The sequence below is a fragment of the Buteo buteo genome, chromosome 16 (genome assembly GCF_964188355.1).
Source record: "Buteo buteo chromosome 16, bButBut1.hap1.1, whole genome shotgun sequence".
Lineage (NCBI taxonomy): Eukaryota > Metazoa > Chordata > Aves > Accipitriformes > Accipitridae > Buteo > Buteo buteo.
The window spans coordinates 20740775-20884953 of NC_134186.1; the positions used below are offsets into that span (position 1 = coordinate 20740775).

Genomic DNA, 144179 nt, shown 5'->3' on the forward strand with positions numbered 1-144179 from the left:
AAGTAAATAATCCCACAGTACAAGAAAGGGAACAATGAAACATCAAAATAACAAGAAGAAAAATATTTTAAAAGATACACATGTTGCAAGCCAGTATTTGTTAAGACTAGAATGAAGATGACTGGAGTTGTCAAGACATGAAATGATAAGGGCCTGAGTGAGAGTTCTGGTCATGTGAATGGAGAACAAAGGCTGAATCAGACTGAGATTGAGTAGGAAGAAGTAAATCTACCATGCTAGCAATAGGAAAAAAAAAAAGTAAAAGGCAATGAAGTGAAGTCTAGCATGGAATAACGTGTATGATGTGTACATACTGCCCTGACAGCATGGCATTTAAGGTAACAACATTTTAGACTGGGTTCTCATTTTGCTGGTACTTTCAGCTTCCTAACTAGATACCTTTGGCAAAGCCAAGCTGAGAATACAAATGACGTGCTGGAAGGAGGCTATGCAGCTGGTGGTGCAGACACAAGACATGCATCCTCAGGTGCTTCCTAAGAAAGTACTTTGATGTCGCAGTCCTGGTAGAAATATAGTCTTCATATTTTCCTTTTCTTTCTTGAAGTCCTTCTTGTGTTGCTGACAAAAATACATTCAAAAATGCTAGCACACGAGATTCCTGCCATGATATGCATGAAATCTTTTCAATCAATTTTAAGAAAAAAAAAAAGGTCAGGTTTTTTCCTTCAGCAAGTAGAGTTTCATATTCTATGCAACTAAAAAAAGCTTAATCTTTTATTTAAAAACAATTAAAACATTAGTAGGAAACAATTAACCTGCATTTAATTTTCAAGTCTATTCTATATTGTCGCGGTAGAGACGGACACGACAAGTAATAGATCATGCAAAATGGCTACTTTATTGTTCTAATACACCTTTTTATACCCTTCTTTTGAGTATGTGTTAGTATATGATTGGTTTGGTTAGTAACTAACAATTCATGATTGGTGAGTTCATTAGGATGGTTCTTCTTATCACTATCTTGTTTTTGTACTGGTCTTCTCGGATCTTTCCAGACTCTCAAGGATACACTACAAGCTGCTCAAGGTCACGCTGTTCTCGAACTGTCAGGAATTCCGTAGGCTCGTTGCATCCCCCGACACTATATCCTTTTCTGACCAGAAAGCAGCGTGCAATTCAAAAAAAGTACCTTAATTCTTGACCTAGTCTTAAAATGACTCAGCGTTGTCCCATCGATTAACTGTTTCAAAAGAACATGTTAAAACTGGGAGGAATTAAAATATGAATGTTAAAAAAAAAAGTCACTCCAAAGACTACACTATTCTTCCGAAAGCAGTGATCTTTGACATTTTTCATAAATAAAAACCATCACAGTTCAGGGGCATTTGTAAAATCTGAGTGAGGCTGAATGAATTAGAGTCAACTTTTCACCAGACTCCCCAGCATTAGGAAATGTGAAGGTAAATCCATATTCTTTTTGCATCTTTACCGAGCACGGCCCCAAACTCAAGTTTTGGGATGACTTTCCTATATAACATTGTTACAGAAACTATCCAAAGATTATATTGAGTAATGTGATAATGTGCTGGTCTTTGAAAGATTGGTGGGATAAGTTTGGCAACCATGAAGCATAATGTTAATGAGAAATTAGAGGTTGTGAAATTTTAGAAAAGGTGATGAGCCCCAAAATCTTATTCATCAGCTACACCAGCTGGACAGTCAGCAGTGAGATAAATTTTTTAAGTAAAAAGGCTGCAGCACATTCTGAGTCAAGAATTTCTGGAACAGTTGCACAATTCAGTTATGCAGTAAACAATCATGAGAAAACACACGCATAAATCCACTTCAGCAGAAACCAACTAGCTCTTTAATTTTGTTATGTTGAAACATTTTCTTCCTGAAATTAAAGCTCCACATATGAAAATATAATGCACAAAAGTGAAAGGAAAAAGGCACAACTTAATTGAACTAGTCAAGATTATTTTACACCAATTTATCTAATTTAAAAAAAAATCTAGACTGTACCCATTCCTCAAAATTTTGAACGAAAATAACACCAAAATTTCAAACTGCCAAACACCGTGACAGTGGGAATTTAGAAGTCGCAGCATGAAACAGAGCTGCCAGCAGTAGCTACCATCGATAACATACATTGGTGTTACACTAGCGGACTAAGCTATTTTTTTCATGATGGAACACAATAGAATTAACATCATGTTGAACACGCAAAATCCCCAGTACGTTCATGGCATCGCTGGGAGACGGGCTCCCAAGGACCGCAGCGGTTTTCAGTAGCTGCCTCTCCCTGACAGGAACAAGGGTGTAAATTGAGAAGTGGGTCTGATACAATTCAGATACTCTGTATGAGAACAGGCATTTACTTTAATCTGCAGACAATCACTGGTAAAGCTGCTTTGTATGCTGGGTTTAATTCCTGGGCTGTGAAGTCATGAAATGGTGCTCAGCAGAGCAGAAAGGTGAACGGCGTCCCGTTAAGTGAAAGCAAAGAGGCCATTTTATGTATGGCTCCATAAGCTGGCTAAAGCGGGGCTGTGTCTCGGACAAAGAACACTGCTTCACAGCCACATTCCCACCCAACTGACCGAAATCACAAGCTGTAAAGTAACTTGACACGAACAATGGTTAAGCCTCTGACTTGTGGCTTGAAGCAAATTTTTTGTCAGACTCTATCTGCGGACATAATTAGTTGTTTGCCAGAGAATTGCTCGGCACAGCTGATAGCCTAACGTTTTTAAAAGCAGCGTGTATTTCTACCCATTGGGAAAGGGGTTCCAAAAGAGTTTATTGGCAGAAGCCATTAAATTCAGGATATGAGCAATTGAAGAGAAGGCGTTGCTTGAAGGCATCAGGAACCCACTGGATACCTGCCGTTTCTGGGATGCTCACAAGGGAGTTACTTCTGAAAAAAAGAAAAAAAAAAAAAAGAGGAAAGAGAACTGTTAACTATTTACACGTACATAACATACCATTTATCAAGATTGCTCTAAGCCCTAAATTTGCATAATGATGTGGTGGCACCGAGCCATGCCTGGTGCCTGGAAAGCCCTGGTGACATTTCTTACCTTCCAGAAACAGGAAAAGGAAAAAGGGCCCCTCGGTTGCAACAAATACCTTTGGGAGGGAAGCACGAGTCAAGCAGTGCTTTTTAATTTCAGGCTTGTGTGCACATATAACCCAAGAATGTGGCAACACGCACTGCAACCATTGCGAGGACATCAGCGATCGAAGCTCTGGCAGCAGCCGGGCCGGGCAGAGGGGAGTTTTGCCACGGCGGACGCCGCGGTGGGTCCACGCCGTTCACCAGGGCAGGACGGCACGTCTGGGCGGCTCTCGTTTCTGTGACTGTCAGCCGGCTGAGACAAACTTCCCATGGGAGTCACCTAAAAATCTACCAGTTCTTCTGAAGTAAGACCACACCAGAAACTCTGGACCAGCAGCAGAGCCTGCATTTGTCTTTGGAATCGTGTACTTAATAATCACAGGTGTAAACTACTATAAAACTGGTGATATTGCACAGGTGTTCTGCTTGCTAGATAGGACATCTCATTGTGATGCCAGCTATACCCGTGTGATACAGTAAAATTCAGTAACTGTATTAGTAGCTGATCAAATATGCTTAAATGAAAAATGGGGAAATAAATTGGAAATACCAAAGACAGTAAACCAAGGAGGAAAATAAGATATGAACGGATTTCAATGATATGATATACAAAAATAATTATTATGGCAAGACCTAGATGATTTTATTATGACTCATATTTAAATTTCTGTAAAAAAAATATCTGGAATAATATCTTTCCAGTGAAATGTTAAAAATAATTTCAAATAAATATTTTTCAGTAAATATTACTAATCAGGAATATGTGTGCCAATATTCAAGATCTGACTAATTTTCTTTTCCTGACACTAAAGCATTATATTTCATAGTAATGATACTACTAAGTCTTAGACTTAGCAAATTTGTTGCCTTTAAAAGGACTGCATCTGGCGGTAAAGTCAGATGGAAAGGCCAACTACAAAACTCCTGATTTTACAAAACCAGTGAAGAAGCTGCGATTCATATTTCTTGAGATAAAATAAAAAAAATTATACATGCAAACATAGACCCTTCAGCATAACAAAGTTTCATGTAAAATGCATACATTCAGAAACTATTAACAGCAATTGAAGATTTCCCTCCAACCGTCAGACTAGAAAGAACTTGACCATTCCCAAAGAGTTAAAAAAATTCAAATTATTCTGATTATCACAGACTACAATCTTTGAAGATCAAATATAAAAATTGCAACATAAATAATACTTGATTAATCAACTATTAAAAATTATCAAAAAGCAAAAGCAAGATTATTAATTTTCAAGCCATATTTGAATGAGTAAAACTGGAGACAAGGAAACATCTTCAGCAGTCTGGAATCCAGCATCGATATGACACACAAGCCATACTGGAAACAGTGATTACATTTGGCTTTTTTAAAAGTAGATGTCAATTGGAATAAAAATGCCAGACTATCCAGATAAAAATTTAATCATAAAAAACTAATGGAATTATTTATCTTTATAAAAACATTAAATTCAGAAAAGCTATTTCCTATTTATAGGATAAATGTTTTATATATTATATAGTGTATAAACTATATAATTGAGTTCCAGTTTTACTTTTCTTCAGAGCCTTCAATAGTATGCTTAAATATTACAGTAAACATGAACTGTATGATTCACAGGGAATCACCTAAATAACTAAAAAATATTATATAACTATTTGTAAGGTTTGGCAATCCCCAATCAGATGATAACACAATATGATTCTTTCATTTTACTCTTAGTTTGAATGCCTGGACTTTCAAAGATTAAGAATTGCCTCAATGAATTTATCTTAAAATACAGAGAAGGACAACTTGAGGGCAGTTATATGAAACTATTAATTCTTCAAATACTTGTAGGTGGGATTTTCAGGACAAATTGAGTGACTTACTAGCAAAAATCTCCACCACCATTAATGAGGTAAGTTAGATTTGAAGGATAGAAAATTTCTACACAATTTCATACAATTCTACAATACTATTTCATACAACTTAGATATGAAATAAATTCTAACCTCCTGTCTCTGTGAAAATATAGACATCACATTTTATTTCAGTTTTTCAGTCTGAAGACAGACTCTACCATCAAGACAGTGAAGCTGGACAAGATTCTAAGTACTATCATTTTTTCCCAGTAAAGGCAGCGTGTACATACACACACACACAAGTCAAGGGGTAGTTTGGACCAAAAAGAAAGAAACCAGAAAAAGTTCATCACTGTAATTTAACAGCACAAAAATGAGAAGACCAAAAGGAAATGAAGAGGGAAAAAAATTATTCAGTGCTGAAGAATTTAATATGCAATGCTATAATGCCAACTATGGATAGATTTTAGCATTGCTACACAGCGTTTGAAAACAAAAGTAACTAGCCAGTATTCAAGTGGACAGAGGCCAAAATAAGACATACGGATAGTAAACAGCTAGCATAAATATTAATCACAGAAACAACTAGTTTAAACCCCAAAAGATTTAGCATCTGTCTGTTGCTTACAAAAAGAACAACAGTTCATGGTGTTCAAAAATTGAAACCAACATTTCATTTACAATTATTTAGATACTGTTCTAAATTGAGAATGTTAACCAGATTGCAAAGTCATAAGTTACTTCTTCAGTGAATAAACAGGGTTAGTCAAACTGCCAATCCTTTTCCCTACAGCAGGAATATCTCATATAAGGCAACATTCTCCTCATAAGCTTTCATTTATCTCACGCAAGGTTCATTCTGGCATTATCCATTTTGTTATCCGGCTTCATGCAGTATCCCCAACACACTGAAGCAACAGCAGAAGAAAGAATGGCAAAGTAGAATTCACCAACCTAAGTTTCACCTTGTTTTCCAACAAATCATAGGAAGTGCAGAATTGGTCCATTTTAGGTTGACATCTCCCCCTATCCATAAGCTCTAGCACAGCAGAAACTGATGGACTTGCCCAGAAATGGAGAAATACGACAAAACGGAGATGGAGAGTGCACATTGCAAACCATGAAAGAGGGGGAGGCAGCAAGAATGGAGAAAGCTGAAGCAAAGGCTAAATGAGGGAGGAAGAAGAGTGAACTGCCTTCCTATATCTCTGCAGACTAACAGAATTCTCTATCATGGACGTCACCTCCTTAATGCAAATTAACCTGGAGACTCCCCAAAACCTCTTTGCTTTTTTTTTCAGTTGGTAAAGTTTTGCTAGTTGGGCATGATCCTTTCCTTGTGTTCTGTAATAAACATCACAGTATCATTTCCCTGCAAAAGCTTTATACTTGTTCCTGAATAATCTCTAGCAGTAGGACATCTCTTCTATTTGTTTTCAAGATACAAGAATAAAGAGTGCTATTACAGAAACACTCTCTTCTTCCAAAAGAAGAAAATAATCAACATTTTTGTATGACAAAGGACTAGCCCAGCTACTGTCTATTGTTCACATCTTTAAATCAACTCTTGACAAGTCACTGATGGAAATTCAAGAAGAAAAATCCACTCTAAGTATTGCTTGTATTAGGTTTGATGCAGTTTACAGCGAAATCACTGTATTTGAGAATAAACCCTGCAATTTCCACTCATTCAAGCAGCATTTCCAGGTTAAGTTAATTTGAAGAAGTGACTGAAAATTGGCTAGGGAATTGATAGTGTCTAGTAATGAAGTTTTTACCCTGGTGGAGAGACCAATGAATTATACAATTCACTGTAGTACAAATCTTGGGAATTGTGAAAGAAACAGGGTCTCAGCAAGCTAATTTCTCTGAAGTTCATTAGGTTATATAGCAATTTATCTGGCAGAGAAGGAGAACATGAGAGGAAATACTTAAGGCAGTTTATAAGGTTTTAAAACTCCAAACAGGTAATATGAAATATGCCAGATTACAGGTGAAAGTAAGTTGAATAAATCAACCATAATTATTCATGGCTTCAAACATTATTCATTCATTAACAATTTGTATTAGAAGAACATTTTGAATTAGAAGTCAAGAACCAAAAAAAATATTTACATAGGGATATCTTTACTTACTTATTATGCTACTAAAATTATAGGCAGACTGGAGGAGGCAAACTAAAAAGCTAAGAGAAACTCGTACCTTGTGATTTTCTCACTAAGGAAAGAAAAACTGCTTCTGCTGAAGCAGGATATGAATCATGACCATCTAGTCTGAAATAATGACAACTTGTCACTGTCACCGAATTTTTGAGACTCACAAACGAGGTAAGCAAGGTAGTTATGGAAAAAGTACTTTCATCATTCTGAGGCTACATGAGGCCCAGTAAGAGCAGAAATGATCTTGTTTCTCTGAAGAAGCCAAAGCTCCTAGGAAGCCACCGATTCCTCCAGGATTACTAAAGGTTTGCTCAACTCTGCTCACCTTCTTACTATCATTCTGATAATATTGACCACATCTATCATGAGATAAGATCGAGTAATAACTATATAGTCAATTAAGAAGTTTGTGGCACCTCATATGCAAGGAGTTTCAGATTCTGAAAGCAGATAAATCTGAGCAGAAATCATTACTCAATAATTTTTCTACATACAATAACTGATATGAAACCACCAGTTTTGTAAATCCATGTACTGTTTCACTATATAGATGACTTGCAAAATAAGCCATGATTTTAACTGAGGGGGAAAATGCAAGCCTTCATAATTGCCAGTTATGGTATATTTTACTTTCTTTCATGCAAGTGCACATGACAAAAACAGGAACCACATTACTCTAGTATTAAAAGCATCCAGTGAATGTGACTGAAATATAAGCATTCACTTTTGGGGTTTGATAATATTAATTTCAGCATTTTTTTTACTTCAAAAAGTTTAATAACGTACTTTGTATCTAAACCTGTTAGGATCCTTGCAATGAATAAACAAAAAAAAAAGCAAATACTGTCCTAGGTCTGTAGAAGAAAAGGCTTTAAAAAAATTTATCAGTTTTAATGCTCAGAATAATATTTTCAGAGAATTACAGCCTTGGCTTCATTTGTTCATCTGAATCACCCAGCAAGTTTACACTGATGAGTAAAGCTTATGTTTATTTGCATTTCAAACAACTAAAAATTAGTTCAAGATGCTATATTTATTTGGATCCCTGTATACAGATTTTAGTACAGTGCCATTTTGGCCTTCAGAATACAAATCCCTGTTGAAAATGTTGAACAGGTAGTTGGAAGTTTTGACAGGTGAATTTGCCAGAGAACAGAGTTAATATTAGAATCATTTTTAAACCTTAGCTGCATGCTTTTGCTAATGTGATTTGAACTGAAAATGAATGTGGGCACAGGAATTGTCAGGTTTGGGTTGCCAAGTTCACAGGCTGAGAACCAAAGGAGGATGTCCTTTCAAAACGTTTGGCTTGCAAATGCAGGAACAGGAATTGCATCAGCTGACACTCAGTTCAGTTTTTCAAGATTTGTCCTCCCACACAATAACACTGTTAAAATGACCACTTGGATCCTGATGCATGGTTCTACAGGAAAATGTGCATTCTCTGCCTGCAATATATAAAGGATCCTAACTGTTTCACATCAGATAGGTGCTGGGTTTATATCTCACAGATACAGAGGTACTGTAACTGGGTTGGTATCAAAATACCACACAACTATAGGAGTTTATTGTACAAATTTCAAGAACAGGGGTCACACAACCCATAAAAAGTCATTTGCTATTAGAAGGATATAAGTCACAATGCTAGCAATATTTTTATTGCTCATGAAAAAAAGTAACTTTAAAGAATTATGGCAGTCATATCATTCCAAATTAGTAGACGGTACAGCAATGTGGTCAAAATTGCTCATACTGATGATGTAATACTGGTCCAATAAGCCCAGACAGAAGGATCCGAACTGGCAACACTTTCGGAACAGAGATTCTGGCAGACCAAACTTTCTTCCACCTTGCTGAAGAGACAGCTGTTAGGTTTAGACAGCCCCCATATGATCTCCAAAGCATGTTTCATATCAAAGATTGCATTCCTGATCCACAATTTTAAACAAAACCCAAATCATTCTCTCTTAGTTTAGACAGAGGTCAATATCGACTATTTATAATTCCTAAAATAGCACTTCTGCAACATAGCATAATATTGGTATTATTTGCCTCCAAAAGATTGTTTTGCTTTTACTGTGAGTCATTTAAATATCTCCAGAATCCTGCCTACTCTACCTCCAGACTATGAAGATGATGACACCTTTTTAGCCATTTCATTTTGATAATACATTAAGACAACTACGTTACTCTGGAGATCTCAAGAACTTGCTTAAGCACACTCCTGCCAGTTTTTTTAAATAAAGTCACCAAAAGGCTCAAAACCATTACTTGCAGCTTTCTTGTAAAATAAGATTTACTACGGCAGAAGCTACTTACCATTAGCATGAATAATTTTTATTGGAGCATAAATTTTAGCATTCTTTGATTATATGTTTCCATCTAATTCCCAGGAAGAAAAGCAGTAGACCCTATTGCTAGAAAGAGCCTACAATAATAAAGAAAAAACTGTATCAAACCAAACAGTGAATCTCACTGTCTCTCTGGTTGTCCTTTATCTACTCCTTCCCCTCCGCCCCAAGACCTGCTCTGTGACTGTTGTCCCTTCTCTTTACTGAAGCTGCAAACTGTTTGGGAGGAAGCTCAGACTTCGTTCTGAAAGAACAATGTATCAACAGCCCAGTTTACCCAAAATGCACTGTTTGATTTAAATTACTCTGAGTGAACAGCCTTTAAATCAGGTTCTCTACAGAAAATAAAAATAACTGTTGCGTTCCATTCCATTAAAGTTTTCAAGAGAAATACTGATTTTAATCTGCTTTATAGCTGATGTGGCTAATATTTTACTATATATTAAAAATAGGCACTTTGGTTTGAAACCTTTTACTCTAAACCTGAAAAGGCAAAAAAATAACTACCAAACTAACTGCTTTAGAAACCATAAGAGAAACCAGACTACAGCTAGAAGCAAAAAAAAAAAAGCAAAAATAAACTAGATTCACAGTAACCTTCAATAGTGAAAATGACAACTCTGTTTCAAGTGTACACTGAGTAATCCAGTTAAATGCTTGAGTTCCCCTAGAAGTGCTATTAAAACCCAGAAAGCATTTCCTTCGGAAATGTTCACTGATAGCACAGCAGCAATGAAAGACCTATGTAGAAAATACATATAAGTAGTTTCTGAATATCTGAGTAATTGATTTTAGGTGAACATTAAGCTACAATTATCACCAAATCTTTTTCATAGATCAGTTTTCCACTATTTTCATTTAAGCACACAATATAGATGCCTCTAAGCCACATGCAAGCGATTACACTTAATGCAGTTCTGCCCCCTCCTGGTCTGTTCAACATATACAAGAGACTTTACAAACGCACCGAAGAAGTAACTTGGCACACAGCAGCAACAACCCAGCCAGACTGACCACAGGCTAATTTGCTGGAGGTTACAGGGCACTGAACTGTCCTACAATCACTTCTCTGGATTCTGATCTATCACTCATTAAGTGTTTATGGATGGAAAGGGATCTTTCTAAACACAAGAGAAGCACAGTCATATATTTATGCAACAAAAGTAAACTGCAATTCTGGTTTTGCTATTGCTTTATTTGTAGGAAGATCTTCATTAATGCTTTATTTTATATTCACCAAATATTTTTTTCTCTTAATCTGATCTAAGTTTCTCTGTGTAACCTCAATAAACACTTAGCTAATGAGAGAGAGTTTTGAGAGAAAACCACATGCTCAGATATCCAAGTGGCATCTCCTGCTTCACTAAGTTAAAAATCTGAAGTTTCACTTCATCCGATATTCTCTTTTATCCCAGCACTACGATATTGCCTTCCCATATCTCTTCCTTTAAGATGCTTCTTGTACATATTTAACAAACTCTAGGCTTGTTACCCAAAAGAAAAGTGCAAATCTATAAATATAAAAATGTCCCTCCTGAGTCAGGAACCTTAATAAAATTTGTTAAAACCTCCCTCCTGGTTTCCACGATAGCCTTTTCACATATAACACCAGAACTAGACTGCACGAACAAGGAAGTTTTGCAGATTGCTTTGGACAACTGGGTCCTAGCAAGCTCAGAATCTGCTTTAGCAAAGAATGAAACTCTAGGATAAGCACTGCTAAGGTATACAAGCAACACAGAAAGTTGCCTGCTTTAAGGGGGGGGGGAGGGGGGGGTGTCACTTTTTTTTTAAGTGAACAATGATAATGGAAACTTGTAAAAATATTGCAGAGTAACAAGGAATCTCTTGCTTTTTAAATTTTTCTTTAACAAAAAAGATTTCCTTATTTTCTGTTCCTGCTCCTCTGAAAACAACCCTGCAAAGGGATCATCTTTGGGTCTTGGCCTTTCATGGCAATCAGAGGGTTGCAGCCAAGTTTAGAACCTTAATAAGATTTCATGATAAAATAAACAGCTAAACCCCCAAAAGTTTGCTTTCCAAACACTGAGAATAGTTGGACAAGTGAGGACAGGTGAGAACAAACAAATGTTCTTGTGGGCCCCAAAGAACAAAATTTTTCCAATCTGAAATGTAAATATTCTAGTAAAAGGCTTATAAGCAATTCAACAGCTATTCATATAGTCATATTTACAGTATGGTCAGGAATTATGCTGAAGAGGGCAAACTGTGAGCAGAGTCAGAAACTCCAAGTCACCACTCCATCATCTGAAGCACTCACAGAAGGATCCGCTCTAACCTCCCATCCCTAAGAACAATATATATCTTTGTTTTTAAAGAAAACAGTCTTTGTCTTATCTTTGTCAGGACTTCTGCTAGCATAGGCTGTGATGGAAGTAAAGAGGGGTATTGCCTCTTTCATCTCCTGGAAAATGATGCTTATAGAAAATGCTTTTTCCCATATATAGGGGCCAAGCATGTTTTCCAGGCAAATAGCAAAGCTACCGCTCCGAACAGGAAAATTTAAACATACAGATTCACAGGCTACTTACAAGTTCTACTGCAGTCAGATGTAGGACCAAACAACATTAATAATTTGAGAAGCACTTCACACTGACGTAATGAAATATTAGAAACTACTAGAATATTTTAATCAAACATTAGCATATTCTGATTTCCTGCATAGTAAGTTTAGAATTAATTCATTTCCAAGACCCATTTAAATTCCAAAGAGATATAATTTTTCCACTGTGGAGACAGAAGAATTGGTTTGACCATACTCTATTATAATTTATTGTGCCTATTTACAGGACTCCAGAATGATTCCATGCTAACTAATTACACATTGTGATGGGTTAACCCTGGCTGGACGCCAGGTGCCCACCAAAGCCATTCTATCACTCCCCCATCCTCAGCTGGACAGGGGAGAGAAAATATAACAAAAGCTTGCGGGTCGAGATAAGGACAGGAGAGATCATTCACTAATTACCGTCACGGGCAAAACAGACTCAGCTTAGGGAAAATTAGCTCAATTTATTACAAATCAGCCAGAGTAAGGTAATGAGAAATAAAATGAAATCTCAGAACACCTTCCCACCACCCCTCCCTTCTTCCCGGGCACAACTTCACTCCCGGATTTCTCCACCAAGCCCCCCCAGCGGCACAGGGGGACAGGGATGGGGTTTACAGTCATCACACGTTATTTTCTGCCGCTTCACCTCCTCAGGGCGAGGGCTCCTCACACTCTTCCCCTGCTCCAGCATTGGGTCCCACTCACGGGAGACAGTCCTCCACAAACGTCTCCAACGTGGGCCATTCCCACGGGCTGCAGTTCTTCACGAACTGCTCCAGCATGGGTCCTTTCCACGGTGTGCAGTCCTTCAGGAGCACACTGCTCCAGCGCGGGTCCCCCACGGGGTCACAAGTCCTGCCAGAAAACCTGCTCCACGGGCTCCTCTCTCCGCAGATCCGCAGGTCCTGCCAGGAACCTGCTCCAGCGCGGGGTTCCCACGGGGTCACAGCCTCCTTCGGGAACCCACCTGCTCCAGCGTGGGGTCCTCCACGGGCTGCAGGTGGAGATCTGCTCCCCCATGGACCTCCCTGGGCTGCAGGGGGACAGCCTGCCTCTCCGTGGTCTTCCCCAGGGGCTGCAGGGGAATCTTCGCTCCGGCGCCTGGAGCATCTCCTCCCCCTCCTTCTTCACTGACCTTGGTGTCCGCAGGGTTGTTTCTCTTACATGTTCTCACTCCTCTCTCCCGTGGCTGTTTCTCACTCTCCCAACTTTTTTTCCTTCTTAAAAATGTTATCACAGAGGCGTTACCACTATCACTGATTGGCTCGGCCTTGGCCGGCGGCGGGTCCGTCTCAGAGCCGACTGGTGTGGGCTCGCTCTCTCTCGAACACAGGGGAAGCTTCCAGCAGCTTCTTACAGAAGCCACCCGTGTAACCCCCCCCCACTACCAAAACCTTGCCGCACAAAACCAATACACACATCTACCAAATACTTTCCTTTTCTAACTGTTTTATCTAGGAAATTACTGACTGGAACATTCTGAGTATCTTGCACTGCTGTTCTTACAGATATACCCACAAGAAGTTTGAACCAGATTGCTCCAATTTCAATAAAAATACAGTCACAGAAAAGTGGGGGAACATTTTCATCTCTCTGTAAGTGCACTACTAGGAGAGAACTCCATGATGAAGTGAGTAGTAGCCACCAACTTTAAGAAATTTAACCCTTACATAAAAAACACCCAAACATTTCTTGGGAGCAAGCTAATACATCCACAGCTGTAAGAACTTTGACCCTGGCAGAGAGAAAACTCCGAGATCCAAGAGATGCCATTTCTTGGCATCCAATTCAGCAGAACTAGCTGTTAAGGTCACAGGTGGATCTGAAACAGGCTGTTAAAAAGTCACGTCAGCAAACTCTGTTCCTTGCCGCTCTTATGCTCCCTTTCCAGATGCTTGGTGGCACTTGTGGCACCCTGCCGCAACCCCGACAGTCAGGTTCTCATCCACGGATCCCGCTCCCTGGGCTCACCCTGAACCACTGTCAGAGAGGAAGCATGGTCTTGACGTTTGCTATACATAATTATTATTGTTCCACACGTAAGAAATTGTCACTGCTGCCTAAAACGCCGAAGACATGCACACATTAGCTGACAATCTAACATCTGAAGTGTATAACAGTTTCACACTTGACCAGTGGGGAGTAGCCAGCACAATTATCACTCTAGAGTTCTATTGTTCCATTTTTCAGTAATTGTTCATATGTGTACGTGGACTGTGTTTCTGCTCCGAACTGTTTAGATACATTGTGTAATACTACATTTATCATCTCTCATACATTATATCTGCATATAACCAGTGTTCCCATGCACTCCACTGGGATTCTGAACATTCATTAACATTCATAATACACTTTGAGGATAAAGAATGTTGTGTCATTACTATTGTCTATCTTTTAAATGAATAGACAGCATATGATACGTGCTTTCTGGTCCATTTCCCCCATTAATATACTTCTCCAATGGCTGTACTATTTAAACGACTAGTTATTTTACAGTGTTACTAGTTATTTTACCATAGAAGCAGCTTATGCCTCTACTGATTTGGTGATTCAGCAATTTTAATTTCTCCAGCTAAAAAGATAACCACCAAAAAGAATGGAAAAGGGGGAGTTTTCTCCTCTTCGGAAGATTCTAGTGCTTTTGCTGTATGCATTGATACAATAGCTCTATACAGGTGATGACAGAGAGTCTCATTCTTTTTCCCTGGCAGAGCTTTGTTCCACTATTTAGCAGGGTCACTTTCTGCAGTTCCAGTCAATGCTTCTATCACTGTACAAAACCTTTTTAGTACATAAGATTTTCTCTTCCTATTAAAGACTTTTCTCTGGTTTTCTTTTATCACTCCCTCTCACCCCTCCGCCCTCAGCAACTCACTGCTTGTTCCATCCAGGGAAGATCCAGAAAACTCTCCTTGATTCAGAGCTCTTCATTGCAAGACACTATAACAAATCACAGCTACGTAAGTCTCTTCTTTATCAAAATCCTCAAACCTGCTACTGCTTTAATCTTATCTAAAGAAAGCCTCCCAGAAAAACACTGCTCCTTCCAGCTGCCTTCTCCTATTAAGGGTCTATAAGGTCTCTTATCCACTCACAGAAGGTGTAATTCTCTGGACTTAATTTACTGGGAAGAATCTAGGCTTTGACCAGAGATGAGATCTGAAAAGTCAGAAAGGGCTTCCTGTCAGTCTTTTGTTAGAAAGAAATACAGCACTTTGAGATCTGAAATTCTTAGTCTGGTTTGGATGTGTCTACATCTGTGTTCTTTGGCAAGTTAGCATGCTTCTTACCTCCATTTTCTCTATCTTTAAAAACAAACGATAGTATACATACTAATAATTAATGTTCGTTGGTAACTATTTAATTATAGGATAGGTCTGAACCCGCATTGTTTGCTCTAAATCCACTGTGTTCAAAATCTATTGCAAATTTCGATCAAAATTAAAAGGGAAAGAAAAAAAGATCCTCCAGGTTTTTTAATAGAAACTCTTCTTTACAAAAAATGTTATATAGTCATAATGGTGGCAAAAGACTCTAATGCTTTTTGAGTGAATGAAAATTAACTTAGAAGTTTTTACTGTAATGTTAAAAACAATCTTTCATACCTATATATAGTCTAATTTTTATTTTATGCTTCTTATAGCAAAAAAAAGACATAATCACTCTGCCTTTGGGGGTTAACAGAACCCTTGTGACTACTTGTAACCATGGAAATATAAAGAGCTAGTCAGAGCCCAACATCAAACTAACAGAGGTGCTGAGAGACAGAAAATAGACATATGATGAATTTGCTACACATGAAAGCTAGCTGAATCCGTACCAACTGCATTAACATCGAAAGCAAAGCCCGCAAAGCCTTTTGAATGCTTAAAAGCAGATAGTATTTACTACAGCTTCTCACTGAAAATAAAGGGAAATGCCTTTAAAGGTTTGTTTTTAAAGCACTGAGTACATCCAAAATAGTTTAAAAGCAGAGACAAAATGAGGTAAAAATGGTTACTATGTGAATAAGAACAGTAACAATATGCATGAAAAGTCTAAAAAAGGCCCCATTGAAGAAGGGGTTTCTTAGACCGAGATTGTAGTTGTGAAGATAATGCAACAAATGGCCAGTGACATCTGAGTTTCCTTTACCAAGCATCATCGAGAATGTTTTCTCATCATCTCCAGAAAGCCCCAAATTTAACAGACACAGAAATACTCAAGGCAAGCAATCACTCAGCTGATGATTTATTGACCAAACTAACTATCTATCTGCCTTATAATAAGGCATGTGCATATTTAACTGCCTTCTCTGTGACAGGCCAAACCCACAAAACATTGTTTAACCAACCACAATTACAATCCTTAAACATAGTCATCCTCAAAAAGAGACACCTTTGGAAAAAAGGAAAATGTACATTCCTTGCTGTAGTAAGCAAGCTATGACCAACAGCAAAAGAAAAATCTTTTAAGTAATACAGCTCCACAAATGACATCTACTAGGAAAATGAAATGACAAATATACACAGCAAAAAATACAATGTACGTGCACATTACTTACTTTACACAGGTGTGTGATGACTCAGAAGAGCCAAAATGTGTCAGCATGATCAAACAGACACTCTCTCACTCTTACAGCATTAGCATCATTAGACAAACTGATTAGACCTCTCTCTTTGCCCTTCTTCTTTTCTTCAGCTCAGTGATAACTACAGAATCAGAACTCTCTTCAGTTCCCCTCCTGGCTTCAGGAAGGCCAAGCTCCCCTCCAAGCCAGTGGTGTTTCTGAGGCACAGTAATTTATATCCCAGATGATCCAAATTACACTACCACGCTTCCTAAAATGAGCTCAGCACAGACTCGTATATAAGCTTTAAAATCATGCGATAAAGGCATATGGATCCACAAGGCTTAACATCCTTAAGAAAACCCCAGTTTGCCCTTTCTTTTCTGTAGGTCCATAGGATTCTATATAGCATGTAAGATATGTCAGCTTTACTTTCCCAGGGACAAGAAAAGAATGATAGATTCATTCTGCAGACTTTTATGATAAACATCATTTTGTCTTCTTTGTCCATTTGTCTATTTGTTTTCTATGGAAGCAAAGCACAGACCCTTAGGTCATAAATATATTGCAGATTTCTGTCAGCACGACTGTGCTGACCAGGGTTGTAAATAACTGAGATATCATTTAAATACAATTCTACTGGTAGCTGTACTTGCAAAAAAGAAGGAAAAAAGCCTTAGAAAAGATGCTGGGAATCCCAGACACAGAGTTATAACTCAACACATGATTAGGACTAATTGAATGCCAAAAATAAATAGATCTTCTGGGCCTATGTTAGCTAAATGAAATACACATTCGCTGTTTCTCACATGTATGATCTGCTGTTTCACCATACTACCATCTGTTTTCCCCATTTACCAGAACTGTTTTTCAAGTCTTCATAAAATTTTAAATTTAGGATCAGGTTAATGCCATGAAAAATGAAGATACTGTCTGGACAACATTTTCTTGCAATTTCTTTGTCATCTTATTTGAATCTTCAGTTTCAGAGCTACCTTGCATACCTTTGCAAATATGCTCAGCTAAGTGTACATTAATTACATTAATTATTTTAAATTTCATTATTATGTCTATGGAAATCTCCAAATCCTATACTTATAACAGTCACTATAACTCTAACACTTTAACCAGGATGAAATTTGAAGAGATCCCATTGTTCCATTCTTGAAGTGAATTATACAGATAAAATATTATGCATTATGGGCTTTCAATAAAATAGTGATTTCCAAGTGCCTAATTTTTTTTTTAAATTGGTATGGGTTCCCGTGCTGCTTAAACATTTTAAAAAATATTACCTATTTTATTTAATTATCTATTTTGCTGGTACAGTATCTGGCATACTAGAACCCACTCCTAATGAGGGTTACTACTGCACTATACAAATTACTGCAACACCAGTAATATATTAGAAATATTACACAAAAATACGGTTTATTACAAAATCCAAGTGGATTCCATAGGGTTACATGAGATGTAACTTAAAGCAGAATGCATTTCTAGCGTTCCAAGAGAATCTTAGCTACACTTCATATTTCCATTTTGTGTGTGATCAATTATTTTTTTTTGAGTCGTATTTGGGAACTTGCTAATTCAATATTCATGAGAAATACCTAATGCAATAGGTAGAAATGTTTGAACAGAGGCCAAGTAATAGAAGTCTGTTTTTTTCATTAGTGGCAAAACCTTCATATTGGTTAATTAATATAATTACTGATTATCTTGAATTATTATTTATGGAATTTTAGCCTTTTATCCTCTGAACCACAAGCTAGTATCTAATATCACAAACAAAAAGACAATATGAAAAAAGAATTAGGTGTACCACAACAGAACACTGCCATAAAGAGCATGACGATGATTTGCATTTTTATCTTGTATTTCAGTGGACAGTCTTAAGAGACTTTAAAAATATTAAAAAAGATGCTTTGAAGCAACACCCAAAGTAAAGTAATATTATCCCTGTTTAACTACAAATAAACAAAAGGTCAGAGACCCAGATTCAGAAATGTTTAAGTAAATAATTCATTTTGAAAAGAAAGGATTTGGTCTGAAGTAACTTCCTGAGCCTGTGGATCTCTTCTTCTGTGTCCGAGGCATGACATTGCCCTATGACTTTCAGCATGCGTAGCGAATGTTTATTAACTAAACAGGTATGTACCAGTAAAGTACAAAAGGACCCTAATTGTGCATTGACAAGCTCGGAACACTGTCAAGCTTTCAGCTCTTTTTGTGGACTGCATTTCATTACTCACTAATAACTTGATCTGTATATTTAGAGATTCTGTCTTTGGCTTGAACAACAGCTTTGCATCCAGTTCCCAATACAACACATAAAAACCTGAAAGAAACACACAAGAACATTTCCTTCTTTCATGAAAGATGTGATCCAAAGATCACTTAGGGGAGTCTTTCAATTGACTTAATGAGATGTAGATCAGATTTCTAAAAAGCAGGTGTTCAGTTCATGATTTCAGCAAAGTGTATGCTTTAATGAATATACTTATCCACCTTTACTAATCCTTTCATGCTTGGCATTTATACATGCGGTATATCTTTTGGGTTTTTTTCACAGATTTTGTAGTCATGTAACCAGTAGCTGATATCAAACCATAAACAATACATTAGAGAACAGTCATTAAAATCTGGAGTAAAAGGAGCCTGATGAAACTGTACTTTTAGTGCTTATATTACATTTAAGTAAAATTAAACTAGGGATGATATAGGTCTTATTTATGACAGGCTTAGCATTTTCTAAGACAAAATTAAAAGAATTATGCACAAAAAACTGTACACTACTTTATACCATCAACATAATTAAGTATGACACAACATAAGGATTATGGAGCAAATCCAAGGAAATTCAAAATAATTGGCTACCCCAAGCTGCTACTTCCAACTTGGACCTTGAATTAATTAAAAGATCAAGTCTAAAAACAACAGTAGACAACCACACACCTAAAAGGATGATTACTCTCCTAAAAAGCCAGAGACTACTTTTAGCACAGAATTTCTTTTCGTAGAAGAAAAGACTTCTAGGTATCATACCAACTTTGACACGGAGGCAGGCTCAGCTCGGTTCAGCTCTCTGACCCAGACAGCCTGCAGGACGAGCATGTGAAGAACCACTGAAGAGGATTTTATTTCATTGGGTGTTGCAAGTTTGTCTGTCATTAAATTGTTAAGACTCCCCTGTAATTGCATGCATTGCTTCTCAAACTCTGGTCCATACGTTGATCCACAGGACACCTAAGATGATACAAACATTGTAAATAAATATAGACAACTTCCCACACATCCAAGCAAGCAAAGAAATGGCAGGGGAAATAAACATAGTAAATGAATACACAGGGTATCTTAAATTACATTCACTTTACTGGAAAATCACTGAAGTAACACTAGACAAGAAGTGCAACTGACCACTGGCATTTTTTGATTAAAAAAATGGCAGGTGTTTGTTTGTTTATTAAAATGCATTGATTAACATAGCCTGGAGAAATCTGTAGCACTCAAAGCAAGCCATAACCATCTGCTTTAGACTGTGCCCCCCGCGCTGCCCTGGCCCATGAGGCAGCCTCCCGGCCCCTCATTTATCTGGCAACAACGAACATTTCAGTCGTGCTCCCTCCACTCAGACTGACTCCACATTCAAGCTGCATTATCACACTTCCAAGAAACTTCAACAGGGCTGACTTAAGAACAGTATGAATATTATCCAGAATAGTCCTCCCATTCCCTTCTTTGCTTGTCTCCAAACACGTGTTCATGGACGAGTGGATAGGTCTATGCCATGTCTTAAGATGAATAGTATAACAGACCACTTTCATGCTCTTTCTGATCCCACGCCGTTGAAGAATATCTTTTTGCTCTTCATGCTGTCTGAGAAGTAGTGGTTTTTTTCAGAAGTTAAAAGAAAAATAATTGCTCGTGAAGAATAGAAAAATAATTCATATTAGTAGCAATCATTCTATAAAGGCCCTAATTTTCAAATTTGTGACCAGATATGGAAGTATAAACACCAGATGGATACCAAAGAAGTGCAATATACAATAACAGTTAAAATTTATGCCACTCCCAGTGACGTGCACATAATTAATAATCAGATTTCTGAAGTCAGTGAAGTGGGTGTGGAGAGGGTGGGACCTGTATCAGACGTGGTAGCTTTGCTTCAAGAACAAATTTACTGCAATGCAATAAGGTCAAGATTCACGGCAAACTTCATTTCATAGGACTTGCAGACTCAGAAGCACCATACTACACCCAGTAAAAACCAGGCTGGAACTCTGGGCTCCGTCTTCAAGGTGAGTCAGTGCAGATCGTTCTGGGGCTGCAGTTGTTTGGGCAACTGCAGGAGAAATGAGCGGCCGGTGCAAGTCCAGCGTGGAAGTGGAGCTGAACGACTGTGCGAACGCACCGAGTCATACAATGCAGAATCTCCTCGCTACCGCTGATGGTGAAGAAGTAGAGATTAAAGTCCGTTGTTTTCCTTCATTAAATCCCTCCTGTTAAAACCCAAGAGATTGTAGCAATAGTCCTGGTGAGAATCCATTTGGTATGACATTGGTTCTTAAGATTTCAACAAGCAAGGTCAGCTAAACATACAAAACACAATGGATGCCAGTTCACTCATGCGTGAAATAAAACGTGCCAAGAAAAGTAGCTTTCTACCTTTCCTAGCCAAGTTTTGCTGCCGAGAAAAGAGTCAAATTACTCTTAGAGCACCTGAACCCTATCAGTGTGACATTCTGGTACCTCCCAGCCTCAGTTCCCACTCTTCACGTACTCTGGTGCGTAGCCCCTGAGCGTGCAAGTCAGGCGACTACATCAGGGTTCAAGGGCTGGCGGGGCCCTGGGATGGTCTGTGAAGATGGGGGAAGACAGGGAAAAGCATTGCAAACTGGCTGGACAGGTAGCTCCACTTCATACTGTGTACAAGGGTCCAACGCCTGCCATACCTCAACAGTGCCCATATTTTGTCCTTTCTCCTCATCAATCTTTTTCCCCAAGCATCTCCAGGAACAGGTGTCTCTAGCTTCTGTTATGACTGTTTTGTCATTTGTTTAGAGCTGACTGGGATTTAAAATCCACAAAGATAGAAAAGACTTTCCTCTTTGCATGAACAGACACATGAAGTCCTAGGACTTTATGGCAATAGGCAAACTACTTGATAATTGCTAGATTTTGGAATTAGGTTGCAACTTGGCATCCATTTCATACTTACGCGATGTAAATATTTCCAAGTGAATCTAAATCATGTACGTAGCTTGCCTTTGTATATAATTAATTAATACATACTGTCTTTTCTGTTATTTGTGCTAGTCGCTGGAATTTATCCCCAGCATATGTTACTACGGCTTCCTTTTTGTTGCCTTTTTCAGTCACTGAAATGGCACATCCATTTTATGGCATATGCTGTATATATATATTTTGATCACATCACAGCAAAACATTACTGTGGACTAATTTTAATGCCGTTGATACACTGACCTTTTTTTAGCATGAAATGGACAGAAAATGTACATGGGAAAAGACAATACACCAAGATGGAATATGAGTGACTGAGCACAACTGTGAGAATAGATTTTACAGGATTATGTTAAGTATCCTTTAGATTGTAAAGATGTCAGCTAACATAAAACTCTAATGTACCAGCTGCTGTCCAAATAGATCACAAAATGAAAGTCCCCATGCTGAGCAGGGCTTAAAATAGAGCAGCTGATGAGTAAGATGGTATCTCTTATATAAACTTCACATTTCATGCACTAAGATTTTTCACTGTCAAATATTCCTGGGGTTGCTATTCTCCATGAAAAATCTGCAGCAGAACAAAAGCACCAAATTGTTTGACTTTTCAGGCTTTAAAATGCAGTTGTTATTTTCACGCCACACAGAAACTCCCTTCCAGTCTGCTTTGTGATTCATGTATTTGGCTGATAACTTTCCTGGAACTCAGAACAAGAGGGAACCCTTCCCTAAGCACTTCCCGTCTTTCTACATGTACTAATAACAAGACGGCGTCCTCCCACCTTTCCCATTTACAACACGCCAGGCACACCTACTGGTGTATGTACCCATAAGCCTCAGAAATAGTCTGCTTCTGCTCTGTTTTTAAAATAGCATGCATTTTCTCCGGCAACAAAAATGCTTGTCTAACATTGATATGTCTCAAGGCAATATTAATAGCCTACTTAACTAACTGCCTGTAGACAATGGAGAAATCATAGCTCACTGTGAACACAAAAGATGCATTGCTCTTTCTCTTTAAGGAGGTTCCTGTCTTCAGCTAATCACAACTTTGAAAACAGGTTACTTTAGAACACTGTCAGGAGTACAGAAACATGTAACGTTGAGGGGAAATACAGCCTATGTCATATGCTTAACCCTGCAGGTCTTACCCCAAATGCCTAATGGAATCAGTATGAAATCAATGCTGAATTTTGACTAAGAATTAAGTAAAAACTTTGGAATAAGGTTTAGTATATTTACAAGATGAAATGCCAGAAAACAAAATCACTGCCCCACTATCATATTACAGCCTGTCAATCTGGAAATCCTAAAGGAATGGATTCAAATTACACCATCCTCTAATAAAACTATGGATAGTTAAGCTTTTATTAGAGTTATCAGCACTAACTGAAAATAGAATCAAGCCCCTAGTTTTTAAATATTTCATAGCTTCTTTTCAGAATATGTGTCCTAAGCATCATGTTTTCCTTGTATTGGGCAAACAACTAAAATAATTTGTGTAACTGATATGAAAAAATAACCAGAGGTGCTGAGTGGCTTACCAAACTGCCAGTGAGGTATTCCAGTTCTAATTGTGGCTTTGTGTCTGACTTCGTATGTGGGTGTAACCCTGGCCAACTCATTTAATGTCCAGCCCTGTTTTTCTAATCTGTAAATGGGGGACATTTTACTTATATAATTAATACAGTCTGTGGCTCTTATTAGTTGAAAAACCCCCACCTCTTCAAATATTTAAATGACATTTACAGTTCCAGCTATCCCTTTCTGTTCAACTGTTTCTGCTTCTTATCTACCCCTTAAAACAAGCAAATCAAGGCTGATTGAAGAGCTTTCTCTGTTCATTTCATTACCAAAAGGAAAAGTCTTCTTGTTGCTCTTTTTCCTCACTGATTCTTAACCTCATTTCAAGTCAAAGCTGCTATGTACTGCCTTGCTCTGGCTATTCTGTGAAACTTAGCTTACAGATTTGAGAGATTTTGCTATTCTTAAATTCTTAAATTAAGCATTACCCTACCATAGTGGAGTGTTGTTACTCTCCTGAAATGCAGCAACTTATGCCTAAGAGATCTTCTTTTCAGTGTTCTAAGAGAAAGATTATCTTTCTCATAACACTGATCAAGTGAAGCTCCCACCACTCTTATAAGAATGCAAGACAGATAAGAAAAAAAAGAGCTATAAAAGCTATAGCTTTCCTTGCTAGTAAGAAACAGATTAGTCCTATTCAAAGATGCAGTTGCCAACAGATCATACAAAATTGTAACATGTCCTACCAAAAAAAGGCAGTAAAACTCTATCCTGAATCTTAGCGTCAACAAATCTTGAAGAAATGGAGCCAGCAATTTCAAGAGTGTCTTTGGTCTAATTCTCTTTAAAAAAAAATGCCTTCTAGAATTTATTATTTTTTTGTGAAGGAGGCAAGAATCTCACACCAGCTAAATCTAGGTTTATAACTGATGCACAAAAAAAAAAAAAAAAAGTAATTTGGTGTTGAATCAAAATTACTCCAAGAATGGATACAGATTTTTTTTTATCAATAAAAATGGTAAATAAAACTTTAGTAAACATTTTTAAAAAATTTTAGAAAAACGCAAAAAAAAAAAAAAAAAGACGACAAGCCCCTAATGGAAAAATGTTGTTATTTGAAAAGGCTGTAGCCTTCAAGATTTTTAATTTCAAATATTTTATTCATTAAATTTTTATTAATGTATTTAAAATTTACCATCTCTCCTTCACGTTCTGAATTCCAGTCCGAAAAACTAATTAAATTCCATATATTTTTAATGAAGTAAAAAATCTGAAAGTGCTTTGACCTCCATTAAGTTTGAATCCAGATAAAGAAAGAAGTTCTTTGTCCTGAGCCTTTCATAAAGATTGAAAAAAATATTGCAGAGATGTACTTAGAAGTTCTTAACTCCCTGGCTTTAGCCTCATTTTCCTCATTAGATTCTTCCTCCTGTTCTTCTTATGCTGCCAGATATTGGATTGCCAACTCTTGTGAGCTCCTATTGAGTCTCAGAATATTAACTGGTGTTCTTAGAGACCACAGGGCTGAAATCAATGGATTGTATAAGAATCTTCTCTTTTTGTCTGAAACAGGCTTCTAGCCCTTGAAATGATGACAAAGGTTGGGAGGATGAAGAATGGATTTTAAAAAGCTCCTAAGGAAGCAGGCATATAAAAAAGTCAACATTTATTGCTTTATATTTATGATTTTTAATGCTTGAATTGGGGAATATTGTGGTAGGAGGTACACTCATTTAAAGTAGCAAGTGTTTATACAAATAAAAGCAGAAAAACCTAATATTCCCCTGGCTTAGGTGTTGTAATAACTCAAGAATTTGAAGAACTGTGAAAAGAATGGGTAAGCAATAGCTCATTAAGACAAAACTTTTGTTTTGAAGAGGTTTGAGCTAGCCACACATGAGCTGTGACAGACTACAGTAAATAGACCACCACTCTGAGGTTTTTTGCGTCAGTCTGCAAACAGTCCAAGCCATAGTTTCCAGTTTCTTCCGCCCTCATAACTGGGTTGAAGCACGGCACCAGCTTTGTGTAACAGGGTGAGAAATATGGCTCAGTATGTCTCTGGGTTTTTTAAAGTATAGATAGAACAAGGAATCCAGGTATTCAAGTTATTAAGTCTTGCTAATTTTCTATGAGCTATAACTTCTCCTGCTGCAGGTAAGATCATAGTTTTTTATGTCGAGTCAAATGGAGAAAGAGATTGGATAAAAGGGTAAGACAGGCAAGTTAATTTTGCAGGTCTGAAAACTTCTAAACAAAAAGCAGCTGTTTAAAAATCTGTAAAGCAGCTGGATCCACAGTTAGGTGCTAAAATATGTAGCACCTCTTGGACATATTTTGGATGACATTAAAAACCAAACACATAAAATACTATCTCCAAATTATTTTACAAAAACTCACGCTCCAAAGACTCAGACATTTGTGTCCCTCTGAATCTCTAATTGGGGTCATGAATCATGTTTCAGAGAAAACACAATTAAAACATCAAAGGACTAATTTGGCAGGTTATTTCTGAGCATCTGTTGTTGTTCCAGAGAGGTATCAGGGACTGTCTGAAGGCAACCCCTGCCCAAAAAACCCAAACAAAAAACCCTATCAGTTTTTGGGTTATCGTTTGAGAAACTAGATTCCTTTTTGTGCATGTAACTAGATATCTAGATTAAAAAAATTAATGAAAAAGTGCAGATTCTAAAGTGAAACCACTGACACATAGCCTTACTATACCTTAGGTAGGCTGTATTTAATGAAGATCATACCTGCTACTCTTCTTGACACAAAGTCAAATCCCTAAGACCAGGAAAGTGGTTACTGTAGCATTCAAATGTGAATACAGTAAAGAAAATCAATCGGTTGGAACATAGGCTAGCTATTCCACTATTCTATTAATAAAACACAATTTTCAGTACAATCACCACATAGCACACTCTTTTCCTGTTTTTAAATCATAATTTTAAGCCAGAAATGAGTCTAAATTCTGGTGTTTAAACATGGTCTAACCATTAACATAGTTAAGGAGGAGGCTAAATTCCCGCTTAAGAACTAATTTACTACCTTCTTTAAAAAAAGCATAAAATCTGAAAATTAATCAGGTCAGAGTTGACTGGATGAGTAAATGCTTTTGCTATTGTATCAGACACACCTGTGCACAATGCCCTGAGCAGAGCACACAACTGAGCTGGTCTTTCTAGCAGGTTCCACAATTTGTGGTGTGATCTCAGTTTCAAGTGCTCCTTCAAGTACTACACTTCACGGAGAAAGTATTCTACCTTTGCTCAAGCCTTACCTCTTCTATTTGCTTTTTGTGTTTAGAAATGCATGGTAGAAGGGTGATGCAAACTCTTTTCTGGCAACAGTAGCTGAACTCAAAACTTCAACCTGTCACTTAGCTCTTCAGTGATAAACTTTGCACCCTTAAAATTTTAAGGTATAATAGTCACCTATAAGATGCCTTACTAACCTACAGGGGGAAATTCCCTGCACTGAACTTAAAAGCTATTTTAAAGAAAGTCGCAGAATAGGATTGATATATAGCATCATATGCTGAAAATCAGAATTTGATTAACCAGATGCTGTTATTTTCTTTAATATCTCATGAATAGAAACTACAGTATAAAAACAATTCAAAACAATCATTTACTGGGAAATATGACATATGGCCTGCTAAGCTGCTTTCCTACAGAAATAGCTAAAGATCATTACTCTTGGCATCATTCCCTACAACAGTCACTGGGCTCATTAAAACAGACAGTATGTGATTGAGTCCATAAGGAAGATTATTCCTACAGGTGGGTAGAAACAATGCTGGAAACTACAAAGACTTGTGAGAAAGAAGTAGTCAAGGAGACTTCTCCACCTCCATAACTTCTGTGCACTAAAACAAATCAAAGCAGCACCACTAGAACAGTTGCTGAAAAAAAAAAAAAAAAGATGCATTTTCTCCTTTTTCCTCATGGGATGCATTCTTGTCTTGCTAATGTATGGTATTTCATACAAACTTGTTCTGATGGAGGGTTTTTCCTTGAGTAGAAATATCCTGATGTGAACAGGAAGTCTGCATCCAGCAGGGGCCACTTGTTGCCTGTGTTTAGTCCCCGTTCAATTAGGCAGAAACCGAACATTAATGCTGTCACAGGCTGAGTGCATGTTCTGCAACAGTGGGCTGGAATAACCACAACCAGGCTGTGATGTGATAATGCTGCAATCCAAGCTTCTCCGGTGATGTTATGCTACTAAATGTAAACCAAACATCTGTGATGTGGCATCACAGGACAGGAAATGTTAAGACAATTATGATGTGGCAATGATAGTCTGGTGTAGCAATAACACAATCACATTTAGCAGATGTTTGCATTTGAAAGCAGCTACGCTGTGATCACGTTCTTGCAACACATCCACGTGCCAGCACTGTTGCGTGGATCATCTAAATTTAGACTAAAACATGGTGCAGTAGATGGCTTTACTACCTTCCACCACTGGCCTTTTTCACGGGCTGAATAAAATTACCGCTGCGTACAGCACTGGCATTATGCGATCACATCGGAAGATGACGGAGCACTTATGGTGTTGAAGCTAATGGCAGCATCACACGTGCTGCCAACACATTCTGAAGGGTGCCGCGAGGCTGCCGTGCGAGGACTCACAAAACACAGTGCCTGATGCAACATCGACTTACTGACGCGATATTGCATACAGGCACACATACGTACAACACGCGAGCCAGACACAAGGCCGGGATTTGCCAAGGGAGGTGGCCGCCATCGGGAGCGATGCCGCAGCCCGCGGAGGCAGCGGTGGGCTAAAAGACAGGCGCCATCACAAGGCGACGACGGTGACCCCAGGGCCGGGAAGAGCGAGGGAAGGCAGCCCACGCCAACAGGTCGAGGCCGGGCAGCAGCAGGGCCTGCTGCCCGCCCGACAGCGGCCCCGGGCTCCCAGGGCTGCGGCCCCAGGCCGGGCCGGGTCCCGGCGCCCAGCTTTTAGCACTGAGGGAAGGGAGGCGACGCGAGGCCTAGGCCCAGGCGGCCGCCTGGCCGCCCAGGGCAGCGACGCCACGGCCGCCGTGCCGACCTCAGCGCCTCAGGAGGTGACGCCACGGCCCAGGCCGATGTCACACCAACGACTCGGAAGCACGGGCGAGCCCTCGGCGGCGGCACCGAGGCAGTGCAGGGAGCCGCGGCCGGCGCTCCGCCCGCCCGGAGAAGCCGCAGGGAAACCGGCGCCGGCCCCGCCACATCCGGGTCCCCGGCGGCGACTAACGGCCCCTCCCGCCCCGCCGCCGCGCGCGCACGCGCGCCCCCCCCTCCGCCCATCAGCCCCGCCCGCGGCCGCGGGGCGGGATCGAAACTCCCAGCCGCCTCCCCGATTGGCTCCCACTCCAGGGGCGCCCGGGGATTAGCCGCCGTTCAGGAGGGCGGGCGTTGCCCGCTCGCCGACCGGCCATTGGGTAAGGCCGGCGGGGAACCGCTCTCCCGTTGGCGGGCGGGCGCGTCCGGTCCGGGGCCGGAGGAGGGTGCCATTGGCTGGAAAGTAGGTTAGTGGTGCGCCGTTGGGTGGCAAGCCAGGCGGAAAGTAGGTCAGGGACGGGGGCTGCCTGCGGCGGGCGCCGCTCCGGGCGTGCAGCGCGTTGCCGAGGGACGGCGACCCCCGCCCACGCGGGGCAGCGGCGCGGCGAGGGGGCGCGCGGAGCTCGCGGTGAGCCGTTAACGGGCGGTGGGCGACCGGCGGGGGCGGGGTGTGTGGTGGTGGGGGGGGGGGGGGCGCTAACGGGCGGCGGGCGGCGGGGTGAGGGCGCTCCGCGTCCCCGGCTGAGGAGACGGCGGTCCCCCCCGGAGGGTGAGGGGAGGCCGGTGAGGGGCCGGCGCTGCCTCCTCCGGCAGGCCGTGGGGAGCTGCCTGCCCCGGGGAGGGGTCGGGGGCTGCGGTTTCCCCGGCGGGAGGGGGTCGGACCGGGAGATGGGGGGGGGACGGTGGGAGCCCCCGCACCCCCAGCGCCCGCGGCGTCGGTGCCGGGCTGTGCCCCTCGCAGCGGACGCCGGGGCGGGGAGCAGCGAACGGAGCGGCCCCGGTACGGACCGTTTCGGCGGTGTGACAGGACCCGGAGGTGACGGGGCGGACGCGAGTCGCGGCCGTTTTTAGCCGGCCCCGGGCCCGCTGCCGGCGTAGGGGCTCGTCCGGACCCCGAGGGGAGAGCTGGGGCCGGGGGTCCTGCTGGCGGCGCCCCCTCGGCTGGGTGGAGGGGGAGGAAAGGGGCAAACCTGGGGGTCCCGGAGCTCAGTGCCGGGCTGGTTCCTCCTGGCAGGTTTGAGTTATCCCCGTCAGCGGTACGGGGCTGAGGTGGGTCACTGAGCAGCGATGGTGGTGCCCCTCCAACAGGAATGGGGTCCCCTCGACCTCTGTCCCGTGGTCGCTCCCTCGGATCTTTTTTCGGTAAATCGGGTGCCTCCTGATAAAGTCTGCTTTAGGTGAGGCCCGAGGAGCGCGTGTATTACACCCCAAAGCGATGGTAGTGTTCGGAAATTTCTGTGGGTTGTGGCTCTGTTGCACAGTGGCCAGTCCTGCCTTTAGGCAACTGGAGCCAACTCTCCGGTCCCACAACGGTGGGGTTCTTCGTTTCCGAACAGTGCAGCTCGGTTACCTCCTGAATGGTTTTGGTGAACCCTAGGGTCCCGAGGCAGCCCGCCCTGGTGCTGTTGCTTGTCGGGCTGTTTCTGACAGCTGTGTGTGCATCTTTGCTGTCAACAGCAGAAGGAACGTTTTTCTTCAACACTGTATGTAGAATAGCGGGAACGTTAAGGGGGCTTCCCAAGATCAGGATTTTGCACTTGGGGAGGCAGGGGAATCAGTTTGCGTTTTTACTTGCTGAGATTTCTGTTACTTCAGTGCCTCAATTCTAACAGTTCTGGAAAGATTTTAGTGCCTAAAAATAATGGTGAAGAAACAAGTGCGTGCGTTTTCTTGCTTTTGAAGTAAATACGCTTACAGCAATCTGTAAGTATTTTTTTAGTATCCGAGGTAGAAAGGGTCAACTGCAGAGAGCGAGCAGCTTTTTAAACAGTTGTGAATCTAATCTCTTCACAAAAACCATTCAGTCTTTAAGTAGAATTTTTTTGAAATTGTTGGTCCTTGAACATTCAGAACAAAACTACGTTTCCTTTTTTTTAGTAGGTTAGTATTAAAGCAGCTGTCCTGCCTGTTTAGTATGTCTTTTATCAAAAAGACTTTTTAAATGGGAGCAACTGATAATACACAGGCTGCAGCTAAGTTTGTAAGGGGGGGAAAAGAAAGGTTGTTTGTTTTAATTAACTATTAATACTGGCTGTCTCTGTACATGGTCTTGCAGAAGGCTGAGGTTAAAACTCTGCCCTCGAAAGAATGTATGTTTTGTATGCTCTAGGAATATGCAAATGTAAATAGCTATTTGAAATGTCAGAAGCTAGAGACCTCTCATCTGAATATTCTAAACCACAGTTGCCTATTAAGGGGAAAGTCTTTACTACTTCTGAGTTTTGTGGGTTTGCATTTCTCATGACCATTCACAGGTTTTTTTTATGCATACTTGTGGAAATGGAGTGTATAAAATAACCCAATAAAATATTGTGGTTACAGATTAGTATGCTGTTTTATCCCATGTTCTCTTGCACACTGCGCATTTCCATTGTCTGTCTGTGTGACGGTTGTGGTGTATGGTGCTGTGTAGACTCAAGGTCTGTAGAAGTGTGTTGGGAGACTGCCTAGACAAGAAAGAAGTGCCACAGAGAACCTAAGGATAGCTGTTTTGTTTTGTTCGTCCCTACAAGGCCCTTTGGGGGGACACGGGGGTTTCAGCAAACTAACTTAGCTGTAGGTGGGATTCCACAAAGCCAGAGCTGAAGTTGGGGCCTGTTACCACGTCACTGTCACCACCTGCTACCAAGAGACCTGCTGTATTTGGGGACCATTGCTCAGGTTGTATTAGGAAGGTGATATTTGTAGGTGGAGTTTATTGGAGATTTTTTTTCCTTCAAATACCTGCTCTCAAAGATTCTTTTGGGAAATCAGGAACAACTGAACACTCATTGAATTTATTTAGCAGAGCTTAAAGTTACACACACAGAGTTCCTTAACACTATGCAAGACTATGATGACAAAGCCAAGACCTAATGTGTTAGCTGCAGCCTGTGTGCTGCAGATGAGTTAAGACCGTTTTTCACAGTGAATTGATATCAAGCACACTGGATATACCAAGAGACATGTAGCTTAATTAGTTCAGATGAGTACAGAAGCGCTGTTTTCATGCTCGAATTCAATATTTTAAGCTGTTTTCAGCTCAGAGCCAATTGTCCGTGTGGTTACACTTTGAACAGGAGGTACAGGAAAACCTGAAGGAATACATTGTTGTTAAGTAAAACAAAGTGAATTTGGGGCATGCCTTAGTGAATTTATTTTTTAGTTCTGTAACTTAGAAGTTTTTCATTTTTAACCTTCATCATCAGTTTTGTCCATAGTTCTGTTTTTGAAAGAGGGCAGAAAAAATAGTAAAAAGCAGCTACCTGTATCCCCAAGTATTAGAAAGCTCTCTGAAGTTAGTTGTCTTCAATAAAAGATGTCTAAAGGCATATAATATGCAAATTACTGCAAAGAGAAGTGCAAAATAAATACATATTTTTAAGCTTGTGTAGCTTCCTTGTTCTCAATAAGTTTACAGAATGCAAAGAATACTTAAGGTGTCTCTGTTTACTTTAAACATGGTTTGAAACTTTCATTTTGGGCTGTCGTCATACTTAGAAAACTTCAGACTAAAATAATTGGTTTTGATAAATGTAGTAGCTGAGATGATAATGACTGGAATACAGCATCAACTTTTGCACTCAGTTGTTGAAAGCTCGGCTTGATCAGTCCATAGAAATTAGGGTCTATGTTTTGGAGGTGCTTGAAGATGCCCATAAGATGTTTTATGGGATTTTCAAAAGCGGTGAAAGAGCTTTCAGTCTAGGTCTTTCAGTCTTTTTAAGAGTTGCTGTAGATAGATTTTAGATAATGAACTAAAGTAAAGCAGATGTATACTCTGCCTGTTGTGTATATATATATATATATATATATATATATATATATATGTATGTATGTGGTAGTCTTGCATTGCAGTAGTAAATATGTTCCAGGTTTAGTTAGATCAAATGCAAGCTGGTGACTTTTGCATACTCTTGTGGTGTTATGTAGGTGAAGCTCAAGACACTGAAACAGAACACAAAATGATGCACTTACAAAATAAGAATGCTTTTCTTTTTATGAGTTAGTGTATCAAGTTATTTAGAAAGCCTATTTAAGTTTTGTTTGCAATTTTTTTTTTTATTTTGTGGGAGGAAGAGATCCCAGTTGTAATTATCAATTGTTTTTATCTGTATTTAATCACTTTGAATATTGTCAGATGACCTGTGGTGTATATTTAGGTGACCTTTACATTGAATGAAGTGGATATTAAGGTGAATACCTCCCTGGCATGAGCTGCATATTACACCTGCCTTTTTTTTACCTCAGTTTGTTGGAAAAATGCAGTAAGGCTACTTATCCAAGGCCCAGACTTCATCTCCTTGGAAACCTGATCTTTCACCAGATGTTGAGAAATGTAATTTCTGTTTTAATCCATTCTGCAGAAGAACGCAGATCAAAACAGCATCTTCAGGCTTTGTTAGTCTGGAATATTCATTAAAAAAATAGTCTGACATTTCAGTCTTTGTCCCAAAGAAGATCGATAGTTTCTGTTGCATTTGATATTATTTCAAATTTATTTTAGCTCTTGCTAGAATTCCTGTAATGGTTGTATAGTTTAATTCAGTTCAGGAACTGGCTGATAATGTCTCCTTCATGTGTACAGTGCAGGACTGTTTGTGTTCCCTGCCCTTTCCTTGCCTGCAAGGATTCATCTATCTTCTCTATGTTCAGGTCATCTTTTCTCCTTTGCAGCTGCAAAAAGATATTTCTTAGCCAACGCATACAGAATTTGTAACCTTTTCAGTCTCCTGCCATTTGAGAAGCTGTTATTCAATGTCTCTGATGTCAGACACACTTCTAGGTCAGCTGCTGGTGTCAGAACAACTTGTGACCCTGAGCTGAAGCCATGCTGTAGTTTAGTAGGTTGGTCTTCTGTAGGAATGGTGCCAGTAGGCTACTTATAGAGCAAGAAATACCACCGGCAGGATTTTAGAATGGTGAAATAACAAGCCACGTTTCTTGTGGTCTAAGGTGTTGACGTTCCCTACTAACTTTAAAGAAACCCATTCATACAAATATAAGCAGTTGAGGAAGACGGTTGGAGTTTCCATGTTTGTTTTGACAGTATTTTCCTTGCAAATGTTAGCAGGCTCTATTTTCCACAGGTACAAGGCAATTTAGTGGCACGTTGTGTAAAGGAAGCAGCAAACATATTGCTAAATCCTTAACGGTCCTTACTTGGTGCGGCTGTGATGGAAATACATCTTGCAACGTGCAGTTGCTGTAACCCTGGGAAGGATATGTCTGGCAATTCCTAAGCGGTGTGTATTGGCATCATCATGTCTCTCAAATCGCTTTAATAGGAAGGCATTTCATAGTAAGTCATATATGCTTATTCAGTTGCAGCTGTTTGCCTTAATTCCTTTCTATGTCAGCTAAAAATAAGTTAATGGAATCCCTGTATTTTAAAGATTGGATGTGGGCTTGATACAAGACTACTCGGAAGACTCTAAAGTTAGTCTTACCTGTTTGGGACTGATGTAGGTTTTGGAGGGAGAATGAAATAAGACTATCGGAGAACTCGGAAATTAGTATTATTCTTGATCTGAAGTTCTTTTTATCTTGGAAACTTCCTTAAAGTGGCTTTGCCTTTTCTAGTTTGTCTAACAAAAAAAGGACAAGATCAGAAAGACTTTGGTAGAAATTGCTAAATAATGCTGTACTGCAGAATATTAATGGAGTGAAGTGAGAAGGAAAAGTTACTTCCTAGAAAAAACAGGAGAAACTAAAACTAATACACTTTTATTGTAACTTTTTTAGAAGAATGTTTTTTCTGTCTTTTTAAAACTATTGGTTTTCTAGTTTCCTTGAACTGGTTTGGTTGGGTTTTTTCTTGACTTGTTATAAATGGATTTCTCTTTGTTATCTATGGCTTTTTCTTGGAGTGTTATAAAATTTATGACTTCTATTCCAATTTGAAGCAAAACTATAAAAAGTAATAAATCTTTTCTATGTTGCATGTATGCATTGTAGTTGTGTTGAGAGTGACAGCAAAATGGCTTTGGTTAGAGTTATACTTTTATTTTTACCCTTCACTCAAGGACCTCTGATAACTGTGTTATAAATCCCCCTGATATTTTGCCTTTATGCTGCAGTTTGGCTAGATGAAATTAATTCAACGAGAGTCAGTATTAATGCTGTGCTGTCAACACACTTGAGAATATTTTTGTATTATACTCAGGATATGGCCCAAATTCATAAATCCAGAAATTTACTTAAGTTTGACCTTAGGAGGCTCTGGTATCTAGATTTTTTTTTTTCCTTAATGATCTGATAAAGCCTCAGAATGTTAGGCAAACTTGCTGTCCTAGATTAACATTATACTATAGTTTTAATCTATAGCCAGTTTACTATGGTTTTGTGAGTTTTGAAAAGGCATCATCACCTTAATTTTTAAAATCTAAGTGGAGTTTTATGATGTTAGATGCTGTCAAAAACTTGTATTTACAGGCCTTTTATTTCAATTAACAGTTTTTACATAGTATTTAATTTCTAGGGATCCCGTGTGAAATTGGGAAGTTTTAAATTATATATGTTACAACCCTTCATTCTCACAGTGCCATTTTTAGTGAAAAATCATGTGTGAAGAGAAGTATGCTTGTACCCTAGAAGTTGTGCATTAGCTTGGAAGTTATTTATTACAAATAGTGTTGTTTCCTCCCTATTTTTTTTTTAGAGTTTCTCCTAATTCTTGTATTTTCTTCTGCTGCAATGACCAAACTAGCCTCTAAATATTACAGTTTATTTTAGAAACCTGTCAAGTCAGTTCAGTGGTTTCTTAGAGGGACCTGTCACATAAAAACTTTAGAGTTGCTGGAAGTGCTCTCTAATAGTTAAATAATAATCTGTTTGAAATGTTGTCAAATTCTTGCTATGCACTTTGGGTCCAAATTCTAGAAGTTATTTGTATTTTAGAAATACAAGGCCAGCAATTGGATATTCCTATTTTTAATAGGAAGAGAGAAATAAGAGCAATGAGTTTATGCAAGTTTGGGTTTATGCTGGAATTTTCTGTTTCACCTCTGTTAGAAATGCTTTTATATAAACATTTTTTTCCCACATCCGAGACATGTGCAACTTGGTGAGCTTGTCTGGCCGGAGAACAGTCTGAAGAAAGATGGGTTTTTCCCTATTATAGCATTTAAAAATCTAGTTCAGTCTGTTTAAGATATCCCAGCTGGCAATAGAGAGTCTTCAATTACTGTACTTGGCATTGTGTGTTGAATGAAGTAATTCCTATCCTAATTTATCTGCCTTGACCATGAGACTCTTCCATAGCAAATGTCTGCTTTATTTTCTTAGCTGGAGTAGCTCTTTGTTCGTCCTACTGTAACTTTTTTGTCATCATCAAGAATAAGATGGGGGTGGGGGGGGAATAGAGGAGAACATTACAGCAGTTGGCTGTTGGAGAAACTGGTGTTCCTACGTTCCCGTTCGCAGTAGAGATTATCAACTAACCAGCTCAGAGCAAATTTTAACAATTGTATATGGCTCTTGCCACCATGCAAGTTTTATGACTGTGTCCTTTATATATAATGTTCCTCCCAAGAATTCTAGTCTGACTGATGAATTTTTGCAGACTTTCAAGCACCTGTGTGGGAAATCCCACTTTTCAGGGCAGTGTCACCAGGGCTATGCTCAGGTACTTGGACAGGACAAAAAGCAAAAACCCATGGCCAAAAAGAATTCTCTGGTTTTGGTGCCCAGCAGTTTGTCCTATAGTGACACTTGACACCTTTGCAACATCCATTGACAGTTGGATGAATTTGGACAGTAGTTTTGATGATCATTTGAGCTGGATTGCTATGGACAATGTAGCCCCATCAACACTCCAACTCCTTCCTGGCTAACCATTTCCATCCATGTATCCTGTCCCTCTGCTCCCTGGTGGAATATGTGTTTGGGCAAAGGTACTGGACTGGGGTATCTGCTGTGGCTCAAGGATAACTTTTTTCCCCCAGAGACTGATTGGAGATTACTCAGTCCACTGATAGCATACAACTTGTGGCTTCATAAAGATTTCTGCTTTTGTAGGTTAGGAAACGGCACAACTCATGAAACGAGTAGTTCTGAAGGAGAGGCAGTGAGTGTGAAGAGTGCTGTTTTAAATATGTTACACTGCAGTATTGACATGGAAGAAGAGGATTTATGGCCGAATATGTTTGGATTAAGCTGTGTTGGGTCATTTCTTTCATAAATCTACATAAAAATTTGATTATAAAATTGGTTTTGATACTGATACCCAGAAGACAGAAAAATAAGCAACTTTTTACTTTCATCTCTGGAGCTGTACAGTGGAGCTTTTCACTATTTATTGTGCCGTTTTATAAAATTGTTTTTCATAACAAGAAAGAAGTAATTCGGCTAGACCTCTGACTCTTTTCCCTTTCCCCTTACTGGCCCATGTGCTTCTGAGTTTCCAGATGAACAAATATAGAAGTGTTTCAGATACGCAAATCTCCGAGGAGCTCATTCGCCACGATCACCTGACTCTACCGGAGCTGAACACTTACACATCCAAGTTGTTGTCAAACTGATAATTTATCTAAAAATGGCAGACACCCAGCAATGTCTCCAGTTAGGCTTGCCAGGAAATCTGGAGGAAATGGAATACAGGAAAGAGACTGAAAGGAGGAAGATTTTCTTTTCCACCAAGACAGTCCAACGTTTGGACTTCGGTCCACTAATTGTGCACACCTCTGCTCCCTATTTGGAAGGGGAGCTGCCTGTTTAAAAAAAAAATTATCTTGAATTGCTGTTTAAGAATTATTCTCTAACTTGGCATAAATCTCATCTTGCTGTCAGTTTGTCCACATATTGTTTTCTGGAAGCAAAACTCTAAAACCTACTTGGGCCTCGCTTCAGAGAAATACTGGCACCTTAGCTTGTTCTTGATGTTCTTATCAAATAGCCATTCAGGGGAATTGTCCTTGTGTTCAGTGACATGACAATCTGTTTTCTGTATGGCTGTGATGTATGCTTTTTAAAAAGATTTACTAAAACTTTTGAACTTTATATGGAATATAAATGGAAAGGAAGAAGAGGTTTAAGTCAGCAGGTAACAGGAGAATCTGTGCCTTCTACTTAAAATGAATTCATGACATTTTTTTCCCTAGAGCATGTGAACACTAGTACAGACCAAATAGTTGCACGTCTCAGAAAAAGGCAGGACAAAAAACCCTTCCATGTAACAGAAAAGCAAGGAAAAAGTGCCTATTGGTATCTCATTAGAGACCTACATAGCATTGTAGCATATTGATGATCTTTTGTCTCTTAGTGAACTTGCCATTATTCAACCTTACAAGACTTTTGACATTCCTTTAAATGCTTAAGTTAGTCTAGAAGAGTTCCAGGTGCTTTTTAGGCAAAATTAATATGCCCTTTAGAACAGGATTTGCTCAGGCAAGTAGTTAAGCCTCCATGGATTCATTCACGGTGTGCTGTAAAACTTGTGTAATCTACTTCCTTTGGCATGGCTTTCAGATGCATACTTATTTTTTGAAAAAAAATATGTTGTCAGTCATCTGACTTGTTGTCTAGTTTTAGGATATTTCTGTGGCTTGCTAGATCCCTGTAGTCCTAAACATACTGGAATGATGGTGTTCCTTGACAAACCTGGAAGAGTACTGGTTTCTGTTAGTTGTTAATGAAACCTATTTTTCCATTTTTCTGCTTAATTTTGTTTGGTGACTTTGGAAAACCTGGTAACTGGTCTCTTAACGGGTCTCTGCCTTTATTTACACACACACACAAAAAAAAATAAATTAATTCCCCCCCCCTTAAAGTTGCCTGTGTGGCTTTTTGTTATCCTTTTGTCTCAGTTCTGTGAGTGCTCTGTTAGCTTTTTTTGGTGTGTGTATTTTGTGACGGTGATCTTTTGGAACGATGCTGTGTTGGCAGCCAGGTCAGAGAATATTGGTGTAAGTTCTCAGGTTTGTCTATAGGAGCAGCTGGTGAGTGGATTTCAGAGACTTTTAGGAGCAGAAAAAGGAACTTCCATGGCTTTCCAACACCTGGAAGAATCTTGATGGACTAGCAGGTTTCTACTTGAAGAATAAATATTAGGGATAAATACAGTTAACTTTAATTGTCCTTTCTAGCAAACTTTGTTCTGTGTTGTAGTGAAGGACCGTAGTTTTCCACCTTCAGATACAACACAGCATATCCCCTTTAACTCCTCCCTATGACGTAATTTGGCTGAGTCTTTGGCAACAGCATGTAAGCTTCTCTTCAGTCATTCTTTATGGTGTAGTTCTGTATTTTCCACGCATCCTTCCAAAAGTGGACTCATCAGAATCATTTCCACGTGTGAGCTAATCATTGTCTTCCACTCTTAAAAGGGGTGATCAGTTAGTTCCTGCTGGCTTCCTATATTACTGTGCTCTGCTTATCTTGATAGTATTCACAATCCTACTTCTCAGTCTGTAAACATCAGTCATCTCAGTACAATTATATTTTGATGTTTTTATGTGCTGCTTTAATATAGAACAATGTTTCTTAAACCTAACTTACCTGGATGTTGAGTAGCGTTCATACAGGTTCTTCTTGACTGTGCTCCTATGTATTGGAGATAGATTTAACTTCAGTGTGGATAGAAGAGCCTTCTATAAAAGGAGTAAATTTATTCAAAATGGCAGCTCACAAACAAAATAAATACCACTTTTCAGACTGTTTCTTGAATACTTCTATTACACTGGAGGTTTTGTAGACTTATTCTTACTGTAATATCCCTATAGAAGTTAACTCGTGTGTTCTTATGTTCAGGTGTGCATTTGCTAGGTAAGTTGTATGTATGCTTACTTTTGAGCTCATCATCTCTCCCCCTACTTTGTACAATGCTGGTACTTGTTTGACTCCCTGAATCACCTTACCGTGATATACTCAAGCTTGTAGCTTTTGTAAAAATTTTTTTTTTGGCAGGATTAGTTTTAATCTATTTTGGCTCTCCGAACAGTTCACTGTGGGGTTAGGTAAGCATCCGTGCTATATGGGAGTACACACCTGAAAGATGAAGCTAGGAGGTTAACAGCTCTTGCGGTCACACTTCAGTTGCAAATCTAAACGTTTAACCCTTTATAACTTCTCAACTGATTAAAAAAAAAAAAAGGTAAGAATTCTGTCACATGAATCTCCCAAGAGAGGTCTGTGCTGCACTGTAAAAATCCACATATACCTATATTAAATAAAATAGCTAACTGATTCATACAGTTATTGTTTGTGATCTAAGCAAGGATTAGTCAGTAGCATTGTTTCTGGCAATTTCCATGTGGCTTTGTCCCTGATGTTACGCTAGTTAGGATCTGTATCAATTATATGATGGCAGAAGAGACTCTTACTGGTGAGAGAGCCAAATGGTGCAGGTTGTTCTATTTAGTTATCACTCCAACAGTCTATGTTGCTTGATAAGATCTTGCTTAAGGAATATACATGCCATTTCTAACTAGCTGCCAAATAGCTGTATCTGTGTATCACACTTAAGGTGAAGGTTTGAAGTGACTGAGGGTGGGAGGAATTTACTGACTGGCAGTTCCCAGTGCAGCGTTACAGAGAGGTAGACAAATGAATTTTTGGCTTGGTAAACAAGGATATCAAGCTGCAGTCAAAGGTAGTTTGATCTATGTATGATGTTAATTATGTCATAACTTTAATACTTTCCTGGACTTCATAAAGTGTTTATAGAAAAATGAAGAGTTCAAGGAATGAACTGTGTTTTGCAAACATAATCTTAGAGCATGAGATCAAAGAAACGCAACTAAACTTAGTTAAAGGAGGGAGAAGCAATTCACTGGATTCATCCTGCAGTTAATGGCCTGATAAGGTTACCTGGTAGAATAAAATGAATAAGCTTTAGTAACTGGTAGGTGACCTACTCAAATTCAGACTAGAAAAGTGGGAAGTTTTGAACAAAAGGAACTAAGCTTTGGAACAGAAAAGGTAGGAGGAGGGTAATAGATTCTTGCAACATACCAGTTCATCCAGGATATCTTTCTAAAATAAACTTTGGCCTGAATTACAGCATATCAGTTTGTTGTATAAAATAGCAGATGAGGTTGCCTCCTATTGCAGAGGAGATCAGAATACATGATCGTACAAGGGAACAAATCTGAATGAACCTGCTATTGGTATTAAGGTAAAACTAACATAACTTATCTCTGTGCTACTATGTGCTTGAGTAGAAGGAAGCTGAAGGGCATACAGCTTTAACTGGTCTGTGAAGGAGAGGGAGCCAGGCCAGAAAGACTTGTAGCAGAGAGGAGGGGACCATCCATAAAGACTCTTGCAACCTTTCTTCAAGTTAAAAGGTTAAAAATACTACTGGGGATTCTCATATTGTTATTCTGTAAGGCATAGATAAAATGTAATATCTAAGAGTTTTGTTCAGCAATACTAAAAAGCTAAGCCAACCTTGCCGTTGGTCTTTAATCTTACTAATTAAAGGGAGCAGAATACAACACTTCTTTATTTTGAAATAAGAATATCAAGTTTCAATACCAATGATTTGTATGAGAACAAAATTTCAAGTGCTGATACTTGATGGAGGCAAAAGGAGGAGAAAAGCCTGAGGAGTTGATATTCATGTTCAGGAAAACAAAGATGTGGTGATTTAACATGAAGATAATGAAAGGACATTTATATTTGCTAGTTAAGTTACTCAAGGTAAATATTTTCTGTTTAGTCAGTTACTTCAGAATTTATTAAATATAAACTTAAGCTTGTACCTCTAGGGACAAAGAATAAATTCAACACACATGGAAGAGGAGACAGAACCCATGAAGACAGCTGAAGGGGCTTTAGCAGATATCCTTAAAAAATATTTCAGTTGAACACCAGATGAGTGACTGAGGCAAAAACACATACAAAAAGGGTATGTATTTCTCTATTAAAGTCAGGGCGAAATAGTGCATGAGACTCTAGATCATGTTCTGAAGTGAACATTGCCAAAAAATAGGACTCTGAAAAAAGCCAGAAATATTTATATCTAGTGATTAGTATATGATCCCCTGAAATATGGGATTCTTTTCTATTCTATTCTAAGCTTGTTTGTCTGGTTGGGATTTTCCCCATGTGTTATCAGTAACAGTTTCCCTACTTTGCTGGCTCCTTTGGCCTCTTTTAAAGAAGAGAATTGTGAGCTCTACTTGATGATTTGAAATTTAATTTCATTCTGTAGGCAAGACTTCAGGTGAGCGGAGAACTGTGTGTATTAACTGAAGTGCTTAGCAAGGGGAAGGATGGGACTACTGTTCTCAGTGTTTGAGTGGTTTGTGCCTACTGAGTTTTACATGGTTCTCTGCTCAGTGCTATTGTTTCTAGGTGCTGCATAGGAATTTAGTTGTTAAAACTGGGTTTGAAATTCCACTTACGAAAGCAGATACCTAACATATAAATCTTGTTTCCTATATTAGACTATTTTTTTCTGATATGCTAAGCTTTTACATTCACCTTGCTAAACTCGGTGTAATGTATACTGACTGAATTTAAATCTTCCACCTGGTGTTAGGTGATGTTATGGTGATAACTGCAGGTTGGTTGACTTAAACCAGAGGTAACCTAGAAAGGTTTTTCTGAGGATGTTGTATACTTTACACTTTCACTATGGATATTCCATGTATGTCATACCTGTAAGTAGAAGTTTTCTCTGAATACTTAGACATTGACATAATGTTCTTTTGCTAATACAGAAAGAAGGTAAGAGTGACTGCTGCATGCCATAACGAAGACCTGTTTCCTGTAGAGTCTTGTATCCAGCAGTGGCTGTGAGTGGCTGCCTGGTGAAGAGGAAGATTAGGGCAAGCAGGTGTCCTCTGATACTGGCCCACAGTTATTTTCAGCTCAGGGACTTCACAAGCCAGATGTGGTAGTAACCCTCAGCAGAATTCCTTTCTGTGAACTGGTCCTACCTCTCTCTTTGGAAACCACGTGAACTGCTCCTACCTCTCTCTTTGGAAACCACATGAACTTCTAGCATTCCTCTTATTTGGTAGAGAGTGTCTACAGCCTACCACCTCGTGTGAAGAGCTGTGTTGTTTTCACCTTTTCGGCCAAGCTTTGTTTGATGTCCCTGTGATATTTGATGGTTTTCTAGACCTTGGTCCTGTCGATTTTCTAAGCTGAAAAGTACTAGCTTACTTCATTGTTCCTTATCCGGAAGTCATTGCCTGTCTTGTTCCACTAAGTGAAACTAGAAAGTTTTCCATTTTCTAATAAATTTAATTGCTGTGGATTTGTTGGATTATAACCAAGTCGTCCTCCGTAATGTTCAGGAGCTGTAAATGATTACGAGCATTTGTAAGTGGTAACTAAGGGACTGCATTATTAATATTTGGCACAAGCCCGCCACTTGCGGAAATAAGATCATCTAAACCTACTTAAACTTTTTGGGGAGGAACGTGAACTGTCTAGTGATCCTTCCTAGGTCCTTGGGGATCGGAGTGCGTAGGTCGTGGAATGTTCTCCTTTGGACTAAAACAATGGGTTGGAAAAACTTCTGCTTGCAACTGTTACTCAGATGTCTCTTTGCTCTGTATTGCATCCCCTCTTCATTTGGAGGAGGAGGGGGGTGTTGCATGGGTGGGTCTTTGATCCAAGCAAAATCAGTCATAAAAAAAATAAAAAAATGCAGCCTTCAGTTTTACCAAGAGTCCTTCTGTGGTGTGTGTGGCTATGTTTTGTTGTGGTTTTTTTTCTGAACAAGTTTTCTTTCTCTTTTGCCTGTGTTTGGTGTTGGCAGGGTTCTTTTAATATGTGCTTTTTTTTGGTTTTGGGTTGGGTTTTTTTTGTGGATGACACACTGTTCTTCCCCACTTGCTGTGTTGTCTTTCTTTTTTTTTTTTTTTTTTTTTTTTTTTGTAACAGTTGAGATGTCTGCATGGCATAAGGACCCTATTAAGTGAATTGCTGGTGTTTCCTGATCATTCCTCTGCATTTATTAAGGGCTGTCATGATTTGGTAATGTAAGTCTTTGTTCTAAATACAACAGCAATTTTAAAGCACTTTTTCAGTTTCAGTTGTAATGTGAAGGTACACATTCAAACTTGACAGTTGATTTAAATTAGAAATCATAGATTTAAAAGCCTGTCTGGAAAAATGCAAGTCTGAGGCTTGCATCCAGATGTGTCTCTGGCAGCTGAATGTCGCAGGTTTAGAAATTTGGTGGTTCTCAACATTAGCATTAATGTATGCACAAAAAAGCACAAAAAGGGAGTATGTTTTATCAGCCTTTTCTGTAAAAGGCTTTCCTGTTGCTGTAGGCCTTTTTCAAGAAAATAAAGCGTATACTCCCACCGAAGCAATGAATATAGAGTGGATAGGAATGTTCCTCTACTGTGCCTATATATTCATAACTTGTCATTCACAAAAGAACAAACTCCTGAGCAGAGAAAAATGTCACAGTGCAGGTATGGATCAGTAGAAAGGTTTCACCACACTTTGCCGTGCTCAAACCATGTGGGGATTTGCCTGTTGAAAACAAATCCTGCTGGAGTGCTGTGAATAAGCTGGAAGTGCAGTTACAGGATGTAGCGGGGGTATTTTAACCACTTACTGCTGTTGAAGGGGTCAGTTCTGCCCCTTCCCATCTTTGGGGATGTCTCGCCCCCTTGCTTTGTGCTGGTTCTGGGTATCATCTGACCTTTCAGTAAGATGGCTGAGTTTGCTAACCCCCCAGAAGACTGTGCTTTCTGTCAAGTTATTATTATTCAGCCTGATGAGCAGATGGATTCGACACACTGTGCAGACAGGCTCTGGGGACTGTATAAAGTCTGTGCTAGAAAGGAAATCTGAGGGAAGGGTGACAAGGAAGAGAAGAAGAAAGGGAGTGAAGCCATCCATTTGATGGCACTAGGATGTTATGTCAGCTGTTCTGTGGAACTTTGCTGTGTGGTTTTCAACAGTATCTCATGCTTCTCCTAAGCTAAATAAATACAACTTTTTCCAAGCCATATAGCTGTTACTGAGGTACTTACACTCTGGACATGAATGTGAAAGACAGGAAGTATTCTGCATGGTTTTTCCCTAAATTATCACTTGATTTGCTCCACCAGGTCTTACTCTGAGTGCTGTGATTTACAAAGTCTCAGAAGCAAAAATTTCCTAGATATTGGCTTTAGGAAAGTGTACATTGTACGGTATTTGGGGCACACCTTGGAGATGCGTCACATTGCACAGTTTATCCAAGTAAGAGAGAAGGAAACATAAAAAGTAGCTAGCGCTGCGGCAGAAGATGCCTAGAGTATGTCACTCATGCATTCAGTATACGGTATGGTGACACATCTAACTTTACTTTTAATATCCTGTTAAAGGACTTTTTAGTTGTCATTTTGGTTTCACAGTCACTTGAAACTGGTGCAAGCATGATGTGAGACTGGAAGAAGCTGTCCTGCAGCCATGGGTGCCTTGTCCCGTAGCAGTACTAAGCACCGCTGTTGGTTGTGTGCTGAATGGGTAGTCTTCAGCTGTAGCAATTCTGCTCATAATGCACTGTATCAGTATTAGTGCTGGCCCTAGGGGGGTGCTGGGAACTTGCCCTACTTCTCAGTGTTTGCTCTTGCTGCGGTTCCTAACTGCTTTCTGTGAACCTCTCTGAAGAGCAGAGTATTGGATAATGCCACAGTATGAGCTGTCATAACTCTGAAATGCTGCCTTTCTCAGTGTTAGCAGCACGTCGCTCATTTAAAAAACAGGATTTCGGTAATGGGGGAAGTTATTATTTCTGAAGCATTAAACAAGACTGAATGGTATGTGTATCTTTTTTTGATGTTTGTGTCTTTGCATGTTTTACAGAAAACATGCAAGTGCTAAATTGTTGAAGTGTCTCAGTTTTCACTAGTTTGATTTGGATTTAACTGGCAAATAGTGTGACTTCAGGAAACCAAACTGCTGACCTTATTTATGTTAGTGCTTATTATTGCTCCACATATCAAAGGGACTCTGGATGCAGAGACAGGTGGCTGAGGCTATTTGCATGAGTGTGTGTGTGGAGGGGTTATTTTCTTAAAACTGGAACTTTGTAAATAATTTCAAGTTGTAAATTTCTCCATTTCCATATGTAAACTTTGTTAACACATACAGTAGCTATGCCATCATTGTATGTTCTTCTGCAGCTTTTTTCTGCAGCTTTTTTTTTTAAGCAGACTACCTACTCATATAGTTAACAAAAAGCTGTGATGCCTTCCTATCCAAAAGCCACTGGTATAGTGGGAGAACAAAAATTAAGTTGAGCCTCTAATACAGTACTGAGATAGTCTGAAGGAAGAAATATTGATGTTCATATGGATGTGATGCATATGTGTTTGACAGCTGATTTTGTGTCAAGTCCAAAACAGCTTTTAAGAAACCAGTGGGGAAAAATGAACCTGTCAGGGATATGTGTGCTAGAGGAAACAGTAGAGAGGCAGCTGGGTGGGGAATACCCCAGCTTGGTTCCAGGCAAGCTGAGAATATCTTCCTTTTCCTAAGGCTTACTTTAGGATCAAGGGGAAACTGACAGCCTCTCGGCTTTTCTTTGTCAGGCTGGCAGAGTGCTGAGAGCAGGGACGGCTTCTTCCAGCCAGGGATGGAATTTAGCAGGACCGGAGGGAGTGTTGCAAAAGCTGGAAATGAAAGTATAAGGTATAAATACAACCACCTGTGTCTACACTCATTTGTGTGATTTTTTTGCCCTTATTGTTTCTATGCTTTGTTCTTGAAGATACAAAGTCTTTAGTTGTAGTTTGTTTGGCAGTAGATCTCTGAATGAAAGGTTTCACACATGCCAAATGCATTTGGGTTTGTTGCAGTAATAATGCTACTAGAAAACAGAATCAACTGTATGTCTAACAATATTTGGACCAGGCGATTCAATCGAAAGGAAAATGCAGGAAACTATGTTTGTCACCTTAATAAATGCACTTCAGAGACTAAAAGAAGTGTGTAGTGGTTCAACCTATTAAACTGAAAAATGGCTAACATGCCTGAATACATAAACTTTAGAAGTCAAGTGAGGAAATATTACTTAGGTAATATTAGTCATGCCAGAGCTTGAATGTATTGTCTAGTTTTGATGCCTACAATGCTCTAATCTGAGGAGGGGAGGAAAAAAGTGAAAACCTGACAAAAGCACAGAAGGATTTGGTGACTGGAAGCTGGGGTAACTAATGGAGTACTAAAATAGTGCTTTACCAGTGAGAAGAGTGGATTGAGTTAAAGCTTGTTCTCACTTGAAATCTTTTAAATCAAGACATCCTACTGCAAGTTATATTAAAGCACAAGCAGTAGTTATAAGCTTGAGGAAGAAATCCTAGAATGGGTTCCGTGTGTGCCAAATCACTGATCAGACTGGGTAAGTATTAGAGTGTGAACTGACATACAGCTTCTACCTTTGAAGTAAATGAGGAGGTGTTTTGCTAGACTGGTATTTCATATAGATACCTTTTAGAAGACACATTTCTTAGACCGTGAGAGGATTTTGCCTTTGCCATTGAAAGACAGCTTTGGAGATCATGAACTACAGGAAGAATATTTGCCAAATTGTGAGGCTACAAGAGCTTCGCTTAGCTACAGTAAGGAAATTGAACTTGCCCACAGCATATCACAGTCATAATAATACTTACAATGAACAGTTAGGCTTTGGGACATTTATTCATAAGCTCTAAATTAGAAGATGCATATTTAACTGCATGAAACGTAACCTGTTCAGTTCGGGTAATCGAAAGGTTAAGATATCCTTAAAACTTGTATCTAAAGCATCTGTCCATTATAAACTAGTGCTCATATTTAGGAGTCAGATGAAATCTTGAAACAGAAAGCTGCATCTTTTGGGCTGCAAGTGCAAAAGGTAGGCATTCCCAGTTGTGACTTAAAGATGCATGGATTTGTAAATTCCCACTGTTCATGTAAACATGAGGAGTGAGTTAAGTAGCTTACCTACTTGTTACCTTTTATGCTTGTCCTGCTCTAGAAATGTCAGTCCAGGTTCTCTGCAGTCCTCTAAGGGAGTAATTTCTAATTTTCTAAAAATTTTTGCTTTGAAGTTGACTCTACAGTGCAGCACAAGATAAGACATCTTATTTTGTTGACAGATCAGAAGCAATGTGTACAACTTGGGAGGCTTCACAGAACCACTGCCTCCTCAATTGAGAGGGTTTTGTTGTTTTGTGGTTTTGGGTTTTTTTTCCTTTTTGTTTTTGTTGTGGGTTTTTTTAAGGTTTCTGATCAAAGCGTGCTGGAAGTACATGAGCTACTAAAGAAGTCAACAATAACTTTGGTTAGGTTTTTACTTAAAGCATATTAATGCTGGATAAGTGATTTATACACGATAGGATGGATTTCCCTCTGTTTTTCATACCCCCCCTCGCTTCCTCCACCCGCCCTCTGAATCCTTTGGAAGGCTTAGGATTGACGAACAAGGATTGCCTTCAGTGGTTGTGAAACAGTACCTCCTTCACATGTTGGAGGCTGGACCTGGCTTGGAAGCTCAGTTTGAGAATTTCACCTAAGTTTGTATTTCAGTAATTGAGGGAGTAGATTTTTTAGTGGTTGTTGATTTTTACTTTAACTGTGTATGAGTCTGTCATTATTAAAAGAGTAACTGATTCTGGTGTTAAATGAGTAGAATTAGATGTCTGGACCAAAGCACTTGAAGTTTCTGTTGTCTATTAATTTTATATCTTCCCACCCTCCCCAATGTTGAAAATATAATACTTTGTTCCTTCCCACACATGCACAAAGTCTTCTGAAGGATTGGAATAAATGAATATTAAATACTACATCTTAACATAGATTTTGTGAACTTACTTTACCAGCATTTAACATTGGTGGACGCCATTTTTGATGTGAAATATAATTTTTTTTGTTCTATAACTTGCAGTACAGAAATTCTGGGGTGCTGTGCTGAACAAAATGTCAGTAGTGTTGTCTTTAAGTTGGTTTGGTTTGTGGGGTTTGTTTGTTTTTTAAATAATTAAAAACCAATATTGAGCTCAGTCCTTTTCCTACAAGCAGCTGTTCTCAGAATAACTGATTTTTATTCCATTTCAGTTGTATCCATTTCCAGTGAAATCAAACTGGATGTTTTTAATCAGCAGGACCTGTTGAAATAAGGCATCCAAAGGCACGAAGGAGTGTGCTAATTGAGAGTGGATCTTGCATTGATAGTTATACCTGCGTGTAATTCTCAATGTAATTTTTCCTATTCTTTGTAGGAGATCCGCTGTTATCTTAGAGATTTCGTATGACGGCTATACTTTTTTGGAAAAGCCTCCTGAAAATATCCATCTTCTTGACATTTGAGATGAAATCTGAAAATATATTTCTAGCATACTTGTGGGGATCTCGGTGTGTCTGTAGAATGTCATAAGGCACCCAGTAAAATGTTTGCACAGCTCTGAGGCAGAGTTTGCTGATTCCTGCTCTAACTAGTGACATCTGAACTGGTTACTCTTGTTCTGGCCACTGTGGTTGAGCTTAGGAATTACTTGAGCACTGATATACCCAGCATCTAGTGATGTGAGGACCAGTATTTGATGCTTCCGGAAGCCTGTAGAGAGGCTATAGTTTGCTTCACGTGTATGTAACAGCCTTGTTTGGTAGGTGTGCTGCAGAAATCCTTTGAAACCTGGTCTTCCAAGAAAGGCTAGTCCATTTTGTTTTCCGTGTGGAAGCAGTTTTTGGAAGCCTAAGGAGTACACGTACTGAAGGATTGATTGTTGAAGTAGGCCAAGTTCCTTTGGTAAAAGCAGCACGTTAGTACTGATTTCCAAGAGTGTGCATCACCACCTTTTCACAAGGGCTTGATTAGTTTCTTTGTGATGTTTCCTTTTGATGGCTGCCCAAAATGAAATATCCAAACAGGCTAACATAAGCTTGCTTCGAAGAATAAGAGCTCAAAGAGTCTAATCTTGGCTGGCAAGAAGCTTATGCTAGATCAAGCTTTCAATAATGATTGCAAACTAGCAAGCTTTGTTGAAACACTCTGTTAGCTGGGATTCCCTGAATAGGCAGAGAGGCAAATGGTCTTGAGATACGAAAGGAAAAGAAATCTCTTGTGTCTGAGGGTCAGCCGGTTAGTCAGGATGCTGCTCCTGATGATGATAGAGTCTCCAGACCCAGTGACTGTTCCAATGGAGGGAAATACTTCATAGCACAGACAGACCCCTTTCAGTCTAAACACGTTTGATTCCTGGAAGTGGTATGGGTTGCCTTTGGTTTTGTTCCAGTTTTCATTTTCTGCTGTGCAGATGGTCCATATCGCCATCCATAAGGCCTTCCCATGGGGCTTGCACCAGCCTTGAAGCAAACACTTACCTGCTTCACCGAGAGAAGAACATGAGCCAGGATTTTGAGGGGTTGTTAAATCTGTCTGGTTCTCTTTCAAGAACCAGCCTCTTTTCCTTTCTTTCCATGCTGTCTGAAGCTTCATACTCGGATGCAGACAACACAAAACAGGGAGGAGTGACCGATACACCACACGGGTGTGCTACCCATCAGAGGGATCTCTACAGGCCAGAAGAAAGGGTTGACAAGAACTTTATGAAGTTCAGCAAAGCGAAATGCCAAGTCCTGCACCTGGAGAGGAAAAACCCCGTGACCCAGTACAGACTAGGGCTGACCAGCTACAAAACACCTTGGCGGAAAAGATGCTGAGGGTCCGTGAGCCAGCAGTGGTGCCCTGGCAGCAGAGGTGGCCAGCAGCCTCCTGGATTGCGTTTGGAGTAGTGTTGCCAGAGGCCGAGGGAAGCGATCCTTCCCCTTTTCTGAGCGCTGGTGAGACACTGCTGTGTTCCTGCGTCTAGTTCTGACCTCCCCAGTGCAAGAGAAAGTTATTTTAGTTACCACTTCTTCTTGGTTTTGGAGCAACAGAGAAGTCCTTTGTTAAAGTAGCTGGAAGTAAAAGTTTTAAGTACTTCCCCTTTTAGGCAAGGAGAGATGGGATCTGAGGCCCCTCTTGAACTGGAAGTCTAAGCGCTCTATGAACAACACAAAATTCAGAGTGTTGTCCTGTGGCTCCGTTACCTCTATGACAGTCCAGAAAACTCCTGTGAGGTGATGCCATAATATGACTCATTCTGTCTTTTCTCAGAGACATTACTGATGAATAGACTTGTTTTCGGTAGGGGAGTGCATGCGGACAGTCTATTGATCTGTCGAGAAACTGCCTTTACATTAACTTCCTAGAGCTGAAAGATGTTCTTTGTGCGTGTGGAGTTCTTCTTATGTTTATTGGAGACTCTTTTCCCCCATGCCAAAATGATTCATCTTGCAGCTTTGTGGCTGGTTTAAATTCATGGGCTGCTTCCCTCCAGCCCTGCTCCTTTTTCCTTGGGAAAGATGGGGAGCAGCTGTTGGAACAGTAAGTCTCTGGAGCAGCTGAAGGCTGTGCCTCTGCTTTCCACGGAGCAGGGGACACTCGCGCCCCGTCGCGAGCGGCTGGGCGGCAGCAGCTGCTAACGTGAGAGGCGCGGGAGGCTGCTGGATCGCTGCCGCTCTGTGTGCGCGTCTGGTTAAGGACGAGGTTGAAACGTGAGCTACCGATGGCGCTGAGAGCTTGGGTCGGGAAGAGTTCCAAAACGCAGATGTGGAGCCTAGGCTGCCAGGGGTTGGTGAACGTGCTGATGAGTGAGTGGTAAAGGGATGACCTCAACAAGCAAACCAGGGTAAAACCGCTTCTTTGCTCCAGAGGGTGCGGTGAGATGCATCTGCATGTGAGAGGAAGCCGCAGGGCTTTTTATCTTCTGGGAGTACAGAGTGTTCTTGCAAATAATAGTAGGGAGTTCAAGGAACACAAGTGTGCCATTAAAACAGTATCAATATATCAGGTAAATATGAAGTATTCTGACAGCTGCTCCCTAAGTACTGAAGGAAAAGGAAACCACCACTGCTTTAGTTCAAAGATGTTCCTTTGATTCCTGCGGAGTATTTCCTAATAAAGATTCTGATGTAGGAAGTGCTTGTTACTTGCAGCGACCATGCCCGTGTGTGCCAGTATGCATCTTGAAATCATCGTGGGGCTGCTTGCCGTCCTTGTGGTGCTGAGCAGAAATCTCCCACCGTTACTGCGTGTGTGCACATCTGGAGTATACATGCATTTACAACACCTCTCGAAGAAATACAGATAGTGAAGATAAATAATCCTATTCTTGTGTTTTACTAGTTAGTGACAGTTAGTTTTGGAGATGGAATGCTGCTCTGAAGGGAAGCAGATGATTTCCTTTTTGTAGCTGTTTTTGGTTCAGTCATTACGCATAGGGACAATGAGTATCTTTTCAATTACTTCTTAAGGAAACCACACCACAGTTTTCCTCTGTCATTGTGAAAGAGTGCTTTTAAGATATGAGACACTTCTGATTCACAAAGTTATGAATCGTGTTACTTTTAGAATAAATATATATGTATGTTGGGGATAGCTGACTCTTGCCTAGGGGTAACTGAAACTGGTGGTGCTTGTGTAAAGAGGTCTTGACTCCTGGATGGGTGCTTGGCAGACGTAGTTGACCTACTTTAGCTCTGACCTTGATTTGCTCAGAGGTGTTTATGTACTCGTGATCAGCTTTGCTGCATGATTAAGCTAGTCACGTGTCACCTAACTTTTTTTTTAAGGGATGAACAGTAAGATTTGTTTTTACTGTCTCATTAGCCTTGTTACAGGGGGTTGGAGCAAAATTGAATGCAAGGGAGGGGAGTCCTGAAGGAAATAGTCTCAAACAGCCTGTGGAGAGGCTCTGTCATGCAATACAATGACAAAATATCATTTGATTCTCATCTACAGGAGAATTTAACCAGGAAGTGGACTACATGGCATTTTTTCAAGTAGATCCTTGGAGTACTCTGGCCAACAGGCTGGGCATCATAAATGGAAGATTTGAACTTTGCTTTATATATATGGGTAACTTTTGTGCTCCATCTCATAGAGGATTTTTTTGAGCCATTGAACAAGGAGCAGCTGGAAGCTGAAAAGATAGTAATATATTCAATTTTTTCAGAATTTTAACAGAGCCTTGCAACAAAACATTTCTCTGAAGTGTTCACTGTTTATTATAGTGGGGCATGCTGATTTTTGCTCTGATCATTGGGTTGACATTTTCTTAACTTTAAACCTCATTTCAAGAGACATGCGTGATTCTTAACTCCTATAATGCTAAAATGTAGGACTATGGTTGTTAGAACTGGGTTGAGCATTTGGGACATGGTAGAGAAAAGGCTGACTTGAAAAGAAATTGAGAATTCTGTAATTCTTTTTTATGTAATTTTGTTCTGCTTTAGTGGTCAAGACACTTAAATAGCTGCTTTGAAGCTATCAAATATAGGCACTTGGTTATAATTTAAAATAGCAGCTCAGTTGAATGGATACTTGATTTCAAGATTATTTTTTTTCTGTAAAACTGCTTTGAAATTTTTGTTTTGAGATGAACAACAAAGCAATTTTTTTTATATTTTTTTTTGCATTAAAGCACACCAGTGACTTTTGCAGTGTTCTGATGATTAAGCTAAAGTGCTGACTGTTGCAGGCATTCTTAAAGGGAAAGGACTGTGTTAAACTTACAAACCCTTCTTTCCCCTTTTTTCTTTTTTAATTCCAGTTCATCCCAACCTTCTGTCTGAGGTCATCATAAGTTGTCCATGAAATTACATTAAGCAGTAAAATGTGAGCTCAACAAGTATGCTCACATATAGAGGTGTTCAGGAACTTTTGAAAGTTAGTTGTCGCTTGGGCCAGAAGTTTGAGAAACTACTTCTTTCTAGTATGTGCATTATACAGTGCTTGGGTTTTATATTGGGTTCCAAGACTGAATCATGGATGCACAGTAATTGGACAGTGTAAAAAGGAGGCATTGTAAGTAGTTTGATGTGACAGTACTTTTAGCACTGGATTCATAGGGCTTAGCCACAGGCCACACTAAGTTTAGCTATAACTAACTTCTGCATGTCAACTGAGGTTGAAAATAATGGGTTTGGATCTGAACCAAGCACAGAGAAATGGTCAGTGACTGTGGTTTAACTGGTGGCTTGTAAATTAAACTGCAGTAATCTCATAAACCACAGTAATATAATGGAGTTTATAGTTGTTGGACTATTTAGAGTAAGAGAGACAAAACAGACAACTAGGAAAAGGCTGATACATGAAGAAGGTAAGGCCTGATCTACAAGTAACTGTATTGGTGTGAATGGAAGCCTTGTTAAATAAACTGTGGCTGTGGATTCAATGGCAATTTATAATTTGACTTAAATTTGTACTGATTTAGCTTTTGTCAGTGACCTTTTGGTGTCAGCTGGCCTCTTAACTTGCCTTTACCAGTATGTACACCCACTCACAAATACCTGACTCCTTTTTTCATTTTTGAGAAAGGACCACAGAGAAGTTGTTGGGTGAGATGGATGATGAGCCCTCAGCAGCAGCTTGGAAGCTCTGCTTCTAGAACAATGATCCTCTGTTCAAAAATTGGTGGTATTAAGGCAGTGACTTGCCTGACCTTAGATTTAAGAACTGTGATCCTGACTGTTTTTACTGTAAAAGGACCAGCAATTTAGATAATTTAAAGTTCTGAAATAAATTCTGGATTTGCTCTTCTGGCAGAGCTGAAGAAAACAATACCATTGACTTTGGATTTTGTGAGGTTTCTGTTGGCTTATAACTCTTAACATATCTGTAGACGTGATTCAGTAGAATCAGTTATAATGTGGTCATGTTGGCAGAATACTGGTTGTTTGACTTGCGAACTGCTGAGAGTGTCATGGGAGCTTGCTGATCTGTGTAATTGGGAAGTTCTGCTGTCGTCACAGGTTGGAAAGGCAGTCAGGATGTTCACAGATGCATTAACCAGAAAACAGTGTATCCAGAAGACTTTCACGTTTTTCTGCAAGAGGCAGACTTAGAACTGTTTTTAACTCTTGCGTATTAAGTTTTGCTGAAAAACCTGTGACAGAAATCTGGAGGGGAAGGACATCCACCTGCAGACCAGCCACTAAATTGACAGTGTAGTTGGGAGACACAGTTGAGGACTTGAGTTATAGTATGGGATGTGGATTTTATTTAAAACTTGAAGCCTGCAGAATAGAACAATGTTTAAGTCCCTTTTCTTTGAAAATGCCAGCTGCTGTTACAAGGGAAAATAAAATAGCAAGCCAAGCCCAAACTGTCTTGCTGCTATGGCCACCTTAAAAGTGAGGCAGCCAGGAGTGAAGGGGTAAGTCTGTCTTTTGCACTGTAACAGCAGTTGGACTCATTCTGGTAGCATCTGACAACAAATGGGTTCACATCTGATCGTTGTTTGTAAGCGGAGGGGGTTTATGCAAAGATCAAAGAATGACAAGCAGAGCCCAAAAGGAGGTGATGCTGAAGAGATTCCTTCTGTTCCAAAGCTTGGTCCGTTGGAGATGCACATCCCAACATCTAACTCTTTTGATGATGGACAAGGAAATTAAAAATCAATCCTTGAGGAGAGAACATCTATTTGCTGTTGTAAACTGTGTCTAAAACAATTGTTCTTAACAAACTTGTTTTGAAAGTGTTTTTTAAGCTTACTGGTTTTCTTCCCATTCAGGTCTTTGAAAGTACTTGACTAACAGAATATGAGGCATGGAAGAGTTTTAAGGTGATCAGCTGCTTCAGGCTGAGCATCATCATCTTTCCCCAGGTGGATCTAGGCTTCCAAGACAGGCTTTCAGGTAAAAACTCTTCTGTTTCACAGTTGATGTGATTTAGTAATGAATAAACTTTTCACAGGGTTTCTTCCAACAATATAATTATTTGCAGTCTAGAGGATTAAAATTTGTATCTTTTGGATGAAAAATCTAATTAGATTTGGTTTTGTACCTTTAACTAGTCGTCTTAGACCACCATTGGATTATTAGTTTTTTATTTGTGGGGTCTGCTGTGGTAGAGGTGTTTAACCTGGTTTTCTGGGGAAATCTTCTGAATTCTGTTCTGTGAAATTCAGTGGAATTAGAACTCTCAAAGCTTATGAACTTTGATAACATGATCTTCAAATGGAGAGACACGCTAAAACTAGTGTTCCCAGTCAGCAAAAGACAGAACTTATCCTTTATTTATGTGTTAGGTAGAAGCAGTTGGCTGGCCAGTTGGCTTAAAATAAGAGTAAACCTGGTTTAGTTAAGGATCATGCTGATGAGTCTTTAAAAACAATTGTATTAAGTAATGTGTTTTGAGAATGGTCATGGTTTGGCTTTCGATATTCAATATACCAGTAAATGGAAGAGCAGAAATTGCCTATTATCTGTTTCACAGCAAAAGGAAAGAATAGAATTGTGATTTTTGCAGTTTTTAAGAGTACTAAATTTAAGATTTGTTGTTTTGGTTAAAAATATGTGAGTTTCTGCTTCTATTAATGCAGTGGGTTTTTGTTGTATGGTTGGTTGGTTGGTTTTGTTTTTTTTTTTTCCCCCTAATGTTAGACAATCCAATGGCAGACCAAAGGATGGACATATCTTCTACAATTAGTGACTTTATGTCACCAGACCCTGCTGACTTGATCTCCAGTTCCCTTAGCACTTCAGGAATGGATTGTAATAGGAAAAGAAAGGGAAGCTCCACCGATTATCAGTAAGTTGGATTTCTCTTGATTTTAACACTGTTAAAAAGAGGTTGTAACATAATAATACAGCGGGGGAGACGACAGAAATATTTATAGCAGTTTTTAAATAACCTTTTCTTGACAACCTGTCATAAAGGTTTTAATAAAGAAAAAAGCTACTATGTACTAACAGGAAAGTTCATGATTTAATAATAAAAAATAAAGCCTTCATCTCGGTGCAGCTAGAATTGAGGGCTATCAGATGGGGTAAGGCTGAGGAAAGCAACCTTTGGCTGATGAAGGGGGGAAAAAACTAATACTGATGAAATGTGCAGTGTGAAGGTTTCTTATATTGACCATTTACGTAGGAAATAGAACGTCTGACTAGCAGGAGGGAAGATAATAAATTCATTAAAAAGCAGAAGCAAAACTGGGACTAGTTCCTTTTCTTCACCTATTTTTTGCCTTTTTAGTCACTTCCTATCATTTCACTGCCAGCCTTTGCCTGATGAAGCTATTTTGGTCTCCCAGTTGAATATGAATCTGAATAGTGTCTGGTTTGAGGCAGTAGATCTGCCTTCTCTTTAATCAACTGATTTAGTCTTGTATTGGTCCTCGACTGTAGGCTGTTATTCCTGACAAAATAAAAACTTGGTGCCTTTTGAGTCAGTGGTAGAATGGGGTTTTGTTTCAAGAAAGCTGCTTCTCTTTAAGGGAAGCTTGCTAATAACAGTGCTCAGAAGCATCGTCCAAGCCATAGCTTCTCTCTTGGGGCAGGTATTTGAAATAGAAAGAAATCACACCAGCTCTGCTTTAGAATAGTGAAGGTCATAACAAAGTTTGCCAGATTTCCAAACATATAATGTCTTCTGCAGTAGGTACACCAAGACCAACCTACTTACTCTAAGTCACTGTGCAAACCTTGTATGTATTGTAACTTTACAAATTCTAGCTGAGGGCAACTTGTGAATGGGTCCCATCTGTTGTTAATATAGCTACGTAGTCCATTTTTATGTAACTTAGTACAAATTTTATCATTGTTGGCCTTTGGATCGTTGGCAGTTCTCTTTACAGGGAGGGATGGAATTTTTAATCCATGCTGAACAAGACAATTAAGAATTAGGTTCCCTGTGCATAGGACTTCTTTTTAGGAGAACTTATGCGCAAAACTTCAAGTACTGTTTAAAAGCCACAAACATACTGCATACGTACCTTCTCTAATATGCATTTAGTCTTTCTGAAAAGTACATGACTCCCTCTGGTTGAATTGACTACTACAAAATTCAATGAACAGCCTCAATCTCACCAACTTCCTCTTCTCTAGAAAGGATTTCTCCATCTTTATTCTTCTGGGTAGGAAGCATTGCTCAAGTCCTCTTTTCCAAAAGACAGCTTGCTCTTGTAAGTTATAATTCTGCCCTTTAGGTTGTGTGTGCATTTTTTTAAATATGTGAAAACACTGTTTCCTTGAATCCTAAGTAAAATAAGTTTCCAACAGCTGTCATCATACCACAGTTCATCTTGTGTGGCAAAGGAAATGGTGGCTAATAAATATTCCTATTACTTTAAAATAGAACTTAAGGTAGACTTCCTTGATCCCTCCTCCTATACCTATGTATTGGTAAATGTTCAGGAATGCTATTGTTCAGCTTTTGCTGCCTGTTAACAATTTATTTTTTTACATAAATTATCTGAGTGTCAAGTTTCATGCTTCACTTACCAGTGAAGTCAGGGAATAAGGAAGGCAGAACCTGACTGTTCAGTGTGGTTCTTCGTTCACCTCTGAAGTACAAGCAAGCATATTGATCAGCTGTGCTTTCAGCTTTCCACACCAGCTTCTTTTCAATTCTTTTTCCTGCCGCTCCCTGAAAATTACTGTCCAACTTATTGCTGTGACGTCAGCAAAGGTTGTCTGTTCTCCACTACTGTTTTAGTCAAATGCTGGAATCCAAGACTTCGTGGACAGGTCTATAAACAGTTAATCTCTTTTCTTGGGAGAAGTGTTTTCAATTGAAATAATATATGATAAGAAAACAAACTATACTGAAGCATTTGTAACTTACCTTGTACCTCTCTTAGATTTTGCTTTCTGGGTTTTTCTAAGGCTAAAATAAATTTTTTCCCAACAAGCATCCTGTAGGTAAAAGTGGCATCACAAGTGGAAAACTGATGCCTTATTTCTGTTTCTAAGTCCTGTTCTAGACCTGTATGCTATTTCTTTGTGAGCATCAGAAGTGCTTTGGGCCATTGACTAAGACAGTAACTCAAATGTGCAAATTGAGAGATGAAGAAAACCTTTAGCATTATTCAGACTTCTTCTAAAAACTAATCACAAAGATAATTGATTTAAAAGTGCAATGAATATTATGTGAAAGTCTACTATATTTATTTTTAAGAAGGCTAATGTCCAATGTTGAACAGGAATAACTAGTATGTTAATGGCTACTATGAGAAGATTTTTCATAAGACTTTTATAAAACAGCCTCTTAACAGGTTAAAGCTCAGTGGTATTTCAGATCGCTTTACAGTCTTGAAGTGGCACCAGCAGTTAGCTTGCATATAGAAATTCTGTTTAATTTCCTTATGATAAAGTCTGTACAAAGTTCAGAATAAGGACTTTAATTCTGACTAAAAGAAAATGTTCATCTGTCCTGCTGGGCAGAATCAAAAACTGAGAAACTTGGGATTTTAATTTTTTTTTTAAATTTTATTTCTGGCCTTAGAGTCCTCCGAAATCCCATTTATCTAACTACGAGGGCAACACACATATAGCACAGATCTTTCATTTCTGAAGACAAAACAGTATCTCAGTGATTTGCATAATATAATTTAGGTTAGTTGTTTTACTAGTGTTTCCCATTAAGTGTAATGAACTACGCTATCTTTTCTTAAAAAGCAGAATTATTCTTTCAGAAAGTAGATTAATTTAAACAAGCTTGTTTCCTTAGAATATGTTCACTGCTATTGTCTTTTCATTATGCTTTTCATTTCAAATAGGATGTAAAGTAGCTTGAGAATGTCAAGAGAAAATGTAAGACATTATTCTTATTTCCTATATTTGGTGTACTTCTATTTTTCTTTCTTTTCAGGCTCGATGGCTTTCCTTTTGAGTAAGTATAAATATTTTAATAATTGGTTTCACTTGAAAAAGATGCCCTGTGTTTTTCTGTTTCTTTCCCTCCCATTTACTTAAAAATTTACAGGGAAAAATTAAACCAGAATAAGTCAGACTTATGAGTGTCCATTCAAGCACAGTTGTACAGAGACAGATATATAGATATATAAAGATATGTCTCCCCCCCCCCCCCCCATTCTCTTCCTGATCATTTTGTCTAACAGTGCTATAGTCTTAGGCATTCAACTTTTTTTACCAGATACAGCTATGAAAACTTACGCTTTCCTCTCCTTATTTCTATACATATGGTTACAATATCAAAATGTAGTAAGGAGGGTCCTTTTTATTCTTCACGCCTCCTTCCTTCCTTTTTTTTTTTCATGTTGAGACAAAAGCAAGCCATGTATCTACACTGAAAGTTGTACGAATTTGAAACGTGCCTGGTTAGTTTCATACAGTCTCTCATTCTGTGCGTGCATTTGGCCTTCTCCAATAGTTCTTTGGTCTAGATTATTACCATCTCCTACCCCAAAGTCAACTACCGTAAGGCAAACTAAAGTGTAGAACACGCAGGCATCTGCATAAAGTAAATCAGGGCAGTTTGTGAATTTTATGTTAGGCACTTTGATAGCTGCCTCTGGTTGAAATTTTAACTATAGTAAATGCGAGTTAGTAGCCCTATTTCTGATGAAGGCGTGAAAAATTTCTGCTTTGATATGTTCTTTTTTTTTTCCCCCCTCTAGTTAACTGAAAAACATTTTTATGACAGATGATATCTTTGAACTGCAGCATGTTTTACTGTCAAACATATCAAACTGTGCCATATTGTTAGCTCCAAAGGAGAGACAACTAATTTAAGAAAATGTTTTAATATTACAAAAACCACACAACTTCTTTAGTCCTTCCAGCTTCTCGGTTTTATATTCTTATTTTTGTTTTTATGATTTAAAGATGACAGGAATACTTTATTCTAATTTTATGGTAGTTTGATAACAATTTTGCTAATCCTGCTTAATTTGTGATATATTGCTTTTATTCTGTTTCTGCAGGGAAGGTATGGATACAGATAAAGATGACCAACATGGAAGGTACTACTGATACAGTCACTAAAATGATAGTTCCACAGTACTGACATAGGATCCTGTGTGTAGATGCCTGGTTTTAGTGTTACTGTAGTCATGTGTCCCAAATTGTTTCTTTGCTAGGACAAAGGATTAAGATTGTTGAAATAAGTAAAACAGACAAACAAAAAAACCCAACGCTTTAAGCCACAATATTATAAATAATGATCTTTTCTGAAGAAAGATTAAATAAATATCCAAATTTTTAAAATCTGATTTTAATAAGGATCAGTAGGTTTATAAGATGCATTAAAAGAATTGGGTTTAGTGTTTTTAACACTAACTTTGTGATATCATTTTTCAACAGATTGGAGTATACAGACCAACAAGGCAGAATAAAAAATGCAAGGTAATACTCTAAACAAGTATCTTGAAAAGAATTCTATCTTGCATTTTGCCATATGAAATATTTGCATGTGTTTCTTATCTGGAAAATAATTTTTTCTAGCTTTGACCTTCTCTTATTTTTCCATATCTTTGCACTCTTAATACTTTTCATGTATAAACTGCATATAGTTTTGTGAAAATACTAGTTCGGTAGGTAAGCTGGTTTTAGTCACTTCATTAACACTGAAATTAAAGTCTGTATGCTTCTGATGTTACATTCTTCATCTTGTTTCTTTCAAAATCAATTGTAAAAGTGTTAATAATGACTCTTTAATATGGGAAAATACAAACCAAATTAAATTATTTAGTGTTTATCATAATTTTTCCTGATTAAGAATAGTTTAGTTCAGAGGTATCTCAAATACTTCAAGTGGAAAGCTGTAGGATGAGCAGAAAACATATTGCCACAACAAAAGGTAGTTTTAAATACTTAGTACATTCATTACTATACTGATTACAATTCTTAATTGAATGCTTTAGTCAACATTTTTATACACTGAAATTTGCTTATGTGACCTTTATGATTCCAGTTATAGTTCAGTGTACATGCTAAGAACAAAATTGGTGTACAGCAGTAGAAATCTCTAGATAGTTTTGTACTGTTTAGTGGATAGTTTCAGAACTGAGGATTCAGTGTACTATATGGCCAATGTTACATGTGTTTTCTGGTAAATTAAAACTGTGTGCTGCAGCCTTGCCTATTGCTTGTAACTGTTACTCACCCAGATAACATAAAATGTCTGAAGAATTCTGTATGCAGATGTCCTTTTCCTGAGGATAAGAGGCTAACTTAATTATAAGGAGGAGGTTATTTTTGTGTTTTTGTTATACTGGATTTGAGGATTTTTAAATATGAATAATTTTCTCATGCTTTTCTGTTCTTCCTCACCACCTTACTTGTTTAGGGAGGCTCATAGTCAAATTGAAAAAAGGCGTAGAGATAAAATGAACAGTTTTATAGATGAACTGGCATCTTTGGTACCAACGTGCAACGCTATGTCTCGAAAGCTAGATAAACTCACTGTATTGAGAATGGCTGTCCAGCATATGAAAACATTACGTGGTGAGTTGATTGGGGGTGAAGGGGCGGGGTGGGAGGACAGGACTGAAGGAGGATGGCTAAATGGAATTTCCCTAAAGCCATACTTTTTCTCTCCCTTTCTTGCCCTTTTGCCAAAAATAAATAAGTTAATACATTTTGGGAGGACTTTCTTCCCTTTTCTTAGCATTTGATGCTGTGCGTTCATTTATAGCTTGCTGGTTCATGGTCCAATATCCTGATCCACCTGGGAAATCTGTGGATGAGAAAAGAATAATTTTCCGTGATCCGACCTGATTGATCACCATCTCTAGATGCAACAAAAGCAAGGCAGCTGAGGCAGGTTGGGTGAGGGAACAAGGGACTTAAGTGGCAGTGCATAGCTGAACCTTGTATAGCACTGAGCAGTGCTCTTAAGCAGGCAATGTGCAAAACTTGTTGGATAGAGAGGTTAAATTTTTAGGTGTAAGTAACATTCCTGCAGGCCTTCTGAGGTTTTGTGTTCATACCTTTAGGTCTGTGTGAAAGAATGGAGAGTACTATGAAAATTCAGTTTTAGTTTCTGTTATAAGCACCTGAAGGGGAACATGTGGGTTTGGAAGAGTTGGCGTTGTTGCAAATTTCTGTATGTCCTAAAGCTTCATACAAGAGTGAATCAGTGCTTGGGTACCATCGGTGATGATGGTGAAAGCTTAAGCCTCCAAGAGTACGCCCCTGAGAAAAGATAGAGATGCAGCTAATTTAAGTCACTGTTCTAGTTTCTAGGAGACCTGGTGTCTTCCAATCGTATTTATCCTAGTATTTTTGAAAGGTTTAACTTTTTCTGCCACTGTCATTTGATTGGGTTAATATGTCATAGCACTTCAGTGGTTGCTAATTTGATTCTCTTTTGTCTGTATGAAGGGAATAAAATGAGAAGAACTAGTCTTTAATAAATAGCTGCCTCATTGCTTATTTTGGGCTTTTGGCATTGTGAGATGGTATCATTGTAATGCTGTTTTTTGTCAGAGGCATGGAATGAGAGAACTGATTTGTAAGTTCTTAAGTGACAATCTGTTTACATGACCTTGTCATGTTTTACTAAGTTATAAAGAGAAGAAATAGTTTGAAGGTTTTTCTTCTTTAATGTCTTATTTTTCATTACTAATTCTGAGACTAGACCATAAATCAAGGACAACATTTGGGTTAAAAAAATATGTCAAGGAACACTTTATATCTCAGAATTTTATTTGCATTACTACATGATGTGGTATTTGTGTTTTAGCAAAAAAGCTTAATCCTTTAATAACAGAGCTCATGTTGATAGTAAAACAAAACCAAAAAGCAACTTTGATTTTAAAGAATACCTGCAATGAATAACAGTATAAGAAGCAGCCGAAGGAAAATTGCTCATTTAAGTCTGTATTGTTAAGTTTGTGATATGGGGATCGATCGTTTGTTTGTTTTCTTTAGGTGCTACAAATCCATACACAGAAGCAAACTATAAGCCTGCTTTTCTATCAGATGATGAATTAAAACATCTTATTCTCAGGGTACGTTTCAACTTTTAATTAAAAGAGATCTTAATGGCTGTGAATATAACTCTCCTAAAGCGAAACACCAGTATTTTCCTGCCTTGTATGTCAGCTTTTAAGAATGTTTTTTATTATGGAGGATAATGAAGAAATCTGCAACACTACTGTGTAAAGTCAGTGGGTTTTAATGGTGACTAGCATCTCTTGATTTAAGCAGGAAGATTTGAGAGGGACATCTGAGGAAACTCCGATATTTTGATGGTAACCATCAGAAACTTCAGTTATTTCATGGCATGAACCAAAATTACATAAATTGTTTTCTTGCAGACTTTCTGCCATGGGCTACCTTGATGTGATTTTCAGCGTACAATGATATAATGAACACCTTTTTTTTTGAGGTCACTGATGTAACATGACTTAGTAGATTTGTCTGCTTGCTGTGTGGCACTTTTATAGTGTGGAGAGTATATATTTGTTAATAGTTAAGCTCTTCTAGTAGCTTGTGTAATTTGTGAAGCGCTGCAGTGTCCACATGCAGCATATGCAGAATTTAATTTCTGCAGCATTGTGACTCTAAGGGTATAAAATTAGGGCCTAATCCTGCATGCTTGTATGTGACTGAAAGAGAGTACTATTGAAATGGGAATTACTTGCCTACAGGCACATAAATGAATATCCAGGTTATGTTTGGCTTCTAAAAGAGGAACTATGGAATAAATATGGTTAAAATAATATTTTAATTTGAAGGCCTTATTAAACATAATCATAATATTATTGGACAAGACCTGGATTCTTTCCTCCTGTAAAAGTGATTTTACATTCTGGGCATGGTGCCCAGGATGATGCCAAAAATGTTTGCAGATGCAAAAAAAACCTTTATTGTAATTTTATATCTTGCCTGTTGACTCAGTTATCTCCAAATGTTAAGACAGCTCTCCTAATGTAGAAATTCTACTGTATAGAACGTGTTTTTAAAGGTTATAATGATGCAATGAGGATGTATAACTCAGTAATTTACTCCCCCCCCCCCCCCCCCCCCCCCCCCAATTAGGCAGCAGATGGATTTCTTTTTGTTGTGGGCTGTGACAGAGGGAAGATACTGTTTGTTTCAGAATCTGTCTTCAAGATCCTCAACTACAGTCAGGTATCCTTCTCCATTTTAAGTAATGTTGGGCCTTAAAAGATTTGAAAGCTTTTTTTATGATTATGCATTTATATGGAGGGGTATTTTAGTGAATAGTCTGTCTTGAAAGCTGAGATTTGTTGTAAAGAGCGAGCTTTTCTCTGCCATGTCATTAGGGAAGATTGTTTCTGGCTTCCATTCAAACTAAAGAGGTGAAAAGGAACTAAATTTACTTCACTGATGCATTCTGATAAGGGATTTACCCTCAGGTTTGCAAAAGCGTTATCTAATAGGGAATATAAGCAAATATTGAAAAAACATTCTGTGGTTCTTCCAATCGCATCACATGAATTTTTTGACTAAGTTTTCTTTCTGTCTATTCTGGGTTTGCTAGCATACTTACTGATGGAAACTGGGAAGCAATTATACCAAAGCCAGGTTTTTAATATATGCTTAATGTGAGGCTTAACTTGCGCCATATATTGTGTAAATAATATTCTTCATTCTTTCTGTCATCTGCCCTCCCTACCAAATTTAAAAACTGTGTTAGCTTCAAAAGTTTTCCTCAGCCAGCCTTTAGTTAGGTATATACTAAATACCTACTCATCATGTAAATATTGAAAGAGAACATTTGCAATTGTGATTTTTTTCCTTCAAATGTACAGCATATGAAGTGAGACTGAAGAGAAACCAGACTATCTGTTGGTGGTGGATTAAGCATGCTATTTCTGCAAAACTCTTACTAAACATAATAAAATTACTATGTAATCTAGTCATAACTTAAATATACAGAGAAAACATACCTTCCATTAAATCCTGGATCTCAGGTCTTTGATGTTCCTTGGCTAGACCTATATGTAAAAGGATTGTTTATAATGCATGCTAAAATTGAGAAAATATCCTGAACAATTATTTTAATTTTTGACTGAATATTCAATCTCTACAGAATGATTTGATTGGTCAAAGTTTATTTGATTACCTTCATCCTAAAGACATTGCCAAAGTGAAAGAGCAGCTCTCTTCTTCTGACACTGCGCCACGAGAAAGGCTTATAGATGCAAAAAGTAAGTATTACCACCTGTTGAAAAACAGTGTCATGTAGCCAGATTCACCGCTTCTGAATATTTGCCTGATGACAAAAGTGTGTGTGTGGGGGGGGTGCTGTTTGGATTGTGTCGTGCCAAGGAAGTTTTAGCTTAGACAGAAAAAAAATAAGTAAGTATGAAAGAGATATCTGAAAGTAGAAGCAAGTAGGTTGGGCATGCGCTGCAGTATAGACGCATTAGTTTAACTGGCTTGACCTGTGAGGTATCCTCTCTTTTCCAGGCATCAAAGGTTTAATTTTTCCCATTAAAACATGTGAAGCATTTGTTCTAATCCGTAATTCTCAATGGTCAGAATACACTCAGTATTATTTTGGTAATCCTTAGCCATCAGTCAAGATAGAGGATTCTTTTTATTTATTTATTTATTACTTATTGCCACTTCCATCAGTGACCTAACCTTTCTCTTACAAGGTTTTTAGCCTGGTCCTTGGAATCATTTCCTACTATGTCTCTTAGCTCTATTCCACCCTGGTATTTTAAAGTAGTTCTGTATCTCTGCTGCTTTTGAGGTGAGTGGGTGTTAAATTCACTCTCATAACAGGAGTCTGCTTTGCTTAAGTAGAAGGTGGTATCTTACAACTGCAGATTTCCAGGTCATTAAGTCTCATGCTTGTTGGGAACAGCAATCTCTAGGATCTCATCTCAAAGAAGCCACCAGCTCAGCTTCAGAAACTGAAGCTGAGAGAGATCATTCCAGGGCAGTGAGCCTAGAGGCTCCAGCTGGATCAACTGAAGTTTTTCTGGCTCCTGGTTTTGTCTGGCTGTCAAGCATGTATATCCAGTGCTAGCTCCTTTTTTTGTATGCCTCTGACAAAGTTAGGGCAAAAATAAATACTATGAATTACAGTCTTCCATCTGCTATGATAGACTGATTGGTAGAATTTCAACAACTCATATTCTTAAAGAGTACTAGTATGTTTGTATGTATTTATTTTTACGTTGGCATGAGTGACTCAGGCACAGCTTGTACTCTCGCCACTGAACAGCGGTTTAGAGTGCATGTGATGGAGGACAGTCTGACCTCCTTGAGGTGATTCTAATTTTAAGGGAGGCACAGTTTATGCTAAAACATTGGCATTGTTGTTTTCCTCCTTACGTTGAAAGCCTACAGGGCCCTAGAACTTTTTGTACATGTTTATAGCTGTTCATTTATACATATCCCCATGCAGAAAATGGTTGAAGTGGATAGCAAGCTGTGGAAAAGTTGCTATGTGATTTAAATCCTCCATCAGCTCTTGGAGCACGGTCCCCTGGAGCTCCAGCTGCATCATTGGAGTTGCTGATACCTGTACTCCTGATGCATGCCAGGCATCTTCCTGGAGCTTTGTTTGTACCAGCACTCTGCTGTTGGCCCCCAGAGTTGATGTGTGTTTTGGTACTGTGTTTCTCCAGTTACTTTCCACGGAAAAGAATCTAAGAATCTCCTGCAAGAATATGATAAAGGTCAGGACTTACTGTTAGGGCATGTTCATACGCACTTATTTCTGTGAGGCTAGAGAGACTTCTTACACCTAACTGGAGGTCTTGGGGATTTGCAGTCCCTGTGTAGGTCACTGCTACCTTTTTTCCTCCTTCCATCAGAACAACGAAAAAATCTGATGTCTAGAAACACACCAGCTGAGATGGACCCGGAATGGCACTGAGCCTCTTCTGCTCTATATGTGCCTTTGTGCTCTCTGGGTGGGTGTTGTGATAGAAAAGGCTTGCAGTCTGAAGGGTCATGGGCCTATTGAGTGACAATGTATGAAGTACTGCTCTTCTTATGGGTAAATAATCTCTCTTTTTAATCAGTTGATTAATGTTCAAAGAAATCACAACGTTTATTGCAAAACTTGTGTGGATTTGTACAATCTTTTGCTAACTTTTGCATTTAGAACCCTGTGTTCTCAAGCTTGTGTCAATGTTTTCGTGCTAGAAAGTGTAATCAGAAATTCTAATATTGATATGGTCAGTTGAGTCCTGCACATATTTGCTTACATGAAAATCTCCAAAACAGGACTTCTGCTTCTGAAGAAGGATATAAAAGGACTTCAGTGCAAGTCCCAGGAAAGGTGAAACACAGTACAGTTGGGTTGTATGATACAATCGTTTCTGTGGTTAACTTTTTACCTGACAAAGGTGGCTTCCTCACTTCCTCTGTTTGCTACAGCTGGACTCCCAGTTAAGACTGATATAACACCTGGGCCATCACGACTATGTTCTGGAGCAAGACGGTCCTTTTTTTGTAGGATGAAGTGCAATAGACCTTCAGTGAAAGTAGAAGACAAGGATTTTCCTTCAACCTGTTCAAAGAAGAAAGGTAACAATTACACATTTTATTACCAAATGTAATGGCTGTCAGGCTGCTTTTTTTTAATAATAAAATTGTTTATTTGCAGTAGCTAAATTTTCTGTGTTTATTGAACATTGTCAATGTTTCTTATTAAGATAATGAACTATGTCTAGGTCTGTTACGTCATACTTACTCCTCCCCAACCCTGCCCCAGTAGCTCTTACACGCTGTATTAGCATATAAAGCCAAATTCTCCTCTCTGCTTTCTTGAAATTTTTGCACGTAGTTTGTGCTGCCAGTTCTGGTGTGGTTATTGCATCTTCTTCAGACATTGATCATACCACATTCGGTCTTGACCTAGCCAGTGTCTCCAACGAAGGGGGGCTGTTACCCATTCTATTTCTCTGCTCCATATTTGACAAGTGATATTTGGGTGGATATCCAACTTAAAAAAATGAGTTTACTCTGAGTTCATATGTGGTTTTGGTACATTCTGAGTACTGGAAACAGCATTTCTACACAAGAAGTATTTGGTCATAACATTATTAAAGTTGGTAATATGTTTTTCCTCTGCAGAGTATATTAGTCTAGACATGTTGGAATATATATTTAGTCCAAATTTGAAAGTTTCTTGTTTGAGTACTTTAATACCAAATGTGTTATCCAAAGTGCAAAGTGTCAACTAGAGAACAGAAGGCTGTTTCAGCGTTTTGTCTCTGGATGTGACCGCTGCCCCCGAGTACTTCCTACTAGGTTTAGGTGCAGCTTTGACCTTGGATCATGCTTTAGTGCTCACCTCTGAGGAAACTCCAGTTTGTGGAGTTAGGCATAAGCCTTTTACTCTACCTGTCTATGAAAGTCTTCTTCCTTGCAGTTTTAAGGCCTGCTCAGTGCTGAGGAATCGAGTTCTCCTTTTGGATACTGACTGTGTTACTTGTCGTTGTGAATCTTTGTCCTCACTCCTCTGTACAGCTATCCCCTGTACACCCCAAAGACTGTGTATTCTGCCAGACAAATTGTTCCTGGTTTTTGTAGGAGCCTCATGTTAAGTTGAAAAGGGCTTTTATTTATTAATGCACTAATTTCTTCAAACAGTCCTTTAGATTATTTGTATCCTTTGCTGAAATAATAAAATGTGATGCAATTTCTACTTAAAGATTATTAAAAGCGACCTTGGTCTGAACTATGTGCTGTTTCAGTATAAACAATGGTTTTGCAGAGATAAATTGTTTATTGAATTATCTCAGATTAGCTGCATTGAAGCAGGAGTACTGAAAAATCCGTTAGTGAACAGTATCCCAAATTTCCTGGATAAGAGAGGAGATGCATTATTAGCAGAACCGAGATGAAGTTCTCCAAAGCAGTATCCATGACCTAACTGCTTCTTTGGTTTTTGTTGTGTTTGTTGTTTTGGTTTTTTTTTTTTCTTTTTACAGCAGACCGCAAAAGCTTTTGCACTATTCATAGTACAGGATATTTAAAAAGCTGGCCGCCAACAAAAATGGGACTAGATGAAGATAATGAACCAGATAACGAGGGTTGTAATTTAAGCTGTCTTGTTGCAATTGGACGGCTGCATCCTCATGTGGTACCACAGCCAGTCAACGGTGAGATCAGGGTGAAACCTACAGAATATGTTTCTCGGCATGCAATAGATGGGAAATTTGTTTTTGTAGATCAGAGGTAAGAATGCTTGTAATAACTTCCACAATAAGTCACTGCTCAACACTGCTTTACTGACAGTTTTACGTAAAGCAGTGTAAATACTATTGAAAAAAGAAATGACTGTTCTTTTCAGCTTTTTATTAAATCCTGACTGCAAGTTATTTCAGTTTTTGAGACCGAGCTCAAAGCTAGTGCTGTGTATTTATGCAGTGTTACTGATTAAATTAAAAAGACCCAAAATCCTCAAAAAATATCACTTACTAGACAGAATAATCTAGGGATGATTTCTGCCCATTTGTTAAGGGGATGTATATATGTAATCCTCAGAAGAATGTGCTGTCCTATTTTGAAAATGGACTTTGTAATTATTATCTCTTTGTTTGAAAACTTTTGCAAACACTACATAGTTAAGTTATTGCACGGGCTGCATTAGGCTTTGATAGCATATACATTTATTTAACTATATACTGAACACATGCTGCTGAATTAATACTTCTCTATGTGATCTTTTGTATTTATAAGAAAGCAAGCTTTTCATAAGCTTTACCTCTTGGAAAAGGTTTGAGAACTTGTACCAGTGTGGTATCTTCTTTCAAATATCAAATTTATTATCTGAAAGGCTAATTCTTACATTTTTCAAAAGAAATTGCTTGAATTTTCTTGAGTAGCAGGGAGACATGACCTGGGTCTTCCTTCAAAATAACTGGCATCATCAAGGGAAAAAAGGTGGTTGAAGGATGTTAATGGAGAGCTGCTTTGGTTCCCTTCCTTGTCAAGGTGGATTGAGACTGCCCAGATGAGGCTCTTTCAGGTTGCCTGGGGTTGAGGCTCAGTTGCTTACAATGTAGAAAAGCCCAGGGTCTGAACTCTGACAGAATCTGTCTGCTGGAATTTTTCAGGGGTGTGTCTGGTGTGTCAGCTGATTTTTAGTGGACTTTGAGAGGAAATAGAGCTGATAGTCTTGAGAGGAAGTACAGTAAGAAGAATTTTTTTTTTTTTTTTTTTTTTATGTTGTCTATCTGTTTGTGCTGGTGGGGTTTTGGGGGTTTGTGGTTTTTGTTTGGGTTGTTTGGGTTTTTTTGTTTTTAATCTGATGGAAGGATTTTTGAAATACCAGCTCTTCGGCAGCAGTGCTTAGAGCTGGTGATCACTCTGGGAACTATGAGAGCATTTGGAGCCTTTCTGTTGCTCAAAGTGTGCCGTTCTGTAATGCCAAAGTATGGTAGTTGATGAATGAGTTCTGTTTTCAAAAGATCAGACTTATTCCCGATGGATAATTTTGGAGTATTTCTAAAATAATAAGACTCAGAAAATGTTGACCCATTGGATTTAAACACATGTGCTGTTATTTAATTGTTTTCCAGCTGTTGTTTACAGTCCTTGGAATGTGTATACTACTTCAAAGGACTCTTTGAAAGGGAGGTTTGGTGGTGGTTTGTGTTTTGGTTTTGGTATTTTTTTTTTTTGGTTTTTTGTTTGTTTGTTTTTTGTTTTGTTGTTTTTGGGTTTTGTTTGTTTGGTTTTTGTTTGTTTTTTTTGAAGAAGACCTCCTCTGTAGGCTTAAACTTGGCCTCCTGTGATCTGTGCTTCCACTAGAGAATATTTAGGCACCTGTAAAAGTTGAAAACAATTTATTTCTATGTTGGGGTTTTTTGTTTATACAGACTTGCACTGTTCCTTTGTCATTTGTCCAAGGGTATCCAGGAAAGAAACACTTAAACTCTCTGTGACCCTAGCGTTTTGTCCTTATGGATTGCATGGTCCCTGCAGAAGAACTGCTGTAGATTAGGTACTAACTACCTGGGCTACCACAGTCAGAGAACTACTTAATAGTTCACTGTCAAAATGGCAGGCTACACTGAACAGAGCTTTAAGGAGAACCATCCCACCTCTTACTTCTTCCATACTTTTAATGAATCTGGATGGTGAATTTGAGAGTAAAATTAAGTTTATTATATACGTAGATGACATCATATACAGCTTCAGAATTCAGAGCCGCTGTGTTAAGTTGGGAGAAGCAAGCTAAGGAAAAAAAGTAAATAAAGGATGAAATTTAAGGACAAGAACAATTTCCTTCCTTGCTTAATAGAATATAGTCAAATATTGCATTCGCTAAGTCTTTTGACATCATCTGTAATTTGGTGGATCTTCTCCTTTCCAAAAAGCCTGTTTATCCTGCTATGAAAATAAATGTAAAAGGTTTGACAAGTTGCTTACTGGTGCCCATATTGGTTGTTACCCATCTATGTCAGGTTTCCCACCACTGCAGTGCTGTTAAAAGGCTTGGTTGCTACAGTTCTTAGAAAAATACTGGAATAAGGTTGACTTGGTTCCTAGCTCTTCCTTTTTAAAGGTAGACTCTACGTTTTGCCGCTTCGTGGTTCTCTACAAGCTCTTGGAGATAATTCATCAAAGCTGTCTTGGAGCTGTCAGCAGTTTAAGTCTCCTGGGATAAGGTTCACCAGGCAAAAGCCAGTTTGAAAATTTCTCTCATGTGAATACTTGCAATGTTTCCTTCTCCAAGGCTGATGTCTTAGAGCTCCCTGTCAATGAGGACTTGAGGTGTAAGCTACCTCATTGGTGCTGAATGCTTTTAATGTGTCTGGGGAAAAACCAAAAATGCCCTGCATTTAAATGCTATGGTTTTTGTGCTTCAGTGTTTTTCCTGCTTTTCTTATTCAAAGTTAATATGTACTAATTTCTACATTTTATAATATTTAATTTGGGCTTTTTTTGAGATTGCAGAAGAGGTAATGATCTACCCAGGTTTGTTCCTTATTACCCTTTTATTTAATTTGCATCGGAATAGTGACTCTTACTCTGATTTGTTCAAGGAACTATCATTTTTCTTTTGGTAAATTTTCTTCTAAGAAATGTACAAAATCAAAGTTCACTGTAGTTTAGTAGTTTTGTTTGTTCTCCATTCTTCTAGTGAGGATCTCGGACTCAAACATTCAGCCATGTTACTTTCTCTTCTGATGCCCTTGAGCAGTTTGCGAGGGCTCCTGCAGATTTGATTCTGACTGTGTTCTTTATCTTCTAAATTAAATGGTGTGCATTTCAGGGTCTTCCTTTCTCAACTGTTTCTTCCTTTTCCAGGAAGTCTTAGAATGATTTCCCTGGGTGGTGGCTGTGTTCTGTGCACCATGGTAGCAGTAATGTACTGTTCCTCCCCAGATACGCTCAAAAGTCTGTCTTATGCTATCTTCTGGGGGCTGGAGGCAAGTGTACATGTGCCTAACGTATAAGGTGACAGCAATTCTCTTCTGCCTCCCTCCTCCCCCTCACGTTATTTTTCATGTTGGTATTCTGGGTTAGATGTGTTAGCCTAATGAAGATGTTGCAGCTTCTATAAATCATTAGCAACTCAAGAGTTGTTTTAACATACAGATGTCTAGGGTGTTCAGCATACTGGCCCACTATAGCTTCTTCCTTGTCAAGAATGACCCTTTCCCCTTGTGTTAGGTTGTTGTATAGCTCATTGTCACTTACCTGCAGCGTTGCTTTGCCTTTTCCTCTTGAACTCAGTTTAAAGCTTGGGTTACCAAGTTGATGCACGAAGTCTTCTTTTTTTCCTAGTTTCTTGAGATGTCCTCCATCCTTGCCAACAGTTCCTTGAAAACTACCTGAGGGTCACATCAAGAATCCATGTCTTTCCCATGTTGCAGATAGCAGGTGTATTTTGTTCTAAAGTTTTCTGATGAGGAAGAAAATCAGTTGACTTTATGGCTGGTTCTGATGAAAAAAAAAAGTTGGTGTATTTGCTTCATGCTCCTGTTTGATTTAAAACAGAGACACATAGTAGGTCTCTTACTGCTTATTTGGGAAACTTCTATTTGTTAACCTTTCTTTTTTACGGGTGTGGGTGCAGGGTTTGGTGGGGTGTTTTTTTGTCCTACTGTTAAGGCTTGTGACTTGAGGGGAGAAAATGCTCCTGAAACACTTACGCTGCAATTTGGCCTCTGTGCAGCAGCAGCACAATGGGTATGCAAAGGAACACATCAGTTCTTCAAACCTTTGATGTCTATCTTTCAATGACATTTTATGCAGAAAGCTTCATATTATCTTGTGGCTGCTACAAGGCAGCTTCATTCAGGTTTAAATTCTCAAAATTACAATATACTTCCGAAGCTATTTAGAAAGTCTTACATCCCCTCCAGTGGTGATAGGTCAACTATAAAACCTGAGGGCTGTTGGTGTTACGTACTTTCTAATTACCTGAGAATTAAAAAGAGTATTCTTAATGAATTTTTTTACCTTCTAAGCTGAAAATACCTTTCAATGTTACTTGAGACTTACCCAACTTCAGTGTGAGTTTTAGTAATCTGTCACTAATACTTCAACTTGAAATGAATTTTTTTCTCTCTACCTCCCTTCCCCAAGGGCAACAGCCATTCTGGCATACTTACCCCAGGAACTTCTAGGTACTTCGTGTTATGAATATTTTCATCAAGATGATATAGGACATCTTGCAGAATGCCATAGACAAGGTACGATTATTAATACTTCAGCAAAGAAATTTTGTAAAAATATTGAGAAAAGTTGCGTATTAAGAAAGCCAAACAAACTTGAAAAGATTAGGCTATTTCTGTTTGCAAATGCTTTAGTGAAGAACATTGTGCTGCATGTGCCAAACAATACGATTACCTTAGACTTCCATGGATTTTTAGTGAATATTTGGGGCTCAGGTTGGGTGTGAGGGGATGACTGCAGAAATAACGTTTTTCGGCAGGGGTAAAGGGAGGAATTAACTGAGCTTTCCCTGATAAGGGCTCTGCTTATGTAGTGGTGGTGCCTGTTTGACACAAGGTTACTTGCTTTCTGCCTGTCTTTAGTTTTGCAGACAAGAGAAAAAATTACAACTAACTGCTACAAGTTTAAAATAAAAGATGGCTCTTTTATTACATTGCGGAGTCGCTGGTTCAGTTTCATGAACCCTTGGACCAAAGAAGTAGAATACATTGTCTCAACAAATACAGTTGTTTCGTAAGTATTTTCCTCTTAACAAATGCATGTAAATGCTGATTGCTTTGCCCTGTTTTCAAATGAGATTTGACCTAAATATGTGCACTTCTATATGACAATAGGTGTCTCCTCCAGGTAACGCCCAGAACTGCATATCTGGGGAGAGGGGAATTGGTTTAATAATTGCAGTAGTTTAATATCTATTTATTAAAGCCTGCAGAAATACAAATATTTTCTTTCTTTGGGAAAACCTGGGGTTCCAGTCTTTGTCGGGACTTATGGGAGATGCATTTCTTTGCTTTTTGAAGGGACTTCCCCATCCCTTTTCTTGAGGGTTCTGTACCGGTGAAGTAACTTTGCAGTAGAATAACTGCTGTAGAGGAATTCTCTTACAAGAGAAGCTGTTTGGGTTCTGCATTGCACGGTTTGACTTGTAACATGGTGGTTTATTTCTGTTGTTCACCTAGCTTTGGTGTCAGAAGCACTGTGAAAGTGCTTCTTTCACAGAGGTGATGGTGACTCACAAACTACTTAAACCCTGAAGCATTGCATTGTGACACACTGGCAGAGTGACTGTTTTGCAGGGTTTTTTATCACTGATTCTTCTAATTCTTGAAATCCACAGCACCAACGTACTTGATAGTGGAGATGCAGCCTTTCCACAGCTTGTGGCTTCTCCACACAGCATGGACAGTGTGCTTCAGGCTGGAGAAGGTAACTGCTGTACTGTGAGGCAATTATTGGCAGTCGTGCCTTGTTAGCAGCTAATCCTGCATGCACAAATTTGCTGCACTTTTGCATTGAGAATTTGTTAATATCTTAAAGAAAAATAAGTTTTAGGGCAAAAAAGTGCTAATGCAGTTCTTGCCTTGTTGAACTTAAATACCAACTTTGGATATAAGCTGGTCAAAGGAGAAGTGAATCAGCCAGTTAAAAGAAACAAGTATAAACAGGGTTGGAGGAGTGACATAGAGGAGAAAGGCTTGCCTTCATGGATGGTGCTATTTGTACATCATCCAAGAGTGACTTCAAGTTCGGTAGTCAGTGCAGATGACTACTCAAAGGGTGAATGGATCATAAATATAGTCTGGCCGTTCGGCTTATTGCCCCTCACCTGCCCTTGATTTGACTTTTTGTCAAGACATGAAGACTGACCTGTGGTGATCATCATGGACTTGTTATGAATGCTGCAGATCACCAAACCATCTTTTACAGTGGGTGGTGTGCAGCATAATGTGGAGCAGAGCTTGGTGTAGTAATGAAGTATTAGTGGAGCAGAGTGGAAGTGTGGTAGAGTAGAAGGATGCAGTGACAGGCCATGGATGAAAGACAGGGGAAGAAAGATGGTGATAGTACTGAGATTCTTTCTGAAGAGTTGGGAACCATTGCTTTTAGAGACCCTATTTACTAGATACTATTTTTATCACCTATGCCTTCGTAGCTGTAGAGCAAGGATATTGCAGATCTGGAGTTGCTTCGTAAGTTGTACACAATACACTTAGCAGAACAGTGCAAGGCTTTGAAAAGCCCAGCTTTGCCAGTTATCTCTGTTGTGAAAAGTGAGGTTCAGTAAGTGCAAGTATGGAGGAGGAAGGGTGGCAAAGCATTGGGGCAGCTGACAGCGGTAGGAAGACAAGCTGCCATGTAGGCACGACGGTTAGTAATTGAAGGTAGAGTAACGGCAGTAACATGGTGTCTGGGCATCCTGAGAATGAAACAAACAAAAAAACCAGAACAAACTGTTCTGTACTAGGATAAGCTTCTTGCCACAACACAGCCTTTGGAAAGAAACCAGATGTATAATAACATTATACTGATAGTTCTTGTCCCCAGAAGAAATTTAACTGAGTGAAGTTTAATTTCAAGTGGTTCTGGGTCTGGTAAGGATTTGATGACCTTTCAGGTGAACCTTCTCACCTCCTGATGGGTCTGAGACATAGAAACTGAGGATTGCTATTGTTAAATATGAATTTCCAAAAGAAGGCAATTATCCATTATGGATAAGCAATGCTAAGGGTTTTCTTGCCCTTTCAGTACGTGATCTTTTCTTTGCTATGCTTTGGAGTATATTGGGTTCCTTCCTGACTACCTCTCAAGTGTTGTGCAAGTGTCAAATCACATTAAAGTAACAGTGAGCTGCTAACTGTTCAGACCTCACTTTATCCTCAATTTTTAGGTACTTGCAGTTACCTACAGGGGGTTTATTTATGTTCATCGGGTAGCTTGGGCGTACCCCATATAGAATGGAATATGTGCTGGCAGGTTCTTCTCACAAAGCAAAGAACAAACATGTTTGGAGATGGCCCTATTCAGGGTCAGGATAAAGCAGGTCTGACAAGCTAGTCTGTACCGACTCTGGGCAAGAGGTACTACCAGATGCTTGACACAGCCAGGTTCTGATTAAGAGTGAGGGTATCTATGTTGTGTACCTGCTGGCACAGAGGGATGTCTAAGAGACATAGCATAACTCAGCGCAAGTCAGAGCTTTACATACATTTGAAGGTACTCACCAGTTGGTGGAATTGTAAATAAATATGGTTCAGAAGGTCCTGCAGCTTGTCAAAGCGTGCCTAAATACAAATGCTTTTTGGAAAAGGTTTGCAAGCTTTTCTCTGACCTTAAGATACCTACTCATTTTAGGTGGCCCAAAAAGGACCCATCCTGCTGTGCCTGGAATTCCAGGTGGAACAAGAGCCGGGGCAGGTAAAATAGGGAGGATGATTGCTGAAGAAATCATGGAGATTCACAGGTGAGAAAAAACGGTATGAAGTTAGAGGAACCAGTATTGTTCTGTAGGAGGAAATTAAGGAAGCCTTTCTTCAAGCTGGATACAGAATGATACAACTGTATTTTGTCAGTAGACAGCTACAGCTACCTATTCAGAATACCTGAGGCAGTCAAAGCCCATAGTGAAAGAACGAGAAAGTTAGAGCCATCCAGCTTTCTACTGTAAAAGACTAATATTGGAACTTTTTTTGTAATGGTGATAATTATCTGTTTACCAGAAACAGTAGTTAAAAAGAACAGCTAACTAGAAACAAATTCCTTTCCAGACTATTCTTTTTCCAATGACTTAAGGGTGTAAGCGGCACAACCTCCAAATGCCAAAGCTATTGACTACGTGCCAAAAAAGCAATGTTTGTTTTCAACTCAGATGCTTTTAGAGTTGTTAGATATGTAAGTTCAACTTGTGCAGTTCTCCCATAGCTCTTTGGGTAAGGACACAATGATTAAGGTAGCTCTGCCTTCCCAGGGGCAGCCTGTCTAAAATTCACAATGTAGGTCTCTGGTTTAAACAAGAAGTCCTGCAGCACCCTTCAAATAAGGGACTGTAGTAATCATAGCTGTTTCTCAGAACAGCCATCTCCTCTCTCTCACCTGTGTGACCAGCTACTTTCAATGGGTATCACTTAATTTTCTACTGGCTAACAATCCCCATTCTTCATGAATTTCCTCTTGGGAATTATTCCCTTTCCTATAAAAGTGGTCTCATCCAGCAGATGTTTAGTGGCAGTAACTTAACCATACTGAGCTGCAATTCGGGAAAACGTGAAGTCTGTTTCCCATAGATTTGTTTCTGCTGCAGGCCAGACTACTTACATCATTGTTTAAGGGAACAGCAGACCTATCATGTAAGGCTTCTTTCCTATCTGTAAGAGTAGGAAGAAAGGGGAGGAAGAAAAAAAGCCACACCAAGGCTGAACCAATACTTTGAAACTTAACCATCCCTTTTAGTAGCTGTAAAACACTTAATTAGCCTCAGTGAGTGTAGTAGTATAGCTTACCACCCATGTCTTCATTTCATTTCAAGACCCTGGGTTAGTTCCAGTCCTTTTTCAGCAGCTGTTACTATTTTCCAAAGCTGCCTTCTGTTCAGCTTTCCCAGGGGAACTCTGCCAAGGATAAGATTCCCATTTCCATTGCTTTTCTCTGTTAACTACCCCTCCTCCCTTTAGTTGAAAGATTTGTTGGTTCTACAGTTAATGAATGATGTATTAATAAAAAAATGGTATTTGATCAAGCTATGGAAAATTGAAGTGAAAAATGCTGCTTTGGACAGTTAAAAAAAATTAACTGTATCAAATGTCCAGTGTACTTCTGTAGGAGTAGCTCACTTAAGGAGTCTAGGTTACTGTGACTGAGGCAGCTTGAATTCTTAGCCAGTCTAAACTGAAGTAAAATAGAAAAAAACCTGAGGCTTTGCTCAGTACCCAGGACCTTTCCCTTCTGACTCTCTGTGAAGGCTGTACAGGAACAAATAAAGGGAGGGAAGGGAGGTAAAAGCTTGCAGACTGAGCAAGCTGGACAATTTATACCCAACTGTTCATCTAGCTGCAAATAAAACCGTTGCTTCTGCTGATTTGTTAAACACTGAAGAAGTGAGGAAATTACAAAAATGAAGTTCATGCTTTTAACACCTTATGCCACCTGACATTGAAGTCTGCATATAAAACTCCAAGTCTCTGGCACTTGAGTTTCAAAGTTGCTGGTAAATTCATTTCGTATTTCATCCATATTTTAGGATAAGAGGATCATCACCTTCTAGCTGCGGTTCAAGTCCACTGAACATTACCAGCACACCACCACCCGACACATCCTCCCCAGGAGGCAAGAAGGTAAGAATAAGCTTTACAAACAGTCTTGTAGCAGTAGGGGCAAGCAACATGAGATCATGCTTGTAAAATTACATGCGGCTGTTTGGCTGAAAAAGTCTGACAGCAAGTCAAAGTATACTGGTGGCTGAAATCCCTTTACAGTAGTCCCTAAAGTGCAGAGACCAGTAGTTCTTGAACACTGGCAGCTTTTGAAATCTACCTGCTCTTTAGATTTTTCACTTTTTTTTAACAGAGCTGCAAGAAACAGCTCTCATCTCTTGTGATCCTCCAAAAACTCTTTAACACCACATACTGGTGAACACTGGAAGTGCTATCATTTGAGTGCTGTGCTCAAATGAATCACAGCAGTTTTACTGTACTGCTGTAGCAAAAATATGACAATTAGATGCTTTACTGTGCACTGACAGTTTATTTTTAAACCAATACCATGTACCATGCCTTGTTCTAAGATTGCTTGAGTAGCACTCACATACCATTACCAACACTTAACCACCTGAACACTTACACTGGCTGCATTTAAGACATCTAGTAAATTGCTGCTTATGGTGGTTATATTCAAGGCAAGAAGAGCACTTATCCAAATCCTTATTCTGTGCATTTGAACACTGCCTCAGACTCACTTAACTTTTTTCCCCAGAAATTATGATGACTATACATGAGAATTGCTTGAACTAGAGCATATAGCTGACAGTAAACGTTTCTATTTCTGCCTCAATTTGTTCTTGAAATAAAACTTGAAAGTTGAAACAAACATAATTCTAGGAATAGTTATTCTTGCTCCTTCCGCCCTACAATAATTCAACACCTACATATAGTAGGGGCTACTGTAACGGAAAAAAGGAAAATACACAGGGAGAGCTGGGTACTTCTAACAGGGTAACCCCTCAATATGTCTCCTTGGTTAGAAGACTACATTTGCTAGAAACACCACAAGTTCCAGCTGACGCTGCCCTCAGAAGGGAGCTCACAAGTACTTACTGTCCAGTGTACACACATCTGAGCAGTTCAAAACTATGGTTCAAGTTCAGCTATTCACTTGCTATTTAAGAATGCTGGAGAAGGCTCTTCTCTTCCTGGTGAGCTCTGGTGTGCACAGTGGTGCTGTGCTGCACTGTACCAAAAAACGGTTAGGCTTGTGATCCAGGAGCAATGCTTAGTTCATGCAGTCTGTCTCTAGGAGGATTATACTTCTAAAATTAAGGATCTTAGTTGACAGTACTTTACATATAATGTATTTGTAAATTCAAAAGCATTCTGTAGTTATCTGTAATTATTATCACTTGCAGATGGAACACTTACAATGATGCCCCACAGAAATCCCCTGAGGACCTTTTCTAGTAGCTGTTCAGAAGTTACTTGCAGAAGTTTAGCATATAGCACTGACTTGATCTCTTCCTTTCTGGTGGTGATACGCTATCTATCTGACATCTGCTTGATGGGCATAATACAGAGGAAGTAGCTCCTAGTTTACAACTAGTCTGATTAGCTAGCCTTTAGGTAGTGTTTTTTTTCTGGAAGCCCACCTTCCCTGTATTAAAAATCCCAATATAGGACAATTTAAGACTTAATGCAATATTTCATGCTGTTTCATGGCTTCTATTTTTTCTTTCAAGATCTTGAATGGTGGCACTCCAGACATTTCTTCAGCTGGGTTACTGTCTGGGCAAATCCAAGATAACTCTGGTTACCCATATTCTGACAACTCCTCTATTCTTGGTAAGTGAAGTCATGCACTAACATGCATCAATACCAACTAAACAAATATAGCCAACTCGAACAAGATGGCTGTTTTTAGCAGTAACTTGCTTTCACCATCTGCAGGCTGTAGCTGAAGCATAAGGCCCATAACCTACCACTGCCTGAAGAGTAGCCTGGCAATCTATTTTGCTGGCTTTATATTGTAATTTTTTTTTTTTTTTAGATAGTACTTGGAAGCCTCTCTTCTCTTGCTGGATTGGTGTGAATTAGCTGAACTCACCTGCTTTTTGTGAATGCTTTTACACAACTGAAGACAAGAAGAAAAGCTAGGCTGACTCCTAGATGTTAATCATCTACTTATTGTTGAAGTATAGCACATAAGGTTGTCTTTGTTAGGCATACTGGTCATTTCGGAGGAGTGACCTAACCTTTGTCCTCTGACACCCTTGTATCAGTGGTTTCCCTGAAACTATGGCAACCTGTATATTGAACAAATGAATACTCCCAAAATAGTTCAGCCTGTTCAGATATCCTACCTCAAGTTATACAGCAAGGGCCTGTAGTAAATGAAGTGAACAAAACAACTTCTGATAACTTACTGTATTTATGCTTACAGGGGAGAACTCTCATATAGGCATTGATATGATTGACAACGATCAGGGATCAAGCAGCCCTAGCAATGACGAAGCGGCGATGGCAGTAATAATGAGCCTTCTTGAAGCAGATGCAGGTCTTGGTGGCCCTGTAGACTTCAGTGATTTGCCATGGCCCTTGTAAATGATGCACCTGGCTTCAACATCCAAATATCGAAGTGCATTTACTGGTGGAGTTCTACAGTCTGTGAAACTTGTTGGACAGAGAAGCTTTTATGTATGAATTTCGTAAAAGCTGTATCAGAATGCAACTCATCCTACTATGTGTAACTTCAGACAAAGTGGAATAACCTGCTACAGTGTTCTGTGTTGATTTGGTTAGCTGTGTATAGCTTACAATACCTGTATATTTTGGATTCTGTTGTTTGAAATTTTTTTTAAATCACTGTGCAACTCACTGGCATCAGTGGTAGCTTTTATATGCAAATGACCATTTCAGATGTATGGTGTGTTTTTACACTGCAAAACAGTCCCCATGTGGATATTTCTTATACTAATTGTACCATAAAGCTGTTTATTCTTTCTTGTAAGAATCCTTTACTATAAATATTGTTAAAGTGTAATGTATTAGACAGTTAAATATTTTTAAAATAAATGTTTCCCTTGTTCTAAGATGGAGCATTTACTTTGATAAATAAATTTGATAAAACCCTGCTGAAGGTGCATGCTAGAAGTAATGGTATTTATCATTTCTTTAGCCTTGGGGGGAAGGGAGGAAAACCCATGCCTTACATACACTTACAAGATTTTGTCACTACAATAAATTTCTAGAGAAGCTATTATTACTTACTCCTACATTCAAGTTTATACTAAGAAAAACACAACAGTAGCGTAGGGCTGACATTACCAGATTTCTCTTTAAGAAATACTTGTTTTTCACTGTAATATTGACCATCCTTCCCTCAAGAAAGAAGAGAAACTACTTTCAAAATTCATCTGAATACTTAATCTCATTTACAGATAATTCAAACCCACTAAAATAATGGAAACTTTATTTGCATGAAAAACTTGTTTACAATCATTAATAAATGAAGAATGAACCATTTGCATTTTCCTATTTCATGACACTTATGAAAAATGTATTAAATAAATATTTGTGAACAGATTAAGGTAAGGCAAAATTTAAGATAAAGCCCCTATCCATTGTTCACAATTTTTGAACATGGCTCACGCTGCAAACAAGTGAAAAAATTCACTAAAGAACTTTGAGTTTAACAAGATGTTACACGGGTAATTGAATCATGTCCTCAATCCAAAAACCCAATAGTAAGTAGTTTTGTGCTCAACCATATACAATAACTTTAAAAGGGTCAATCTATTCAGAGCAAAACTATTTACAGTTAATACTTTTGATAGAAGCACTTTGTTAGTATTGTGCAATACATTTATAAAAAATGGCTTCAAATTCCATTTATCAACCATTTATAAAGTGCTACTATCAATTCCAATTCCGCATTCTAACCCCTGTGTAACAATACCGATGTACACTAGCCACCAGCATCCCATTGTTTTTTGATGGGCTTAAGAGTGAGGACAGTCCAGCATACAAATCACCAATGTCACAAACCTACTGGTAAACACATACATGTACATCACTGTAACCCCAGGATGTTTGATCTGTACTCTTTCAAAAACAATCAGGTACTCCCTTTGGTCTTTTCAAAGGTCCATACTGCAATATCCTAAACACTGTTACACAATGGAAAAAACTGGAATTGCAGTGTATGAGTCGAGTACAGAGTCACTTTAAAGTAGCATGCTTTTGTTTTAGTAAGAGTCTAGATCAGAGAGGTGGGTTTTGTCCCTCAATATCCATCTCACTGTTATTAGGTGGAGGATGAATAGGCAGAATATCCAGCTCGTCTACTTGGGGGGTAGGATGCATTACCACAAGCTGGTCCTGGGGTATATCTGCCGCTGCTGCTGCTAAATTTGTAATAGATTTGCTTTTCACGCACTGAAAGTCAACATGCCGACTCTTTCCTTCCTCCTTCTCCCACGACATCCGAATAAATGGTCTTTGGACGTAGTTGTAAATCACCTCTGGCCTTCCACCCGGTCGCTTTTTCACTTTCTCTTTGTACGTAGGGTAACCTAAGAAACAGAGTACAGCAGGAGTTAACATTTCCTGTACAGTTCAGTTCGGAGTTTTCTTTTACAAAAAGGCAGCATGTGAAGCATAGTGAAGATTAGCAGCTGTCACCATCAACATCCTGAATAGCAACAGATGCCATCAACAGTGTTGTTCTTAATGTTATCTATGCAAGGAGAACATGCAGTCAGCAGTTTAGCTACCAACCAAATCGTAAGGAAGGAGGCTACACTGCTATCGGTAATTAATATATTGCCACCAGACAACTCTTCCTAACTTCACAGGCAAAGCTAGTTGCTCCTTCTTTTAGCCAAAAAGCAAGACAGGTGTTTCTAAAACACTGGGACCTGGAAAGCAGGAAATGAGATCTCGGAAGTAGAGAACAGTGTCGCTCTGATCTGTGGTTCAGGTTCCCGAGTGGAGTCCTAGCACATTCCTCCCAGCTCGCCAAATGATGAAAATACATCTTTTTAGACCAATTATCAATTCTGGTTATGCTGTGTTCAAGTCATCGTTCCCCTCTGCCTAAGCAATAATTTTCCTTACTAGAAAGTTACATAATATTATGGGGCACTAGCATTAAAGTTTAGTCAAACAGTTGTTCTTTGTCTAAAAAAAGAAATGCCAGAAGAAATATTCTGGTATTAGCCAGAAACACAAAACCAGTTCTTGTTTAGTTGAATGGCATGTCAGTCTGAAGGCTAACACCTTCAGCTGAAGTTACTTAAGAGATCACAAGCAGTTAAAAGCATTTGCTTTTGGTTGGCAAACAACAAATGTAACTATGACAACTTGCTGAGTGAATGATGGAAGTCCTGCAAATTATAAAGGCTGGATTTTTAAATATTTGGGTCAACAATCAGAAGGAAAATGAAATGCAAAGAAACCCACTTGTTATATTCACAATAAAAATCTAACACTACTTAATGTAGTTGTCTTTTGCAGAGCTGGAGCTGAGATTTACTTGCCTCCTAACTTAAAAGATATTTCAGATTAATATTTCTTCACACTTCAATGATCCATTTGATAGTTTTGTATTTCCTGAAAGAAAATATTTACCTGCCACTTAACACCAAATTTTTCATTTCAAGTCCTGAAAAGGACACCAGACCAAGAACAGAATATACAAGGCTGTAAAAATGCATCATTACTTCAAATAAAAGTACAGAGAAGATTTTGCGTGAAAACTAAAGGGCAAATGGCATGAGTTGCAAGTCAGTAGAAACCACCTAAGTTCCTCTGCAAACAGTGCAGCAGCCGGATACATCTTGTAGACCAGTCATGAGTTTGTAATCAGGTTTTCCAGCTGGACCAGTTTTTATTGGGTACCACTCCCCCTCTTGCCATTTTATCATCTAATCTCAATATAAAAGACAATACCAACCCTTATTTTTTCAACTGCAGAGATGATCATAAAGCAGAGAAGCACAGCAGAGCTTCTTCCCCATGAAGTTAGTGTGCAAGCAATGCTTCTCTTACCTTCAATGCCCAGTCGGATCTTTTTGAGCCCCCTTTCCTTCAGAACTGATTTGGCCACATCTCGATTTTCAATGTATTTGAAGAATCTATACAACTTTGTGCTGTAAATAACTAATAATACATTTTAATGAGGAAAAACTATTCAAAGATTACAATTCTAGTCTTAAAACACAAAGATTTATCTTTTTCACTGTTTTGCTTTGTATTTCTATTTCAGAATAGGGGGAGAGACTCAAGAACTCTTGAGAAAAATGGCTGAAGGCACTGTGAAATGGGCTGGTTGCACATCTTTTTCCCTATCAATTTAGTCTGTTTTATTCACTTAGGATTTTTTTCGTTGGATTTAGGAGTGCAATAGGACAATTCACAGAGCAAACCACATTATATACTCCCAACCTCACCTCCACAAAAAAAGACATGTCAATTTTTTTCCCTTTTTGATCGAATTCCTGCAGACATTAAAAAAATCTTTCCATTCTGCTTGCCATTATATGAGAGGTCTGCAAATGAGTTTCAGAAAACCCTGACCTGTGAAGCAGAACAAGATGGACACCTTTGAAATTTAGATTATAGCACCTTAAATGAAGGGACTGGGGCCATCAATCCCATATAGCTGCAGAGATCCAAATCTACTGTTCATGAAAAGTATAAAGGTAAAAGGTAATTGTGTGCCTAATTACCTTGGGTATGGGGTATTTTTAATTGACACCTTTGAGACATAAAGGTCCTAGAAACCTGAGCAAATTGTGTTACTACATTAGAACAGCCACATTTGATCTTATTCACATCGAGGCTCCCTTCTTTAGGAAGAGCTGCAGAGGTTTGGATACTCCAAAAATGTAAGGTGGGGTTTTTTTGGTGGTGTTGTTTTTTTTTTTTTTTTATTAAATAAAAAATAAAAAACAACAAACAAAACTGCAATACTTAGAAGTCTCTTCAAAGACGACTTTATACTGAAGTACAAAGAGTATCTCAAGCTCCTACCTGCCCCCACAAAACCCTAAAGTTTTCACACTGAAGGAACATTTTCAGCTACAAGGACAGCACTGATGCAGGGAAGGGCACTCCATTCACAGGTGCTTTAACTCATCTATACACCCAACTGTTACACTTCTAAAATACTAATAGACACTTCCCCCCCCAAAAAAAAGCCCCCTCTAGTTGTTCTCCCACAGTATACATGACACCTACCCACTTTTCTCATCAAGCTCTTTCTGAAAGAGTATTCCTTCCCCCCTCATTGACTGGTAATACCTTAATAATAAAACTTACCTTCTCTTTTTAATTAGATTTGAACGTAGCATGCAACATATGCTTCTATGAAGCAAAATATTAAGCAGAACCACCAAAACTAAGTTGGCTTTTTTGTGAGGCATTAGGGATGTTGTAAAGACTTTGCTAACACCACTTATGTACAAAAAAGTTAAATGAACACATTTACTGCTACCTCTGCCATAGTGTCGCTTGGTGGAAACAATGAAAATAAACTTACTTTGTGAATACTCCTCTCCCATTTGTGGGGGATACTCTTCATCCCAGTCAACAACATCATCATCTGTGAGCACAACAATGTGGCACTCCCTCTCACCACTTTGGGCACTGGCTACCATTAATGGGAGAATCATTTCTTCTAGATAAAACTCAAACTGTTTGCGTGCACCATCATTTGACAGTTCATGCATGAGAGCACCTGGAACAAAATTTTAAGCATAGGCACATTTCAAAGCTTGGTAAAAAAAATGAAGGCAGGAATAAGAAACACAGCAGTTCTGTTGAGTTTGTAGTATTTACTGCAGGCAGCTGTAAAGACATTTAGTCTATTAGTTTGTATAAGATCAGAACTTTTTCAAATGTTTATCAGAAGCCCCACTAGAAGTTCAAACTAACAGGACTGTCCTGCATATATTAACATAATGTTGGGCAGACAGAGAAGTGACTTTGAGGAGACCTCCCTCATATTTTACTACTGCTAAGCATTTAGTAATTGTGTGCAAGACTCCTCTTGGGCTTCGTAAAAGAAACATTATTTAAGCCAGTTGCTGAAAGAGCAGAGTACGCAACCCACTTCTCATAAGCAGTAGCTTAAAAACAAAGCCTCTTAAAACCCTCACAGCATGAGCTGCTAAGTCCTTCTGCTAAGGACAAAGTGCACCGAGAGCGTGACTCAGCAGGCAACATGCCATGAGGTCGGTGAAGACACAGGTGCCCTGCGCAGATCTCGCAGCTGGGATGCCACAGCTTGGCCCTGCGCCGGGCTCTGCACTGCGCAAACACCATGGGATCAGAGGAGCCAAAGACACGGGCCAGGTCATTTAAACATTGGCCAAAACTTCAGCTGTGCTCAGGGAAGGAACGAGCTGAAGAGACACTACACGCTGGGAACCATGATGTGCGTAAGTTACTTTGTATAATTCAATTTTAATAAATTCTGTACTTACTGAGATCTCTGCATTTAATTGTACTATACTCAAAAGAGATACAGAGATAGTCACACGCTTCTCTCAATTCAGGAATAGATATCCCATCAGGACAGCGTATCACTCCAGTCTTGTAGTAATCCTACAGTAATGCAGCAAACAAAAACCCACAATGCATTTCAACATTCACTGACAGAAACATTTCATCATTTCATTTATGATGCTTTCTCCACAAGCAAACCCCCCAAAATGTAAAAGAGCAACATATGTTAAACTTTGTGAATTTTATTGTCCTCAAATTTATCAATTTTTTTGAGCTGCTTCCAGAGCAGTGAGCTCTGGTCAAAGTTGTTATGCAACTGACAACTATTAATACTGATCATTTTGGTGGGTGTATACTGTCTTTTATCTATACTTCGCTCAGCTTTTGCTATTCCGATTCTGCTGACAAAGCAGTATGACAACTCTACTTCTTTGTTTAGATATGAAATACATAAGGGGCCATTTTTTTCTCAGACTGAAGTTTGCTTTTCTCCTGTTACCTGCAGTAAGTTAACTTCCAGTACTCTATCTCATCTAATTTCAGCACAAGAAGGGCTGAATATACCTGAAGTAGGTAAACTAGATGCATAGGAGAAGGTGAACAAATTTCTGGCAGTCAGTAGTTTTTTGGTTCATTTCATGCATGCTTTGTCTCTCCCTGGCTGTCACATGCACATGTCTAGAAAACCTACATGTATTTTCACATCAAGCATTTTTTCCCCTCTAGAGAAAAATACAGAAGAACAGTATTTATTCCATCCACAAAGTCCAGATATGCAGGTAAGCATAAATTAAGAATTTATGCCTCTTAATATTCATAGTGCTTGTCCTAACAGTACTTGCCCCTGAAAACTCACCAGAATAGCACGAAACACAGTGGAACCAATTCCTTCAGCAACTTCATACTCTCCTTTTTCATTAGGACGTGTAAAGTTATGTTCTCTGCCTGATCCAAACATCCTGCTCAAGAATAAAAGTAATTTGGTTAGAATTCCTTACTATGTTTGGGTTTTTTTTTTTTTAAATCTGAAAAGTAAAGTGCCAAAAATTGTACTGAAATGGCAGGGAAAAAAGAGTCTATTCTCTCTCTTTTGTATGCACGCTGTTTGGTTTGGTTTATGTTTAGCAAGAATACTAGAAAATAGAAAGCAGGGTAGTGTACCTCAGGAAAGTCTAGGTTTATTCTTCAATCTTAACTTGCCAATATCTTTTGATCAAAACAAAAGTTAGACCAGGCCATTTCGTGCCAGTGCCAAAGGCAGGGGGAACCTGAAAGAACTCTTCTTTGGCATTTGTGGGGTAACGCAGCAGAAGAACAAGTTTTGTTGGGGAATTCTCATTATTTAAAGACGTTTGAGGTAGTTTAAGAAACAGAGCTTAGCGTTCAAGTACACGCAACTCACCTCAATTTCATTTAAAAGACTTAGTTAATTCAAAATTAAAGTAACACTCTGATGGAAAATACCCATGCTTAAGGGTAGCATGTACAGCATACTTCTCCCCACTAGGATGCAAGGAAAATTAGACTAAGGAGACAACTACAAGTCCCAAACAGTATCCGAATTTTTTAAAAACACACCTCTGATACAGAATTACACCCTATGCTTACAAAAAGTATTGCCTTCCACTCTTTATTTACAAATATACACCAATGGGAAAGCTTTGCTTTCATACACACAAGCCAAAGAAGCAGAGTTGGTGTACTGTGTGCATTTATAACAGAGAACGAAGTAACTTTTTTCTACTTAATAGTTTGACATGTATTTCCTGACCACTCTTCAAGACAAGAAATAATAGTTAGGAAAAAGGCAGTCTAACAGGATATAGGCTTAAGGCAAATAATACATTCTCATTATAGTTACTTTTACCTCCTAGAACATACTAGCTAAGCTGTTCCGCTGTTCCTGCTTAGTGTCCTGTGAACTGACATTGGGTGAAAGTGGGTTTATAAATAACTTGCATTTTAGAGCAGTATTTCTGTATCTTTATTAACCTACTTTTGAATTAGCAGAAGATAAAATAAGCTTGTTCCCTGAACCAATCCCAAAGGGAGAATAACTCGGCAACACACGCACACGCAAAAATCTAGTGCATTAGCCAGCACCACTTACTCTGAGGCTGGGCATGGAAAACAAAACTGTTCCACCACATAACTTCACACTGATGCACTCCAGTTTGTTAGTCTGGATACTTATATGTATACATGTATGCATGTATTATGCATAAACAAATGCCTTACATCAATGATTTAATTCAGTATTACTTCTATTTATTTCCCTTTACAGGTTACACAGAGAAGCATTTTTTGCTTTCTCTGTAACTCTTCCCCAAGTTTTCAAAATAGGAAACCAAGATTTTTTTTATTTTTATCCCATACAGTGGTGATTTAAACAAAGCAGAAATTGTTTAATCATATTTATTACCTGTACCTTGGCAAATAGCTTTATATATATGTATTTTAAATATGATTATATCCTTATGGACTGAGAAACAGCCACATTTTAATGAAAAAGCCAAATCCAAAGTGACACAGATATAAACCTTAATTTCTTTCTTGCCGCAAGTTTGTAAGCGGTATTCTCTACATTTGGACAATGCAAAACCAGCCAGTATTTGAGCAAGTATAGAATCTTCTCCTACCAAGTAAACATGAATACGTTGCTCGTTATAGTTTCTACAGAAAATATTACACACTATTGTGGACTTTAATTCAACTATTGACCAATTTGAGTGTGAGGTCTCTTTGCTGAGAGGCTCTGATCTGTTATAGTATCTATTTGACATTCCCTTGTCGAAAAAGCATTTCAGAAAAAAAATGTGCTGAGCTTGAGTGTTGTAAGGGTAGGCCCACTAAGCAAAATAAATTCCTTCAAGGTTTTCCTCCTTGCTATTTTGAAAGAGACTATCTATACTCACTGATTTGTTTTATGAAACAACTAGCTTTAAAACAAGAGATGGAATTAGGCAGACTGTGTATTCAGATAGAATACAGCAAGATAGAAGGAAATTAATACATCGTGAAATGTTAATTTACTTATGAACTCTTTCGTCTCTAGCTAACAGATATCTATTGGCATCTCTGCCAAATACAGAGGAGAACTTACATCTGGTTTTTACTTAAAGACCTTTGCAAATTGATAATATTAAACATTAGCAGATCATCGGTAGCAATATGAGTTCAACAGCTATTTAAACAGTTTTAATATCTACAAAGCATTTATGGCTCTCTTCTACACTTAGAGATTAAGGAAAAAAAAAAACCTCAGATACAAACCTGCCCAACATTGTATTAGGTTGTGCGGTAAAGATAGAAGGATCTACAACAAATCTGGTGTTATCCACTATGAGCGTTACTCGTTCAGAAGTTCTTACATTCCGAGCTCCCTCTTTTCCGTTTTCATATACAAATACCATTTCCCCACCAGCCTTGCAGCTCCCATCTGAACTTGACTGGCTACTGTTTCTGCTGCTGTTCCCCATGCTAACAACTGAACCATTAGGGGAAGTCTTCTGAGGACGAGGGCTGCTTGGTCGAGATGAACTGTGATCCTTTTCTCGATCTTAAAGTGGGGATGAGGTGGAAGGAGAAGAGACAGGAAATGAAATTATATATTTACATGAGCTCTATGCAGTTTGTCTTTCCAGGCACAAAACATGGCAGCTTGGTAACTTAATTACAAATTCTTTCAATTAAATATATTCTAGTTAAAGAAACCTTCAAACATAACTGTCCATATATGAGATACTGAAGTTTCTACCACTTAGACATCAAAACCACCTCACCTCCCCAAAGACCATACAAGAAAAATTTAGCATTCTAGTACTGAAAAAGCAACTCAACATAATATAGAAGCTATGCATCATAGCTGGTGTTTAGTGCTGTAGTTCAAAGAAACAAACCAAGTTTTGTCACAAAAAAACTCTAAGTGTTTCCTATATTTCTAAATACCTAAACTCTACCAAATAAAGGGGAAGTCTGTAGTCAGTTAATTTCTTAGAAAAATTAGACTGTTCTTGTGATTTGAACTAAGAGCATCATGTAGGAATACACACTGCAGAGGGAAGAAAAAGTTATAACCTATCAAAATAGGGTACTCCCAGCCCAGGGCACACGTAAGAAATCTGGATGTTGTGGCATCAACAAATAATGCCTTTTATTGTATTCTTTTAACAAAATAGTAATTAAGTTTAAGAATTTTAATCCTGAAATGGCAATAGATCTGAACACACCAGAATGATACTGTCTTGTTGGTGAAGTAACATTCCTGATGCATGGAGTGAGCTGAGATTCTGCTCTTTCGTGGGATGAGTCACGAGATCTGTCACTTGATCTGCGTCTGTCCCTTGATCTCTCATGTCCACCACTTGCACCATGGAGGCTCATTTTTGTGTAGTCTATTCCTTTAGCAACACGAGATGAGGTGCTGAAAACAGAAATAAGAGAAACATTCAACATTTCAAAATTTCAGAAACATGATACATTGAAATTTTAAAGGCATTCATACTCCATGTACATGTTTTGAAGATTAATATTATCCACCTCCATTTTCTTTGTTGTACTCATGTTTATATTTACAAACATGAACAATGATTTGGAACATTAAGTAGACAGCAAAAATTACCTGTTTATTGCTGTGTGATCTACAGAGACACTGTCTGATCATTTGAGCCTGCTTGTGAACCTGTATTCACAGAAATCCCTTCGAGAATAGGTAAGTCAAATACAACTGAGCATTTTTTTTTGATTCTTACTGTTAAATTAAATGTTCTAATCAAACCATGGAATTAAAAGTTAGGGGTCATTTTTTCCAATGAAACCTGTTTTGGAAAACCCTTCTAAGAGCACAGGCTTTTAGTACTGACCTTACTTTTTTGCAACTTGCCCTTTACAAAGGTGGTCAGCCTTAAGCTAGTTGATACATCGAGACACACCAGCCAAGGGTTTATTTCTGTGCATTCTTTTTTAAATTTTCAGTTACTCTTAGAAGGAACAATAGTAAGCCACCACAACCCAGACAGCAAACACATGAACTATATTATTAAAGCCAAGACCTACAGCACTGTCAGTAACAAGTAGGACATTTGTTCTAAACTAGCAAATTTTAATGTAACAGTTTAAGTTGTGGTTTTTTTTAGACTGTGATTAAGTTGTGTTACTATTCCTTAAATTAAGATACTGATTACATTTTGCAATTAATTATTAAACCTACAAATAAAACCTGTCAGTTACAAGATCCAGTACACTCAGAAGCTATCTAAAAATTAAGTATCAACTTCCAACAGCTATTGTTGAATTTTACCAAAAATACTTATGCCTTTTATTTGTACTCTTTAAAACAAAATTTTTATATCAGGACAGCACAGACATATCTGTGTCCTTGCACCCCACTGTAATTCCTAAACCAGTTCCTTTGCTATTTGCCTTTCAAGAGTGGGCATGACAACACTCCTTATTTATGGGTTTAACTGAAGAACTTTCCAAAAGCCTCAGGTACTGGATAACTGAGACAGACATCTGCATAGCTACAAGGTCTGACAAAGAAGGGTCAGAATTTCCCACAGGAACCTCCATGCCCCACTTGCTCACAGCCTGCAAATCCCACAACTTTTACTAAGAGACCTTAAATATGACTGCTAAGAATACTGTAGGATTCAAGAACACAAAGAGGTAAGAATAATGAAGTGACCTAGCTAAGAAAAGCACAACAAATTTTAAAAGCATGAACTGTAGAAGCAAGTTGAGCAGAATGTCCTCTTTTTAAGTTGCTTAGAAGTAATGACAACAACAACAAAAAAATCTAGGCTATTCAAAAAAGTGAACATCTACCATGACATGTTTCAGCTTCAGGTTTCAGAGACTGATAAAGAAGAGCTTAAATTGGAACAAAAAGGCTATGATAGATCTTATGCAGTTTACATTGGCACAAAACGAGTATTAGCACAATGCAAAGAATAAGAAATATACCTCTCACCTAAGGAACACAAGCTTCTCCCCACCCCATGTGAATGAGGGAAGGATCTCGCATCCAGTAGAGCAGAAGTTTGGTGCAGAGACAATCTACTGCAATACTGTTGCCTGCCAAGCTTAAAATATGCTGCAATAAGACATGCATCTTTAGGATGTGAAGTCAGCCAAAGGTCTATTGAATAATGTAAAAGAACTGCAAGCCTTGCTTATGGCTGGAAATGCTCAGATTTACAGTCCAAGAATAAAGATGATCCAACCACTTTCATTAGAAGGAAACAGAATTTTCCTCAGGACTTTCAATGCAATTCTGAAAGTATTAAGATACATAGCATTTCAGCATGGCTAATGTTGTCTCCTTACTTGTTTTACTTCTCTATTAGAGAAAGGTAAATTCAGTATTATGAAAATGAAGTGCAAAAGTTAGCAAGAATGAGATCGGCAAACCTGCCTTTCAAGAATAACCAACAATTTAGGAAAACATTTGCACCTTTTTCTTCCATATATATATATGCATACAAAACATAACATTTCAATAGGTACAAAATATGCCCACAAATTGTCAGAAGTGTGGACTATAGACTGTAATTTAAATCTAACTTGAAGCCAAAGTCTGACCCCTGTTTATACATGATATTCACTACTACTACAGCTAAACTTCCCAAGAAACGGCCAAACTTTAAAAACAAAACAAAACAAACAAAAAAACCCAAACCCCACCCTTTACCTCATCTGCACATTTATATTTGCTCACCATGGTATAACCACCTATCCCACAAAGGGGGTGGGTGGGTGGGTGAGTGGGGGTGTGTGCATGTGTGTGGAGTACTCAAAACACGTACATAGCAGTCCTGTGACAAAATATCTCAGCAAATCCTAATAAAGCCCCATGTGATCAGGCCTTTGTTAAAGCAGCGCTTTGATCATAGACCTGATAATATTTCTAACCACGCTGTGAGAAACCAGAGTTTTGCAGGTGCCACATTTTATAGTATCAAAATGTATGACTCACTATTTCTCAATAGCTAAAGTGTTCTAGTTGCTTTAAATAAGGGAAACACACCAGAAAAATGAAACTGAACCACTGTAGGGATATGCAGGCTTATCACGCATTTTGGCAGAGCAGACATGAATTACCCTTTAACAGAGAAGGCAATTAAAATGCGATTCTTAATCCAGAAAACCATCTAAAGCCACATTACCCTCTAAGCAGTGATTCAGAGTTCACACTGAAGCAGGGCGAACCCTGGTTAATAATCTCTTTACAGGAGTTGAGAAAAACCAGGTGCTACAGGAAGTAACACTGACTCAGCTGGCACCATACTTCCTCTTAGTCACGTCCGAATAAAGGACTAAACACACCGGGCACAACTGTTTCAGCTGTACCTTCTCAGTATTGGAACTGGGGCTACTTCTGCCTCGGTACGTACAGCCAGGAGGAGAAGGACAGTGTGCGCAGAGTGATGTGCCTCCTGCTGCCAGCCACGTCCGTCCGGACACACGAGCCATCAACTCAGCACACCGCATTACGAAAGAGGCAGAGGCCAGCAGCTGGAGGAGGACAGGATCCTTAAATATTAAATCAATTGTTTCTGAAACGGAGAGATGAGTAAATAATTTTCAAAGAGCTGCTCAAATTGCAGCTGGCCACACCATTCATTTGCTTCTTCTATGTTGTACTTTCCTCCCTTTAATGTACAGATTAATGCTAACTGTGAGACTGGCACATTATCCATTAGCCAGAAGATGCAAGATGAAAGCCAAAATTGCAAGATTTCTGAGAATTCAAGCAGTTTGGCTTGAGACAGCACCATCTGAATCATGAATCTTCACTCAATAACAGCCATCTAAAATGTCAATCTTAAATTTCATCACTGTTGAGTCACAGTACACACACACACAAATTTCATCTGTTGGATATATACCTGAAAAAATCTCAAGTTCCATTTGTTCGACAGCATGTGCACTCAGATAAATACTACCACTGATTTACAATTTTGCTCTACAATAAACAAGACCACTAAAATGAATTTAAATCTGAACAAAGAGAAAAGAAAGAGGTGGAATCTAGCATGTCAGAAGAGACAATCACTGGCTTTACCCTGCAATATTTGACTAGGAAAACTGTGCCACTGAGATACTCTATCAGTCTGAAAAAGGAACTACATTGGTTGCCAGTACATATGAAAAGACCTGTGGCTTATATTTTCCTGTAAGGAGGCTTTAGAAGAAGTTGCAAGTGTTCAAAAAAAAAAAATGAAGACATCAGAACTACCAAATAATTTTGATTTTTTTTATAGGACTTATTAATAGTATCATTTTTTTCCCCACTAACAAAGCCATTGGGGACAGGAGGTTGTTTCTGCAGGGAAATAAAAAAACCCTTCACACCATACCAGCAATGTGCAGAACTTTAACTAAAAACCTGTCCCCAGCGATGCAGGCAAGCCAAACTGGCATCCACTAGGGAGTTCCACTGTTGTGTCAACGCAGCTACCTACCTACGCGGATGGAAAAGTGCCTGACAAAAGCAGAACTGCCCCATTTGCAAGAACAGGCAAACTGTTAGGAAGCATTGTGGTTCACAGAAGCATTACGCAGACCAGATGAAAGACCAGTACTTCTCAAACAGCAGTGAACTGCCTTTAATTAGAAGCGCCAGGAAGCTGTTGGTCTCATGCAGCACCTGGCTGCCACACTATATAAATCTGTAATTTCAGTTTACAACAGTCAATGGTGCTCTGCACAGTGCATTACTTCAAGCCTTTAAGAAAGTCATTATAGTTTCAGATCTCTATCTCACTCTGAAAAGAAGTACTTGCAATTTCAACTTTCAATTAATTTCCCAGCCAATGACCACCAGCTGTGCACTGTGCTGTGGAAGCCATGGGCAATGACTGAGGCACAACACCAGCCTATAAGCAAAATTCTCCTGCATGTTTAATAACATATTGCATTTAATTTAAAACTGTAAGAGAGAAAAAAAAACCAGCATTTTAAACCCACAGCCTCATTTCCTTATTCACTAAAGCTAGAAAAAGCCCCATATACATAGACCCTCTAGTACCCAAAAGTTTATAAAGGAAAAGTAAGAGAGTCAATTACTTTCTTATAGGTGGGCGGGGAGGGCAACCCAAACAAAACCAACCCTATGAATATTTGTACACTTAGACAACCTTCACAGATGCAATATACAGTTTTTCCTGGCTCCAAAGGAACATTGGAACACTAACACTGCACCGATTCAAGAACTTTAAGTCAGTGATAGCATTTATTTCCCCCTTCAGTCAGGGATCAAGGAAGCTCTGCCTTTTAAGGGGAAGAGGCATTTTCTTTAAAAGCAGCCGCCCCACAAAGAAAACCAAATAAACTCAAGGCTTTATTTAAGCAAACCTATTTAATGTGATATAAAGGAGGAAAAAGAGTACCATTAAAATGGCACACTTGTCATACTGGTATGCTTCCCACTTTTGCAGTAAGGGAAGAGCTGTTTTTAAAAAATGTAAATCCTCTTCAATTTAATGATGCTTTGGAGTCATCTGTGGAAGGAGAGCTTCAGTTTGTCTTTATACACAACAACATATTGCTCTGAATATATTACTAGTGATTAAAAGAAGTCATTAAACTGAATTAATTCTACTGCCAAAACAATTAGCATGTATTCCAATACAAAAACTTCACGTGCATCCTACCAAATACTGCCAATAAACGTACTTGTTTTATAAAACCAGCTCTTGTCTACACAGAATTATGGTACTAAACCAATACACTTATTACTCCCCAAACCACCCTAAAACCTTATCTAAATGAAAAGGACACAGCAGTGGAATATTAACCAAGATTTTTTACCCTATTTTTCTCCCTTTATTTTCTAAAACTTATATTAACCAACTCTTCTTAAAATACAAACTTGGATCCAATCCTTTCCTAGGATGATACATATAATCAACACTTGTAGAATAGGGATATAGAGCTTTATCTATACACTAGGTTACAGATACAATGCTATAAGGCTTTAGAAGAAAAGAGATCTGTTCTGCTCATATTGCTAGGGCTTACACAACAACAATGCTTATGCCCCTCTTCCTCCCCCTGAAGTCTGTTCTTTGTCAGCAGACATTTCAATTGACCAGTGCACACAAAGGACAGTACTTTTCCTTTTCCTCATTCTTCTCCTGAATAATGCCCACAGATTATTCCTGTTAACAGATACGCACCTTCCTCTTGTATCTATCAGGGAGGAAATGCAAAAGCACGGAAATAATTTTGAAATCAGAGCACAAAGGAATTCTGTTCCTTCCAAGAAGGCAGCTTTGAAAGCCAGATCAGCATCCTTTGGCATTACTTGTTAAGTTCAGCATATTTGATATTTCCATCATTTCTTCAGTAGTTCACTGCACCATCAGCGAGCCTTACTTTTTCCTCCATCATCTTCCCCTCAAGGATAAGACATTGTAGCTATGCAGTCCATTAAGTGTTCAGAGACGCAAACCCCTCTAGATATTAATTCAATTCAATTTCTCACAGTCACTGACTCAGCCATGCGTAGTGCAATACTGACGTCTGACCTCGCAGCCTCCTGTGAGCTGAATTCGTACTTGCCGTTTCTCCATCTCTGAGCAGCCATTGGGTACCGCAATTGACAGGCAGGGTGGGGAGCATGCGAGAGGAAAGCTGCTCGGTACCGTGCCAAGTACCATCTGCGAAGCTATTTCTAGTCCTGCCAGCTTGTCGGGTTTCAGCACACAAACACCACATCCGAAAAGGTTATTGCTAACTTTCTCTTGTCACATCTCCCATTTGTGTTCGTGATCATTCAAGACAGACAAATCCATGCAAGTTTCAGGGGACAGTTAATTTGTTTCTGTAAAGTCTGCCTGGATTAATATTTAAAATGAATTCACCTTTCACTGAGTTCATAAGCAGGTACAGCAATAGTCTTTCGAGAACAAGGCAGCACAGTCTCCATTTTTTAACTAAACATCCCTTTTCCAGCAAGTCTAAGCCAGGAAAAATGTACTATGCTTTGTGACAATCTAAGTATTTGTATATAATTATACCAATCAGTATGTTTACTGATCAGAAATCAGTTCAAGTCCTGATGTAGTGCATCTTCACATCAATAGGTCATCAAATGCTTGACAACAAGTCAAGCCCACCGAGCACAAAAAGCGACAGAGCAAATTAATACACATCAGGACAAAATTTTCTAAAGGTTTTTCCTTTGGGGGAGGAAAAATTAAGCATTATGCTACAGCTTTTTTTAAATGATTCTTCTTAGAATGTCTGTAGGCTGTTTTAAGGAGCAACAATACACTGGAGGAATAGTTTAAAAGCAAGTCTTACAATAAATAAAAATCAAGATGTCATAAGCAGTAGAGTGGAAATTAAAATGTGATGAAAACTGAAGGAGCAAGGGGGATTGTTCAGCCAAAAAGACTGCCGTTATAAAGAGGAAGACAGGAAGAAAAACAAGAGACTTGTGATTAAAAAGCAGGAGAGAGCATCGGCATTCTAGACTGAAGAGTCAGCTCTTTAGACATGGAAGGAAAATTTCTGCTCACACAATTTCAATTATACCTGAGCCAGTGAATTTTCTCCTGTTTTTTGGGTCTTGTGAGGGTTCACACAACCACCTTCCCCATGCCCCAGGGGTAGAATAACTATCAGTCTTGTAAGCCTTTTCTTCCCTTCAAAATAAGCCATGGAAGACATAGCTATAATAAGCTACATAGGTTTTTCCAGCTTGCTTGCTTTCTCAGGCATATTTTTTTTTTTGCCTCCAATAGAACAGCTCCCCAGCAGCAAGAAAAAGTACAAGCACACCAGGTTCTTTCAGCACTGGCTCCCTATACAGGGTCCTTTGTCCATAGCAGAATTAGCATGTTTTGTTCTCCTTTACTCTTATTTCATGTAGGAAGAACATGCCATGAATGGATTAGCTCCTGATTCCCACAAAACTACACCTCAGGCCAGGATATGCATCCATCAGAATCTTATAGAAGCACAGTCCAGCAGTAACGCTTAACTTGGAGCTTCACATCCAGTAAGGAAGCCCTCAGAAAGAATTCTCTCTGCTTCATTTGGGGAGTGCTACAGATCTTCCCTCAGCTCAACACAGCAACTCTGTGAACACTTTCCTGCTCCAATATTCTTAAATATTCACATAAATTTGGTCTTCAGTGGGCTCTGTCAACTATTAGTAATATATTTCTTAGTAATTCAGTTCCATTTCAGGAAGGAAACAACAACAAAAATCCCATGAGTGTTCAGTTGCCAAAGGGATTTTTCAAGCAGCAAGGAATTAACCTTTAGGTAGGTATACGTTCACACCTTATGACTTCTGCCAAGCTACCCAAATACACGACCTCCATAGAAGAATACTGGTTGCCTTTATTTACATATTAATTCCTACTCCATTTTCAAAACAGGATGTTAGGTGAAAATCAAAGTTTAAAAAATTCAGAAGCATATTCTCCTTGGAACTGACAAGTACCTCCATCTATCAAAAAACAGCTTCAGAAGTTCAAATTCAAAAGAACTGGGTGCAAACACTTACTGAACTTGTATCTAACTATTATAGTTTCTACTTCAGAGCAGAAAGCAGCAGTCAGCAATGCAGAAAAGAGTCGCTCATAAAAATTCTAGGGCATAATAGTTCTGAGCATAATTGCTTCACCTCTAATATGCTTTGTGTCTTAATTAAAAGTCAGGGTCTGATCAAGTTTTGCATGATGCCAAAGTCCAACGCAAATAATAGCTGATGATATTTGGAAAAGGTCATTTGTGTGCTGGAGAAGTTCAAGAGGATTTAGTGTGTGTTTCTGCACAGAAAGTGACTAAGTTTTCCTTCTCAGCAGTGTTCACAATCTGCCATTTCAGAAATGAAGGATGTCAAAAAGGAGGGAAAAAAAACCCACCAAAGCAATCAACTGTTTAAGACCACTCACTATACTTTAGATACCTTACAAAAGATTGGTAGATTGATGTTTTTGAAAGCCATCACTGAGTGCAGCCCATTTTCCCAGATTCCAAGAACATCTCTTCCCAGCCCATCTCAGTTTCTTGAGGGCTTTACATTCTGGTGCCAATAAAATCTAGATTAAGAGATCTTGATCTGCCAATACCAGGTTGCAATTAAGAACAGGCATGTTTGCAGTTAACTTAAAAGCAGATGATACACGGTAATTCATAGGCTATGACTTGAGCTCACGGCAAAAGTAAGCCTAATTGTGTCATACATTGTGTAGGCCTGCCCCATGCTATAAAATGTTCAGCTGCATAAATCCAATTTACATGAAGAGAAATAAAACCCATCCTGCAGTGGAAAACAGATTATATATTCTGCTATGATTCAAGAGATGAGAAAAGGACCCTTCTGAGAATGCTTCACGTATTTACAAAATGCTGAGCCAAGTGGCACTTCCATTCACAACCCATGAATGCCTGCTCCCAGCATGCAAAAATATTATTAGGGAAAAAAATTCTCAGCATTCAGCATCTGCACAATAACTTTGAAAAATTTTCCACAGATGACAAGATGCTGAAGATTTTTAAAGTTTCAAGAGGTTCAAGAGTCATGACAACAGAATCACAGCACACCCACATTTTGTTCATTAATGCAGTAGTGCAGGCAGGACATTGAATTTAATACTATCTAAATAGAATGAATAGACAAAGAACTATCAAATGGGACTAAAACAGAAGCAGATTTAGAAAATTAAATCCAGGACAAATCTTAAGGAAGAGGCAAATTTAAGCCACAGATTCTTCACCACAACTCCGGAGAAAGCACTTAGTACAACAGAATTAGAATTAAAGGCTTCTAATAACAACAAAAACTACAGCACTATAGAGAAATTACATGTGGGAAACTAATAACCAATGAACAATTAAATACAAAATACAGAACAGCCATACCTAATAATGAAAATATTAATTCAGAGACCATTTACTTGAACCTTAGCTACTGTTTAGGCAATATATGGTTCCTGAAAGTTTTCTTCCATCTTTTTCAGGTACTTAAATAAAAACCACATCAAAGATTGTTGTAATAGCTTGGACAAACAAGACTGACTGTATCATTAGTTACAGTCAGATTTAACACCATATAATTTCATCCTGTCAGGCTCTTTAGATTTATACCAGAGATCATTTGCATTATATTTTTGGTCCTTATTTTCTGAATCTCTCCCTTCTGAGTTTTCCATTACATTACCCATCTCAGAACAAGTAAGAAAAAGGAGGAGAGGAAACAACAGTACAACTTGGCAGAGGTTTCAAAAATTGGACACTCAAACTATAAAGAAAAAGATATAATGCTAACCTGTAAAACTGTTTAATACATACATCCCCTTAAGACAGTTTTGCCACACGTCCTTTGCCTCAGACAGCACAGTGAAGGGAGCCGAGTCCCATGGCTATCCTTGCTGCCACAAGCTTTACACACAGAAGAACAGCTCACAGTCCTAGATTATGTTTTCTGTGAGTAGAAAATTATCTAAGCTATTTTAAGAATGTTAAGGCTGGAGGATTAAACACTCCAAAGCATGAAGAAGTGACAAGGTAAGCATCTATCTTAAATATTACTCCCTTGCTGAGATTTATTATAAAGTTCTTATCTCACCATTACACTTTTCAAACCTGAAGTATTTTTTTTCCTTATGACAATAAGGTGTATTTTGAAAGTGCAAGACAAATAAGACTGCAGTACTCAAACCTTTTAACAAAGCAGTTCTATTCCAGTTATATCATTAAAACTTATGTTTCCAAAAGCATTTTCCCCCTCACACTGCATTTTTCACAGACTTTCACTTGTCTGGAGAAAAAGTGTCAATTAAGTCAGAAATTATAGTAATATGTCTCTATTCAGCCACCCAAAATCTAATTATTTTGTTTAGGCTTTTGAATAAAGTACACTACTTTCCAATAATTGGATTCTCTAAAGTAATGAAGTATCTCAAAGGAACAAGGTAACAAAATATTTCTCCTTAATTTATTCCTTATTCTGTTACTACCTCAAACTATTAGTTAGATTCTCAAAGATTTCCAAAATGGGTCTACCTTATTTGGGGCAGGGGGAATCAGATGTTCACTTGAATACTATAACCCTACTGTTCAACATTTTATTGGAAACACAAACTGTGTTTTGCCAGAAATAGGTCCAACTTAGCTGCCATTATTTGAGAAGCATAGATTTCGTACCTTTTGATGTGTGAACCTTGAATTCAGCTCAACAGCAGCCTTTCTGAAAGGCATAGGCCGTAAGTTAACTCCTATCTGCATCAAATAATCTTTTCAGAAGGCTGCACAGCTTTTTATTTGAACATTTCCCCAAAACAGATCATCCACAACAGACCACACATGCTAAGACGTACACTGTTTCTCTGGACTGGATCTACCTAGCTTCAGCTTCCAGCTACTACACTTCATTACAAATTTGCCTACTGACTAAAGCTCATCATCATAATGCTGTTTCTGCAAGGATCTTTAGAGACTGATCAAGATGTCATTATTTAACCTTTGAGTTTTCCCTGTCTCAAAAGATATTTAGTAACTTCCATGTCTTCAGAATCCCCTCTAATCAAAATCTTTGCTGAACTGCTGATACTAGACTTCCAATAACTCCACTACATATCCAACAGCTGCATTAGCCATTACGACCACACGATGTTACCGGAGACTTATGTTCAATTGACTACCCATTGAGACAGTGTTCTTTACAGTGCCAATACCACCAATGATCGCGAGTTGATGTAGTCTACAAAAAAGGCCTACATTCTTTGTTCCTAAATGTTTAGCTTTTTATTTAGTCATATAGTGAATGCATGGTTATTTGCACCCAGTTTATCAAACCACGCAGATCACATGCTATTAATGAGTCCTTTCATTACGTTACACACCCTATCATAGGTCACCTGCATCAATATCAGTTTTAGGTTTCATTCCAGATCACCAGTCATGGGAGGTAGCATGGGATCAGAGATGAACTACATGAACTGGACTCAGCAATGAATCACCCATTTACAATCACATTCCGAGACCTGACAGTGAACAGTCCTCAACTCACATACAATGCCATATTATATCTGAACTGTTCATCTGCTGATACTGTGACACATTTTGATCCTAAATAAGAAGCACAGATCAACCACTTACCAAACACCATCATCTTAATAAAAACATCAACTGTACAAAGCTATATTCCATAAGCCTATACTGACAAGTAGCACCAGCCACCCTCTTCGGTTCTGTGTTAACCATACCATTATTCACATCACAGACAGGCCTATAATTACATGGGTCTCCCTGTGAGCCTTTTAATTATTGATGCATTCTTTTTTCCTGCCCTCTTGGATGTCTCACAATTATCCAAGATTTAATGACAGGAAAATAACCCACAATATTAATTGCTCATTGAATACTTTGGGCAACACTTGAGTCCAGTTTATCTGAATCTATGCAATAAAAATGTGAATTAAGTTGCTGTTATAGAATGTGCTCCTTAGCTCTTTTCCTATCATCTTGCAAGTGGGAAAGCTTAAATCACTAACATTTTTAGCTAGCTAACAGAGATGTTTTAGTTATATTTAGCACTTCTAAAAGGTCAAAGTACTTGGAAGATACACACTTATTTGGATGCTTGTATGTATTTCCAGCAACATGCTTCTTCACATACATTTGCTAGGTGACTAAGTGCTTTGCTTAGTTCATTTTTGAACACTATGTGCTGGAAAAACACTAATTACCTTCATAATGTCTTCAAATCAAGAAGCATTTAAACATTTTTACAGTAAGGGATGCAGGCAAAAGCAAGATCTGACACAGCTTTACAAAGAAAGTGCTACAGAACATGATACTTCCATGCAAGTAACTATTAGTTATCACCATGAACAAGCTGCACATATTTTAAATATGCTCCTTAAGAGAGAGTATCAACAACTAAAAAGTGATGAACACAAAGTAACTCCTAGTAAGCATGCCTAAAATCCCACCCGTGGCAAAACAAATCTAAGCACATATTAGGGAAGCTGACAAATCAGTTAGGTTAGAAAGTATCTTTTAAAAGAATTAAGAGTTCCCTTTAAGAAGAACTACAAAATTTATGACAGGACTTGCCACAACCAGATACAGTAGCTTTTAGAATGGACTTTTATTGTAGTTTTTGAGATGCAACAGATGGTACATAGCACCTACCTTGAATGTTTACAAAGTTTACGAGGTCTATTATGCAATTTCCGATCCCAATTCTCTGGATCGCTGGAGTTACTGTCATAAGGATGAGGCCGTCCTGCCATTCCACTGCCAGCTTCCTCACACTACTGCTCTGAAAAGCACACATGCAGCACTCACAACCTACATTAAAAGAGCAGTGTTTACCTTTAAATAATGCCACATAGAAGAAAAAATTAGACATGCAGAATTAAGTGTTGTTAGGTTTTGTTTTTTTTAAATAAAGATTACAGAAAATAGGATATACTGAAGCACAACTTCTAAATTGCATTACAATAATATTCTATACATTTTGCTGATACCTGCACTAAAAAGATTATTTTGTTACACGAAATAGGGTTCTATAAATGTTGGCAGACAACTTCAATTTTGCCACAATTCATTTCACTGTGTCCAAACAGAAGTCACTGGTTATAAAACACAAGGCAAACACATCATAATTTTCTTTCAAATGTATAAAATTAATTCAAAGAAAGATCCCAACTGTAGAAGAGAGACCAAGAGTTTTACAATCTGAATGGCTGCCCAAGAGGAAAACAGAATTAAGATTAACAGTTATATCTGAGTCCTTACTCCAAAATGGAATCAACACCAATCCTTAGGAACACTCAATAATGTAGTCCAGTTTCACTGACTTTTGCAGAAAAGTCACAAAAATTTAATTGAAAAATAGACATTATAAGCCTACCCTTCCTTGACTGGGACCCAATATTATGTTCAACTCCCACTAAAATTCATTCATAGATTAACCTTGTGACTGTCAATAAAGATAGCCAATCTTAAATGACTGGTGTTCACGTCATACCTATAAGTGATACTTGTGTCAAGAGAGTTGTATAGTTCAGAATGACCTGGTTACAAAAACAAAAAAGTAGCCACAAGTTAACAGCTGATGATTGTACAGCATCTGGAAAAAAAACCTGAATTACAGATATATAAGCCTACGATGTTTCTCTAAAATTTCAAGCTAAATATTTTAGAAACATCGTACCTCCACCCCACCCCTCTTTATCATATTTCTATTACATTCAGTGAAATTTATCCTTTTTGGAAATGAGTCCCAAAGGAATTGAGAGTTCTTTAAAACAAGTTAGCTTCTCAAATAAAATGTCCCTCTAGTCATGGAAAACAGAAAAGCTCCTCTGACAAATTTAGATTCTCTTAGCTAAATTTAGACACCCCCCCCAAAAATTATTACAGGGGAATGGTAGAGAACAAGCTTCTTAAAAATGTTAGTTGCATATGAGTTTTTCCTTCATGTTCAGTTCTAACAAAGAAAACAGATTTTATACCAAGTACACAATCCCCACCACAGGGTTAGTTTTTTTCCCTGTTACGGTTTCTACAACTAAACACACTTTGATCGGAAGACTCTTATGGTCAGGTGTCTATATGGAGTCAGGAAAGGAAAAAAAAAAATTTCTTTAAAATTACAGGAAATACTCAACTTCCTCGGGGGGGGGCAGGGGTAGTTAGAAAGCAAAAAGCCCCGATAAGCATTTCACCGCATATTACCTGGAAATTCAGGTTACCAAGGCACAGTCAATGTGTGACAATACTACACGAACATAGAAGGTTATAGGATTTACACACATTTAATCACGTGTGTATAGATGCTTAACAAGGAGAAACCTACAACCTACTTCAGAACAAAAAAAGCGTTATTAACGTGACAATGGTAATATAAATCAGTCATTACTTCAGCAGCAGTCATTCAGAACTTAGATGCAATACGACATACCGTTTTCATACACAATCAATACAAAAGTAAAGGACACTTTTAATCCTGAATTGAAACAAATTGTGTTCATTAGATTGAGTCACTTGAGCAAGATACACAGCAAGTCTTACTACTCGTGGCAACAACACGGTTTAGAACAAAAAGCAGAGACCAGCAATCTTACAGTGGAACACCACAGCTCCCGTTCTGCAATCATTCCCAGCTACTAACTACCACAGGGTCCTGCTTCAATGTCCGTATTTGCTGAAGCACCACAGTGTCGGGCTCATTTGGCACCACGTTTCTTTTCAAGCTTTTGTTTGTTTCCACAAATTCTCTCTTCCCTTTAAAACCATCTAAAAGACTTCTAAACACCTCACCCTCTCCGGTATGGACCAAAGTAGGTGCCTTATCAGAAACAGGTTGTCACCCAGCAGCTAGTTCTTACTCATTTAATTGAAGTAAGACATCAGTGTTTGAATTTAGCTTTTGCACTTGGAAAAACATGTAAAAATGGCTGTTTTTATGAGAACTGCAGCTGAAAAGACAGTTTCAAGTCACTTTCTAAAATTGTCTCACACTTTCTGCCTTCTCCCCATCTCTTATTTAATGAAAGTGACAGATTCAACAGGAGGATATAGGTTCACATACACTTCAAAGAAAAAGACTGGTTTAAGTAGGATCAATTTCTCAATCTGCTAGGATCAGTTCCTCAATCTGCTTTGCTATGCAGCTACATGCTTAAGCCACTACAAACAATAGATGACACAGAAGAACAGAAACAAACAAATGGGACTGCTCCTCATGAACAACAGTATTCCCTTTTCTCAGCTTAAAGCACAGGAGGAACCCCAGCAGTGTCACTGATGAAGTACCAAACTGGCCCACAACTCAGAACTAGAGCACAGTTATCAAAAGAAGGTAAACAATCTGGAAGTCTCCAAAGTCACATCTTGTGAAACTTCTAATACAGTTCCAAGCATGTCACACTATGAACTTGTGAACAAGAAACAGTCTTCCCTCCATCCTCCACTCAGCAGGATCTTAACAAATAACACTTCTCAAAGAAACAATTTGCTGTAACACAGCCAATTTTTTTTCCTTCTTGACCACAGTTGATAGTGCTTTTGTGCTGATTACAAATGTATTTATCAATTTTATCTCTATTTTAACAAACCTGTAAAACTATAAGGAATTTTTTTTTATGCCTTTCTCTATTGAAAATAGAAATTTTTCAATTAGGAAATACTGTATAAATTCTGTAAAGTAACCAGCTAGTCCTCCTGCTTAATTTTTAAGCACTTCTGCAAATCCATTTTTTTCCACAATAGAAAATGTTTCAACTGTGGTTCAAATAATTTTTTTTTTTCCGCATGGATTCACACTGTGGGCAATAAAGCAAGCATTTTTTGCAGAACATTTTGGCCTTGTGCATAAAACAAAAAAAACTGCAAGAGTACGTGGCCCCAAATACTATTCAATGCCTCCCATGACATCAAGGAACTGCATCTGAAATGCTGGTAAAGGCAAAAAGACACTGTGAGCACATAAAATAAGGAGAAAAAAAATCAAATCCAAACATTCTTTGTAGATCACAAAACACTGTCATATTAGCCAAACTGACTGCCATTCTAATTAGCTAATAAGCAATTCTCCAGGTGTAAAGAATGACTTCTTACCCCTCTGCAGAAAGCTAATACTCCAGAGAATTATCACAGGGAATGACTGTGTAAAATAGGAAATCAGGAAGCAGACTTTAATTTTCAAAGCTTTCAACACAGACAGCTTTCCTAACATCAACTTGAAGCCAGAATCATTACTAATTTATGAAAGTTATAGACTACTGAAATACAAGGGAATTGTAAAGACAGACACCCAGTAGCTTTGGGAAGCTAATAGTCAATGTAGTACAGCCACCCCAGGCATTGCAAGATACAGTAATTAATGTGTTTACACCACTACTTGAAGAGCTCATGAAAGGATGTATCATACACTAACTTGTGATAGCTGTAGAACAGATTACATTAAATAATACTTAAAGCATATTCAGTTCTGTGCCACGGCAAAATACAATGTACAAAAGATGTACAGCAGATTAAGCAAGAGTTAGACAACATCAGATGCCGGACAGAAGTGGACATATACTTTTGTGAGGTGCAGGACTTGCACTCTTCAAGGTACTGCAGATACAGGAAGAAAAAGATTCTTTGGAAATCTTTCAGGAAAGAAGTAAAGCTAATCTCAACCAATACCAAAACGTTTTAAGCCAGCCAGCCACCCTATATTTACTGAAAATACTTGTAAGGCTGCAAAGCTCTAGGGTCTTACTAAAAAAGATGAAAATATCCTGAAGTTTTGAGGCAAAGGCCCAAGATGCCATCTTCTGGACACCAGCTCATCAGGTGGAACAAAGAACTGATTGCTCCAGCTGTCTGTACAGAAGACAGCGTTCAGGTAACTAACACGTAATACTTCAGGCAGCTAGCTACTCAGCTTTAAGCCTTGGTCAGAAGCATTTCCTAAAGTAGGACAGGTTTCAGAAGCTCATCTGCTCTAACCTGCTCCATCAGCTATATACACTGTAAATGTGAACCAGGAGAATCAGAAAGATCCAACAGACAAGTAACCAGCTAGGACAAAACTTGGCACTAGTTGTGACAGAAAAACTCCAAGATTCAGATTATTTAGACTGTCTGTAAGGGGTGACAGTCTGCTGTTCACTGCCTCCAGTCGGCAGAGCACAAAAGCAGCAACAACAACAAAAACTAACTTACAAGTAAGATTTACTGGGAAAGCAAGCACAGTAACATTACATCCTAATTAAGAAATACAGTTCAAAGCACACATGCTCATAATGCAAACCCATATATCATGGAAATCCATACCTGCCAAGTGAGTTTCTTGCAAACTATCAGCCACAATTCAGCCACATAAAGTAGCTTTATAAGTTATCATCACTGAAATGTTATCAAACTGACACTGATTAAAGCATAGCTAAGAAATATCCTCTGCAATACAGTCTCAACATTAAGACAGTAGGTCAGGATTGAAGCTTCTCTTAATGAGTAAGAAGTGGAGAGAAAAAAAAACAAAAACAAAACAAGCAGTCACGGGAAGCTGATGATATTCCTAAAAGGAACATGATGATAAAACACCCATCTGATACCAGAAGCCTAAAAAGCAAGAGGCAGATAATTCCCAACTCCCACTCTGTATTAGGATTCATTGTGTAAAATCAGCTTAGGTCTACCTGTAAAAAGCTCAGTGGATTGAGCAACTTCTCCCACGCAAAAGCAGAATCGTGGTTATCACTGCAGGAAAAAGGAACAGAACCTAACTTCTTGCCAATACTACTAGCACCATGCCCTGGGACCTACCAATATAAAACAGAAAACAGACATAGGGCTTTATAACACTCAGCATCAATGACAAAACAAATAGCATGAAACAGAGTATCAGGTAGATTTCTTGAAGACACAAGCAAGGTCTATACCTTTGGTTGCACCCAGCAGTAACAATACATGTCAGTGAGCAAGAAAATCCCAAATAATTTTTCACATTTTAAATTAATTCTAAATTAGCTTTTGATTTTATATGTATTTTAAAGAGATACATACTTTTATTGATAAGCAACAGCACCAGGCCAAGATTTAAGCAACACTGCTAAAGGAAAGCTGTGCTGAAAGAAATTAGCACATAATGGGATTTTGATTCTTTTGTATGCATAGAGGACAAAACAGCCCCAGCCTCAAGCATACAATCTACGCAAGCATATGGTTTACAACAAAGTGACAGAAAAACCAATGGTGATGACATCTGAAACTAACTTAATAAGCAGTGTCATCCACACGAGCTGTTTACCATTTTCAAATGCAATAATGCCTAAAAGAAAAACTGGGCTTCAAGAAGGAATTTAATACATGATACGAGAGCTACTTTTAACTTGTTGTCTTTCTTAACCTGCACTTTCCCTGGCATTAACACACTGGGCAAAAGCACAAATACAAACACGTGCTGAAAAAAAATCATAAGAACAGTCTCAAACAGCATCATCAGGAGATGGCAATGATGACCACAGGCAGGATGTAATAGACCACAATGAGGTTTTGAGACAGAGATGGTACAAATCAAGAGGTAATATGCAAAGGCTTTTGACAGATGTGTGTCTTAATAGAAAAAAAAAATCGTCTGTGATGTATTGGAAGAAAGAGACCTAGTCAAAGGCAAATCCACACTGACAGACCTGCAAAACAAATACAGTGGAACAGTTTTCCTTAGCTACAGAGAAATGGTTAAGAAAAGAGGAAAAAAAAATCAGCCAGTTGCTTTTAACTGTAGTTGTGTTCAAGCTATAGGAATTCAACGTAACCTACACAAGGTTTAGTGGGCATGGTTGATGGTTGGACTCGATGATCTTAAAGGTCTTTTGCAACCTAAACTATTCTATGATTCTAAGATGATGCAGACAGATTTTTAATTCAGACAAAAGAAAACAAGTGTGAACTATCAGGTTATGAATTGTGAATAGTGTGAGGCTGATAATTTTAATTGTATTTCTGGATCATCTAATTCAATAGCAAACTGAAGAGAGAAAGAGAGGGTCTTCCAGGGAAAGGATCACCAAAGCTGAAGCAACAACAGAGATAAGTACTCTTTAAATGAATCACTGAAGATGATTCATGAAGAAAAAAGGCAAATAAAAATAAGGAGAACAGAGATGACGGTCAAAAGGCTACCAAAAAGCCAGGTTTTAAGCATGTACTAGAATTTGTAAGAGGCAGGCAACAGTAAAGAACAAAAAGATACAATGCTCAAGCACTACTTTGGACAAAGAAGCCAGACAAGTGACAGAAACAAACCTGGAAAAGGTCTATGATGGAATTGGATCCAAATTCTGAAAGAAAAGAGTTCTAAAGTGACACATTTGATGGAATCAGAGATAAAAAGGAAAAAGATGCAGAAGCAATAGCTAAAAACAAAAATGAATTTAAAGAAAAAAGTAACGATAGGCAACTGCAACACATAATTGTACTATGACAGATTTATCATACAAGCAATTGATGTTTTCTGCAAATAAAATACAGTTACGTGGAAAGAAGTTCTATAAAGATATTGAACGCATTGCAAAATCACTCAAGTCGGTAAATCAACACTCAGTGATTACGTAAAATAAGTATGCTCAGGAATTATATGATTGCCCTCAGGCAGTCCCAAGCAATAACGCTGTTTCCGTACAGCCCTCATAGCAATTGCAGGTTTTACCAATAAACACAGGGTGAAACCCAGCAATTTAAGCAGTGTTCAGCCTACTCATGACACCACACGGCACAGAGTTACCAAGGCACCGAAGCGACCGGACGAAAATACTCTTTCTGCGATGCTTTTAAAGCATAAAAGCTTCAGCGCACGGTCTGTCTGGGGCGACAGGGACACCCGAAGCAAGGCCCGCGGGGGTGCCACGCCTCAGGCGGCAGGCTGAAGCGCTCTGAAACGCCGGTGGGCGACTACACCACCGCTCCGGTCCCTCACAGGGGCAGCGGCCGCCGCCGCTCGCCCGGGCCGGCAGCAAGGCAGACCCACGGCCGGCCCGGCCTCCCGCAAGCCCCGAGGCGGGGGCGGGAGGGACGGGACAGCCCAGGAACCGCGGCCGGCAGCCGGGCCGAAGGGGGACGTCGCCGTCCGTACGTTCCGCCGGCTCGGCCGCAGCGGCAACGGCCCTGGCCGCAGGGGAGCGGCCCGGCAGCCCCGGCACACCGCCTCCGCGGAGCGGCGTTCCGCGCAGCCGGACCGGACCGGGCCGGGCCGGGCCCCTCCGTCGCCCCTCCGCGCCGCGCCGCCTCCGCCCGCCACTCACCCGCGCGGCGCCGCGGCCGAGCCACCGCCTCCCGCCGCCGACCGGCCGCTGCACCCGGGCCCGGCAACCGCCGCCAGCTCTCGCGAGAGCCGCCCAGCACGCGGAGGAGGAGGAGGCGGCGGCGGCGCCGAGATCTCACGAGACTGGCGGGGCGCGAGGCGACGCCGTTGCTAGGGGCGGGCCGGCGCTGTGAGGCGGCCGTTGCTACGGCGTGGCCGGTAGCGGCGGGCCGAGCCCGGCGCCGCCTGAGGGCCGCTGCCGCTCCGGGGGTGGGCCGCGCCCCGCCCCGCCCCGCCCCGCCCCGCCGCGCCGCGCCGCCGTCAGCCGGCGGGGGCCGGATCGCGATCCCGCCGGGCGCCGCCGCAGGGTGTGCGGCCAAACAGGCGGAGCCTCCCGCCGAGGGTGGAGGCTGCCGGGCTGGGGGCCTGAGAGGCGGCGCTGGAGAGCGAGCGCCGCCCGCCGGCGGGAAGAGCGGCTCCTCGCCTCCCGCCCGCCGCCGCGGAGAGGTAACCGGGAAAGGTGATGCAGGCGAGCCGAGCTTTCCCCTGTAGAGCTACACTGAGGGGATGGTAACTGGGCGGCTGCCTTTCCGCTGGAGCTCAGTCAGCGCGTACACACAGGTGTTCTGAGGAAAAACCGTTGCCGGTTTTACGTGGCGGCACGCACCCGGCACCCTGGCCTCTAGCCCAGCCCCGTGGTGCTCTGGCACCGTCATCCGTCTGTCCCTGCCTGGCACAGAGGAAAAAGCCGAAGAAGGGTATAATGCAGTTTAGCTAGACGAGCTGACATCTCTGTGATCTCGACCTCCATCCTAAAACTGATTCCTGATTTAAATTACAACTGTTATTTTTAGGTTTGTGTAGCCCTATAGGTTGTATAGAGCCTCTGTAATCTGCAGTCTATTTAGGAATATTAGTGGATGTGGCTTTCATTCCGTAATACCCCAGCAGAACTATCATGTCCCACATTGTTGCCAACTTCAGTGTCCTGGAGCGTCACAGCTGTTAAGATGACGCTTAAGCCCTTTGCACTCCTCATGGGAGGAGAATAAAACAATACCAAGCCCCAACAGTGTTCAGGTCTAAAGACATTTGTCTCTTTTCTATGATATTCTCTATAGCATCATTATTAAATACAGGCAAAGCTTGACTTCCATATCAGATGAAAGACTGTAGAACCGTAGACAATAAGTATATTGAAGAAAATTGGAATTAGTGGAGAGTTTGGAAGGAGAAAGACAAGGAGAAAATCTCTGCCCAAGCTTTTGAATATTTCTCTGTTCTCCTTTGTGCATTGTGGGAAGCCAGTTTGGTTGCACAGTGGATATTTCGGGGTAGCCCCACTGTGAAGATCAACCACTATGTATGGGGTCTTCTCAGAGTCTCATAAAATGCTCTGGCTGGACCAGACCTCCCAGGGAAAACATGCAGGTAAGAGGGAACATGAGTCTATATCATACTGATGAGTATATTCATCCTGAGCAGGGCTTCTGATTCAACCTCTGGTGGAGGAAGTTGACAAATTTGCTGTCAGATTCTAGAGACTGGAACTCTACAGCCAATGCTTCTGGTGTGCTTCTTATGTATCTTACAGAGCATCCTCCTCTTTCAGGGACACCTAAGTATTGATCTAAACATTCAGTGAGTGTACACCTCTGGACTTGCCAGATGCATTAGCAGATCTGACTGCTTCAGGCAGGGAATATTAGATACGCAAGTTGTATACCTCATGCTCATTGGGGAGAGGAGGGAAAGAGGGGGCAAGACAGCAAGTATTTGTGTCTTTGCTATATTGAAATGCCCCATAAAAGACAGAAACTTTGCTACAATATGCAGCAAATCATGAATCTGTTAAACGAATTCTCTTTTCCATCCTTTAACAATAACCACAGATATAAACCACACAGTTCTGGAAAACCACCAGCAGAACAATGACAGCCAAGCAGCCCGCACAAAAGCTGCTAGAATGCACTAACTAGGTGAGGAGTCAGATGTTACATGCTGTTTAACAGTGAGCTGAGCAATATTAAACAGCAGTAGTTACAGCAGCCAAAGTTAGAAGCAGCTAAGAAAGCCAAATCACTAGCAGTTAAATCACCAGCAGTAGGTTTTACCTACAGATCTTACAATTTGTCTGGTTTTTATTAGGGTTCTTGTGATTTTGGCTTTGTTACTTTTTCATGTGTGGGGGTTTTTTTCACATGCTACTGTTTTACTTCCCCTGAGGATGGATATTGATATTAGTGCTTGTTTCAATGAGTCATGAGTGAGAGACGCAATTATATTTCTTTTCACTGAGAATTTTATAAAAAACAGCTGTGTACAATAGATACCCATCTGCATGGGATGGGTCTTCAAGGACACAGCTCTTAGCAAAAAGCCCTTGCCAGATCATAAAGCAAGGTTTTCTGCCTTGAAAGGCAGTATGTGTATAGAAACCACATTCTTCAGGGAGGAAAGAGGCCTTCTAGAGACACTCCATCTTTGGAAGGCTGATCCAGTGGATGAGAAGGCATGCGGACATAATGCTTTTCTAACTTTACCTCACTGGAACAGGGGACATAGTAAGTCTCCTCTGGCAGTCACATGCATGTCTAAGCCTGTTGTGAAGTACAGTATTTACATTTCTTACATCCAAGTGCACAACCTGGCATAGACTTAAGGCAGGTTCCAACGCATGCGTGGGAAAAGAACTCGAGCATACCCAAAAGTCATGCCACTATCTCCTCCAGTGACAGTGGCTGGAGATGAGATTTCAGCTCATACGAGCTAAAAGCTCCACATTCAGCCATGTGCAAGCTCAATTCTTCACCTCTCTTTCCTTGTTCTCTTTGAAAGATAGGTAGACAATGCCATTTATCTCTCCATACTGTTCATTTGTCATATCTTTATCATGCCTCTTTTTATTTATTTTCTGACTGCTGCTGTTACCATTTATTATCATATATGTGTGTTTCAGTGGCCCTATTATTTCTTACCATCCTCTTTCTAGTCCCCTTAATCTGTGAAAGAGAAATGACTAAAATTGCACGTTAGTCCAGGTGAAGATGAATCTTTGCAATATGTCATGATATTAAAATATTTTTGATAGCAGCCTCTGCCCCACTCTGAACATTTTTCTGTTTTGACTGCTGCTACACTGATCAGAGGTTTAAGCTGAAAAGCTGTAATAAATCAATTTTCTAGATAATTACCATTAGTAAGTAATTTCATTCAAATTACATCTTTTTTTCTAATGGGCATTACCTAGCACTAATTCATCTGCCACTGTGCTGTCTTTAGTCCTTCTGATGAGTCATACTGTATGTGGGCAAAGCAGACATTATTTTACCCATAAATGAGACAGTGCTGAGCATAGTTTGTCTGTGGCCATATTTCTAGCTAAACAGTGTTCAGTGGTGCATCATCCGTCTCTGACCCTGAAGCCCTTTGTAAGCAACAAATATTTTTTGAAGTGTACAGAAATTTAAAATATTTGTGTAAGCATCTTTCATCTACTGGATAGGTGAAGATTAGGACAAACAAGTGGTTTAGATAATAGAATTCTTTGTTTAGATCAAAAGGAAACAGTTTATGGATTTGGCACTTCACGATTATATACTTTCTGCACGTGTGTCATTATTGTAAGGGGACATAAATAGGTTTGTGCTAGGTAAACACCTTTTGTTTAACCATCAATATGATTTTGTGTGCAGGAAAGACAAAAGGAAAAATAAAAATTGCTTTCATCATTATTTTTGTATTTACATTGCTGTAATAAAATAAAATGGCTTAATAATCTTGCCTCAAATGCTAAATTATATCAGAATAGTTACAGGTCAGTCAGTCATTATGCTTTAAAATAATGTCCAAGAGCTTTTGGTCCACTTTATTTGGTAACACATAATTGAGACATAGGTACAAAAATGCAATTTTATTTCTTTAAGTTAGCACAGATGTCTGACAAAAGAATAAATAAAAAGTGCACTTTAAGGCCTTGATTCTACAAACAGACAAGTGGCATGGAATCCTTGCCTACATGTGGGGTGCACCGATGTGCACAGGCATAGCGTCTGCTTGCAGCATCACGACCTTTACATTACTAAAAGTATATCCAAGATGATTGTGAACTACAGTTCTCTAGTTACAAGTACCTTTCTAGCCTCCAGCAGATTGCATTTAAATTTGTAATGATTTATGAGTTTTTTACTAGGTTCCCCAAGGCGTGCTAGACATCAAACAAACAAATAAGTGATATGGGATCATACATACAGACACTTTGGCTTAGAGCAGCAATTCATCTTGGCCTGAGCTCTGGCAATAGCAAATTTGGAGGCAACCACCATTATTCCTACTGAGAAAATGTTCTTATTAGTCAGAAATGATTGAGGGTCCTAAGCACATATGTGCATATACCATTCAAAATAATTTTGTATTTGCTGGTTTTTTTAGAATTATTGTTATAATAATTGATTTTTTTCCCATCCATATTTATGTCTGATTCTTTTCAAGTCCTGTTTAGAATTTGAATATATTACAGCTAATGGTTCCTCTCCCAGGTTGATTTCTGCATGTTAATCGTTCTCATTCTGGGGATTTGGCAAACTGAGATCTCAATTCTACAAAAAATTGCACATGAAAATGAGTAATTTTATTTATGAGAGCCACTGGTCTCACAAACAAAAAATACTTACACGAGGCCTAACACAACATACAGAAATTCAGAGATAGCTAGTTTACAGAGAAAATGGGGGACAAAAAAAATATGTATTGCAAGATTTTTGTTTCAGTTTTAATTGCCTGGTATAGATTCATTTCCCAGTTCTATAGTTAGGGTCATGCTTAGATACGGGCTACCTTCTCTGCTCCCACTGTTTCTGCAGTTAATTATAGGTTGCCATCTTTTGGAGGAGGGGAATGTAAGCAAACCTTCCCTTCATTTCAGTATTTTGCAATATTTCATTCTTCTATTTCGTACAGAATTTGTTTTAATTTTATCCCATTGTACTTTAGTCTTAGGCTTTGTCTTCCTACTTTAATTTTTTATGTTTGCACTCTTTAATCCTAAATTATTATCATGCAGCTTTTGCTATGTAATTAATGTCCATCTGATTTTAGGCCTTCTTCTGAAAATAAATGTGGATTTAAGTTTACATATTTTTGTTAGTACAAAGTTAAACAAAATTTAACCCTAGGCAAAATGGTGCCCTATTCTGGAGCCAGGTTCTACTGCATTTATTCATTGTTGGTTAACAGTACAAGTAGGCCTAGTGATTACATACAAATGCTGTCCATGTAAGAGTAGTAGAACTGGTCTTAAATAATTTTTCAACTTTCTTACTGTTTCAGGTTTCTTTTTCTTTTTATGCTGGAAATTTATAAGATACATTAGCGATTTAAAAGATACCCAGAAATTAGCAGCAATGGTCATGGGCGGACTGTAAATACATTTATTATTTGGTTGTGAAATGTCTAACTCAATGGGGCTACAATCTTGAATAGAGCCTATAATCCTTATTGCAGTTTGAATAAATAATAATAAATGCCCTACTTGATCAATGATATACAGACACGTGCTTACTTGGACAGACATAATGCTCTGGCCTTTTTCATTATGGCTTTGTTTTAAAGAGTACATCCATGTAAGCTTTGTCCAGATCGATGGATTTCTTCTGCATTGCTGCCCGCAAATGCTCAGGGAGCAGCCTCCGACTTCTTATCTCACCCAGGACAATATCATCCTTGTTTCGAGGCCTCTGGGTCCTAGCATCCTCGAGGGCACTGTGCACATCCTGCAGTTTCATCTGAAGCCAGTCCTGTCTCTCCACGGTGTGTCGATGCTCTCCAAGGTTATGCATTAATTGCATCTCACTCACTGATCTTTTCCTGCATGAAAGAAAAGCAAAGAAAGAGACTCATAGTGGCCCTACTTGAATTCTAGATCCTCACTCAAAACCCCAGGTTTGGGAACTTTTGTGAGGTATCGCAATACAGAGCTGTAGCCTACCTTTGTAAGGGATAGAATGACGTCTGGAGAAGAGAAGGAGGGTGGATGGTGATTTGTTATTGGTAATGGGTATATTAGTGAGAAGGCATCAAAAATGGGAAGTAATCCAGTTTTGTGACAATATTGTGTGACTATATATTTATCATTTATTTGAGCTGTTGTAGATTAGCTTAGGGCTTATATGATAATAGGTAACTGATGAATAAAACTATGGCATTTATTCAGTGGTAGTTTTCTGTGAACACTAGAGCTAAGGAAGCATGATTTCCTGTGGATTTGTGTCTCAATGCTGATTGATGTTAGTGTCTAAGCGCGAGTTCCAGCTACATTCTTGCACAGTAAAAAAGATGCTCTGCTGTGTATACCCCCCCCCAAGTGTCTAATAAGAGATGCAGCTTACCCAATTATATTCCTAAAAGAACAATTATATGATTTTTCTCCCTCTACTCAGCTGCCTATTTTCAAAAAACGTGTAAGAATTCAAATTATCTAAGATCTCTACAGCTGTATCTAGAGGACAGAATTTGGCTAGCTTCTCCAAAGGGTTCAAAAGCAGGGACAGAAAGACTGACATACACATGAACTTACATACAGACAAAACAACCATGTTCTCAAGAACAGCTAAAGTCACCCTCCAAACTTTGGAAGTGCATAATAATGTACTTACATCATTGGTCTTCCATCAGAGTTTGTAAAAAAGCATATGGCATATAAAATGATCGCAGTCCTGGCCAGGTTTTTTATAGAAGTCATTTTGCCTACAAAGATAGAAATGAATACCTGTATAAATCTGTATTTCAAGTAATTTCTGTTAATTCCCAAAAAAATTAGTTTAGAAAAAAAGTTGAAGACAGACATCAGAGAAGTGATTTTGAAAAATACTTTTTCGTGAAATGGGTTAGATCAAGAAATGCAAATGAAGAGTTTAGTTCTAATACTAATTTTATAAGCAACTTTGTAGGCAAGTCTAAGAACTTTGGTCAGCCTTAGTTGCCCTGCATCATCATCATATAGGTACCCAGCTCTTGGATAATTGGGTGAAAAGCACCATGTTATTCCACCACCACCACTACTACTACTACTATAAAAATAATTTATACTTTATATGCTCTAAGTATGTTGAAATACTTGTATATAGCTATGCAAGTGAAAAGTTTTGTTCTTTTATCTATTTCTTTTGCAAATTCTTTAGAATGAAGAGGCTGACACTTTTCTTGACAATTTTGCATAAAGGCATAACTCTACTGAGTTATGTCATTCCCCATTTAATTACATAAGAGAAATCTGAATTGAGCCCCTCATCTTTTTCAGTGATAATCCTGCATTGCCAGTATGATTTCACTCTGCTTTGTACTTCATCAGCAAAACTACCACTTGGGATATATTTGAAAAATATTTATTACTGGTGATGCGACAACAGGCAGAAATGACACAGTCCAAATACCAGTTTCCAGTTTGGATTTCCAGTATTGGCAGCCAGAAAAGGCATCTTTTTGTGATAGCTTAAGAAATTTGATACAGAGTAGCTGAAACTTAAGAAATATAAAACTCCACAATGCCATTTTTGCAAAATTTTCTGCAGCTTTACTCTAGGTCAGAAAAGCATTTATTACATGGTATCTTACATGATAATATGAATGTGGTCCTAGCAGTCCATCTAACCCAATATTATAAATTCAGGAGTTGGATTCACTTCAAGATATTTCTAACTGTCTCAGATTTTTTCATTTCACAAATTTGGTTCAGATAATAAAACAGTTTGATCTAACTAATATTCACTTTATTTTTAAGATAGTCTGGAAAGAAGCTAATGTAAAAATGAATAAAGAATAAATAATAAAATTTTCTAAATAAGTCCTCTAAAGAACTTGGAAATAAAATAGAGTATACTTACTAGATAGTATCTTGAACAGATTTCTGGTTTGGGTCTGTCGGCAGATGACTGTCTCTTGATGTCAAGTATATTTAAAGACTACTGAATTGGTTTAGTGGACCCCTTAAATGTAACTTTAAAATAGAGCTTCTAAGTAACTTAGAAGCCCTTTTATTGTCTCAGTTGATGTCACTCTCAACACACACCCTCCTGACCCTCATGTACCCACCCTCAGATGCTTTGTTAATTTGGCATTTACAGGGAAAAGAAAGGTCTCAGCAAAAAGAAAGTATCCTGGATAGCTGTGAAGAAGTTTGACATTTAAATTCAGATTCCCTGTTACTCATAGAATTGTGCCCAAGATAACATGATCTCTGAAGCTGTTGGAAGGATTTGCAAAGAAAACTTTGTGTTGTTAAATGCAGGCAGGTAAAAAATTAGGTAGTGAGGTTAGTGATCTACAAATGCAAGAATAAAACAAATATTGAAAAACTAACATCTCTAATACTTGTGGGAAGTGAGAATAGTCACTTCAGGTCAGATGCTAGATTTCTTTGTGAAAGAATATATTGGAGAGGAGCAGAAGCCCTAGGATGATAGAAGATCATGTTTTTAATGAGAAGCTGGTGGTACTGAAAAGTTGTTAAAATACAGTGTTAGACCCTCACTGTTCTGTTATACCTATTCCTGTATAGGTATATATCTCTGAAATGCGCTAGATAAAACAGAGGCATTTGAAAAGGCCATGATATAAATTAGTACCTTATAAGTTTTGGAAAAGAAATATAGAACTCTTTGCCTACATTCTAAGAAGTGAAATGTGTAAATCAGCAATACTTTCCCATATGTATGAAGAAAGATTATTTTTGGCTGCAATATATTTTTCCTACATTAGAATCTTCTTGTAAGTTCCAGCATATTTCTCCAGGGAAAAAAAAAAAAAAAAGAAAAAGTTTACATCTGCACATTTTAACACACCATTTGGAAGCTATTATTGCATTTACCATTACGCTATATACCTGTTGTATTTCACAAAGAGGTAAAAAAGATATTTTATAATATTGATTTACATAGATGGTATTCTCATGGGGAAAGGAAGGGAAGAACCAGAAACTCCAAAAAGCTCTAAAGAGATCTCATTGTTCCCTCAGTAAATAGTAAACTGAGGAGTAAAGAAATAATCCACTTAAACAAGTTCGAGAAAACAGGGTGGTAGAGATGGCTTCCAACATTATACTGTCAGTTGTCAATATCCTTCCACCTATACACAAAAAAGAGCATACAGTTTATGGGGATGATGTTTTGTTAGTAGATTTGTATCTGATGTGGCCACTAGGGATACTAATCTGAAGGCTTTAGTGACTAAAAATGTACAATGGACATGGCATGCCAGGAAAGGATTTGAAAAATCTCTACACAGTTGATGATGAAAGGCTCCATTTTTCAGATTTTACTATGCAAAACCTTTAATGCAAAGCCTCAAGGCAGTATTTTTACAGAGGCCTGGCATTCATATGGAACCTCTAGCATATGACAGGAAAGCCTTAACTAAAGGACAGACATTAGAAAATCTAGTGTCTGTATACAAAAAAATAATGCTTTCATATAAACTGGCAGCAACTGATAGCAAAATTTGGCAACAAGCCATTAGTAACAATTGCAAAATGAGTGTTAGCAGACTTGAGTTGCCAATGTTATTCTTTTAGTTGCAGTTGCATCCCTTACAACACACATGTAAATCTGGAAGAGACACCAGGCTGGAGCTTTGAATAAAACTGAGAGAGAGTAAACACCAGAGTATGGTGTTGTAATTGAAAATACATAATTCACTTCAGGCAACTTATAGTATTTTAGTGCGGATGCCCTTAAACAAGATGTAATTTTAGCTGGTTTGTTTGCCGCATACCTAGTCTTTAAAACAACTCTAAAATAGGATTTCTTGTTCATTGTCATATTTATTCAAAGGTACTAAATAGGCTGTACCTAAAATCTCAAAGATGGCTAAACTTGATACTTTAAAAATAATCACATCTGAAAAAATACATAAGACAAATTAGAATTGCACTGTTTGCCTCAGATGAGTGAAGATGCAAAAATAATAAAAATAATAAAATATGAAATATATACCCCAGTATTTGTAAACAAATAGAGCCTGTGATGGTAATTAAAGAAACTTTAAATTATGGCTCAAAATTGGCATAGCCTTATCTGTTTATGCAGAAACAATAACTTATTTGATTTGGTTGTTTATCTCTGATATCCAGAAATTATGTTATTTGAAAATACAGCTGCTAATAGCTTATCCCATGTTATCTTATTTGCTAAACTTGGTATATCAAAAGTGGGAATGACAGATAATGGACCAAATGAATATAGTTCTTTCACAAAATACTGTAATTGTGTACATGTTTGTTTGGACACATTGTATCCAGTCTATAATGATGAGCTGAAAATGGTATTGAGCTCTTTTAATGTTTCAGAAAGATGAAGATTCATGTTCAGATTTGAATTTTTCTCTTTCTTAAGCATCCTTTTTAAAAATTCAGTTCTCTTTGGGGCACTACTTAATGGAAAAGCTGAACCCAGGAAACCAGGGCTAGCACCTGCTGAAATGCTCTTCAGTACGAGGCTTAAGACTACCCAAATTTATAGACACAACGGTGAAAAAGAGGTATATAAATTCTTATGACAGAAAGAAAAAATAACATATTATCTCCTCAATGAAAAGGCATTTCATGATCCTTTGTAGGTATAAGACTGTATATAAATACAATGACAAAATATGGGTGAAAAAAACCCCAAGTGTCTTAGGAAATTACCATCTACTAGTGAGGGTACATTTCTAGTGCCTACAAATGAGGACTGACCTACAAGTGACTATTTTTGCTTCTCTCAGAATAAGAGGAGGGAAAACACAGTGGATTCTGAGTTTCTGTATTCTGAAAACAGCAGGCCGTGAATGAGTTGATGCATGAAACAGTGGGTACAATTGAATAGAGCAGTCAAGAAACTATAAACCATTAAATGTTTCAAGTATCTACTAGACAAAGGCAACCAATTCAGAAATTGATTGCAAACTATTGGTGTATATGTTGCTTTACCAATACTGAAATTTCTTTTCCTTTCAGAGAGGAAGAAGTGAGAGCAGGTAGCTTTTTATGAGACTTAGGCTGAAATCCAATCATGCCTAGAAGATCGTAGTTCACATTTGTGATTATTTCTTCACGTACGCCAGAAAACTGTCTCAGGCTAGATCTAAGCTTGAACTGAGTGTTCTCTTTTATCTATCATCTAAAACCATAGAATGTTCTACTGGAAATGAGGCAATATAGCAATATACTCAAGAGTTTATTACAGTAATGGCTTCTCTATGCCATGAGACATTATAGACATCAAAAAAGGGCATGGCACTTCTGAAGATGAGGGAGAGGGCTGAAGAACTGAAGATGCTGCAATCACAGTGTGGGAGGGAAGAGCTTACCACAGCCTTTTCCTCTGACAAGACTTTTTCTTGATCAGTCAGAGAACTACCCTTCCCTGACCTTCCCTTATAGATTGTACAGATACTTGAATCAACTGTGCATGAAAAAATCTCTGTGTTGCTTTGTTTGCAGGTGGCATGCCACTTATGTTGAATTTGTGCCATTGAATGCAATCAGACTACAGAGTTGAAAACAAGTGAAAAGCAATTAGACAGATTTTACAGCCAGGTGGGTGAACAATGACCATATTCTAAAAATTCTGAATTCTTTATAATCTACTTCATATATTCTATTCATTTTGTCAGGGAAAAATATTATACTGCATCTTGAAATTAAACACATCTTGAGGTACATTACTGGAATATGGTTACAGGACACAAAGCTTTCTAGAATTATACTCTTAAGTGACTAAAGCATATTTTCACAAATTAATTATGTAATCTGGTATATTAATATTCCTACAGAATTCTTCATCCTCTAGATTTGAGCCTTAAATACAGCAGTCGGATTATTTTTGTGCTATTTACAAAAGTAGGCTTTTTCCACTTTGCTTGTTCCAGTGGGTAGTTACAGATAAAATGCTTTCTAACTGCAACTATGGCTAAGAGAAAATTAGTAGATCATTGAGCAAGGGAACAAAGTAGTTGGTGACACACTGGATGATTGGTGAGGCAACCTTTCTAAATGTGTCCAAGGAATGTTTCTGCCTTGACACAATGAAAAGCCAAAGTGACAGTCAGTAAACTCTTTAGAACTTCACTTGATTGACAAGATTTGTGGCTTTTCAAATACCACAGCAGCATGTTTGGTAATTTATGTAAGCAATGTTGGGTATCTTCAGGTGTTTTTTGGGTTCTTGCAGCTAGAGGAACCTTCAGCCACATGCCAGCTTCCAGTTAGATGAAAAACAGCACAGAGACTTATGTGAAAATCAAAATATGGCCCATCACAGTTTTAGTTTGTGTGCAGTCTGCTTCATACCATGCATTTTTAGCAGCCACTGGCAAATGTGAATTTTGGAAATAATTGCTTGCCAGTGTATTTTTCTCCAGTTACATAAAATCTTTCATCTGAGAATCACAATGTTGCTGAATCTCCCTGATTTCTTTCTGAGGAAGGTATATAGTGATGATGTTTGTTTCTAGGTTATGGACATTTAGACAAAGACAGATTAAATGTAAACATAACTGAGAAAAAGATCAGAGAGAAAACAGAAGCTGGTGGATTCTAGTCCCAGTCACCTAACTTTAAGTACACTTCCTTATCTAGGGAGATAAACTGGACACTGTAATGATAATTGTGATCCAGATTATTTCTAGTTTTCACTGCTTAAATGAAACATACAATATCTGAATGGACACCCCCTTTTGCTCTCAATGTAACTTAGCCATGTTATCTAAGAGATATCCAGTTTATCATAGAATTTCTCTATTGACCTATCATGGACAAGCCAGGCTTTGATGATATGATCATGAATGTATGAGTGTTTGCTCTGTGCATGCCACCCTATACCATGGCTGCATAGAATTTCACATAGCATTACATGGCTGTTTTGAAGCCTAAATGGAGAGCCCTGCTTACCTCATCTCTCTTGCATGAGAAGAATCTGAAGCTTGATGAAACAGCCCAGAGCAGCTTGGAGGAATGCTAAAATGGCTGTTAAGGAAAATCATGAAGTTGAGGTACCTCTTAGTCTCTACAGAGACATATTTCAGTGGTCAGTAACAAGAATGCTATTGTGCATCATGAACATGCAAGAAAGCCATGAAAAGCCATGGTTAGTTTCAACACATACATATTGGCACATTTTTAAAGTACTGTTAGTGAATTGTAAACTAAATATATAATTATTTATAGAATTGTGTGTGAAAGAATAGGTTTTAGTTCAGATTTAAAACTTCTGCTAAATTATTTTACAGTCAGTGATTACTTAGTGGGATATTAGCCCTCATGACACTGAAACACCATGCTGTCAATGTTTTGCTGAATTCATTGCTATAATGAACAATACAGTACTTCATGACCTTTTTCAGTAGATAGGAGGCTGGTACAGTACTCAAAACTGCTGTTGGATCATCGGATTTTGGGGATCAATACCAAATTGAATTATGCATATGCATATGCACACATACATGTAGTCATATATAGGGCAGAGTGTTTATTGGCCTATTACTGGCTCTAAATACTTTGTGCAGGCTTGAGTTCCCTTTTAATGACATGCAGTGTAGCTGGAGCTCTAATGAGGGCCCATGTTCCTTTTTGTCATCCTTTAAATGGACATGGCATCCCTGACAAGCCACACAAGGAGACCAGTTTCGAGAGCACAAGTAATCCCAGAGGGAAATGCATCTAACACTGAAACAGGGGTGAGTCTAAAATCCACCCCCGCTCCTTTTCCAGTCTGAAGCACCTCACTCAACACTTCAGGATTCAGGAGCCCTTTCTTCAGCATACATCTGCACACACAGGCACGTATGTGCACCTTCTATAAAATCATCATTTTAAAAACAATTAAGACATTTACTAAAAAGGTTTGAGTAATTAAATATTAGTGTCCACTTGGGAGGTAGGGACCAGCAGATATCTACAAGTATCAGGTTTGACCTAACAAAACCATTGTAAGAATGAACGTGCTAGCTCTGCATAAAATCACCATGAAGACTCAGAATGATACAGGATGGAACAATGAAGGTCTGCATGTTTTATGCAGGTAGCCACATATTTTTCTATCCTTCCTACTGAAAAGACATTTCAAGTTCATATTCCCATATTTTCTGCAGTCACTGCAGATGAGCAGATAGCATCCAAGTAAACAATCTGGAGCTTGATGAAATCTCATGGGAATGATGAGTACAATTTACAAATGAATGATGACATTTCAGACCTTTTCTTCAATCCAGTGAATGTCCTGAAAAAATCTTAGTCCGTAGTCAGCTGAAAAACCTTAAAACATAGAGAATTGGCAAAAATCATTGTTTTGTTTGGGTTTTGAAAGAAGATACTGTGCTAGGTGCTATGCAAACTTGCAAGAAGATGCAGACCCCCTAATAATGGTGTTACTAAGGTCAAAAAATGTGTTGTATTTTATACGAAACTTTTTATTATTTGAGATATTAATTACAGCAAATAAAATGTTTTAAGTTATATATTAAAGACCTTGTCCCAGAAATGAAGTCCTTTAAATGAAAACTTCTAGGTACAAAACTTATTGAAGACTAACTCAGTAGTTAAATATTTTGACCAGAAGTTTCTTCAATATATTCTCTTAATGTATTTGTACATATTTTTATACTGTTTTCTAAAGGGATATACTTTTTCTGTATTTTCCCTGCTTTATTTAATCAATCCTTTTCACTAAATTTTTAGCTGGATTATTAATAGTTGTCAAAATCAAATTCTTGAATTGATAGTTTTCTTTTGCAGAACTCAAAAGATATTTTAAATGGTTGCATTTTATTTAAATTATGTGTATATTTTAAACCCTTCTATGTTGACCAGTAATTTTCTCGAAACTCATTTTTCTTCTTAGACCTTCCTGAAATATCAGTACTAACATGAAATTCTTATAGTAATTCTCATAATCTAGTTCATCAAGAAGTATAGCACTTTATATGCTTTTTGAGCATCAGTCACTTCCTGTTCTGTTTTTTACTTCATTCGTTTCTCTGGTTGGATTTGACAATGTAGTCTATGAGAAAATTGACTTTATAGTAAGATGTATGGGTCTTGGTGCTTAACAGTTATTTGCTTTTGTTTCTTTGTTTCTCTGTTTCTCTATGTTGAGCCAGTGAGATTCAAAAGAATAAAAAATTGGAGTTTGGCTCTACAGATCATCACCCTGGCCTTTTCTACTACGATCTTCCAGAGAGGAGAGTGTTATTCTTAACTGTAGTGGTAGTTTCAGTGAGTTAGATAGATTATACTTGTCAGTATGTCTCTTAAATCTTCCTTGCTGACATGCATGTTTCTCTTCTCTCACAAAGCTATACAGACTATCTCAATTTAAAATTTTTCTTGTTAAACTGTTCAGTCCTCTGCTTAGCCTCTGCTGAAATCTTCCTAGGCTATGTCTCTTCTTCCGTATGAAATTCAGACTCTTCTAGGCTTTTTGTAAAAGGCATAGATCCCCACTTTCATGCACTGGACATTGTCATTTTAATCTATGCAGTTTGGGTTAGGATATGAACAAATCAAAGTTTGCTTAGCTTGCACTATGCATGAATGACAATATAGAATGCTGAGTAGTGAAGGACCTAACCCTGTATTTCTGCCCTCATTTTCTGCTACCCTTTGTTTTACATTGTGACGTCCCTATCTCGTAGGCTAGACTAGTGAAGGTGAGAATTAACCAGTTCTGCCTAAGCAAGTCACTTCATTTTCCATGCTTCCTAGTCCTTATTAAAATGGTCATCCCTATAGAATCCTGTCCCTAACTTTATTTTTTCTGCGGTAATCCCTATGTTAGGGACAGGCTTTTCTCTATTAGCCAGATAAATTTCCTCCTCTTTGCCCTCTTCTACTGCCCACTACCAAAACAATTGGCTGTTTTTCAATATTTAAGAAAAGATAACAATGACTATATAGAGACAAATATTTATATATAAAAAAGCAGAATCTGTAAGAAGCAGCCCAAACCTACACTATCCTACTACAAACTGTTCCTTCCCTTCCTGTAAATTGTACAATTCTGTATGACAGAATTCATACCATATTCAAGGTTGTCAACTCTTTGAGTATGGATTGTATTTTTTCATAAATTCTTATGCAGTTATCATCCTGTAGCAGTAACAATGGGCTTCGTAGTTTTACAGTGATCCTACATATGCATCTTAGAAAACAGAGGATCATGTAAAGGAAGGATTCTGAGCCATCATCCCTAGCAGCCTTGTGAAATTAAAGATCAGAATAAGTTAGGCAATTACTGCATTAGTTTTCCCAAGATTAGTGCCCCTTCTCCTCTCTCATACACTGGGAAACTCCTTTAAAAGGAGTCTCTGCATATCTCTGTAATACAAAGGGCCTGAAAAACAAAGGCATGATCAGAAGCTAATAGGAGATAGGGCGTACTAATGCGCAAACAGATGCCGAGGCAATAGTAGCATCCTAGACCCCCAAATCTCTTTTTATCTGAGAGATCTATAAACATTTGTGAGAGTATAAATTTACCAAGGTGCAGAGAGGAGATGGCTTGAGCTAACAGTTTGTTTTCGTTCCATGCTAGCATCTGTGCTGTAACTATAGGAACGGACTCTATAAATAGCCCAACCCAGTTACCTTTTTCAGAACTTCAGGGATGGCTAATCCCCAAAATAGATGAATTACATAACTCTGTTCTCTAAACATACTCATTCACTCTGCAAATTGGGTTCTTTGCGCACCACTGTAAAATTAGTTGCATCCCTCTAGCTTACATTCAATACTCACTGGAGCAGTTGTTCAGTTGACATAGTTGTACTAACTCAAAGGAGCAATGCTAATTTTCGGCATCTGAGGACTTGGACTTTGCAGATATTTGTTGAAGTGCATTTAAAAAGAAGAGCAGATCTGAAATATCAGACTATAACACTGATTCTAAATTTAAATTAGGTAGGTGCAAAAAGACGTATTTTTGACGCACTAGGCTGGATGTACATGGCTGAGTTATATGAGGGGGAGCAAATATTCAAACTGAATCATGCACATTTGCAAGACTGTCCTTGAACTTAAGGTTACAACAGAAGCCAGAGAAGTGTTTCTTCCTCTGGAAAACAATAGTATTTGAGAAGCGCCACATACTATGGGGAAGATCTCATTCTGGAGTTCTGCAACCTGTCCTTAAATAAGCAACTGTACACAAACCTGGACCCAGTGTATTTTAAGTGGAATTGCCATTCTTGGATCAAATGCTAACTCTCCAAAACTCTTAAGGGCCTTTTACAGTGAAGTTCTGTATTGGAAATATTTGCAAACAGAGTACCACAGGAATCATTAATGCATGCAATTTTATGTCCGGTTACTGCCTTCTCAAGCTGAGCAATCACATATGTCACTGCTACAGTGGCCTAGCAGCCTAATAATGTAAGGAGAGGACATTGCATTGGAGTGGGCAGATCTGAAGACACACATGCTCAAATATGACCTCATCACATTACGGATATACTTAGAGGAATAGTATCCTTCCAGGAAAGAGTGCTCTACAGCTGTGTTACCGCCAATGCCTGAACAGGTCTCTTGCTCATGGTAATTCTCATACCATCTTTGAGGGAAGAGTTACTTGATGCATTTTACAGATGAGCAAATAGAAATAGGAAAAACTATGTCCACAAATCTCAAAGCTGAAATCTACCTAGAATGATAGGAAATATCACCAAAAGGCCCCTGCATCACTGTGTGCAAGTGGAGATACTTCCCCATAAAAGTGGTCCACACTGTGTAACATGGTTGCAGAGACCAAAAGCTGAACTTGTTTGGTATGTGAAGTCCATTGTTTGGTATGTGCATTCCAGGTGGCAGTGCAGACCACAGGGCTGCGAGTCTATTACCGCTCTATTATGTAATGTTTACAAGCTGTTTGCCACAAGTGATCTAACACCTGCAAGAGGCACATATTTCCCACTGTACTAGGGTTGCAATCTCATCTTTTCTTCCCTGTATTGATCTTCACAGAGGAATTATACAAAATCTGCAGACTGGTTTTTTTAAGCTTCTTAGGTGTTACTAGATTTTCACTCTATATGTGTCTCATGTTTTGTGCTCTCCAGACATACTTATTTTCTTTCCATCAGCCTTCACTATTTTATGCATCTCTGTTGTGGCTCTGTCCTCGGTTTGTATTCCTAATTTATAATTGGTCATAGGGCACGCTACCTACCATATTTCTGAAGAAATACAAATACATATTGTTCTGCTTAATTTATAGCTCTGTTCTTTTGAAGCATGAAGTAAAAGCTCTTTGCAAAAATATGAACACTGAATGGAATGATTGTAATTTTTTGGATTTCTGGGAAGCCTCACACTGGCAGCTGTTATTGCTGGTGCCAATCCCACCTCCATGTAATAAAACACTTCTCTGTATTATCTCACTGCACAAGTATGATAAATACTTTGTTACAGGCATTTACTTACATCCTAGTCCTTCTGTGATGGTGAAACACAGGTGTTAACAAGTCACTCAGCATCTGTGGCTGCATTGTAAATAGCATTAGACTAACCAGGTGATGATATCACATCAATATTTTGCATTTCTAAAGAAGTATCTTGCATTTTTATTTTTTGAGTACAGACCATGAAACAATACAAAGGGCTTTTCAAATTTCTCAATGTTCAGAAAAGACTACTGTCCATGTAACATTTTTAAAAGAAGAGGCTTTCAACTATCTCCTGTTTCACAGAATCATTTAGATTCTCAGAGGTCCTGTAGTACAACTGTCTGCTCAAAACAGGGTCAACAATTAATTCAGACCAGGTTGCTCAGGGCTTTATCCAGCTGGGTCTTGAAAATCTGCAAAGACAAAGATCCCAGAAATTCTCTGGGCAGCCTGTTTCAGTGTTTAATTACCTTTAAGGGGAAACTTTTTTTCCTTAGTCAGAATCTCACATATTTCAATTTGTGGCCGTTGTCTCTCATTCTTTCACAATGCACCTTAGTAAAAAGCCTGGCTCTGTCTTCTGGGTAACCTCCTCTTAGGTACAGAAAGGCTGTTATTAGGCCCTCCTAAGCCTTTTCCAGGCTGAATAAGCTTTTCTCAACTTCTCTTCATAGGGCAACTGCTTCAACCCCTGACCATCGTGGTGATCCTTTGCTGGATTTGCTCAACTTGATCATCTTTTCTGTACTGGCAGCCCCAAAACTGGACACAGTATTCCAGGTGCAGTCTAGTGTGTGCTGAGTAACAGAGGATAATCACTTCTCTCAGTCTGCTGGCTGTGCTGCTGTTGGTAGAGCCCAGTATGCTGTTAGCCTTCATTGCTGCCAGGGCATACTGCTGAATCATGTTTAGCTCACTGTCCACCAGGACCCTGAGGTCCTTTTCAGCAGTGCTCTCTCTAGCCAGTCAGTCCCCAGCTGTTACAATTGCAAGGTATTAATCCATCCCAGGTGCAGGACTTAGCATTTGTCCCTGCTGAATTTCATGAGGTTTCTGTAAACACATTCCTCTAACTTAATGCTAGGTCCTTCTGAATGGCAAGCCTGCCTTTGAGCTATCAACTGTACTCCCCAGGTTTTTGTCTCTGACAGGTTTGCAGATGACACATTATGTCTAATAAGTTATGAAAAAAGATAGGTCCCAGAGTAGAACGCTGAGGAACTCCACTTGTAATTGGCCTCCAGGTGAAGTACAAACCATTAACCACTGTTCTTTGAGCTTGATGATCCAGGCAGTTTTTCATCCATCTAGTAGTAGTCCATCTGTCTAGACCAAGTCGTATCTTGTTACAAGAGTACTGTGGAAGATTGTGTCAAAAGTCAAAGTAGACAACATCCACTGTTCTCTCCTCATCCCACAGTCATTTCGTTATAGAAGGCAGTCGGGTTGGTCAATGCCATGATGTTTATTCCCTGTCACTTTTCTCCTTATGTGCCCAGAAATGGCTTCCAAGACTCATGCTATGATTGTACAGGAACAAAAGCGAGGCTGATTGATTGACCTGTAGTTCCCAGGATCATCCTTCTTGAAACAAAGGAAAAAATATATAAGACATGCAGTCAAGTTAGATCACAGTTTCCACCATGTCTCTGCACCAAATTTTTTTTTAAAGAAGGATTCTAGGCTGAGGTAGCTACATAGCAGTTTCATATGCAAAATAAAAAGCAAGGGAAAAAAAAGAATATATTATATTTGAAGATATATAAAGAGAGGTTGATTGAAAATAATGAAGTTTTAGCTGTACAAAGGAAGCTGAACTAGGCATTTCAAATGTCATTAATTTACAAGGAAAGTGATATAGTAACTAGAGAAAGAAACAAGTTATGTAAGGTAGTTAAAGGATCTTCAGTATTTAGTTTTGTTTACACTAAGCAAAACATTCAATAGAAATAGCCTCTGTTCCAGAGGACAGTGAACCAGTTATATCAATCTTTGAAAAAGGCTCTTGGGGTGATCTGGTGTATTATACAATAGTATGCTTTATTTAGGTACATTGGTTGCCTTAATAATTAAAATGGAATGACAAAAAATTTCAAGATTAACCAAAATAAAGAAAGAAGATCCATCCTCACTTATCTCAGTATTATTTGAATATGCTAATAAAGAAAGAAGATCCATCCTCACTTATCTCAGAATTATTTGAATATGCTAATAAAGTAGTAGATAAAGAAGACAAAATGGACCTTGAGTATGACCTGATTTTGTAATTTCTGTATTCCTAAGAATATCACATGTCAAGAAATATCATCCACTGGAGCATGAGTTTCCTCACATGGATTTTGTCCCCTTGCTTTCTGTTTTCATCAGAAAAAGAATCCAGATACTGAAAAAGTATTTATGTGAAAGGAAAGAATACTTGTGCATTTAATTTTCTTTTAATCAATGTGTTTTACCTCATTTAGGATTTTTATCATGCAATATCTTGGCTACAAGTTGGCTTTGGCAAGTTTCATAGAAAATTACTGCCTCTCAAGGGTTTTCAGCAAGCAGTAGCAAAACATTCACATACAAAAGCTTTTGAAAATCTGATGCATTTGCAGCATCTCAACAGTAAGTGTTTCATTATAATTAAAACTATACCATTGGTCATGAATATTTGTAATCAAGGGCGGATCTGCTGAGATGGATGTATCACAAAGGTCATTCTTTGCCTAGCATGCGTTTTCCTTGGCTCATGTTATCATTACATCTGTACAGCTAATTGATTTCTTCAGATACCTTTCTTAGAACCAGAAAAACAAATCAAAGGTACAAAATATTATGTGGGAGGAGGTGTCATTTGAACTGATCATACTGTCTAAATCACATATGCAACAAGGAGAAGCAGCACTTACCTAATGCTTTTCTGTTCACTCAGTGTATGCACACAGACTATAATATATTTGATATTTTTGTTTTCTGACCCAAAAGAGCTCTGACAACACTTTCAAGAGTTCAGTGGCAGTGATTTCCTTCAGTGTAAATTAGATGGACCAAATTTTCTTAAGTGGCCTTTGAAACTAGACTGCCAGGATGTTTCTTTTTTTTTATTGGTACAGTTTCACAAGCACAGAACCTCATGTAAGTTTCCACAGAGAGCACTGCTCTTACAAGCCTAATGCTCTCACTGGGGAAACTCCCTTCACTAGTGCCAGTGATCCTAAAAGGAGAATTTGGCCTACAGATGAAATTCCCTACCTCCCAGCTTTCCGTTCTGAGAGGCAACTGGGCATTCATTAGCAAAGACAGTTCTTTTACCATTGTAAAGGTAGGGATGCACAGCAGGAAGCCTAGTCTCAGTGAAGTCGATTTTGTATTAAATTCTGACATATGATGTCAGTTTATTGACATCATCAATGGACTTACGTTTTCTTCAAAAACATGCAAGTTTAAATTTAAAAAAAAGTCTGTAAATTGTGCCCCTGTAGAGCTGGTGAAATTTTAGGGAGGCCACAGGTTTCTAAGAGACTCCCTCCAACTCCTAGCATAGGGAAAAGTTCTGGAACTTAGGCTGTAGCTGATGTTTGAGCTGGGGAACCTTCTTTTCTACAGCTGTTTCCTTTGATGACAAGCACAATAAGAGATTCAAATGTCCCATGTACTGCCAGCAAGGATAGGGGTTTACTTGCTGGGAAAGTGAGAGAAAATGGTAAGATGCTTGGGGGAAAATTGCTTACCATCTTTACATGGATATTCTTCAATTCTTGCATATATTAGAAAGCTGAGCAAGGTCACTTTGTATATCAGGGCTTAATCAGCATTGTATCAAATTTTTTTCCAGATTTTAGTGCTAGAGGGGACATGATAGGTTGCAAAATACCTATAAAGAGAAAACATTTTCCTCCGTATTTTATTTTAAAGACGTTTCTCTATTACACACACATAAGTTGCAGAACAAATAGTTACCTACTGAGTGACATCTAAAAAAACCTTCCGAGTGCTGCATCTGGGTATGCCGTTAGCAACGCTGCCCTCTTGTGGAGAGAAGGGAAAGGGTTTCTTTAAGTGTGTGGCCGTCCAGCTATCAGCAAGAACACAGTGAATGGGTTTGCTTTTGCTACTGAAACCAAAAATATGGCATGCCTTATTCATATTATTGAGAAGCAAATCTCTTACGTGTGTGAGAAGAAAACAGAAAGCCAAAGGGCCTAGCCCTAAGAAAAAATATCTGAACAATTTGCTATGCAAATAATCGAGAATATGACAGAACCTTGCCATGGTCACTACTGTGTTAACAAAGAGAAACTGGGCTAAGTTAAGCCTGCAATAATTCTGATGAAGTCAATGAACTGTGGTTGTGCAAAGGTTGAATCTGGGCTGTGAAGTAGCTAATTTCTGTGTTCAGTTTAAGTGTTGACAGGTGAACTCTTACAGACTTAGAAAGTTTTAGGGTATTACCACCTTCACTGTTGACTCCTCCTCCCAGCTAGATGTCACTGCCACAAATATTGAGCTGCATGAACTAGGCATATGAACATTTCTAATCAGCTGCAGAGCAATGACTATCAGCTTTCTAGCCAAAATAAACCAACAGAAGCTAGGCCTATATGAACAAAATTTGTAGATATTTGACATAAATCAGGTGTAAGTAACAAGTAGGTGTAGTAATAGTGATTCTCACAATATCTTATTCACACAATAGCACTTACATCAGTACTGTGATGCAGTAATGCAATCTTAAACTCCAAAATTGTGTATCTCCAAAGATCTGTTCATTATGAAAACAGACTGTGTTAAACTGTTGCTTATTCATAACTGCCACATGGTTTTTATGGAAATAGAACTTTAAGTACTTGAAAAACATGTAAGTAAGAAGCTTTTGAAAATGTTTATCTTTCACTTTTTTAGGACTTCGGCTACATCACATGATCCAACATATAAGAATTGAGAACCATTGATCTATGTTAAAGTAATTTTCCCACTCTCTACTTAGTTCCTCCAGTACAAAAAAAAATACCCCAAACCCCAAAACATACAGAAACCAAATACCCTGACAGTTTCTTATTTTCCAATGAGAATAAAATTTTCCTTGTATATCTTTTATGTTGCTTTCCCTGGGGAAATTTGCATATATCCTCAAGGATATCATCTGATCCTTAGAAAATCCTTGGTTTCTGTTATCTTCTGGTATCATCAGACCTGGAATTATCCTTCAAGTAGATTTCAACTGCAATCCCAGAAAATTCTTAACTCTCCTCCAACATTCAAAGTGAACTTTGTCCTCTGCTAGACTTACAAGGAGAGGACACAACTGCATTTTGTGACATTTTGTCAAGTGACATTTGTTCCTAGCACAGGAAGCTAAACCCAACCACACTGCAGAGAACATAATGCTATGTATTCAACCCTCTGCAGGTGCTGTGTGCAGGCAACATGATTTCCAGACATAAACCTAAAAGAAAAATCCTTGACCTCTTATTCTCCTTAGCAAACAGTAAGGAAGCACTAGAAGTACAAAATATAAAAAGTATTTTAATAATAAAATTAAGACCTTATCTACCCTAGGAGACTTCATGATGACAGAAAAGGAGATAGTGACATGCCAGAGAAAGAAAGAAAGAGGCTGAATAATTGAAAGAATTTTTTCACTAAAAGGTCATTAATTTTTTTATATTTTTTTTTTTAGCTCCTGTTTACCCACTGCAACCAGTGAATTAACTGGAGAAGGAAAAAGTTGTTTGAGATTTGTTGTCTCACTGCCCACATGTACAGTGCATGATCAAGAAAAGGGGATACACCTGTCTCTAGGAAGAGATTGAGCAAGACCTGATAAGGTTGGTAAAATTAAGTGAGGGGAGAGGGAAGAATGTGGGAGGAGAAAGGAACTCTTTCACTTGAAAAACAAAGGCCTTTTGTTTTTCCTTTAGCCAATGTAAAGAAACAAAAAAGAATAATTACACTTTTTAGAAAGTCCTTTGCTAGCCACCTTTAAATGTCCCTTACAATAATTTACCCCTAATTAAGTATGGAGAGAGCTAGAAAGGAATGGAGCTACAGGAAGAGAAAGAGCAAAAAGTGGAAAGTAAAAGGGCTGCAGAATCAGGGGTCTGTGTCACCCTGGTTTAGAGGAATCCTCATAACCACTGAGTATTGCTGTGGTATCAGTGGAACTACACTGGTGTAGGGGTCAATTATATGGAACTTAGTTACTGGGCCTGAAAGTAGCTCATGGTCGCAAGAGCATTCCAGACACCTTTAGAAGGCCTTGAACAGAATAAACAAGAAGACAGAAAAAGAAAGATCCCAATTAGAAAAACACAGGTGTACATTCCACAATAAAGGGAACTTGGCACAAACAACCTCAATTCGGCAGTTTATCTTGACCAATTAGACTGAGACAAGTTTTGCATGCTCTAGTTAATATAGCCAATTATGTTCTATGTTTATGCGCATGTACAGAGTTAGTATAACCAACTATATCTTATGTTTATACGTGTGTACAGTGTCGATATAACCAATCACATTTTATGCTTGTGCACGTGGACACCAAACGCTTGCATGCAGCAGCCAATCAAAGCTTCTTAGGAACTTAGAGAATTGTATAAGAATGATCAGCTAGGCTCAATAAACTGGCGACTTTGATCATCATATTGGTGTCCTGTTGTCCATCCCCTCATGGAATTTCTCTACACACTGGATTTATAAAGTAGACTGTAATGCCATAAAATGTCTATCTGGGGCATATTTGCACAGCTAGGTGACTTTGAAAAAGCCACGTGGATAGGCACATTCAAGCTCTTTGTAATCCAGCTACTTATTATAGTAAGCATAGTGAAGGCCTCGTGGCACAAGCTTCACTATGGCATGGCAGCCCAAAACCAAGCTCTCTGAAGATGTTCTTATTGATGCTAGTGTGGCTTGAGCTAACTATAATATAGGTGGTGTGGATGTACCTGTTAGGCTAAAATGACACTTTGTCTGGGCTGGATGGGCATAGGTAATTTGTTAATTGCAAATCTCATACAACAATGTGCTTGATTGAGAGTGTTTGTTAATTTAGAAATGTTTATTAAAAACATATTGAACATGGCTCTGAAAGTAGCTAGAATAGAATTCTGAAAGAAAAATAATTACCTAAGGAATTGCTATGTGGTTATACTTAAGCAAAACATGTATTATTAAGTAACAGCTATTTTAGGAGGTTTTTTTCAGCTTTTTTAATGATATCTGAGCTTTATGCATTTTCTCCATACCTAAAGAAGAGTAACTTTGTGACAATATCCTAGACTTAGCAGGTCTAGGATGCAGAACTGAATTCAAGCATGATTTTTCCATGACAGAGATGTAGTTATACTTTGTGATACTACACAGCCCATGGTAACTTAGGGATCTGGTCATCCCTTCTGATGCATTCAGAAACCATACAGTTAGTATTATTGTCTCTGTCTAATTGGTCTTTCCATGACAACTGTGCATACTTTGGAATTACTTCAGAATCTTATGGATGCATCTGACAGTTGTTAAGACAGCATGCTCATTGTCTATCACATAAACCGAAAGTATATAGACACAATTTTCCACTCACTTACACATATTGTAGCATCTTGTGTTTCTTTTCACAAGGTGCAGATTACCCAAGATGTCTCACAGTGAAAAATCAAAACCCTCTAAGGAGTCATAAACACGTCCAGTCTTCCTAAACACAAAGTTCTGGACACAGGGGGCTTGCTTTATTTCTAATTCATTGCAGTTTAAACCAAGGTACTCTATGATTTCAGTGGAATTACAACTGGTTTGCCTATGCAAAAGAGCTGTTAAGCCATGTGATACCTAGCAACTCCAGTAATCCTCTATCAGATATTAACTATATAAAGCACAACCTCACAAATGATCAAAGTGGAAACAAATGGGTTTTACTGCATGTGAAAGGTGTCTAAATGTACTCAGGTAGATGCTAATGGTGGAGTACTCTGGTATGGACTGTTGCTTGAAGAAATCCTCGTGTTAACACCTGTCTCAGACTGGGGCACACAAATATCATATGTTTCAGCATGTAGAGCAACTGTAATCATGCTTCCAGAGAACTGGAAGAAAGGCTGCATCATTCTTCAACCATGTGTGTCATGAAATCATTACACTTTTTTGACTGTTGATTTCTCACATCCTTCTCTCTGCAAAAGTCACCGGAGATTTCACACCAGTTATTCCATTTCACAATAATAAACAGTGTAGGAGGAAAAATATCCCTTAATACAGAGAAGTTTGAGATTATTGTCTCAAAGCATTTTCAAATTAAATTCAAAAGCAGTTTGTCAGTTTATTGTGATCTTGGGTGCAGTTAGCCTGGTATGGGGCATGTTATTTGCCTCTAGATGGTGCTCTCACGTTGAGATTAGAGTTCCATTAGCTTTTGCATTATAACTTCATAATTCTCTCAAAGTCAACATAAACCCTCTCAAAAAAGCAAGGAAAAAAAACTTGCTAGAATGCATACGAGTGTACCATATGTTAGTTTCAGATAACTGATATTCCCCAGATTGTATAAGGAAGTAATTTTAATTCTAGGAAAGTCAGTCCTGAAACCATGTAATACTCTAATATAAAGGTGCAAATTCTATGAAACTTTAAACCGTGTGATAAGCATTAGCTAAATAATACCTTCATAGTTAAATAATACCAGTTCCAAACAGGTAGTAGTCCAGCATTACAAACTGGAAAACAAAGGAAAAGGGATTACTTGTTTTGCTCAAAGTCTTGAAAATTGTGCTTAGTGTGTATGTAGGTGATTTAACACCTGCTCTTTTAAATAGACACCACAGCTATTGATTTCCATGTTGCTAAAGTGTCCTTCCGTGATGTCTTTTTAGGGAGGAAGTATCACTAGGCTCTGCTTAGTAGCAGAAAATAAGCATAGTATAAGAGTACAACCAAGGGCCTTCCAGTTGAGAAGCCATATTTTTCCTGGGGAAGTAGGAGAGCTACATATTGTCACAGCAATACTAACTTGTACAGCTGTGCAACATGTCCACATTTCACTCTCTTTGTGTCTACAACTGCTGTGGTGCTGGAAGTGCTCCCTCACAATTACCACCACTACTGGCTGCAATCTTTGAGTGTCTCAAACTAGTACAGGATTTGGGTCATAATTTTGGCATTTAGCAATGAAGCTCAATACTTTCTTCTAAGGAAGAATTCCGCTGTTGGCTGTGTGGTTTGTGTGGATCTGTACTTGAATATTTCTACTCAGCATGCTCCTTCACATTGGTGCAAATATTATGGCAGAAGGCAGAAGTGATTCATGTGTCTCAGAGATTTCTGACAATGTCCATTGTCTTTGAACAGAAGGCAAGTTTTTACATCTTTTATATGTGCTGTGCATTCTTTTGGGTTCTTTTTTATTTTCAACAACCAACTCATCTTACTCTTGCATGTTCCTGCCCAGAGGGAGCTGTAACTGAGGTGGCATTCATCAGTAAGAGGCTCTCTTGGTCCCACAATTTGCTTCCTATTTCTTCTGCCACATGCAGCTGTGACACACAGGAACATTTTGGTTAAAAATGAAACAAAGGAAGATTTTGGAGACCAGCACTGTCTTGCTGATAAGTCTAAAATTTAGGTTGACTCTTAGGGAATGAGAAGCTTTGTCTACTTTTCGCAGTAACTTAATATCCATCCTGGACTTTTTTCTGTCCTCTCTCCCCTGTAGTGACAACTATGCAGGGTCCATCTTGTTCCTTTCATTCTAGGTTCACATTAGCGTAAGCCCTATTGCAACATACCATTCTTTATCCCTTCCCATCCTTTCCTTGAGGTTAAGTCTCTGTTCATACAAGCTGTGACAGTTCCAGGTAAAGTGGAACAGCCAGTAGTTCATGATGAAGATCAGGATGTCAAATTCTTTTTCAGCAGAGTCAGTGTTCCCACATGTAAAGAGTCTATTTATTTTCACATAGCACAAGATCAGAGCTGTACACTATTCGAAGCTGGCATTTAATGCGCCCTTTACCTTTAACAGCCAAATGCATTGAACAAAAGCAACTGAGACTCTAGTTTGTGCTAACCCCAAAGAAAAAGCAAAGAAAAGAAAGCTGAAACTTGGAGATTGCAATGTGAGAGGTTCTAGAAAATACTGCATGAAGCATTGTTTCATGACAGGAATGACTCAACAGCTGCTTTTCTAACCTAAATGTGACACTGTTAGTGAATAAAGCTATAGAGAGAGAACACTCCAGAATATTTGTTCACTGTGGTTCTAGTATTGAATTTTTTTTCCTGTAAGACCTGATATTAGGAGTAACTTAGCTTCTATTCTCTAGGATCTGCTCCATTAGCTGCTTTTAAAACAGATCATTTTTGCAGTAATTCTTTCTGCCTGCAATAATTTAAAATAATAAATCATTTAAACATAGTAAACACAGTAAAAGCATTCCCAGCAAAGTCCCAGACGAAGTTACTGGTGCATTCAAAAGTGTATGCTTCTTAGGAGCGTGATAGACATCTCCTTAACTCAACATACCCAATTCTTTTTCATCTTTCAGGATTCAAACATGTCAGGAAATCAGTCCACATAGAATTGTGAAAGTCCATGCTCCAATATTAATATTTCCTCCACTAGTGACTTTGATGTCAGAGGAGCTATTACCCTGAATTCTTTGTTTGAAAAGAAAAATCAAATGGAAGATAGAAATCTATTGAAGTATTTCCACCTCTCATAGTTTTATCTGTAGAATTACAGATTTAATTAACCAAGAAGTAATTTTTAGAAAACTTAATTAAGAGTAAGGGGTAGAGATTAGATTATTTCCAACAGTAATGTCTTTACCGTGACATTAATCTATTGCAGTATCCTCCATAACAGTAATTTTACTAATCGTCTTTCAGAAATATTTTCATAGTTTTCTCTACATGAAAAACTAAGATAGCAGATTCCACCTATATGACTGAAATGCTGATGCCACTTCCTCATCATGCTGCTTTCCAGATTTGCCTCTAAACTGCTCCTCAGAGTATTATCCCAGGGTATCCACTGGCATAGCTGTTCTTGTGTTCCAGCCTGGAGTTTGTCCAACACTATGGCTTCTCTAACAGTGGTTTCTGTTTTATTAACCGCACTGTTTTCTCTGTCCTCATGTCCTCTCTGTCCTCTCTGTCCTCCTAGCTGCAGCAGAGAATCACACAGACATCATGGGGTGAAAGGGTTAAATGTCAGTCACATATTTCTAATCTAGCAAGTAGACTGTGTGCAGAGGGAGCAAGTAGGAAGAAACAGAGTAGAGGTGAGAAGTGAAATGACACTAGGCGACTGACTGTGTACAGCTGCACTTGCACACACCATCAAAGTTGGTAGGTCAGAGCTCGTCATGCAGCAGCTGTAATCCATTTCTTGAGCTGGGTAAAAGAGCACAGGTCTGAAGCAAGTATAAAGCTTATACACATAAGCCAGATGGACAGAGGTGAATTGATGACTTAAGGGTTTAAATTACAGTAAACACAGACTACTTGCATCTCTGCCCACATATGGACATAATGTGTTAATGCATAAAGTTCATGCTAATGTTGCTCCTCTAGCTTTTTGCCTTAAGGTATTACACTATACAAAATATATACATTTATCTAGGTAAAGGCAGTGTGGTTCATGTTGTTGGTGGCAGTTTCTTGCAGTTAACTGCTGTTAGGCTAACAAGTTGATTTAAAGTCAGTGGGAAAGAAGGAGCTGAGACCTATAAACCATGTTAAGAGTTGTATGAACATGCTGTATGATATGCATAGGCATTTTCTGAGTCATCTTCATGAATGGAAAGAAGTTTCTTTTCTCCCTTCTAAGAATAATGTTCATAATTTCCTTGAGAAAGGTAACATTAGTACTCAGTATTTAGCATGACTCATACAGATATTCAGGTAGCCATTTCATTGCATTCTATTTTCCTGTGATCAGTATATAGTACAGAGCATAATTTATTGTCATTAGTATTGAGTTTTGTCATCAGTAACAATCCACAACATTGTACACTTCGCTCTACTTGTGACTAGCTCATTCATGAACATGACTTACAGTATTCCTTTATGTGGATGGCTCTACCAGGTATACAACTTCTTATCAATAATAAATTGGATGGAGCAAAATGAATTAAAGAAAACTGACATTCCAGCTACTTTTCTGCTCTCTGGACAAAACCTGCCCAGCACTCTCACTGTTCGCTGGGAGAAAGCAAATGTTTTCAAAAAGAATCACCTTTCAGACTGAGGCAAACAAAAGAATACATCTTGTGTGAGAGGACACGCAAGGTCAGTTTTGGACACACAGAGCAGAACCAACTCAGATGCTGCACCATCTCTATAGAAGAGTCCTTAGATTTAAAGTCAAACTATTAAAATGGTTGAATGTGCACTCAGCACACATAAGTTTAGCATGACAAAGATATTCAATTAAGTTACTGCACTTCATATTAATCTTGTATAAGTTTAGGGGCAGGTGTGATAAAAAAATTAAGGTTTAAACTTATCATTGTAGATGCATCCATTTTGCTTGCAGAGCTCCTCTAATGTAATCTGGGCTACTGCTGGGCCATGTGCTAAAACCAAATATGGGAGAACTAAGATAAATGTAAAGCAAACTATGTCCTCATAATCCCAGTTGTGCCTCAGAAGAAACATATCTGAAAATATAGACCAATATTTCAATAGCAGGTGCAATCTAACATCTGCAGGGCACAACAGAATGCACAACACCCAGGATCACTCTATCTGGGAAGATTTGTAAGTATGCTATACATATTTCTTTCTTCTACATGCGTCTTCTGTCCAAGGCTGTAGAACTTTAAGCAGCAGCCTTTCCATGTACTCAGCTTTTCAGTAGTCACGGCTACATTTGCTGAAGCCATTAGATAAACTCAATGCTATAATATTTTTATTTGTATGTAGGGAAGAGTTGGATGCAGTTTGGCTTAGAAAGCAGAGCAGCAACTCTGGAAGTAGGAGGCTGAATCTTATTCTTAACCTTGGCAGCCTGTTTAGCCTTCAGCAAGTCAGTTAAGTTTTCTGTGCCTCAATTTCACTATCAGTAAAACTGAAGTAGTAGCCTAATTTCTTTAAAAATGTTGTTGAGTCCAAGGAACCAAATAAACTATAGCAAGGATAAATATTTGCAAGTAGATATGTCCTGGTCATTGGAATGAAGTGCACTCTCCTCAACATGTGGTCTTGTCTCAGGCTTGCGGAGTGCGGCCTGTCCGCACAGCAACAGGATCAGCTCTGCTTTTCTGCTTATGATGCAGAATCATTGGAAAAAGAACTGTAAAAACTCTACAGAAGCCTGTGATATTACAAGCCCAAATAATTATCACATATCTAGAGTATGGACTCTCACTGAAACTACAGTCACTGCATGCTGTTTACTTTCATTCAGAATGGCTGAGTAAATAGAATACAATTTATAGCCCTGTTTGTGTCATTTTTTTTGTAACACCTGTTTCCCCAAGTTCTTTTTTTCTTAATGCCTAGAAGAAATATTTCATCCTTGTATAAACATCCACAATGAAACTGGTTTGTTTAGATATCCACAATGAAACCAATGTTTGCAATCTGTGCAAACCAACACACTCTAAAAAGGAATCTCATGCTTTTTTCTCATATGTACTATT

At 38.7% G+C, this 144179-nt stretch overlaps 3 protein-coding genes across 16 annotated transcripts; 1 reads left to right on the forward strand and 2 right to left on the reverse strand.

Moving 5' to 3' along the window:
• Positions 1 to 28870: 28870 nt before the first annotated feature.
• BMAL1 (basic helix-loop-helix ARNT like 1) lies at positions 28871 to 82196 on the forward strand. 8 transcript variants are annotated; one of them, XM_075048128.1, is made up of 19 exons: positions 28871 to 29017; positions 55089 to 55212; positions 55960 to 56107; positions 59168 to 59188; positions 60243 to 60281; positions 60622 to 60663; positions 61607 to 61764; positions 63193 to 63272; positions 64306 to 64398; positions 65324 to 65441; positions 67633 to 67782; positions 69192 to 69438; positions 73804 to 73910; positions 74256 to 74406; positions 75011 to 75099; positions 77026 to 77134; positions 78908 to 79001; positions 80615 to 80717; positions 81316 to 82196. In XM_075048128.1, the coding sequence occupies exons 3-19, from the start codon at positions 55968 to 55970 to the stop codon at positions 81474 to 81476; spliced, it is 1902 nt and encodes a 633-aa protein (XP_074904229.1). In that variant the 5' UTR covers positions 28871 to 29017; positions 55089 to 55212; positions 55960 to 55967; the 3' UTR covers positions 81477 to 82196. The 8 variants fall into 8 exon arrangements, with proteins under 8 accessions (XP_074904229.1, XP_074904233.1, XP_074904231.1 ...); XM_075048132.1 differs by having other exon boundaries at positions 55089 to 55211; positions 55955 to 56107; XM_075048130.1 differs by lacking the exon at positions 28871 to 29017 and adding an exon at positions 29300 to 29389.
• Positions 82197 to 82327: 131 nt separating this feature from the next.
• On the reverse strand, positions 82328 to 112301 carry BTBD10 (BTB domain containing 10). Of its 7 annotated transcripts, none has more exons than XM_075048137.1 (9): positions 112154 to 112203; positions 104544 to 104702; positions 91613 to 91806; positions 90657 to 90942; positions 88240 to 88342; positions 87362 to 87482; positions 86416 to 86613; positions 84924 to 85034; positions 82328 to 83446 (listed from the first exon to the last, which is right to left on the reverse strand). In XM_075048137.1, the coding sequence occupies exons 2-9, from the start codon at positions 104642 to 104644 to the stop codon at positions 83136 to 83138; spliced, it is 1425 nt and encodes a 474-aa protein (XP_074904238.1). In that variant the 5' UTR covers positions 104645 to 104702; positions 112154 to 112203; the 3' UTR covers positions 82328 to 83135. The 7 variants fall into 7 exon arrangements, with proteins under 7 accessions (XP_074904238.1, XP_074904239.1, XP_074904236.1 ...); XM_075048138.1 differs by lacking the exon at positions 112154 to 112203 and adding an exon at positions 105385 to 108762 and having other exon boundaries at positions 104544 to 104673; XM_075048135.1 differs by lacking the exon at positions 112154 to 112203 and adding an exon at positions 105385 to 108762.
• Positions 112302 to 117743: 5442 nt separating this feature from the next.
• PTH (parathyroid hormone) lies at positions 117744 to 118891 on the reverse strand. The gene is made up of 2 exons (XM_075047073.1): positions 118806 to 118891; positions 117744 to 118017 (listed from the first exon to the last, which is right to left on the reverse strand). The coding sequence occupies exons 1-2, from the start codon at positions 118889 to 118891 to the stop codon at positions 117744 to 117746; spliced, it is 360 nt and encodes a 119-aa protein (XP_074903174.1).
• Between the last annotated feature and the right edge of the window lie 25288 nt (positions 118892 to 144179).

Bases quoted from the DNA above. Each gene is read 5' to 3' on its own strand.
- PTH (XM_075047073.1), bottom strand. From the start codon at position 118,891: ATGACTTCTATAAAAAACCTGGCCAGGACTGCGATCATTTTATATGCC. The intron at 118,018-118,805 runs GTAAGTACATTA...TCTTTCATGCAG, and splicing joins TCTGATGGAAGACCAATGAT to GAAAAGATCAGTGAGTGAGA.
- BMAL1 (XM_075048125.1), top strand. From the start codon at position 55,893: ATGCAGTGGGTTTTTGTTGTATGGTTGGTTGGTTGGTTTTGTTTTTTT. The intron at 60,664-61,606 runs GTAATACTCTAA...TTACTTGTTTAG, and splicing joins GGCAGAATAAAAAATGCAAG to GGAGGCTCATAGTCAAATTG. The intron at 61,765-63,192 runs GTGAGTTGATTG...TGTTTTCTTTAG, and splicing joins GCATATGAAAACATTACGTG to GTGCTACAAATCCATACACA.
- BTBD10 (XM_075048134.1), bottom strand. From the start codon at position 97,689: ATGCCAAAGGATGCTGATCTGGCTTTCAAAGCTGCCTTCTTGGAAGGA. The intron at 88,343-90,656 runs GTTTGTATCTGA...ATTCTTGAGCAG, and splicing joins CCTAATACAATGTTGGGCAG to GATGTTTGGATCAGGCAGAG. The intron at 87,483-88,239 runs GTGAGTTTTCAG...GCATTACTGTAG, and splicing joins CTGTGTTTCGTGCTATTCTG to GATTACTACAAGACTGGAGT.